Below are 144,179 nucleotides of genomic sequence, written 5' to 3'. Positions count from 1 at the left end.
CTGGGTGGTGCAACTGGCATGGGTAAGCCTCTATGCTTGCCTCATCCAAAGCCAGGTGCACACCCACAACCCATCTCAATTGACTGATGTCAAATGCTTCAAAAGAGGCAAAAATAAAGTCTCCCACTAAGTTAGAATTTGTAAATTAAAAAGAAAAAAATTACTGAAATTAATCTTCAAACCCTGTTCAGAGCTAGACATCTACCCCACGTAACATTTAATAACAAATGTATGATGGACAACAAACATGTTACAAAATGTTGAGGGTGATGTGTTCTAAGCCTCTGAAGCTATGCATTTAAGGAGGGTGAAAGTGCTGGTATAGCAGTGCAGGGCGCTGCCCGGGAAGCTCCAGACCACACACACTGACTGTATGTGACAGTTCACCTGTGACCTGACTCCTCAGATCATTGGCTAAAAGATCCAAGAAGTCATCAGGTAGCCCTGACCCCACCTATCCAGGCCCGCCTCTTAGTCACAGCAGCATCATCAACGCAGCAGACATCCGTCTTCTGGTGTGGACTGCGGTCCCTTTTGGATTCCCGGCTCTCCGCACTGCAACAACATGAAAATGACTGCTGCCAAAGCACAGTTTGGATGGGGGACGGGGAGCACAGTATGTGATGTGGGGAGGGTAAGGAAAGGACACTATAGGAAGGGGAGAACAGTATGGGATGTGGAAGGGGGAAGGGGAGCACAGTATGGGATGTGGAGGGGGAAATGGGAGCACAGTATGGGATGTGGAGGAGGAAAGGGGAGCACAGTAAGGGATGTGGAGGGGGAAGAGGAGCACAGTATGGGATGTGGAGGAGGAAAGGGGAGCACAGTATGGGATGTGGAGGGGGAAAGGGGAGCACAGTATGGGATGTGGAGGGGGAAAGGGGAGCACAGTATGGGATGTGGAGGGGGAAAGGGAAGCACAGTATGGGATGTGGAGGGGGAAGGGGAGCACAGTATGGGATGTGGAGGGGGAAGGGGAGCACATTATGGGATGTGGAGGGGGAAGGGGAGCACAGTATGGGATGTGGAGAGGGAAGGGGAGCACAGTATGGGATGTGGAGGGGGAAGGGGAGCACAGTATGGGATGTGGAGGGGGAAGGGAAGCACAGTATGGGATGTGGAGAGGGAAGGGGAGCACAGTATGGGATGTGGAGGGGGAAGGGGAGCACAGTATGGGATGTGGAGGGGGAAGGGGAGCACAGTATGGGATGTGGAGGGGGAAGGGGAGCACAGTATGGGATGTGGAGGGGGAAGGGGAGCACAGTATGGGATGTGGAGGGGGAAGGGAAGCACAGTATGGGATGTGGAGAGGGAAGGGGAGCACAGTATGGGATGTGGAGGGGGAAGGGGAGCACAGTATGTGATGTGGAGGGAGAAGGGGAGAACATTATGGGATGGTGAGCCCTCAGTGTGTATTACTCAAAAGTTGTGCAACTCACTGCAGTGATGCCAGCAGTCGCTGTTACAGTCTCTGCTGCCATCCACCAGGATCACAACTTTTAAGTGACACACACTGACAGACAGAGCTAAGTGTGATGTTTGTGACAACTGGGGGCAGGGCTTGTGGGCACCGCTCTACTCAGCAGGTAGGGGCACCCTGGGGCAGGGCAGCTAGTGACATTGAAACAGTCAGTCAGTGAGTGAAGGTGGGTACTTTTTTATTATTAAATTAATCTATTTTAAGTTGTTAATTACATAAGTACAGCCTGTATTTATTCTGAAAATATGGGGGTGAGGGGGGTGGGGAGCCAGTCCCTTACTTTGCCAGGGGCGCTTGGACCCCTAGATACACCCCTGTATCACAATCTCCTATTGGTGCCTGACACTACATCTACCCCGAATTTTAAACTCCTCTTTTGAGAAATCACTTGCCCTCATAGCTGCAATGTACTCATCTAATTACTATTTGTTTTATTTTTGTTTGCGTTTTTCTATCAAAAATGCTACTTTGATCTACTTTTCCTCTCCCACCGCCACCTGCTGAGCAAACATGCTACTTCAGTGGCTGCTGCTAAGGTTTCCCTAGGGACATGTGACTGACACACCTTGTGTGGCCTTAAAGAAAACCTGTGATGACAGCTCCAAGTCTGTCCCAATAATTTTGCTTTGCTTATAAATTTTTCCAACCATAAAGATTTATAAATAAAAAAAGTTATAATAACAATAAACCATCAGGTGCAGTTAATCCTTTTGTGCAGGGGCAGCGGGCAGAGAGCAACACTGCTACTACAGCTACAGCTGGGAGAGAAAATGGAAATACTGTACATGAAGAAATTACAGCCACGTCGCGCCACCTGCTAGCAGTCATCCAAGACCTTGCAACAACCTGGTAGCCGGCAGATACTCTATCTATATTGGATACTCCAGACGAGAGCTTGGAAGCTTCATAACAAGGATTGGTCACAACAGACGAAAGGCAAAACTATTTGAAATGTTTATGTATTCAAAATAATTAACAGATACATACATAAGTATAGGCATACTTGCCTACCCTCCCGATTTGGTCGGGAGCCTCCCGAAAATTTGGTGATGCTCCCGGCCACGGCGATGTGTCCGCACCCCCCGCGCTTTTAGGTAAAAACCCCGGCAGCAGGGGGGCCGTTGACGCGATTCAGCATTAATCACGGCATTGTAAAGAAGGGGCGGAGCCACGATGACTCATTTGCGCTGTCATGCCCTATGCTCCGCCTCCAACGAAGCGTCAGGTGGCGGGCCCTGCCCCCTTTGGCCGCGTCACGCCCCCAGCCCTGTAAGTCCAACAGCTCCCTCCCGGAAGGAGGGAGCTAAATGTCGGCAAGCCTGAGTATAGGTTTTGCACACATGCTGAACCTTACAAATGTATCCTCAAGGTATGATGGTCAACAGTCATATTATGGTGCATGGGGTATGCAATCTGTCAACATTTAGAATGTCAACACCAGAATGTCGACATGTATATTCCATGCTGACTGCATACCCCAAAGTGTATGCAGTCAGTGTGTTGAAATGTTCGAATGTCATCTGAAAATGTCAATATGTGAGAATGTCAACATTGTGAATATCGACACACCATATTAGGGTTAGGCTTAGAGCAACACTGAGAGGGAAATCTCATTGTTGACATAGGAATGTTGACATTCTGTACCTGTCAATATCATAAATGTAAACATTATGCTGTAAAAATTCTGAATGTGGACAAAATATACCACAACCCACAATACATAAATAAGGCAATTCAATTAGCAGTGATGGAGGCAGGGTGCCACAATTGGAAACACTCCCAGCATGCATAGCGTTTCATGTGTTAGTCGGTCTGATGTTATCGTGTCTATTAACACATGCACTATGCAGTGCCTACAATAGGGAATCCCAGAGGACCCCCTCGTTGCTGACGGTGCCTCTGCAATGTCATTTCATAGGTCTGATCGTAGCAGCAGATTGCTCAGTCTTAGACCTTAAGGGTAAGTACACACTACGCAATGTGTCCCGTACGATATGTTGGCCCAACAAGCCGACATATCGTACCGCGGGTACACATTCGAACGAGGTAATGAATGACGGAACGATCCCTCATTCCGTCCTTCAGTACCTGCACTGGGGCCACGTGCGATATCATCCGGTTGGACGTACAGCACGGCTGACCGGCAGTGCCGGTGCAAGGTTTCTTGGCACCCTAGGCATTTTTTCAGCCTTACGCCCCCCGCCCCGCCCTCGATAGCTACACAAGCCCTTATACAGTGCCCCAGTAGTGCCAGCAGTAGTGGTCCCCCCAATGCAGTGCACCCCACAATATAGTGCCCCTTATACAGTGCTCCCAGTAGTGTCCCCCCTATGCAGTGCCCCCAGTAGTCCCCCACCTATGCAGTGCCCTTTATATAGTGCCCTCAGTATTAACCCTCCCTTTGCAGTGCCCCCAGTAGTGGTCCCCCCGATGCAGTGCTCCTAGTAGTAGTCTCCCACCAGCAGTGCCCCCATTAGCAATCCCCCCACTAGCAGCCCTCCCCCAGCAGTGCCTCTAGTAGTAGTCCTCCCAGCAGTAATCCCTCCCTATGTAGTGCCCTCAATAGTGGTCCCACCAGTGCAGTGCCCCCAGTAGTCCTCCCAGCAGTGCCCCCAGTAGCAGTACCCCCCCCAGCAGTGCCCCTAGTAGTAGCCTCCCCAGCAGAACTCTAACCCATGTAGTGCCCCCAGTAGTAGTTCCCCCAGCAATTCCCCCAGTAGCAGCACCCCCCCGCAAGTACCCCTAGTAGTAATCCCCCTCTATGCAGTGTCCCCCAGTAGTGGTCCCACCAGTGTGCAGTGCCCCTAGTAGTACCCCCTGCAGTGCTCCTAGTAGTAGTCCCCCCCAGCAGTGCCCTTAGTAGTAGCCCCCCCTGCAGTGCCCCCCGGTCAGACTGACAGACACACGCACGAAGAAAAAACAACAACTGCACTTACCTTAATCCCCGGTCCGGCATGCTCCTCCGTCCGGCGTCCTCCCGGGCCAGCCCGCCCAGCATGATGGGAAAGACGTCATGACGTCTCTCCCATCACTTACTGCTCATCGGCTGCTGAAACAAACACACAGCTGCCGGCGCCGGCGGCTGTGTGTTTGTTATACTAATAGTGTACTGCACTTATGTGCCGTCCACACTACCGCCCTGCCTAGTGGAAGCGCCGGCCCTGCTGACCGGACAATATCACATGCGACCGCGGGAGCACGTATATTGGCCTTACACACTGCAACGCGGACGATATATCGTTCCCGATTCCGACATCGTCTTAGTGTGTACCTAGCTTAAGTTTTGAAACAGAAGTAGACAAAAAGCAGAAAAATGTTTTCCAGAAACCTACCATTAATAATATGTCCTAAATCACAGTTTCTCAAACTCGGTCTTCAGGACCCCAAACAGTGCATGTTTTCCAGGTCTCCTCACAGAATTACTAGTAAAATTAATTGCTCCACATGCGGATCTTTTAAAATGTGTCAGTGAGTAATGAATTCACCTGTGCACCTGCTGGGTGACCTGGAAAACGAGAACTGTTTGAGGTCCTCAGGACCGAGTTTGAGAAACACTGGGCCTGATTCAGAGCCGAACGCTATTTGCGGTCGTTCGTCCAGAAAATAGGGGTGGCTATTCAAATGAACCGTTCGCTCTTTGTGGTCTGTTCACACCTCTATGTCTGAACGAGCGAACAAAACTTGCAGTTGTTTTTTGAAAAAATACGCCCCCTGGCCGCTCGCATCCTACGTCATGTCCGCTACTTATTAGATTAATCGAGTACATCGACCAGTGTATGAACTGCTCGCTATTCTTGTGGTTGGTTTTTGCTACCACAATCTTGCGAGCAGTTCTGGCTATAAAATAACCCAGTGACGTGGTCAATGACGCTGCTGTATTAATTATGCACACCCTTAAAACGCCCGTTTTGACCTTTAAGCACGCCTGCGTTCGGATCTCCACTCCCCATTTTCAAGCACCTTCCCCTGTTACCACCCACATACGCCTCATTCTGTCACTCAAAATAGCAGGCATTCGCTATTTAGCGAACAAACGATTTTCGGCCGCACTGACTGGTTCGCGCATGCGTATTACGATCCGTACGCATGCACAGTTGGGCAAACATCGCTCAGAGCGAACGAGCGGCCGCTTACGAGCGGCTCTGAATCAGGCCCACTGTTCTAAATATTCTCAATACAGCAATATGTTCTGAGCAAAACACTAGAATCACATTTGCAGATTGGCTCAATCCTCGGTGAAAGGAGCCAGATGAAGGCATTTGTATGTGTGAATGCATTTATGTCATATTTGCCAACTCTCCCTGATTGTCAGGGAGACTCCCTGAAATAGCAGCAATCTCCCTGACTTTTTCCCCATTATGAAGTATTTATATATAATATATATATATATATATATATTAGGGGTGAGCGGGTTCGGATTTCTGAAATCCGAACCCCCCCGAGCCCCCCCGATCCGAGTCAGATCCGAATCAGGCTCGACTTTTCCCGCCTGACTCGGATCTGAAATCGAGGCAAAACGTCATCATCCCGCCTTCCGGGTCTCGCGGGTTTTGGATCCTATATAAGGTACCCGCGTCGGCGCCATTTTCTCACTCAGCTGTGGACAGTGAAGAGGGAGGGTGGGAGTTAGGGCTGGCTGGGCTGTGTAGTGTAGTGTAGTGCAGAGTAGTGTTGTGCTGTGCTGCGCTGTGCTGCTGTTGTCCACTACTTCAAAGTCCATAGGGGCTGGCTGTGTTGTGCTGTGCTGCTGTTGTTAATAGGGGCTGTGTCCACTACTTCAAAGTCCATAGGGGCTGGCTGGACTGTGTTGTGCAGTCAGTTCTCCATAGGGGCTGTGTCCACTCCAAAGTCCTGTGCAGTGTCCCAGTCCTAAAGGGGTGCTGTAGTGTTGTCCAGGGGGTGCTCTGTCCATCAGGGGTGCTCCCCCCAAGTGCTAAAAAAAAAAAATAAATTTCTGTGTTTGTGAATTGTGTGCGCAGTAGCCGCACGTGCATCAACAAAGTAGTGCCAAGCGTGCGCCTGTGTCATAAGTAAAGGGCCGGCTGGCTTGACCGTTAAAGGGTGCTGTAACCCCCAAAGTACACTCCAAACCAAATAACAAAATATTTTTTCTGTTTGTGAATTGTGTGCGCAGTAGCCGCATGTGCATCAACAAAGTAGTGCCAAGCGTGCGCCTGTGTCATAAGTAAAGGGCCGGCTGGCTTGACCGTTAAAGGGTGCTGTAACCCCCAAAGTACACTCCAGTCCAAACCAAAAAACAAAATATTTTTTCTGTGTTTGTGAATTGTGTGCGCAGTAGCCGCACGTGCATCAACAAAGTAGTGCCAAGCGTGCGCCTGTGTCATAAGTAAAGGGCCGGCTGGCTTGACCGTTAAAGGGTGCTGTAACCCCCAAAGTACACTCCAAACCAAATAACAAAATATTTTTTCTGTGTTTGTGAATTGTGTGCGCAGTAGCCGCATGTGCATCAACAAAGTAGTGCCAAGCGTGCGCCTGTGTCATAAGTAAAGGGCCGGCTGGCTTGACCGTTAAAGGGTGCTGTAACCCCCAAAGTACACTCCAGTCCAAACCAAAAAACAAAATATTTTTTCTGTGTTTGTGAATTGTGTGCGCAGTAGCCGCACGTGCATCAACAAAGTAGTGCCAAGCGTGCGCCTGTGTCATAAGTAAAGGGCCGGCTGGCTTGACCGTTAAAGGGTGCTGTAACCCCCAAAGTACACTCCAGTCCAAACCAAAAAAAAAAATATTTTCTGTGTTTGTGAATTGTGTGCACTGTGGCTGCACGTGCATCAACAAAGGAGCAGCGCCAAGCGTGCGCCTGTGTCCCATAAGTAAAGAGCCGGCTGGCTCATTTCTTAAAGGGTGGTGTAACCCACAAAGTGCACTACTCTCCAGCAAAAATAAAAAAATATTTTCTGTGTTTGTGTGCGCTTTAGCCGCACGTATATATCAATATAACATAAATGGAGGACCAAACTTTCTCTGATAAAAATAAAATAGGGAAAGATCAAGAACCACTTCCTCCTAGTGCCGTTGCTGCTGCTGGGAGTTGTTCATCATCCCAGAGAGGAAGTAGGAACACCACCACTTTTACTAAACAATTGACCCTCCAACAGTCCCTAGCGATGAGGATGAAGTACGACAGCAGTCATCCTGAAGCAAAACGTATAACTGAGGCCTTGACTGCTATGTTGGTGTTAGACGTGGGTCCGGTATCCGCCATTAGTGCAGTGGGATTTAGACAATTGATGGAGGTAGTGTGTCCCCGGTTCCAAATCCCGTCTAGATTCCACCTGCATCCTCAAAGCAGCAGCGACAAGCGTGCGTCTGTCTGTTAAAGGGTGGTGTAACCCTCAAAGTGCGCTCCACAAACAATAAAAAAATTCTTTTTTTTCTGTCTTTGTGAAATGTGTGGGCTGTAGCCGCACCTGCATCCTTAAAGCAGCAGCGACAAGCGTGCATCTGTCTGTTAAAGGGTGGTGTAACCCTCAAAGTGCGCTCCACAAACAATAAAAATATTCTTCTTTTTTTTCTGTCTTTGTGAAATGTGTGGGCTGTAGCCGCACCTGCATCCTTAAAGCAGCAGCGACAAGCGTGCGTCTGTCTGTTAAAGGATGGTGTAACCCTCAAAGTGCGCTCCACAAACAATTAAAAAATTCTTATTTTTTTTTCTGTCTTTGTGAAATGTGTGGGCTGTAGTCGCACCTGCATCCTTAAAGCAGCAGCGACAAGCGTGCATCTGTCTGTTAAAGGGTGGTGTAACCCTCAAAGTGCGCTCCACAAACAATAAAAAAATTCTTATTTTTTTTTCTGTCTTTGTGAAATGTGTGGGCTGTAGCCGCACCTGCATCCTTAAAGCAGCAGCGACAAGCGTGCGTCTGTCTGTTAAAGGGTGGTGACACCCTCAAAGTGCGCTCCACAAACAATAGAAATATTCTTTTTTTTTCTGTCTTTGTGAAATGTGTGGGCTGTAGCCGCACCTGCATCCTTAAAGCAGCAGCGACAAGCGTGCGTCTGTCTGTTAAAGGATTACATCGGTGACAGCATCCAAGTAGGCATGTCAGACAGTCCATACCTGTACTGGCAGGAAAAAGAAGCAATTTGGAGGTCCCTGTACAAACTGGCTCTATTTTACCTGAGTTGCCCCCCCTCCAGTGTGTACTCCGAAAGAGTGTTTAGTGCAGCCGGGAACCTTGTCAGCAAAAGGCGTAGGAGGTTGCTTCCACAAAATGTGGAGAAGATGATGTTCATAAAATGAATTATCAACTCTTCCAGGGAGACCAGCCTCCAGAACGTACAGAGGGACCTGTGGTTGTGGATTCCAGTGGTGACGAATTAATACTCTGTGAGGATGAGGATGTACACAACACTGAAGAGGGTGAGGAATCGGAGGATGAGGACGACATCTTGCCTCCGTAGAGCCAGTTTGTGCAGGGACAGATTAATTGCCAGCTTGTTTTGTGGGGGCCCAAACGAACCAATCATTTCAGCCACAGTCGTGTGGCAGACCCTGGCGCTGAAATGTTTGGTTTGTTAAAGTGTACATGTCCTGTTTATACAACATAAGGGTGGGTGGGAGGACAATTCCATCTTGCACCTCTTTTTTTTCTTTGAATTATGTACTGTTTGGGGCCTAGTTTTTCAAACTGCCATCCTGTCTGCCACTGCAGTGTCACTCCTAGATGGACCACGTGTTTGTGCCGCCCACTCGTATCTCTTAGCATAGTCATCCAGCTACCTCGGTGCAACCTTTTGGATATAAAAACACTATTGTGAGGTGTTCAGAATAGACTGGAAATGAGTGGAAATTAAGGTTATTGAGGTTAATAATAGCATAGGAGCAGAAAAACACACAAATTCTGTGATTTTAGCTGTTTTTATGCTTTTTAAAAAAAAAATACAGATCCAAAACACAAAACCCAGAACCCAAAACACGGAAGGGTGGTTTTGGCGAAACCAATCCAGATCCAAAACACGAAGAAAGATCCAGATCCAAAACCAAAACACGAAAAGTGGCCGGTGCACACCCCTAATATATATGTATATAAAACAGATATATACATTCAAATGGGATCAGTAGTATAATTTTCCTGCATTGGTTATAAGGCACAATGATACCATTATTATTACCAGCATTTTCTGGAATGTATTAGTGTGTTTTTCATCAAAAAGTAGATATTATGAATTGCTTTGGGGCTCATTTATATTTGGATGTAAGTCAGTGTTATGACACGCCTCTCAGATATAACAGTACACGTCCACTGTACCACGCACTCATAGGTGTTGCTTTCACATTCTCCCTGAAATGCTTTTTCAAATGTAGGCAAGCATGATTTATGTGGGTCACATCGAATAATACTAAACAAACACGAGTTTATCCTAAATCAGTTCAGCAGTATCTAAGTATACCACTAGGTGGCACTGTTGGCATTGATAGATCACTGCAGGAAGACTTGTAGAATAAATCATAAATATGAAACAATAGCAGTCCCTTAAACCATATACAGTACTGTATGTTTGAATATCATTAGGAAAAATGTTCCAGTTAAACTTTAGCTGATCTATATATTGCTTGTGACTGTCACAAATATTTTAAAGGCATTCTTATATTAGCTGGCCGCCTATTTCTGCTATATGTTTTCTCCTCTCCTGCAAGGAAAGGTAATGAGGAGGGCACCGGGCGCAAATTACTGACACCAAAGCATTTGGAGTGTCGGTTTATGGCTGTTGTAATATATATAGCATATTCTATGTACGGGAAGCCGATGGACGGAATCCCGACCGTCGGCTTCCCGACTGTCTAATCCCGGCAAGGGGTTAAATGACAGGTGTCGATGTCCCGACGGCTGCCATTTTACCTACGCCGGGAGCCCGACACCCGGCTTACCGATCGAAGGTTAGCCGGGGCGCCGGCCACGGACAGCCGTGGGGGAGGGTTAGGTTTAGGGTTCCCGGGGGGACTTAGGGTTCGGCACCCCCCGGGAGGTTAGGTTTTGGCTAGGGGAAGGGGGGGTTAGGATTAGGCACCCCCCAGGGGTCTTAGGTTTAGGTGGTGGGGAAGGGGAGGTTAGGTTTAGGCACTTAGAGGGGGGATTAGGGTTAAGCACTTGGGGGGGAGGTTAGGGTTAGGCACCCCTAAGAGAGGGTTAGGGTTAGGGGGTAGAATTTGGTTAGTAAATACTTACCTTTGACGATCAGGATTTCCTCCTCTGCCGGGATGCCGCTGTCGAGATTTGAACTGCCGGCCATGCGGCCGAAGGTAAATTGTATGTATTCCCTTTGTACTAGACACTATAGTATATGCTTTACACACAAAATCTTTTTTGGGGAGGCTTTGGCTTACATTAAGGAGGGGTTGTGGTCAGTTAACATATAAAGTAAAAAGGGGCCCCATAAACTGTATATAAAACACGACAGGCAGCACACTCTGTTTGCTTTCCTCCCCCCCAAGAAAACAGTATTTACTGTACACATCAGTTTTATTTTTCCAGCCTTTAGATGACTATTGCAGAATAATAGAAATGCTATGGTGCAGGCAGTCTTATGCTACCTGCACCTAGAGGTGGATATCACTTCTCCTGCTCCTTGCGCTGATCTATTTACACATGTGATGCTGAAGAGACTGAGAAGTGCAAACCACCTCCTCTGCTTCTTATAGCCTATGCAAATGCTGACTTACCTCCAGAAATTGGAGGGTGAGACGTGGTGGCGTGCTAGTATAAGCTGCAGCGTGTCATGGGGTGACAGCGATTGGCCACGGTCACAGATAGGTAGGGAGCCACTCGTTATATAAAAGTGAGTCCTCAAACCTGATTACAGGGTAAACTATGCCTCACAAATGAGATCCCTATATATATATATATATATATATATATATATATATATTGTGTATACTTGCACTCAGCCTTCAGTTATCAACATGCGGAGTGCATCCACAATAATCCACCTTGACAACTGTCCAAGGGGATTAATTTAAAGACAATTGGATAGCGAGCACTCTCCAAACAAAACACCAACTTGGCTTTATAATTTGTATTTATTGGTGATATAACACCCAGTAAATCAGTCAAATTTCTTCACAAACTGGCATACATTGATCTCCAACAGATATTGTTCAGGCTTAATGGTGTCAATGGCTCTTTAAATATCCATGTTAGAATTTCTTATAGCACACAAAAAACAGCTTGTGATGTCCATAATACCAACATAATGCTCAGATGTATAAATTAATAAAACATCCTGTAATCTCCATCCACATCAAAACTATATTTTTGGTGCAAGCGATATTCACTTCTGTTCAGTGCAAAAAGAATATTCATAATGTCCTTTGGACAAAAGCCATGATCAAAGCCTGCTGTGGCTAATCAGGCTCAATGCCAAATGTGCAATGTGGAAAGCTTCAGTATTTATACCAATGCTGTCAATGCTGTCCGTCGACCTCGGTCCCTCACAGACCGTTCAAGACATGCCAAATAACCTCATCATGCAGCGCAAAGTACCAGCAGAAATTTCCTATATATCACCAATAAATACAAATTATAAAGCCAAGTTGGTGTTTTGTTTGGAGAGTGCTCGCTATCCAATTGTCTATACAGTGCATCCGGAAAGTATTCACAACGCTCCACTTTTTGTTATGTTACAGCCTTATTCCAAAATGGAAAAAAATAATTTTTGTCCTCAAAATTCTATACACAATACCCCATAATGACAACGTGTAAAAAGTTTTTTTTAGATTTTTGCAAATTTAATAAAAAAAAAAACACTAAGAAATCACATGTACATAAGTATTCACAGCCTTTGCTATGAAGCTCAAAATTGAGCTCAGGTGCATCCTGTTTCCACTGATCATCCTTGAGATGTTCCTACAGCTTCATTGGAGTCCACCTGTGGTAAATTCAGTTGACTGGACATGATTTTGAAAGGCATACACCTGTCTATATAAGGCCCCACACTTGACAGTGCATGTCAGAGCACAAACCAAGCATGAAGTTCAAGGAATTGTCTGTAGACCTCCGAAACAGGATTTTCATGAGGCACAAATCTGGGGAAAGGTACAGAAAAATATCTGCTGCTTTGAAGGTCCCAATGAGCACAGTGGCCTCCATTATCCATAAATGGAAGTAGTTCGGAACCACCAGGACTCTTCCTAGAGTAGGCCGGCTGTCTAAACTGAGCGATCAGGGGAGAAGAGCCCTAGTCAGGGAGGTGACCAAGAACCCGATGGTCACTCTATCAGAGCTACAGCATTCCTCTGTCGAGAGAGGAGAACCTTCCAGAAGGACAACCATCTCTGTAGCAATCCACCAATCAGGCCTGTATGGTAGAGAGGCCAGACGGAAGCCATTACTTAGTAAAAAGCACATGGAAGCCAGCCTGGAGTTTGCCAAAATGCACCTGAAGGACTCTCAGACCATGAGAAACAAGGATTAAACTCTTTGGCGTGAATGCCAGGTGCTACGTTTGGAGGAAACAAGGCACCGCTCATCACCAGGCCAATACCATCCCTACAGTGAAGCATGGTGGTGGCAGCATCATGCTGTGGGGATGTTTTTCAGTGGCAGGAACTGGGAGACTAGTCAGGATAGAGGGAAAGATGAATGCAGCAATGTACAGGGACATCTTGGATGAAAACCTGCTCCAGGGCGCTCTTGACATTAGACTGGAGCGACGGTTCATCTTTCAGCAGGACAACGACCCTAAGCACACAGCCAAAATATCAAACGAGTGGCTTCAGGACAACTCTGTGAATGTCCTTGAGTGGCCCAGCCACAGCCCAGTCTTGAATCCGATTGAACATCTCTGGAGAGATCTGAAAATGGCTGTGCAACGACGCTTCCCATCCAACCTGATGGAGCTTGAGAGGTGCTGCAAAGAGGAATGGGCGAAACTGCCCAAAGATAGGTGTGCCAAGCTTGTGGCAACATATTCAATAAGACTTGAGGCTGTAATTGCTCCCAAAGGTGCATCAACAAAGTATTGAGCAAAGGTTGTGAATACTTATGTACATGTGATTTCTTAGTTTTGTTTTTTTTATTATTACATTTGCAAAAATCTCAAAAAAACTTTTTACTCATTGTCATTATGGGGTATTGTGTGCAGAATTTTGAGGACAAAAATGAAGTTATTCCATTTTGGAATAAGGATGTAACATAACAAAATGTGGGGAAAGTGAAGCGTTGTGAATACTTTCCGGATGCACTATATCTATACATATATATATATAGTCACGTACGTGGAACAGGCGGCACTCGGAGACTAGAGTATTCAAACAAAGAACCCCATAGCTGGAGGATTTATTGTGAAGTCAACGTTTCGGGGATCGAATCCCCTTCCTCAGGTCAAAATGTGTGAAACAAATAAATGTGCAAATAGTGTTATATAACAAAAAAACAATCACTTACCCCACAGCCCCAGTGACCTCAGCTACCGTGGAATCCATCGGCTGAGTATCCTCCGTATCCACTGGCTGCACCGTCCCCATCACTCCGGAAGTGACGTCATCAGGACCCAGCCTTGGAACCATGTCAGCTAACAACAAATTGCGTATTACATGGAAACAAATCATACACACGAAAAAATTACAATCAGCAATGTCGGTGCAAATGTTACAAGATTATGCATGTACAATACATGCTATATAAAACTTAGTATGAATAAAAATAGCATAATACAGAGTGATATAATAAAAACAATACAAAGTGTTAATATTATCAATATTAAAAACATAGCAATACCATGGAGAAGTGTATTAATAACCCCAACTGGAATAAAAATTGACAGACTATGGGCTCTATTTATTAACATTATTTTTACTAAAATAAAGTGAAAAAGGGTGTTTTCACACCCATTTCACATTTTTTAGTATCACCTAAAGGGCTCTATTTACTACAATTCGCATTGGTAATGCAGATTGTAGTGTGATATTACCGAGTGAATTCACATTGCAAATTCAGGCAATATCACAGGGATTTACTACAAATCCCTTACAGGGACAGAGCTTGCGATAAAGCTCTGTCCCTGCTAATCCCCTTCGGAGCCTTATCACGGTAGTTTTGCATACCCCCTTCCGGCGCTAAGCCCCGCCCCTGCGATCGTGGACCCCCAGCGACCCCCCCCCCCGCAACACCCCTCTCCCTTACTTACACTTACCTGCATATGAAAATGTACTGTAATTGATTGATGTGCTTATAAGGTGAGCAGTATAAATTGAGGTCAAAATAAGGTTAAACCACACACCCCTGACGAAGTCCTTGACGAAACGCGTTGGACGTGGCCTAGAGCGTGAGGTGTTGTGATGCTAACTGTTCCATCCAGAGTAGCATACAGAATGGTATTGGACAAAATATGCGGCGCTTTATCTACACAAAATGTATGACAATAATACATCCCTTAAATGTTGATGTAATTTTCTTAGATGAGATATACTAAAATTTGTTATCTTCTACAAGCATCTCAGAGTCCACAATGTTATATGTTGAGCAAGATATTTTGCTGAACCAAAATCATCTAAGGGGGAATAGCGTACCAAACTCACTTTTCCCATTCATAGATGAAAACACATAACGGTATCTTTGATCAATCCTTCTAGTCAGATGCCATCCATGATGATATACACAATTTTTCCTATATGGTAGTGATGGTGCATTAAAAGAGGGCGTTTATTAATGTATAGCGTACCCCAACTCACAATGTGTTGTGGAAATTACTTCGCATCAAGGTATCTTTATATAAAAATGATGAATTCGTACCCCAACTCACATATAGGGGTATGATGACACTCCTATAAAGGTATCTTTATCCAATAATCTCTGCTGCTGTAGTATGAATCTTCCACCGTGTAATTCCAAAATATATTAATATATAGACGTATTGTATCATCCAAGCCAATACTTTAATAATGTCAAAAAAGAGTAGTTCCAATTTAGAAATAGCAGCAGCGTAAAAAATATATAAAGGTCCAAATGTTGAATTACTCACACCTGTAGCTGTCAACGCGTTTCGGTCTCCAGGACCTTTTTCAAGACATGTTGTTGGTGTGAGGAACTCAGTATTTATGTGAGAGTGAGCCTATCAACTCCTCACAGGAAGTGGTAAAACAATTAATATCGTTATTCTTAACAGGTGCGTGCAGTATCAAGAGAAACTTGCTTTATATCAAACATATGTCTATTTTAAACATATCTATATGGGATAATCCGTGTTAACATTTGGTTAGCTTATACCATCAGTAAAGATGTGGTCAATTTTCTTGATGTCCAAATTAGAATTAATGAGGGCCGTTTGAATACTTCTATGTACACTAAATTAACCGATCGCAATAACCTGTTGCATATGTCTAGTTTCCATCCTAAGCCCCTGAAAATGGGCTTGCCATATTCGCAATTCCTACGCATTCGACGGATTAATTCCGATGAGGATAGGGCAGAAGAGCAGATGAATTGTATGTTAAAAAATTTTTTGGATAGAGGATATGACCTAAGACTAAGACTATGCTAAGGCTAAAGGTCTTGCGAATAGATCGTAGTAAAGCATTGGAGTCTACTAATGTTAGTAAAGATACTATGCCTTTATTACCATGGGTCTCCCAGTATAATCCAGTCAGTAATAACATCAAACAAATTGGTAAAAAACTTTGGCCTATGATACAGAGTGACCCTGAATTAAAGATGAATAATGTGAGATTACTTAACAGCTATAAACGTCGTAATTTACGGGATTACTTGGTTAGAACAGACATTTCCAATTTCAATAAAGATACCAATAAAACATTCTTGACAGCTAAGAAAGGATGTTTTAAATGTACATGTACCACCTGTGGGTTTATGTTAACTGGTGAACATTTTTATCATCCGCATTCTGGTAAACAATTTAGTATTAAACATCGACTCACTTGTAATTCTAAATTTATTATATACCAAATCATTTGCCCTTACGGATTATTTTATATTGGCAAAACCGAGCGTACATTTAAAGAGCGCATGGCGGCACATCGTTCCGCTATCCGCTCTGCTATAGCCACAGGCCATAGTGATCAGCCGGTTGCACGTCATTTTTGTACGGCACCGCACCCACTGTCTACACTTAGATATCGCATGATTGATCATGTGCCTGTTTCTATGCGTGGTGTCAATAGAGGTTTGAAATTATTGAGATTGGAAAGTAAATGGATCTATTTATTGGGTACCCTTGTTCCCAAGGGCCTTAATGAACATTTAGGTCTCAACAACTTTTTCTAATTTTGCAGCCTTTTTATGATTATAGTATCTTATTATGACTAGTCTTGCTATATTTTGTACAGTCATGTAATTTCTGCTGGTGTATATATATAGAATGAAAGTATACTTACTTACTTATTTGTTACTTAATTATTGATATGGTATGCAGTATTGCTGTAACTAATTGTTTACATATAACTCATTATGGATATGTTTGTATGTCTGGCCGTATATAGTCGCTATTTGATGTATTATTGTTATGTTTTTATGTAGTCATGGTGATGGGCACTCTTTCAATGACGGATCACGTTGCATAGTGACGTCATTTGTATGCCGCCGGCAAGGGAGCGCGGTCCCGGACCCGGATATGGCTTCCACGTGGTGTTATGTGCTATAAGGTAGGACACTTTTGGTCTGTTATTTAGCCTGATGACGGTGCCTGTTGAGCACTGAAACGTTGCTGTTTGTCTTGTCCACATTAAAGCCATTTTACTTCAGACCCTGAGTGCCGCTCCTTTGGACTACCTCTGCATTCACCTGTGCGGGCACCGGGGCCAGTTACTTTACGGACTTGGAGAGCCGGGTATTCCTGCATCGTATATATATATATATATATATATATATATATATATATGACAATAGATGAGAGTGTGGTGCCAATTATAAGTCCCCTCTGGGAAGTGGATAAAATAAATACCTTAATTAATTGTTTAATTAATTGTATGGAGATGATTAGTCAATCACCTCTAAGCACTCCCCTCAATCAAATGGGTTTCAGCTCAAACAACAAGATATCGGCAGTTGGGTTCTGCCAAATAATTATTTTGAAGCAATATAGTCGGTATTGAGTGCCAAAAAGTGCTTAGTACAGTGCAACATCAAAGGCTAAAAACCTTCACTTTCTGTGAAAAAAGGTGCATATGTGCAATAACCTTCAAAGCAATTTATAAGTAATGTATATAAGTAATCTATATCTATACGGTGTATCACATAAAAACTACAAAGTGTCTTTAGTGCATAAATTATTTGCTAGTGCATGAAAAACTGTGTTGAACCCACCATGATACTGGAGGATACATATAAAACACAATTTATTAAGGCGGTGTCACTGCAAAGATGGTTCACACAGACTAAAAGTATATAATACATAGAATAAATAGTCATAAAAAATACACAAGTACTGTAAATTGATTTTTTCTTAAAAAAGAAGTAATGAGCTGATCTCAAATTCAGATTCGGAGGGTCAGATATAGGCAGGCTCAGTCCCAACGCATTTAGTCTGGTCTCGACTTCTTCAAGTCGTGTGTATGTATATATATATATACACACACACATACCACAGATTTTATATATATACTGTATATATCTGGTGCATTATATATATGTATATATATATATATATACATATATATATATATATATAATGCACCAGAACCGAAGGCACTCAGGGGGTTTTAAATAAAAGACAACAGACTGGCAGTTTTCAGCCTAGTCGACGTTTCAATGCAACAGCATTTTCATCAGGACCAGGTTTGCGTTGGGAGCTCCTTCTTTTATATATCCTTCATTTATTATATATTTTTTTATTTTTCTTAAAATCTACATTCATCCAATGTTGTTGTAATCTAAATAAATGTTGTATCATTTTATATAAATGACACCTGTTTCCCTGGTATATACCTAGTAATAAGTCATTATATATTTATTATAATAGACCATATGAGAGTTATTGTTTGTAATTGGTTTTAGCATCTATACACTAGTTCACCTTATATATGTCTTTTTGCACAGACGCGCTGACACTTTATATATATTATTCTATTGTTGAAATTTTAGTCTAATTATTTATTTATCACTTAATAGGATACCAGTCTTAATATTACCACATAATAGGGTTATGTGAAAAATATTCACATCTTTGGTTTGACCACTAACTAGACAGATTCTAATTAATATTTAAGCACTGAAGTCGCTGCACATCAAGTTCACTGTCAAAATTAAATCCCCTAATAGCAGATTTTACCACTGCTATTTATTTTTCTTGAGATAGCTGACATCTACAACCGCATGGGAAAGTGTGCATTTAGATAAGATATTTTTCTGTATAATTGAATCCAGGTGGCGCTTATATTTCTTCCACTCTTTGAAAATATATATATATATATATATATTTACACACACACATCTATATATATATATATATATGCACACATGTATAATTAATATAATTATTAAAATCTTTGATCAGAAGATCATTCCTTTTTATCAGGAACAGCACGGAGATTCGGGCTGCAGGATTAGCAGCAGCCAGCAGGTCATCTTCGTCGCTTCTCCCTGCCGCACGGTCATACGGGTGCCGACCGCTGTGACTCCTGAATATACAGAGAAGTCCAGCATTGTGTTGGTGGGAAATTCGGACCCCGCCATTGTTCAGACACCCGGTGGCGCTTTGGAGAATTAGACTGGTGCGCCCTGGGGACATCCTCCTGGAGTCTGTCGACCCTTGATCTGCTGGAGCAGAACAGACTACTTGGAGAAGCAATCCTTCCACTGCAGCCTCCTAATTTCAGGATCAAATACCAACATCTTCACAAAGTCGCTGCCCGCTGGTCGGGTTGAGCACAGTACCAGCCGGGTACTAGTGTGAATAACCCCTACTCCTAACATTGCTGCACAGGACTGGAGTCTACAGGTAATACCTTCCCATTAAGGATCAATTGCCCATCCTGTCTATTCAACTTCAATACCCCTATTACAAGACTGTGGGCCTGATTCAGACCCGCTCGCGAGCGCTCAGTTCTCGCAAGCGGGTCGATGGTCCCCCACTACGCTGCGAGTGGCCAGGAGGCCGTCTTTAAAAATAAACAGGGACGCCCTGATTCAGAGCGAGCGCTCTCAAAGAGCGTCCGGCTCTGATTCAGGCCCTGTGTGTGTACACGCACGATCACTCTCTCTGAAGAGAGATTTAATTCTTTGAGCCCTATTCTGAGTTCAGGACAACATTTTTTATGAAATAATGCAAATGTGTTAATTTTATACCAGTTTACTAATTTATATTTTATAACAATTGTGAGAGATCACGTGTGATCCCCTCTTTTTTCTTTTTTATAAATAAATAAATTATATGTATTTACTCTGATTTATTGGCTTGAGTGCAATAATTGCAATCTTTCAATCTTTGCGACTGTTTTTACAAGGATTTTTTAAACTCCCACAAGCGCCTGGGTTTTCCATTTCTATAGGTCATCCCCGTCAGCAGTAAAAGCCCTGTCACAATCACAAGGGCAGCCTTCACGGAGCTGAGGCTTTCCTTTACGGCTGTTTGGCACTGTGGAGTGGCGGCGCTGTGTGCCATCACTCAGCAGGGCTGCCATCAGGGGGGGACGGCCGGAACTATCACCCCGGGCCCATACAGAAAGGGAGCCCGGGTAGCAGCGGAGTGGACAAGTGCCGGCGGTATTTTCAATTTGGAGCCGGCTGCAAGCTGATCTGAGCTTGTGGTCCGGCAGCCAATCAGGAGCGGCCGCAGTTGCGGCTCCTGATTTGTCTGCCGGTCTGCAAGCTGATTGGCTTGCGGCCAGTGCTATATTCAAAATGCGTTGCCTGCCCCCCGGGTCCCTCTCTCTGTCCGGGTAAATGTGAGCGCCGAGCAGGAGCAGCAGGGAGAGGCTATGCAAGGAAGACAACAGCCGGCGATAGACGGAGCAGCAGCTGCGGGCGGAGAAGCTAATTACAGCCACCGCGTGTGGTGCAAGGGAAGGACGGCAGGAGCAGGAGAGGCTGGAGACTGATCAGGTACATAGACTCCAGCTCTCACACCCTCACCCTGCTCTCACACCCTCACCCTGCTCTCACACTCACACCCTCATCTTGCTCTCACACACTCACCCTCACCCTGCTCTCGCACTCACACCCACACCCTGCTCTCACACCCTCACCTTGCTCTCACACACTCACCCTCACCCTGCTCTCACACCCTCACCCTGCTCTCTCACACTCACCCTAATCTCACACCCTCACCCTGCTCTCACACCCACACCCTGCTCTCACACCCTCAACCTCAGTTTGCTCTCACATCCTCACCCTGCTCTCACACCTTTACCCTCCCACGGCTTACACCCTCACCCACATTGCTCTCACACCCACACCCTGCTCTCACACCCACACCCTCACCCTGCTCTCACACCCTCACTCTGCTCTCACACCCACACCCTGCTCTCACATCCTCACCCTGCTCTCACACCTTTACCCTCCCACGGCTTACACCCTCACCCACATTGCTCTCACACCTTTACCCTCCCACGGCTTACACCCTCACCCTGCTCTCACACCTTTACCCTCACCCTCATGTTGCTCTCACACCCTCGCATTGCTCTCACATCCTCACCCTGCTCTCACACCTTCACCCTCCCATGGCTCACACCCTCACCATCATGCTGTTCACCCACATTATCCACAGCGACGCCCACCTCTGAAAAACTGCCCCCCCACCTAAGAGGAGGCGCCCTGCCTATTTTGTCAGTCCCGGGCCTCATCATTTCTGATGGCAGCCCTGTCACTCAGTGCGGAGAAGGCACAAAGAGAAACTGTGCAGCTCAGGGAGAGCTTATGATGTCTTCTACTTCGCTGCCATTGTTTAGAGTATAATGCCTGGTAAGTAAGGTATTTGAACCCTGGGCAGGCGCGTCGGCTTGGAGGTGAGGGGAGTGGGGGCTCAAGTGGGCGGGGTGTCAGGTTGCCGCTGGCAGGCAGGAACAATATTTTTCCTGTTTCTAGCAGGTCCTGCGGGCGACAGGTGGTGGGCCTATTTTAATTTGGTGCCTGGAACTGCAGCTCCACCTGCTCCATTGTTAATCCGACCCTGGGCGCAGTCCCTCCATTTCTGGCCGCAGAGCAGCCACCATAGGTTTCAAACACTAGAACGCAAAGCATTCCATAGTTTGGCCCCAGCAGCTAATGGATCTAAAGATGACATTAGCCAATAGGGGCACATGGGCTATTATTTTGCAAATTGTACTGGACAGAGCTTCTCAGGATCCTTCTCTGTCAGGCCTAATGATGCAAGCCGACACCCGCGCATGCCCTGTACGCTCGCCAATACCGAACCCAGAAGCAAAGTGACAGCAGTAGCTGACTTCTAGGCATTCGCAGTGTCAGAGCTTTTTCAGAATCAATGTCCTAGCTTCCCAACTTTGTTAAATGCAATGCCGTCATACTGTAACCTCATATGTGTGTTTGTTACTAGCTATGCCCATACATATATAAGTAGAACAAGCCCTGTCCTTATCACACCTTTAAATGCTTTTTGTTTTAGCTAAATTATAAAGGGGAAGTCCTGAATGACAAAAAAAAAGACAAGAAAAGATAACAGTTTGGTTTGCTAATAAAACTGCTGTTTCCATTTGCAGGTTGGATAATTGAATGGTTTCACCACATTATCAGGCAAATGGCTGTTGTGGCACTCTGCCACTAAACATACAGCACTTACGGAAACCAGTTCACATGTCAATCAGACAACAAATGCCACCTTCCAGTTGAGCTCACCTCTCTCCTCCTTCCAGCGAACATGATACTTTTCGTTTAGTTTTCCAATCAAGTGAAAATCTGTACAAAACATTATGGGGCTTGTGTTAAGATGGATGCAATTCACACAGTAAATGTAGGTTTTTACATACTTACTTACCAGCACATATGTGATACCTGCATGGATGACCTGTACGTATATTGCGAATAGTCATACTGTAGTTGTTACAGCCATCAGCTATACATAATTATGACTGTGGCCCTGAATGTAATATTTTTTACTAAATAAAATGTATAACCCATTTAAAAGTACTAACGGCGCTAGCGTGTATCACTTAGGTTGGAATCAGCATATTGTAAAATACGAAATTGACTTTATTAACCCTAGGCTATGCCAGTCACGGGTTTGGTACAGGATGCTGGCACTCTGGATCCTGGTGGTCAGAATCCCGACGCCGGCATCCCGACAGGGTTAGGATACCGACAACTGTTGGTAAATATCTTACCCATACCCCTAAAACTAACCTTCCCTCCCGTCAGCCTAAACCCAACCCTACCCCGACACAGCCTAAACCTAACCTCACCCCCCCACAGCCTAACCCTAACTCTTCCCCCTAGTGCAGGTGTTCCCAACCACGGTCTTCAAGTCACACTAACAGTCCAGGTTTTAGGGATAGCCATACTTGAGCACAAGTGACTTAATTAGTACCTCAGTGATTTTGATCTCTGTGCACAATCATGGATATCATAAAACCAGGACTGTTAGTGTGCCTTGAGGACCGAGGTTGGGAATCACTGATCTAGCATATTCTCTGTGATTCTTATTGAACTTGCGAGCCTGTGAGGCCCATTCTACATACCTGTGTGTAACTGAAGGTAATTTATCAATAATTTGTTCGGTGATCACAAGACTCCAGAGGAAAAAACTTGCGTGGTGACAGTCGAATCGTGTATTTTGGTAAGTGACCAATGTGTCAGCATCACTACATCTGCTGTATCTGTGATTAAATCCAGGATCATGTCAGTGTGCACCCAGCATTAGATTCACTAATGCAGTACATGTTTTGTTATTTTGTAACGCTAAAGGCCCAAACGTAATAAGCCTGCTATTTTAGGGTAGCGGCGATATTTTAGTTAGGTAGATGCTAGATTTAAATCAGTGATTTGTTTTAAAGGCAAAACTGCAATTAATTTTATAAAAAGAAAGGAAAAAAGTAATTAACACATGTCCTCCTGATACCTTTACTAATATTACTAGTTTCTATCTATCTTCTGTAAGTTTTAGTCATGTATCTTATTTTTAACATCGTTGTCTTTTTTTGTCTAAAATAGTGCGCTCATCTCACCCAACCGTTGGGCCTACACTGGAGACATGGAGGAAGTTACGTGGTAAAAGTTATATCTCTCCTGCCCCATCTCCATTTTATACAATTATCAATTTCCTCCTGGAGTTTCGGGGAAGGCTTTTTCCATGTGGTCAGGGGCTGGGATCACTAGGGTATGCCATGTACTCTCTAAGGGTCGGTTTCTTTCCTTTCAGGAGCTCTGTTCTGCTACTTCTTTGGCTGAATGGTGTTCTTGGTTCTACCTTCAGTTTCGACACTTTACTTTGTCCCTTGGGGGATTCTTGGCTCTATCTTGTTACATGTGCCGCTGCGGCTCTCTGCCTGATTGGCTCTCAGTCGCTATCCTAGCTACCTGGACTCTGGCTGCTACGTGCAGCTACTCACCTGTTGGTAGTCTTGTTACCTGACCTCAGTCTGAGGGACCAATCACAGGAGAATTCTCCATTCATTAGGGATTCTGGTCATTTCCTCATTGCTGGTGATATTACTAAGTTCATGCTCCTGTGTGTCCCAGCTCCTCGTGTCCAGTGTATATCTACAGTCTCTGCTGCACTTCTGTGTCTGTGTGGATTTCTTGCAAGTAACAACATAACAGTGTCCGCTGCACTTCTATGTGTGTGTACTTTCAATTTAACACATCAACCCTCTAGGCTGCTACCAACCAAGTTCACATCCAGCATTGCAGGTTCAACATTATTCCAACCTGCATCCTGAGTAGCTGGCCTGCCTAAACCAAGTTCACATTCAGCATTTCAGGTTCAACATTATTCCCACCTGCATCCTGAGTAGCTGGCCTGTTTCAACCAAGTTCACATTCAGCATTTCAGGTTCAACATTATTCCCACCTGCATCCTGAGTAGCTGGCCTGCCTCAACCAATTTCACATTCAGCATTTCAGGTTCAACATTATTCCCACATGCATCCTGTGTAGTTGGCCTGCCTCAACCAAGTTTACATTCAGCATTGCAGGTTCAATATTATTCCCCCCTGCATCCTGTGTAGCTGGCCTGCCTCAACCAAGTTCACATTCAGCATTGCAGATTCAACATTATTCCCACCTGCATCCTGAAGAGCTGGCCTGCTACTATTCAGATCTGCATCCTGTTTGTTACTGTGCATGGCCACCTGTGTCAGTTGATTGCTGGTCTTCAGGTCATCTAGTTAGTTTCCCAGCAGCAGACCCTAGCACTCACCTGCATCTGTTCACCTCTGCTGTTATCTCCTACCTTGCCTGCTGCCATCACTCCAGGTATACAGTCTGTGGATCCTTGCCTATTTCATGAGCTCATTACCAAATTCATGGGGTAATGTAAAATTGTGCAGGTACATTCATAACATATCTAGAGACCTGACCCCCTTTGAGTCTGTGTGTTCTTATCAAAAGGCCCCTACGCATATTGTCTCTGGAATTTATAAGATTCTACTACATTCTCAGTTCCCTGCAAATTCTAGTTTTGCAGATGCCTGGGATCAAGATTTATCACCAAAAGGAATACAAGTTAACTGGGAAAAAGTGTTTCAGATTTCCAGTGCTTATTCTTCCAGCTTAGAGGTATTGGAGACTAATACAAAGTCTTAACTAGATGGTATCGTTGCCCGATAATCCTTCACAAATTCTTCCCCTCTATGTCCCCTCTTTACTGGCATTGTCAAAAGGAGCCAGGTACCTTGATTCACATATGGTGGGATTGCCCCGTTTTGGTAGAAAATTATAGCCTTGACCTCGGAAATAGTAGGTTATTCAGTACCCCAGGGCCCTGATTTTTGGTTACTCTCTCATTCTAAGATCCCGGTATCACAGTACAAAAAATCCATTCGCCAGCATATTAACAATGCTGCTAGGGCGGTCCTCCCTGTATACTGGCGTCCACACGTCACCCCTTCAGTGTGGGAATGGTGTCAACGCCTTGGTTTTTACATGTCCATGGATGATATTTTTCATGCAGCTCCCGAGAAGCACTCAGAGTTTATAGCACTGTGGTCTCTCTGGATTGAATTCAAATCTACTCCCTCTTATAAGGCTCTCTGTCTTTTATATTTGAGAAAAGTTTCTAGAAGTATTTGTTCTACTTGTTTCTATATAATCATCTATATCTGTCTCTACACTAAATGGTGTTTTCTAGATATGTGATGCTTTTATAAGTGTCGACCAGTATTATAATATATTACTTGGTTCCATATGCTTACTATTTTTGGTCTCTGGAAACCTTTTTCATAAATATTTCTGAAAATAAAGAATTTATAAAGGTCCCGGGTAAGATCAGCACACTTTGACCTATATTTACCTGCTTCTTCCCAGCGGGTTGCAGGTGAAAATTGAAAACATTACTTGCTGTCAGTGTAAAGCCTGGCATCTTTATACTGACTGAGGATGTCGTTTTACATTTTTACCTGCAGCTCACTAGGAAGCATCGACTTACAAAAGGCGCTGCTTTGTAAATATAGCCCCATGTCTTTTGTAGAGATTATGAGGGTAACCGACTAATAAAAGCAGGTAGCTATATTTATTTTTATGGGCCTAATATTTGAGCTTTGGTGGGTGGGAGAAGTGTAAAAAAAAAAAGCATCTAAACTTAATTTCACACTATCCAAATTCCTAAAGTTTATGGGGGCTTAGGTGGCCCCCAGACCGCAGGCCCTTCACTTTAAATTTCCATACGATCAAATTTACTTTCCCACTTAATCAACTGAGCTGCTCAAAATAAAAGTACAGCTATAGATCATATGCTATTGTATTTGGCACAATTAACTATATGTAGACCCTATATCCACAATGAGCACGTGGGCCACAGTCCCGCACACAGTTGGCCACACCCCCAGCCACACAATCAGGTTGTCCCCCCCCCCCTGTCATTTTTTCCTGGATCCGCCCCTGGTAACAAATACTACTCTGAAGCAGTATATTGCCTATATAAAAAAACAGGGCAGAACTTACCTTTGTTAACTCTCTTTTTTCGAAGTCCATAGAGTCCACAGGGAAACCTTGGGGGGTGTAGGTGATGGAACTGAATCCGGGCACCACGCAGTTAAAGCTTTCAGCTCCCAGGATCACTGGTCCACTCTCCCTATACCCTGCCCCCGAGCCAGAGGCACCTCAGTTGGTAAAAAGCCAAAGGCTGGAGGAGGATAAGAGAGAAGGAAGACTGATACACACAAGAATAACTCTCACAGAGAAGGAGACGGGAAACCGTTGACCAGTAACATAGCCCATATGAAGCCAGGTACGTCAGGGCAGGTGCCCTTTGGATCCTATGGACTTCGAAGAAAGAGAGAGAGTTAACAAAGGTAGGTTCTTACCATAATTCATTTTCTTCTTCAGGGTCCATAGGCTCCACAGGGAGACCTTGGGGATGTGCCAAAGTAGTAATTTTAAGAGTGGGGACGCTCCTGCGCTGAGAGAAGAATCTGGCGCCCAAAGGAAGTATCCTTAGAGACTAAGGTATCAAAGGCATAGAACCTTAAAAAGGTCTCGACAGAAGACCACGTGGCCGCCTTACAAAGCTGAACAACCGAGGCGCCACGACGAGCTGCCTACGAGGGACCCACAGACCGAGTAGAATGAGCATTAACAGAGATCGGAACAGGCAGGTCTGCATGCGTGTAAGCCTCTCAAATAGTCATACGAAGCCATCCCTTCTTGCGAAATCCATATAGCACAAACAAGGAGCCCGATTTCCAAAGAGAACTGGTACGGTCCACATAAATCCTGAAGGCGCAGACCACATCCAAGGAGGCCTCACCGGCCAAGAGGTCTGATGATTGAAAGGCCAGTACAATTATTTCCTCATTAATGTGGAAACTAGAAACAACTTTAGGAAGGAACTCTGGGCGAGTGCGAAGCTCAGCCCTGTCCTGGTGAAATATCAAAAAGGGGGAGCGACAGGAGAGCGCTGCCAATTCTGACACTCTCCTAGCGGATGCAATCGCCAAAAGAAAGAGTCTTAGTAGTTAACCACTTAAGTTCCACCAACTCTAGTGGTTCAAATGGAGGGCCCGAAGAACTACTGCCAAATCCCAAGGAGCCACTGGGTGGACAAAGGGAGGTTGAATTCGGAGGACACCCTGGAGGAAGGTGTGGATATCCAGAAGCGGAGCAATTCTACGTTGGAACCATACTGACAGTGCCGAGACATGCACTTTCAATGAGGTCAGGCGGAGGCCGAGGTCCAATCCAACTTGAAGGAAGGCCAGGAATATGGAAATCTGAAACACCTGAGGGTCGTAATCTCTGGTACGATACCACTGGAAATATGTATGCCACACCCTGTGGTAGATCCTAACTGAAGCAGGCTTATACGCTCTAAGAATCGTGTTGACGATACAGCGATAGAATCCTTTGGACTTTAGGAGGGATGTTTCAAGAGCCACGCCATCAAAGATAGATGATCCAGGTCCGGGTAAAGATAAGGACCCTGAGACAACAGGCCTGGCCGTTGAGGCAGCAGGAACGGAGTGTCGATGTAGAGACTCCGAAGATCTGAGTACCAATGATGTCTGGGCCAAGCTGGAGTGCAAGCAGGACCGTATCTCCGTCTTGTTTGAACTTCCAAAGAACTCAAGGAAGGAGAGAGACTGGAGGAAACAGGTACGCAAACTGGAAGGTCCACTTTACTGGTAGAGCGGCCACCAAGGTTGCCTGGGCATCTCTTGTTCTGAACTTGTACACTAGTAATTTGTGATTGTGTCGGGAGGCCACGAGGTCCACCTCTGGGAGGCCCCCCTTGTCCACTAGGAGTTGAAACACCTCTTGGTGAAGAGACCATTCCCCTGGATGCACGTTGTGATGGCTGATGGTCTGATTTACAATTGCGAGCTCCTGGAATGAACACTGCCGAAATGGCCGGGAGATGACACTCTGCCCATGTCAGAATACATGACACTTCTGTCATTGCTGCCGAATTCGAGTGCCTCCTTGATGGGTGATGTAAGCCACCATGGTGGCATTGTCAAACTGAACCTGCACGGGTTTTCCATGGAGAATGAGTTTGGCCAGCTTGAGGGCCCTGTACACAGCCCGAAGTTCCAATATGTTGATCGGTAGGGTTGTTTCGACTGTTGGCCGACGGCCTTGAAATGAGTGTGGACCGGTCTCTGCACTCCAACCCCGGAGACTGGCATCCATTGTCAGGAGTACCCAGTCTGGGATCCAAAAGGGGCGATCCTTGGTTAGATGGGACATCAGGAGCCACCAAGACAAAGACAGACGCACCTCCGGAGACATTACCATAGTCTGAGCTTTGATCCGGTGGGGTAATTCGTTCTACCTGGAGATGGTCAGCCCCTGCAGAAGCCTGAAATGAAACTGAGCATATGGCACAATGTCGACGGTGTACCCCATGGATCCCAGAACCTGCACCGCCGAGTGGACTGACACCCGGCGACTGTGGAGGCATTTGCGTACTCGTTGTTGTAATGTGGAGATCTAGGGCCTGATTCAGACCCACTCGCGAGCGGCTGTCCGCTCGCAAGTGGGTCGATGTTATGCACTGAGCATGCGCACGACGGAGGGAGCTCCGTCGTGCGCATGCGCCAGACGCGACGAGCGAAGGAAAGTCCTTCGCTCGTTGTGTCTGATCAAAGGGGGCGTGCTGTCGATGTTGATTGACAGCACGCCCCCTTTGGTGGGCATGCCGGGGGCGTGCCTCCCTGACGGGGGCGTTCCCATGGGAACGCCTCCCGTCAGAAGCCGGCCCACTGACATCACTAGTGATGTCAGTGGGAGTGATTTTGGCTCTGATAGAGCCAAAATCACTCCGGAGCTTGCGGTTGAAAACCTCAACCGCAGGCTCCGGCTCGCAGTTTCGGTGGTCGCGATGGTCACGACCATCGCGGCCATCAAAATGCACGCTCGTATAGGCTGTGGGTGGTGACCCACAGCTATACGAGCGTCCAGGAGGACGCTCCATTTTCATGGAGGGCGGCCCTCATTCAGAGCGTGCGCTCTGCTCAGAGCGTACGGCTCTGAATGAGGGCCCTTGTCTGAAGTCAGAAAGATTCTCTGTTGTTGAGAATCCAGCAGGGCTCCCAGATGAACCATCCTCTATGAGGAAATCAGGGAGGACTTTTTCCAATTGATTAACCACCCGTGCGCCTGTAGAAAAGCAATTGTCAATTGCAGGTGGTAGCAAAACACTTCTGGGGAACTTGGTAATAGGAGGTCGTCCAGATATGATAGTATCCGGATACCCTGATTCAGCCATGATAGCCATAACTTTGGTAAATACCCTTGGAGCTGTGGACAGACTGAAGCGTAGCGCCCAAAACTGGAAGTGTTGCTGAAGTATAGCAAACTGGAGAAACCGATGGTGTGAGGGCGTTATAGGGACATGTAGGTATGTGTCCTGAATGTCCAGTGATACCATAAAATCCCCAGATTCCATAGTCAGTATGATGGAGCGTAGGGTTTCCATCCTGAACTTGGGTACCCTGAGTAATTTGTTCAGGGATTTGAGGTTGAGGTTAGGCCGATAAGACCCATTCGGCTTCTGAACCAAAAAGAGAGTAGAATAATAACCAGTCTCTCGCTGGGATAGCGGAACTGGCACAACTAATCCAGCCAGCAGCAAGGACTGTATGGCTTTCTGGATCTGCAAGGCCTTTGTCTTGTCTGAAGGAGGGCCAGTGCAAAAAAATTAGTAGCGAGGTCTTCGAAGGAATGAGAGGGCATACCCGTGAGAGACCACTTCTCTTACCCAAGTGTTCGTGGTGGTTTGACACCAGCACTGGGCGAACTGAAGTCGTCGGCCTCCTACTCTGGGATCCCCCAGAGGGAGGCCCACCCTATCAGGCTGAGGTTTTATCCTCTGGTTTGGAACCAGGATGTCTTGTGCTCCAGGCCTGTTTCTTAGCCTTGGCAGTCTTCTTGGCAACTGATTGCCTAGGAATAGACTGTCCTTTGGGTTTTCCTTGGGAACGAAAGGAGGAGGTTCTAGACTTTGAGGGAGCAGATGCTGATGGCAGAAACGCAGATTTCAATGCTGCCAATGTGTCAACAATCTTGTCCAGGTCTGGACCAAACAAAATCTCCCCATTGTAAGGTAAGGCCTCCAGGCCCTTCTTAGAGTCAGCATCCACCCTCCAAAAGTGAAGCCACAAGGATCGGCGAGCAGATCTGACCGCACGCACCAGAGGGGAGTCGGAATTAGAGGCATTAGCCACCTCTCCATCATCAGATGACATCTCAGACTCTGATAGCTGTGTGGACTGAAATGACAACACAGGACACTTAGCTGGCCTTATAGGTTTCTCACTCTGTAACATGGGCTGAAGGGCAGTAGAGCAAGTCGCCAGGCTCTGTACAGAAGTGGATAAAACATCTACCCATGACTTTAATACAGTGAATGATGCAAGAATTGATAAGTCCCCTTATCCGGCCATGCCGCTCTCCTCGCCTTGGCAACTTATATCTAGATTAATGTCCCTTCATGGTTTAGTTGACCCATGGTGTTTATTTAATCCTACGGACCGGTCTTACACACACCTCTCTGCGGTCCACCGCTCACTTTCTCGAATTGATTACATATTGGTAGCAGATTCTCTCTTCTCCTTCGTACAGGTTGCGACCTTAGGAGATATTCTGCTATCTGATCATGCCCCAATTAGTATCTCTCTTAAACACCCCTGCTATGTCCTGTCGTCAATGGCATTTTCCTTCCTATCTTTCGCAATCGGAGGATGTGAAAAATTTCTTAGACCTTAAATGGAATGAGTTTATGGACGATAACATACAGCATTGGGATGATTCTGTCCTTTTTTGGGAGACATCTAAAGTGTTTCCAAAAAGCGGAGATGAGAAGATTTTATGAGTCCTTACGTGAAACTATGGCCTCTGCCTTTAATCAATTTATCGCTCAACCTTGCAATGAAACTTTCGACTCTTACAAACAAACTCGTCGCTTGTTGGAAACTTTTCTCTTATCACACTCCAAAATTAAACTAGATTTTACTAAAAATAAATATTTCCGCTGGGGCAATAAGTCGGGTAAATTGTTGGCCAATATGACAAGGGATTTGAAGAAATGTAGCTACATCCATACTCTCAGAGACCCGGTCACTTGTGTGACCACGTCTCAATCTGAGATTATTGCCACCCATTTTCAACAATACTACGAACTGTTATATAGAGCACAATCCGTGGATCCTGCTCTCGAGAGCAGGCTTTTAGATGAAGCCAGACTTCCTAACCTATCACAAGCCCAGAGAAATCTTCTGGAGGAAGAAATCTCTAAGTCAGAATTGACTAATACCAACGCCAATCTCCATTCTAATAAAGCCCCAGGCCCCGACGGCTTCACAGGAGAGTATTATAAAATACTATGTCACAACGTTTCCCCTATCTTGCTAGATCTAGATCAGTTAATTCATAAGCAATCTCCATCCTATCCCTCATTTAATAATGCCCACACCATATTTTTGCCTAAACCAAATAAAGACCCTCAACTGGTAGCTTCATATCGCCCAATTACTTTACTTAATTTAGACTTTAAAATTTTAGCTAAGATAATGGCCAACAGACTTCAGTCCATTCTTCCTGATCTTCTCACATCGCATCAATTAGTATTTGTCAAGGGTAGACACTCGGTCATAGGAATTCGCACAGCCATTGCTGCTATCATAGCCTCTACACACACTCCCTCCTCTTCCAACATGCTCCATAGTCTCGATTCTCATAAAGCTTTCGATACTATCTTGTGGTCGCATTTGTATGAAACTTTAAATTGCCGTGCTTTTGGTCAGGATTTTATTGGTTTGATACGATTCTCTATTCTTCACCGTCGACTTCGTTATTATTGGATGGTATACGGGGGGGTACATAGTAGAGGCACTCGTCAGGGTTGTCCCTGATCGCCGTTACTATTTAATCTCTCTCTAGACCCCTTACTTTGCTTAATTGATCATTCCCCGGTAATTCACTGCATTAACATAGGCCACAGAGAAATTAAGATTACGACATTCGCAGATGATATTTTGCTTTCTCTCTCCCATCTCCCAACTTCTTTGCAACATTCTATGAGCTGTATTTAATTTGAGCGGACCTGCGATACTTTTCCGCCTCCCGGACTTTTCACCTACTTCGCCTGTTTTGCAGGCGGAAAAGTATCGCGCGCGTGTCTGCGTATCCCCGTATTCAATTGTAAAAGTACGCGAAGACGGGACCCGGCGAAACTTAAACAAGTGGAAAGTCATGTCAGATTTGGGCAAATCAACCTGACACTCCCCAAAAGATGCTCTGACATGGGGGTTAGCTATGGTTACCCCTGAATTGGCTTGCTGAAGGTATTTGGTGTTTTTAAAAGACCTCAATAGCTGCTAAATAGCGTTTCTGTAAAAGTGGTGAAGAATAGTATTCAGGTGTTTTTTAAGCAGAAAATAACTTATCCCAGCAAATTTGGGGTACTTGAAAATGGGGGCCAGCATATTTAAAAGTTGATAAAGTTAAGTTTAAAAAGTCTTGAAAAATACACCTGCCGCAAGCACCTGCAATGAAAAAAACACCTTGGGCATACTTGGGGACCCCCCTGGAGTCTAGTTCGCCAGTTTTGAACTTTGTCCCCCAACTTTTATTTTTTCGCTAACCAAATTCAAAGTGATTTTTTGGGGTGTTAAGTTTTTTTTTTGACACAGTTTACCTTTGGGGGACTGTCTGAAGGCTGCACGGGGGTTCCCGCAATGTTGCACCCCAAAACCCCAATTCTGCACTTTTTGACGTCATCTGTGGGCGTTTTACTGACTGGAACCCGGAAACCGCGGGGATGCACATGGTGTCTGGTGGTGGGGTATAAGTAAGTGTCTATTTGTATCAATTTGTATCCTGATGAAGATGCAATAAATGCATCGAAACGTTGAAACCTGATCCTGTGCTTGTGTATTTCTTGATACCGGAGTGCCGCTGATATTGTATGTATATTTGCTGCTACATGGTAGCATGCTGCGGAGGGCACCAGGGACTTTAACTTTCATTAGTGGGAGTGCCATTCTACTGCTGGATATATATATATATATATATATATATATATATACACACACACACACACACACACACACACACACACACACAGAGTCAGGTCCATAACTATTGGGACATTGACAGAATTTTCTGATTTTGGCCTCTATTCACCACCACAATGGTTTTGAAATGAAACAAACAAGATGTGCTTTAACTGCAGAATTTCAGATTTAATTTGAGGGTAATTACATCCAAATCAGGTGAACGGAGTAGGAATTACAACAGTTTCAATATGTGCCTCCCACTTTTTAAGGGGTCAAAAGTAATGGGACTAGCAACTCAAAAGCTATTTCATGGACAGGTGTGGGCTATTCCCTCATTATTTCATTATCAATTAAGCAGGTAAAAGGTCTGGAGTTGATTCTAGGTGTGAATTTGCATTTGGAATCAGTTGCTGTCGACTCTCAATATGAGATCCAAAGAGCTGTCACTATCAGTGAAGCAAGCCATCATTAGGCTGAAAAATCAAAACAAACCCATCAGAGAGATAGCAAAAACATTAGGTGTGGCCAAATCAACTGTTTGGAACATTCTTAAAAAGAAAGAACGCACCGGAGAGCTCAGCAACACCAAAAGACTTGGAAGACCATGGAAAACAACTGTGGTGGATGACAAAATAATTATTTCTCTGGTGAAGAAAAACCCCTTCACGACAGTTGGCCAAATCAAGAACACTCTCCAGGAGGTAGATGTATATGTGTCAAAGTCAACAATGAAGAGAAAAGTTCACAAGAGTGAATATAGAGGGTTCCCCACAAGATGCAAACCATTGGTGAGCCACAAAAACAGGAAGACCAGATTAGAGTTTGCCAAACAACATCTAAAAAAGCCATTACAGTTCTGGAACATCATCCTATGGACAGATGAGACAAAGATCAACTTGTACCAGAGTGATGGGAAGAGAAGAGAAGGAAAGGAACTGCTCATGATCCAAAACATACCACCTCATCAGTGAAGCATGGTGGTGGTAGTGTCATGGCGTGGGCATGTATGGCTGCCAATGGAACTGGTTCCCTTGTATTTATTAATGATGTGACTGCTGACAAAAGCAGCAGAATGAATTCTGAAGTGTTTCGGGCAATATTATATGCTCATATTCAGTCAAATGCTTCAGAACTCATTGGACGGCGCTTCACAGTGCAGATGGACAATGTCCCGAAGCATACTGCAAAAGCAACCAAAGAGTTTTTTAAGGCTAAAAAGTGGAATGTTATGCAATGGCCAAGTCAATCCCCTGACCGGAATCCGATTGAGCGTGCATTTCACTTGATGAAGACAAAACTGAAGGGAAAATGCCCCAAGAACAAGCAGGAACTGAAGACATTTGCAGTAGAGGCCTGGCAGAGCATCACCAGGGATGAAACCCAGTGTCTGGTGATGTCTATGCGTTCCAGACTTCAGGCTGTAATTGCCTGCAAAGGATTTGCAACAAAGTATTAAAAAGTGAATGTTAGATTTAGGATTGTTTAGTTTGTCCCATTACTTTTGGCCCCTTAAAAAGTGGGAGGCACATATAGAAACCGTTGTAATTCCTACACCGTTCACCTGATTTGGATGTAATTACCCTCAAATTAAATCTGAAAGTCTGCAGTTAAATTACATATTGTTTGTTTCATTTCAAAGCCATTGTGAGGCCAAAATCTGAAAATTCTGTCAATGTCCCAATATTTATGGACCTGACTGTATGTATGTATATATATATATATATTTATATATATATATATTATATATGATATATATGAATCACCCTAACAACACCTGTATTAGGGTAAAAAATGGGGAAAGGTATAGCCATACGCTGACAGATAGGAAAAAGAGACACAGGCAGCGCTAGCATAAGTCACATACAATGCAGAAATCACTGCAAATTGGTACTACATTCAACTACACAGACTCAGTGTCTGGTAGGCTATAGTGCTACATACGCTGACCCTGGGGAGAAGTATGTAGGGGGACCAGACAACGCACTGTCCTGAGAAAGCTGCGACTGCACCACCAAGAAAATGGCTGCCGGAGACCTCAGAGGGGGCGTGGCCAGAGGAAATCAGCCCAGAGAAGCCGGATCTCTGGGGAAAGGCGCCCTGAGGGGAGGAGCCGCTTAAACGGCTGCAGTCTGGGTCTCCCATGGGGCCCAACTAGCACTGACCCCGGGGGCCCGCCAAGATCTGTACTGGCGTCGCGGCACCGGAGGGGTGAAGGAGCGGCAGTGCAGACGTCCTATGGACAGTCTGCTGCTGCGCGCCCTGATTGAAAGTAAAAGAAACTAAAAAATCATAAAATAAAACAAGCTTTAGGGCTGTCTAAGCAGCCCCCCCGCATTAATGGCGACTAGACTCCGGCCGGGCACCAACAAAACTAAGGTGCCTCTTGCTCAGGAGCGGGGTATAGGGAGAGTGGACCAGTGAATCCTGGGAGCTGAAAGCTTTAACTGCGTGTTGCCCGGATTCAGTTCCATCACCTACACCCCCCAAGGTCTCCCTGTGGAGCCTATGGACCCTGAAGAAGAAATGGGATTATAGAGCTTTACTTATAGTAAGGATAAAAATCTAGTTGGGAGGTACAGTATTGCATGTTGCCCTGCATGAGGACCCGTGGGAAGGTGGGTAAATTGAACATGGGTGGACAGAGTTTGAGTTGCCGGAGGGGACAAAGTCCCAGTGTAAGAATGAACCATACTTGCCCACTGTTCTCTCCTGCTGTTGTGTCCAAGAGACTCCTGGAGAGAGTAGACAAGTATTCCATATTCCACACACCTCTCCAAATTATGGTATTGCATCATGGGGGCAGTGAAGTAATTGATGGCGTCACACTCCCTGCATCTCCCACCTGGACCTTGTCTGGAAGCCATTATAAAAAAAGGAGGTTTGTATGGACTAAAGCTGCCTATTATTTCTGTGCTGTATGCAAGAGCATGCTGTATTTTCATTGATACAAAACTTTTATTTCATTTGTGGCCCTTGCATTGTTACATGGTTTGTCTTGGTACAAAAGTGCAGCCTTTAGCTGGAATTGCTTGTACAGTAAGTATAAATGAGGCCAACAGTCCACACGATGAATCATTCTTGGCAACTAGAAAACTGCAGATACTTGTCCTTTGCAATAATACGACCATTTTGCCAGAAGTCCAAAGTCCTGCATTCTTCAATCCCTCTGGACCCTAAAGATTGTATGATAGGGTTATTAGAATAGAATAAATAAATGTAAGTTGTAGTACAGTCCATTATGACACATCAGTTTTACACTAAATTTTGTGATTACAATACTATACCTTCCAACATTTGGAAGTTCAACACCAAAAATAACAGATTGGAAAAAAGGGACCGGTTTTAGGGGAAAGTCCCTTATACCCCCACCATAGACTGTATTCTATGGGGCACATTCTCCCCTCACACTCCTCACAGCACCCCCCACCCAGGAGCACAGCACAGATCTTAGCAGTAGCACCCATCACCTCGCACCCGGCGATCACAGCACCTCTCATTCATCATTTATAGTACATGCTGAGCTTACATAAGACTCTTAAAAAGGTACAACAGGAAGCCGCGTCCACCCCTGCAGTTTTCCTGGCTCCTTGCTGTGGACAGTAGCTGGACTGGACTTGGTGGCTGCAGTCAGTGCAGGGTTGGGGATAGATCCCCTTCAGAAAATGTACCCTGACATCATCATTACTATCCACGTGGACATCTATTGGGAATAGTAACCTTTGACAAGCGAGCCTGCATGCCCGAACGTGGCGAGCCTGCGAGGGTACACGTTTCTACTGTTGTGGCCAGATACTACTTTAGGGAGAAAATAACAGCGCTTTAATGGCATGGAACTGCACTTCCGCCCTCAGTCAACTTCACATCCAGGTACATTAACTGAAGGGCATCTATACCAGTCAGTGGTCTGCTGGAGGCGGAGCCCATGGGAGAAGCTGCTGTGGCTGGGTAAACGCAGCAGCCATTTTACTTGTGTAGCCCTTTCTAGAAATATAATAGATATCAAAGGCTTAATTAATAAATACATATGAAATATGAAATTCATGAGTTAAAGAATTTATTTAATATATATTAAATGTTGTAATTGTTATTTATTGATATAAAGTTTTGTACACACAAAGAAAAGTATAACGTGTATGTATGTATTTACAGCTTAGTGAAGTTTATTGGAAAATAGAGTAGGAGATGATAGTGGCAGTGCCCTTAGATGGCTGCATATTAACTGAGGGGGGGGGGGTGACATTCTAGATACCCCAGCACAACTGAGCAGGGACAGCTCACACTCAGAGCGGGAGGACAGGGTACCTCATGCTGGGTCCCCTCGGGGGTATAATAGAGCGCTTCCAGCTGTGGTTTTCAGACTGTGGTTCCCCACTGCCCGTGCTTCACCTGAGTTGTCTAAGCTGCCATAAGCAATTGAGCTGTCTGGTTTACAATAGCGGCATCCAGGAGCCCTGCAGAGTGAAGCTAGTGCAGTTGAAGCAAGCTTGCAGCGGTTCGGTCAGTGGCGGTATAAGAACTGCCTGACAACCCAGCAGGTGTGTAGCAGCATTGCAGGCGCTGTGGGAATGCAGTGCCAGATGAGAGGCAGAGCTTCTTGTCAGGGCACAGACGCTAGCAGTACGTGAAGTGGCGGCATAAGCTCCACCTTACCCCCTGCCAGATCTCAAGGAAGGAGTCAGGGGAGCAGTTTAGGGCTGCGCATATAATTACAGAGAGTCAGTGACAGAACCACACGGTAGCCGCCGTTTTGGTGCACCAATCTGCTGCTGGTCCTAGCCTTGGTATGCCCCTAGGCATTTGCCTAAAATGCCTATGCCCGGCTTTATATTTTTATTTATATATATATATATATATATATAAAAAAAACAGGGAAAACGAAAGGCACTTCAGGACACTCAGGAAACGATGAAACTTAAAGCAGCTTTAGAGCTATTTCACACATGCCGGTTCTGACCGGGCGGCAAAGAGCCGCCCGGTATTTAACCGGCTGTGAAATGTAGTACTGCAGGGAAAGGACAGGCTCCTTTCTCACGGCACGGTCGCCGTGATATAGCCGGAAAAAACTACTATGCAGGACGGTGCCGTGCCGTGGCCGTGCCGTCCCTGCACGCCAGTAGTGTGAGGGAAACAATGTTTCCTTTCACACACACTGGCTTCTGCCGGCCGGGCATGTGCAGCAGCAGCTGTTGCTGAGCATGCCCAATAAGGAAAAAAAAAACCTAACACAAAAAGCGGCTCAAAGCCGCTGCTTATGAAAGGCACTGAGTGCCAGAAAAAAGCCGTCTGGCTACCGCCTGGTTCTTGCCTGGCCGGCAAGAACCGGCATGTGTGAAATAGCTCTAATAGTCAACGTTTCGGAGTGACCTCCTTTATCAAAACTAAACAATTAAAATATATATATATATAAAATAAAGAGGGTGCGCAATATGTCCCACCAATATTATTAAACACAGTTCTTTCAGCCGATCTCCAATATTCAGTACTTGATGCTAGTGCAGCCAACTCCAAAAAGACCTCACCACGGGTCGGAAGATTGAATTTATGAAAAAGAATAAATGGAAAGCGCACCTCGACGAAGACCATGGTGACGAAACACGTTGGGCGTGGTTTGCCGGAAGACGCAGACGTGACGACGTCGAGTGCCGTGTTTCCAGCTGGTCGGAGACGCGGAGGTTTCCGTGAGACTTACGTTGTTTGGAGCCAGCGTGATCCGGGAGCGGGTTCCGTCAGGAGGCCCCGGAGATGGATTGTGAGGCTAACTGAATGCTGCTATGATGTATGTGAGCATATATAAGTAAAGGTGTTTTATTATTACTATACTTGCGAGGTGCATCTTCCAATTATTCTTACATACACACACACATTTTATATGTGTGTGTGGAATCGGTATGTAATACCGCCGGACGTGAGCCAGGCAGATGAAATACAGATGCCGGAAGGCCGGCAGATGGAGATCCCGACAAGGTAAGTCTAAACACTATCCCCTAACCCTATCCCCCCCCCTAACCCTCCCTTATGGGTGCCTAACCCTAATCTCCCCCCCAGGGTGCCTAAACCTAACCCACTCGGGGTGGGGGTGCAAAACCCTAACCCCCTCCTCCCCTAACCTCCCCCCGGGGAAGTGCCTAACCCTAAGTCCCCCCCGGGAGACCCTAAACCTACAGCGCGCCTATCCACTCCCGACGCCCCGGCTTACCTACAATCAGTGTGCCGGGCGTCGGAATTTTGGCGTGGGGCTAATAGGAGTCGGTATTTCGACAACCATTATTAGTCCCATGCCGGGATTTGACTGTCAGGAAGCTGGCGGTTGGCATTTCGACCCCGGCTTCCTGACTACATACCACGTGTGTATCCTTAGTGCACAGAATAAGCAAACTATTGTTATTTGACAGGATTGAGGTGGTAAAGTACATCTAAATAATGGGGAAAGGAAGTAGCCTGAGAACCAAATAAGATCTTGAGAAGTAGGCGGACAAAGAAAAGAAGAAAAGAGCTTCAGAGTGAATAGAGAGAAGAGAAGATCAAAGAAACTGGGAGGGGGCGCTAAGAGGAAAAAGTGCCTTTGGCATTGTTGGGTGACCAATGCTGGTGTAAGACAGAAGACAATGCAGACATTCCTAAAAGGAAAAAGATTAGATGTTGAGCAAACTGCAGATAGAGGTTGAAATGTTGGACACTGGTGGTTCAGGCTTGCTATGCATGGGAGTTAGGGATGGGCTACACTTTAGATCTGCTTTCTACCTCTTACATCAATATGTTCCCACAAATGACCACTTAAAAGAGAATTGAAGGCAGTGTGGAATTACATGGTAGTGCAGAATTATCACACCATCTCCGTTCAGCGACTGGACCTATTGTAGTGTCTGTGTGGTCAACGGTCATCTGCTTTCCCTCCCCGATGACAACAGCTGCTGCCGAACATCATGGGCAACCCTAATCGGGGTTATTTCTAGCAAGGAGAATGACTGTAAAGAAAAACATAAGGCACACTGTGACTCCAAATTTGCAGACGATTACAATAGCACCTGTGTGGCATTAAATCCAAGTTAGAGGAGAAACCAGGGTTAGTTGCGATACATAGTACAATTAAAGTATGGTTTTACGACATCCACTGTGGCTACAGCGTTTGTTCATTTTGTTCCCCATAGTAGTGCCCTACTTAACAAAGGCTGTAATCAAGGAGACTACTCTCCCATAGTGCCAGGCTCACTGATTAACTCAGCAGTGTGGCGCTTCACTGAGAGACTGACACCGATACAAGCCTTGGCGCATCCCCCTGTTCAGGCCGGGCAGTGGGCTGGACCCAATTGTGTAGCAGGCAATTTGTGGAACTTTGTATACAACTGTAGGACTTGGGTCCAGGGCTCCCTAAACCTTTGGGCCCCATAGCAGTGGCACACTGCATCCACTATAGCTACGCCCATGGGAAGAATCTTGTTTCCACTATTAAACTATCTGTGGCTTTGTACTCACCTCACTTCCCTTCTCCACATAAGGATACTGCTCATGTCACATTCATTCCTGTCCACTTGTGAAAACACATGCAAGCCCACAGAGGTGTAATTCTTCTTTGGACATCAACTTGTTTACAACAAAACAATACAAATAAAACTATGCTATACTATAGTATGGTGTTTCATGTCTTTTTGCAATAGGATATGTCAATTCTCTATGGGGCATATTAACATTATTTTACTAAAAATGTGAAAAATCTGTGTTTTCACACCCATGTCACATTATTGTTTTATCACATACATTTATTAAAGGGCAATTGGAGTAGTTTTCATGAAAAATTACTCTGATTTGCCCAGATTTACTTAAAATATATTGCGAAAAAATAATAGGGTAAGCCCTGTGATAATAATGCCACCTGGATATGGCGTTACTGGGGCTTTCCCCCAGTTCCCCAACTCCTGCTCTGACAGGTAGAGCAGAGCCGGCCCCTGTTATCAAGTGTGTGGTCTAAATAGACCACAAGCATATCTCACTGTAAAAAAATGTTGTATCCAATGCTTTGCAGAGGTGCCTAATAACACTGCTGTTCTAACTGTAAAGTGAGGGGCTCTCGGTGGGGGTACCCCTAGAATATACTGGCCACTGGGTATGTGTGCAGATGAGAAAAAATATGAGATATGGTAAGAACTTACCCTTGTTATCTCTATTTCTACGAAGTTCATAGGGTTCCACAGGATACCTTGGGGTATAGGTGTGACGTCAGTCGCTGGGCACCATAGAGTTAAGCTTTTCAGCCTCCCAGGATGCACTAGGGTCCCCCTCCTATACCCCGCCCCCGAGCCAAGGCACCTCAGTTAGTTATCAAGCCATAGGCCGGAGGAGGAGAAGGAAGAGAGAGAAAAAAGATCTGGACACATACAAGAATCACATTCTCACCAGAGGGAGACGGAAAATCGGTGACCAGAGCAAAGCCCATCTGCAGCACAGGTGCGACAGGGCGGGAGTCCTGTGGAACCCTATGGACTTCGTAGAAATAGAGATAACAAGGGTAAGTTCTTACCATATCTCATATTTTCTACTTCAGGGTCCATAGGGTATCCACAGGATACCTTGGGGATGTCCCAAAGCAGTATCCTTTAAGGGTGGGGACGCTCCTGTGCAGAAAGGAGAATCCGCCGCCCGAAGGAAGCATCCTGAGAGGCGAAGGTGTCAAACCTGTAATACCTCACGAAGGTATGGACAGAGGACCACGTGGCAACCTTGCAGATCTGAACTGCCGCGGCACCACGTCAAGCTGCCCACGAAGGACCCACAGACCTAGTGGAATGAGCCTTCAGAGAAGGAGGGACCGGTAGGCCTTCATGAAGATAAGCTTCAGAAATAGTCATACGGATCCAGGCTGCCAAAGTTTGCTTTGAAGCAGGCCAACCCTTTTTACGGAAGCCATAGAGGACAAACAAAGCGTCCGACTTCCTAAACGAAGAAGTGCGGTCAACATAAGTCCTTAAGGCCCGCACAACATCCAAAGAGGCCTCACCCACGGAAAGACCCGTGAGTTAAAGGCTGGAACAACGATTTCCTCGTTAACATGAAACTGGGAAACAACTTTGGGAAGTAACTCGGGCCGAGTGCGGAGCACTGCCCTGTTCCCATGAAAAACCAAGAAAGGGGGTCTACAAGAAAGAGCCCCTAACTCAGAAACACGTCTGGCCGAAGCAATGGCCAGAAGGAAAACAGTCTTAGCTGTTAGCCATTTAAGATCCACTGAGCCCAGTGGTTCAAACGGCGGTCCTTGGAGAGCCCTCAGGACCACAGCCAAATCCCAAGGCGCCACAGGTGGAACAAAGGGCGGCTGAATGCGGAGAACACCTTGCATAAAGGTGCGCACATCCGGGATTGTAGCAATCCTACGGTGAAACCAGACAGATAGGGCCGAAACCTGTACCTTCAAAGAAGCAAGGCGAAGCCCATGATCTAGTCCCGCTTGCAGGAAGGCGAGAATCCGAGACAGACGAAACTCCCGCGGTGCATAACCTCTCGGTCGACACTACTGGAAGAACGTATGCCACACGCGATGGTATATCCTCGCGGAAGACGGTTTCCGAGCTCGCAACATGGTACGCACCACAGAGCTGGAAAACCCCTGGGACCTCAGCATGGCCGTCTCAACAGCCACGCCGTCAAAGACAGCCGAGTCAGGTCCGGGTGAAGACAAGGACCCTGAGACAGAAGGTCCGGTCGTAGCGGCAACCGCAGAGGACTGTCCACGGACAGACCCTGAAGGTCTGAGAACCAGTGCCGTCTGGGCCACGCGGGAGCTATCAACAAGAGCGTCCCTCCTTCCTGTTTGAATTTCCGGATAACCCGTGGAAGAAGGGAGACCGGAGGGAACAGGTATGCGAACCAGAACGTCCACCGGACGGACAGTGCATCCACCAGAGACGCCCCTTCGTCTCTTGTGCGAGACCCGTACACCGGCAACTTGTTGTTGTGCCGGGACGCCATGAGGTCGATCTCTGGAAGACCCCACCTGTCCACCAGCAGTTGAAAAACGTCCAGGTGCAGGGACCATTCCCCCGGATGAACGTCCTGGCGACTTAGAAAGTCTGCCTCCCAATTTAGCACTCCCGGATGAAGACCGCTGATATGGCCGGAAGATTGCGCTCCGCCCAAACCAGGATCCGAGAGACCTCTACGAGAGCCGCCCGACTGCGAGTTCCTCCTTGCCTGTTTATGTAGGCCACGGTGGTAGCGTTGTCCGACTGGACCTGCACCGGGTAACCCTGGAGAAACCAATGTGCCTGCTGGAGAGCATTGAAGACCGCACGGAGTTCCAAGATATTTATTGGAAGCTCCGCTTCTGTCGGCGTCCACCTGCCCTGGAACAAGTGTGGACCCGAAACTGCTCCCCAGCCCTGAAGACTGGCATCCGTTGTCAACAGGACCCAATTTGGAACCCAGAACGGACGTCCCTTGTTGAGGTGGGTCGTCTGTAACCACCACGTAAGGGACAGGCGAACCTCCGGGGTGATCACAATCGTCTGGGACTTCAGAGACTGAGGCAGCCCGTTCCACTTGGACAGGATCAGGTGCTGCAGAGGTCTGGAGTGAAACTGGGCGTATTCCACCATGTCGAACACCGACACCATGGAGCCCAGTAACCTCATCGCCGAGTGTAGGGACACCCGGCGGCTGTGCAGACAACCGCGCACCCTTGACTGTAAAGCAGAGATCTTGTCCTCCGTCACGAAGATCCTTTGCTGTCCCGAGTCCAATAAGGCTCCAAGATGCAGAATCCTCCGAGACGGGATTAGAGTGGACTTCTGCCAGTTGATTAGCCAGCCGTGCCGTTGCAGCAGTGCAATGGTCAGGTCCAAGTGGCGGAACAGGAGCTCTGGAGATCCTGCCACCAATAACAGGTCGTCCAAGTACGGCAACATGCGGACTCCCTGCAGCCGCAGAGAAGCCGCCATGACCGCCCTCACCTTGGTGAAAACACGTGGTGCTGTCGCCAGGCCAAAAGGTAACGCCCGAAACTGGAAGCGGTCGCTGCGGATTGCAAACCCGAGGAACTGTTGATGGCGCAAAAGAATAGGGACATGCAGGTAAGCGTCCTGTATGTCCAATGACACCATGTAGTCCCCAGGTTCCAGCGCCAGAATGATGGACCGTAGGGTCTCCATCCGAAACTTCGGAACCCGCAAAGACTTGTTGAGTGCTTTCAGGTTGAGAATCGGACGATACGACCCATTGGGTTTCTGTACCAAAAATAGATTTGAATAGAAACCCTGGCCCCTCTGGGAGAATGGAACAGGCACTATAACTCCAGCCTGGAGCATAGTGTGCAATACCTTCCGCAGATCCGTAGCCTTGTTCCGGTCTGATGGTAGACCCGTGGTGAAGAATCGAGCCGGGGGTCTGTGCCGGAAGGAGAGGGCGTATCTGTGGGAAACCACCTCCAGAACCCAAGTGTCTGTCGTAGTGGCCGACCAACACTGGACGAACTGCAGCAGGCGGCCTCCCACCCTGGGATCCCCCAAAGGGAGGCCCGGACCGTCAGGCCGCAGGTTTGTCATCTGGCTTGGGGGCCGGACGTCTGGTACTCCATGCCTGCTTCCGGGGCTTGGCCGATTTCTTAGGGCCAGCCTGTCGAGGAAACGACTGTGGTTTGGGCCTGCCCTGGGCCCTAGATGACCGAAAGGACGATGGTCCAGAACCAGAAGGAGCAGCGGCCGACAAGCCGATTTGGCTGCCGCCAGCGTGGCCACAATCTTATCCAGATCCGGACCGAAGAGAACTTCTCCGGTAAACGGCAACGCCTCCAGACCCTTTTTGGAATCTGCGTCCGCCTTCCAGGATCGCAGCCACAAGGTGCGACGAGCAGCCACCGCTGCTGAAGAAATTGTAGACACCAGAGTACTAATGTCTAGTGCCGCCTCGTTGATATAAGTGGCCGAATCACGGAGATTACCAATCAACTCCGCTTGTTTGGCCGGACAGTCGGAATCAAAAGAAGCCTAATGAATCCGCCCAGCGCTCCATCGCTCTGGCAACCCAGCAAATGGCCATAGCCAGCCTTGCTGCCCCCCCCCGCAAGGGAATAAGCGGACTTCAGGCAGATCTCCACCTTGCGGTCCGTAGCATCCTTAAGGGAGGACATAGATGGCATCGGCAATGTGGCACTACGGACAAGACGGGTCATGTGAGAATCCACCTGTGGAGGGGATTCCCACTTTGCAAAATAATTATCCGCGAACGGATAAGCCACCGCCAGGCGTCTCTGCGGCTGGTATCTTTTGCCAGGTTGTTTCCACGCCTCCTCTAAATGGTCCACCAACTGACCCAAAAGAGGAAAGACTGTGGCATCGCCCTTCACATCTTTGAAAAAGGCATACTTAGATTTAGCCGCTGGGGGAACTTCGTCCTCAATTACCAAGGCTGTGCGGACCGCCCGAATAAGTCCAGGAATATATACTTTGGACTTAGCATCAGCGTCCTTAGAATCTCCCCATCATCAGACGTCCCCTCGTCATCCTCATAAGGAGCCTGATAAGGAGCCGACAGAGACGCCACTGGCCATTTATGCGGCCGCATCACAGACTCCCCTTGCAACACATCCGACAAGTGCTTTACAGAACTCGTCAGGGAGTTAACCCACGCTGGCTCCTGAGAAACCGGGAGCGGGGAAATAGGGAGACTGTGGGGTACCACCAATTGTCGTGGGAAACCCTGCATGGGTGACGACACCACTGACTGCTGGGATAAACCCATCAGTGTAAACGCGGGCTGCAGAGCTAACTGGCCCACTAAGGCTGTAAGCGCCTGAGCGAAACAAGCCCAGGGCGGCTCCTGTACCGGTGCTGTAACCGTAAGAGGCCGCGCCATGGACAAACACTGCCGGCAAAGGCCCTCCGCGCTACCCTCCCCCTCCGCTAATGGTACTTTACACGTAGTACACTGTAGCCGGAGGGGAAAATCACTTTCGGACATGATGGCACCACGTATGTGACCTCTCTCACCAATTATAACGTAAATAGGCGAGAGACCACCCTGCAGCACCGCACCGCAAGGGCTTAGCAGAAAGAATAGGGACAGTAATAAAGCTGACAGTTTAGAGAAAAGATACAGGCAGCAGCGCTAGCACAGTCACATACAATGCAAAGAAAATCAATTCCTGCACTAACAGCGCTGATCACTCAACTACGCAGACACAGGGCCTGGTAGGACACAGCGCTGCATACACAGACATGACCACAGCGGAGGAGAGGTATGCAGGGGGACCCAGACCACGATGCTTCCGTCCAGCGCTTCCAGCAGCGTTCACCATGCGTTCTGGAGAAGATGGCCGCCGAGGAGCAGAGAGGAGGCTGGCCTGGGGGAGGAGCGCTGCCACAGGACCAGTCGGCAGCATGCAGAGAGGGCTGTGTGCAGCGGGGGAGGCGCCGGCTGTGAGACAGGGAAGGCGCGCTCCCCTGGCATGCATATAACCCCTGGGACGCCACAGCGCTACTGCTCTGCTGCGGTCCGCTGTCCCAGGGGGTAGTGGAAAGCGCAGGTTGGTCGCCTGGCTCCATGCTGCAGCCAGTCCCCAGGGAGCCCCCTGCCTGGGGACTTAGGACCATGTGACCAGCGGGGACCCACCGCGGGACCCCGCTGCTTACCTTTGTCCCCCTTGGATCCAGCCATGGTCCGGAACATCTGGGGTCACCGCTAGCTGTGACCCCAGATGCTCACCAGCATCCCCGGATCGGTACCGGCGGGGGTGTAGGGAAGACAGCATGGACGTCAGGACTGACTGTCCATGCTGTCCATCCAGATGTGCAGCCACAGCTGCACTGAAGAAAGCTTCAGGGGCTCTTCTAGCCCTCACTCCGACAGGTGCACCCGACTCCGGCCGGGCACCAAACTAAACTGAGGTGCCTTGGCTCGGGGGCGGGGTATAGGAGGGGGACCCTAGTGCATCCTGGGAGGCTGAAAAGCTTAACTCTATGGTGCCCAGCGACTGACGTCACACCTATACCCCAAGGTATCATGTGGATACCCTATGGACCCTGAAGTAGAAATCAATAAATAGGAACTTTAAAAACACAAACCACATGGATTGAATGCAGATAATGAAATAAAGACAGTGATTATACAGGATAAACACAGATCAGCAAACGAATCTCAAGAGTCCCAATCACACTTAAGGTGGGTACACACCTGACAGATATATCTGCAGATGATGGTCATTCATAAACACTGAACGACCATCATCTGTTGCTGCAGTGGGTCGAGCTGGACTGGGGGTAGGGTCTAATTGCGGGAGGCATGGCCACGCCCCCTTCGGGGGGAAAAAATTCAGATGCGGCGCTGCGTGCTGGGGAGGGGGGCACTGTGTGCCCCTCAGCCCGGTGCACAGCCAAAGGGGGGCGCGATCAGCATAATCGCTCCCCTCTTTGGCATAGGAGACTGCTCGGGCTGCTGCTTTAGCAGCCGTGGACAGTCTCCCAGTACAGCCCAGCACACAGCAGCGTGTGCTGGGCTGCTGTGGATGGGGAGCTGTGCCGGACCAGGGTAAGTAGTACCTGCTTGCTACTCCCCCCCTCTCTCTGCACCTCTGTGTACGGGCAATCGGCTGATCGCCCATACACACTTGCCGATGGACAGATATGTCTGCAGACATAATCTGTTCATTGGCTGTGCAGCACAACCAATGCGATATCGTCTGTACACACTGGCCGACGTGGGCACGATATATTGGCCGATCAATTGATCGACCAATATATCGGCCAGTGTGTACCCAGCATTATATCCACTACTCCTAAGAATATTACATCCTTATCCGGGATATTAGGGAGCTATTTTACACAGATGCCAGATACTACTGGTTAGTGAGACCACCCCACTACGAATTACCTTAGAATTGAACTGTAATGTAGAATTTCCTATTGCAACTGGAATAGCATTGCATCACAAATATAATATCTACTAGATTAAAAATTACCCTGATACTATTCTTTTGTTTTATGACACTCGCCATTACTATTATATTTTCTCCCTGTCCCCCCCCTTTTTTTTCTGTTTTAATGTACTCTTTTTCCTGCTCCATAATTGGATGAAACATTGCAGATTATCTTTCAGAAAAACAATAACCACTATCATATAGCACAATTGAATACTTAGCAAACACTGCGTTATTCATTTAAGTTGGACCAATCATGTTGTAAGTGACATCACATTAGTTGGGCATATAATGCCCACATCCAAATGGCCACCATTGACTCTCTGACAAAGGCCCTGACTGGCTGATACGCTTAGGAGCACTAAACCACAACACACGGATCAAAATACACCTCAGCAGAGGGCCCCTGAGACCAATACGCTGCTACTGGATAAGAGCTAGCCGTGCCTCCGGCTGTTACCATATTCGCGATCATATGATCGCACCAGCGAGACATGGAAGTGCCAGCAGTTACACAGTAAAGGCAACAACACAAGCTGCAGACGGAGCTTGTTGCGAAGAAGGAGGCAGACGGGGATCAGGACGCCCGCATGTGGAGTGGACCAAGGTAAGACTCTGTAGGAGGGGGTGCCTGGCGGATACCCCGATAAGGTTTAAACTAGTGTCATCCCCTACCAAGGGGTTTCAGGGTTGAAAAAGTATCGCGCTCGTCCCCGCGTATCCCCGTATTCAATTCCAAATCGATGAAAACGGGACCCAGCGAAAACAAATTCAGCGAGAAGCCCTGTAATTTTTGGGTAAATCAGCCTGACACCACCAAAAGATGCTCTGACATGGGGGTTCACTATGGGTACCCCCGAATAGCCCTGCTAAAGGTATGTGGGGTCTTTAAACGGTCTCAATAGCTGCTGTTTTGCATTTTTCAGAAAGTGGTGAATAGCATTTAACTTTTTCTTTTGCAAAATAAGTAGTTCCATCAAATTTGGGGTACATGAAAATGGGTGCAAGCCTATTTTAAAGAGGCTAATGTGAAGTTTTAAAAATCGTGAAAAAGCCACCTGCCGCAACCATCTGCAATCCAAAAAACACCTGGGGCATACTTGGGAACCCCCCCTGAGTCTATTTCGCTAGTTTTAAAGTTTGTCCCTCAACTTTTTTTTTTCACCCCCAAAATGAAACAAACTATATCATTTGTTTAGAACTGATCAATAACTACACCTATATAACAGTTCCTGAGGCACAATCTGCACTATTTGTCTATTTTAGTTACCCGAAGGACACTGGAGTTCCTTCCCCTGCACCTCTGCTGCTTATATAACACCCCTATTAAGTAAGCTTTGGATATCCTTTACTTGTAAGTGAAACATATGTTAGAATCCAGTGACGTGCAGTGAGGTCAATGGCTGGGGAGGCATACATCTATGTATAATAACACAGATGTTATATCAAAACTCTGGAGCATGAAAGGGAGTATGATAGGGGAGGCTCTGCCTTCGCTGCTTACCCTGACTGCACGTCCCTGTTTGAATCATTAACTATTATCAGTATAACTGATCACTATGGACCTTTTGCAGTAGTTTTAGGGTTTCCAATCCATCCTCATTTAAATAATTAAAAGTATATATGCGCATTTCAGTATTACCTACTGACCTCTGGGTTACCATAAGTATTGTAAAGTACTTTTTTTTTTTTTTTTTTAATATGTTCACTAATCTAAATTGTATACATAAGTTAAAACTGTTGGTTGTACTTTCCTTTTGAATCACTAAAGCAATTCCACTATTGGACAGTACTTAATTCCATGGGTGTGAGATCACCTCTAGCACCTACCTAGAAACAGAGGTGCATCAGGAAAAAAAACAGATGACTCAAAAACACCGGTCTTCAGTGTATTTCCAGTAGTTTCATGGAGCTCTGTCATAAAATAATACTCTAAAAATGTGTTTGTTTTGAGTTCTACAATAAAAGTAAAGTTGTTGACATTTTGTGGGGAAATAAAAACAAACATGTCTACTCATACAAGACTAAACGATTTCTATAGGTGCATACACACGTAACGATTTTGTTACCAACGATTTTCTGAACGATTTGCTGTCAGATTTTTTAAAGTGTAATGAACGATTTTTTGAACTACAAACGATTTAGGTAACTTCCCTTAATGACATCGTTCAGTTGGTCAGTCAGAATGAACTACAAACGGGAACGTGCATGAACGATAATCGTTCGTTATAACTCAGAAACTGAACGTTTTTTTGAACGATAAATTGTTACGTGTGTACGCACCTTATGGTTTTATAACTCACACACAACTATTACACAAGACTGTGGGGTAGATTTATTAAAGTGCGGGTTTTTGGAAGTGGTGATGTTGCCCATAGCAACCAGATTGCAGCTATCATCTTCTAGAAGGTACTAGACAAGGGAAAAGTAGAATCGGATTAGTTGCTATGGGCAACATATCCACTTCTAAAAACCTGCACTTTAGTAAGTATACCCATATCTCAGGCTTTTGTTTTGCCTATCAACTGTCTCTATATACTAGAATACAACTCGCAGACCTAAGCTGATCACCTGCGTCCAAGGACAATGAGCAAACAAATATGCCTGAACGATCAAGTTGATACTCTTTCAAACTAGGTGCACCCCTTAGAACCTAATGTCTGGTGATCAGTGCACTACAAAAAAGTAATTGAGCCCAGGGCTGGGAGATCTCCCCAATCTGGCTTCCAATAATTAAGTGACGTCCACGTTATATAGTAGAGCCCCATTTGCTCATGGTCTAGAGGAGAGCACCAAACCAGAGCCGGCCCTAGGCATAATAAGCTTATGCCCAGGGGCGACTTGAATGCCTAGGGGCATTCAAGGCTCTGCCGCTGCCGCGATCGGAGCTCCGCTCGACCTGGCAGCGCACCTGGCAGCCGGTCAGGTGACTTGACCGATCAGAATGAGCTTCTGCACAGAAGCTCAATCCGACCCGGTCCCCATTATTTAAATGGTTGGAGTCAGAGCGGACCCGCTTCGGCCGCTCTGGCTCCACCAACATAACAGCCACCCCCTGCCGCGGCCCGGCTCCTTGTTATGACACGGCGCGCATGACGTCATGCGCGCCATGTCATAACAAGGGGCTGGAAGGAGAGGATCGAGAGGAGCCGCAGAGAAGAAGCAGCCAAGGTAAGTGGCGGCTCTGGGGCGGGGAGGCTGAGACACGTACTGGGGTTGGGGGGGGGAAGGTTGAGACACTCACTGGGGGGGGGAGGTTGAGACACTCACTGGGGCTGGGGGGGGGGGAGGTTGAGACACGCCCTGGGGCTGGGGGGGGGGAAGGTTGAGACACTCACTGGGGGGGGAGGTTGAGACACTCACTGGGGCTGGGGGGGAAGGTTGAGGTTCTCACTGGGGCTGGGGGGGGAAGGTTGAGACACTCACTGGGGCTGGGGGGGGGAAGGTTGAGACACGCACTGGGGCTGGGGGGGAGGTTGAGACACGCACTGGGGCTGGGGGGGGTAGGTTGAGACACGCACTGGGGCTGGGGGGGGGAGGTTGAGACACGCACTGGGGCTGGGGGGGGGAAGGTTGAGACACGCACTGGGGCTGGGGGGGGGAAGGTTGAGACACGCACTGGGGCTGGGGGGGAAGGTTGAGACATGCACTGGGGCTGGGGGGGTAGGTTGAGACACGCACTGGGGCTGGGGGGGGAAGGTTGAGACACGCACTGGGGCTGGGGGGGGAAGGTTGAGACATGCACTGGGGCTGGGGGGGGGGAAGGTTGAAACACACACTGGGGCTGGGGGGGGGGGGAGGCTGAGACCCGCACTGGGGCTGGGGGGGGGGAGGCTGAGACACTGTGGCTGGAGGGGGAAGGCAAGGCTGAGACGCACTCTGGGGCTTTGGGGGAGAAAGAGGCTGGCATGCTGGGGGTGGGGGGAAAGATACTGACATACTGGGGATGGGAAACATGCTGGAGGGGAGAATGATGCTGACACACCCTGGGGCTGGGGGGAGAATGAGGCTGACACAGTGGGGGAATGGTGCCTAGAGACACACTGGGTCTAAGGGAATGGGGCTGAGACACTCACTAGGTCTGGGGGAATGGGGCTGAGACACTCACTAGGTCTGGGGGAATGGGGCTGGTGGAACTGCAAGGTTGGGTGCCGGCCTTTTATTACATATGTGTGTGTATATATATATATATATATATATATTTTGTTTTAATACATGCTAGGAGGCATCAGCCAAAATTTTGCCTAGGGCACCGAATTGGCTAGGGCTGGCTCTGCACCAAACAATGGAAAGCTAGCAAAATTGCCTTACAATCATGGATACATGCACATTTCAAAGAGGGGAGTCCACTCTTTCAAATGATGTGGTGCCTTTGTAGTTATTACAATAAAGAAAAAAAAGAGGGCATCCTGGCGCCTAGCCAACCAAGCACTTATGGATACAACCAATATGTTTTCTGCAGCTATCTGTTGTGTATAAGGGAATTGCCAACCCTTCTTAGAAGATACAAGTATAAAATAATAAAAGTAACAGACAGCGCTGCAATCAATAGGAAAATCCACACAAAGATTTCAATATACATTGTGACACAGTTAGGTTAGGGGGTCCCTCTAGTGGGTAGAGGACTCCTTCCTTTGACACACAGCAGCTGGGAAACAGTACGCCAGACTGGATGCAAGTACAAGCTGGTCGGCGCCAGTCTTTATTGTACAATGTCAGAAACAACATAAAGAAAACATAAACAAAAATCCTAGCCCTGTCGGGGCACTAACTTCACAGGTAGTTCCCTCACTACCAGAACCTGGCAGGGCCTAATGCCCTCACCAGCAACAAGGGCACAGCACAACACTTACAGTTAGGTTTTCAAGTGTCTCTGAGCAAACTCCCTGTCTGCACTCCCAGGTGAGACAATCAGCCCTCAACACACTAGGCTTATATTGGCCACTCTCAGGTGGAAACCCTAACAAGCCTGTTACCAGGCTGCGAGAACCAAAACCTGGAGTGGCCGTGGGTGGAGCCCTCCCTCTCCTCTCACCCACAACCCCCAGGTCCCAAACCGGCTTTTCAAAAAGCCGAAACTCAAGCCTGCTACACTGCAGACTTTCTCCTGGGGGTTTAAAACACATAAGACAGGAATCTGGGACAAATGTACCTGCCACCGACCACTTTACCAATGATCCTATCACAACATATTTATTAATACAATAACAATAATAAAAATAATAAAATTGGCCAATAATAATAAAAAAATAAATACAAAAAAAGTCATGGAATATATCTTATAGAAATTGAGCAGACATATATGCAATATTCCACTTGTTCCAATTGACAATAGATATAGACTACTCTCTTTAAAAGAAACACCATTAATAGGGTACCAGCAATTAATAGCTAATGCTCCACACATGCAGAGACCACACATTTAAAAATAAACACATATTTCAAATAATCAGCATTTGCTTATCATGCTTTTTTGCAAGGCTGTTGGAAATTCCAAGGATAATGCTGCCAATAATGATCCTTTGTTTTCCCTATGATCCATTTTTTTAGAAAGAAAATATAGAACGCAGATATAAATTTCCAATTCCTCAAATGGTCAGCATAATGGATATCTCAGTCCTTTTAGTAATTTTAGAGAAAACATATAATCCGACACCTGGATGGTTAGCACACTAAGGTGCAAATCTCAATAGTTCAGTTATTCAAATGATCAGCATATTAAGTAAAGACATATGCTCCAGCGCTTAGATGGTTAACACACTGTGGTGCAAATCTCAGAATTCAATCCTCTTAGTAGTTTTTATAACACATATCCAGCACTTGGATGGTTATCACACTGAGGTACAAATCTCAATAGTCCAATTACTCAAATGGTCAACATATTAAGTAAAGGCATATAGTCCAGCGCTTAGATGGTTAACACACTGTGGTGCAGATATCAGAGTTCAATCCTCTTAAGAGACTTTTTAGCACATATCCATGTGATAATACTCACTGGGAACTTAGCAAAGGGATCCTTCCCAGCCTCAGTGTGCTTTAGAGCTGAATAGTCCTTGCTGCATGCAACAGGTAACGTGGAGCATACACGTTGGTGGATAAGATTAACGCGTTTCCCCGCCTCTCAGAGTCTCAGCGGCTTCCTCAGACATTCTGTCTTATGTTGAAATATATGTGTTTATTTTTTTAACCACTTGCCTGGCACGGTCGTATCAGATACGACCGCACCAGGCTGGGCTTTCCCTGACATGGTCGTATCTGATACAACCAGTCAGAAATGCCCACTAGGCGGCTATGGGAAGCTAATCTTCCCACAGCCGCCTACATCAGAGGGACCTTCTGGTCCCTCTGCAAGAATGGCTGCCTCTCTAGCATGTTCCGATCACTGCTGGCCACAGTGATCGGGCACAGTCGGCAGCCCCCCTCCCATAGAAGCAGCAGTGCTGCTGCTGTGACCCGATCACTGTGGCCAGCAGTGCTCGGGCAGCCATCTCCACCCCCTTCAGTAAACAGCAGTAGCGGCGGCTCTGGTAGCCACCGCTGCTGCATTCTATCCGGGCTGCCAGCGGGACACCCTCCCGCTGCGGCTCCGGAACTACAGTGATCACATAGTGATCACTGTGTGTGTGAAGGAGCAGCGGCGGCGGCTCTGGTAGCCGCCGCCGCTGCTCTGTATCTGGGCCGCCAGTGGGAGATGCTCCTGCTGCGGCTCCGCCACTACAGTGATCACTAGGTGATCACTGTGTAGGAGCGCAGCAGCTGTGGCTCTGGTAGCCGCGGCTGCTGCCCACTCTCTTCTGGCCTCAGCTCCGCCTCCCGGTCCCCATGTGCCCGATCACTGCTGGCCACAGTGATCGGGCAATAAATAAATGAACAATTATAAAATATAACAAGAGATATGGTAAGAACTTACCTTTGTTATCTCTGTTTCTACGAAGTCCATAGGGTCCACAGGGTTGACCTTGGGGTATAGCTGGATCTGGATCCACGGGCACCACACAGTTAAAGCTTTAGCTGCTCCCAGGATGCACTTGGGTCCGTCCTCCTCTATACCCCGCCCCCGAGCCACAGCACCTCAGTTGGTAAGCAGCTAAGGCCGGAGGAGGAGACTAAACAGAGGGAAGGAAGACTGGAACACACAAGAAACCATACTCACAGAAATGGGAGACGGAAAAACCAGTGACCAGCCACACAGCCCATTTGAAGCCAGGTGCGTCAGGGCGGGCGCCCTGTGGACCCTATGGACTTCGTAGAAACAGAGATAACAAAGGTAAGTTCTTACCATATCTCTAGTTTTCTACTTCAGGGTCCATAGGGGGTCCACAGTGTTGACCTTGGGGATGTCCCAAAGCAGTTCAACTAAGGGCGGGGACGCTCCTGTGCTGAAAGGAGCACCCGGCGCCCGAAGGATGCATCCTGAGAGGCGAAGGTGTCAAACGCATAGAACCTCAAAAACGTTTGAATTGAAGACCAAGTGGCCGCCTTACACAGCTGAACAGCAGAGGCGCCACGTCTAGCAGCCCAAGAGGGACCCACAGAACGAGTGGAATGAGCCTTAACAGAGGCTGGCACAGGTAAACCTTCCTGTGCATAAGCCTCACAAATAACTGAACAAAGCCAACGGGCTAACGTTTGCTTGTTGGCAGGCCAACCCCTCTTGTGAAAACCGAAGAGGACAAACAATGAATCAGACTTCCTAACTGAAGCAGTCCGGTCCACGTAGATTCTAAGCGCCCGGACTACATCTAAGGAAGCCTCACCACTTGAAATATCTGGTGACTGAAAAGCTGGCACAACTAGTTCCTGATTAATGTGGAATTTTGAGACCACTTTGGGCAAAAACTCAGGACGAGTGCGGAGCACCGCTCTGTCCTGGTGAAAAATCAGAAAAGGAGGGCGACAGGAAAGCGCCCCCAACTCAGATACCCTACTGGCAGAAGCAATCGCCAGGAGAAAAACAGTCTTAAACATCAGGCACTTGAGTTCCACCGACTCAAGCGGCTCAAAAGGAGGACCCTGCAAGACCCGTAGTACCACCGCCAAGTCCCAAGGAGCCACGAAGGGAGGCTGGATCCTGAGAACACCCTGGAAAAAGGTGTGAACATCTGGCAATCCGTCGTAGAAACCACACAGACAAAGCAGACACATGAACCTTCAGAGAGGCAAGGTGTAAGCCAAGGTCCAAACCCGATTGAAGGAACTCCAAGATTCTGGAAACCCGGAACACTTGAGGATCATAGTTTCTGGATTCACACCACTGAAAGTAAGTGCGCCACACCCTGTGGTAAAACCGTGCGGAATCAGGCTTGCGTGCCCTAAGCATGGTACCAATGACCGAACTGGAGAAACCCCTAGACCTCAAGACGGCTGTCTCAAGAGCCACGTCGTCAAAGACAGCCGACCAAGATCCGGGTAAAGGCAGGGCCCTTGAGACAACAGGTCCCGACACTGAGGAAGAAGGTACGGAGCGTCGATGGAGTACCAAGGATGTCTGGGCCATGCCGGAGCTACCAGCACGAGCGTGCCGAAGCCCTGCTTGAATTTCCGCAGAACCCGAGGAAGTAGGGATATCAGAGGAAACAGATACGCCATTTCACCGACAGTGCGTCTACCAGACAGGCGCCTGCGTCTCTTGTCCTTGACCCGTAAACGAGCAACTTGTGATTGTGATGGGAGGCCATCAAGTCCAGCTCCGGCAGCCCCCACCTGTCCACGAGTAGCTGAAACACCTCTGGGTGAAGCGACCATTCCCCGGGATGCACGTCGTGACGGCTGAGGAAGTCCGCCTCCCAATTGAGGACTCCGGGAATGAAGACTGCCGAGATCGCTGGAATGTGACACTCCGCCCAAGCAAGGATGTGAGACACCTCCGACATCGCTGCTCGACTGCGAGTTCCTCCTTGGTGGTTGATATACGCCACCATGGTGGCGTTGTCGGACTGCACCTGAACCGCCCTTCCATGAAGAGCGGCGCAGGACGACTGCAGGACCCTGTATACTGCCTGCAGTTCCAGAATGTTGATGGGAAGAAGTGCTTCTTCCGCAGACCAACGACCCTGAAGCGACAACGAGCCGGTCACTGCCCCCCAACCCCGGAGACTGGCATCCGTCGTGAGCAGGACCCAGTCCGGGATCCAAAAGGGGCGCCCCTTGACCAGATGAGCTGTCTAAAGCCACCAAGCCAAAGACTGCCGAACCTCCGGGGACAACACCAGCATCTGAGAGCGGATCCGGTGAGGTAACCCGTTCCATTCCGATAGAATCAGCCCCTGCAGGGGCCGGGAATGGAACTGGGCAAATTCCACCATGTCGAATATCGACACCATGGAGCCCAGAACTCTCATAGCCGAATGGACCGACAGGCGGCAACTGCTCAGGCAACTGTGTATCCGCAGCTGTAGGGAGGAGACCTTCTCCGGGGTCAGGAAGATCCTTTGCTGACGAGAATCCAGCAGGGCTACCAAATGAACCATCCACTGAGATGGAATCAAGGAGGACTTTTTCCAATTTATCAGCCACCTGTGCGCTTGCAGCCAAGCGATCGTCAGGTGGAGATGCTGAAGCAGTACCTCCGGGGAGCTCGCCAGCAACAGGAGGTCGTCCAGATACGGCAGCAGCCGTACATTCTGGTTCCGAAGATGTGCGGCCATGACAGCCATAATCTTTGTGAATACCCTCGGTGCCGTGGAGAGGCCAAAGGGTAGCGCCCGGAACTGATAGTGGTGTTGAAGGATAGCGAACCTCAGATACCGCTGGTGCGAAGGTGCTATTGGAACATGGAGGTAGGCGTCCTGGATATCCAGGGACACCATGTAATCCCCAGGCTCCATCGCCAGAATGATGGAACGTAACGTTTCCATCCTGAACTTGGGAACCCTAAGGAATTTGTTCAGAGACTTCAAGTTGAGGATAGGGCGATGAGAACCATTGGGTTTCTGCACCAGAAACAGAGAAGAATAGTACCCCGTCCCTCGTTGTAATTGAGGAACGGGAACAATGACCCCTGCTTTCAGCAAGGACTCTATAGCTTCCTGAATCTGTAAAGTCTTGGTTTTGTCCTGAGAAGGACTCGTGCAGAAAAACTGGTGGGGCGGTCTGTGCCGAAAAGACAGGGCGTACCCCTGGGAGACCACTTCTCGAACCCAGGCATCCGTGGTGGTATTGTGCCAGTACTGGGCAAATAGAAGAAGTTGGCCTCCCACTCTGGGGTCCCCCCAGAGGGAGGCCAGTCCCATCAGGCAGAAGGTTTATCTTCCTGTTTGGAAGAAGGGCGCCTGGCACTCCAGGCCTGCTTCTTGGGCTTAGAAGCGGCCTGCCTTGGTCGCCGACTGCCTCGGGAAGGACTGACCTTTACCCTGAACCAGAAAGGACTGAAAGGCAGAGCTCCGTACCTTGGTATGTGCAGAAGCCGAAGGGAGGAAGGCAGATTTAGATTTAGCCAGAGTATCCACTATTTTGTCCAAGTCCGGACCAAATAGCAGTTCTCCATTGAAAGGCAAGGCCTCCAGGCCCTTCTTTGAATCCGAGTCCGCTCTCCAGGACCTCAGCCATAAGGATCGGCAGGCAGACACCGCTGCAGCCGATACCCGAGAAGTCAGCAGACTAGCATCCAAAGAGGCTTCTCCGATGTAGGAAGCAGCGTCCCTCATCTGTCCCAACAGCGCCCTCTGGACATCCGGAGCGTCGTCCGGAAAGGTATCCTCCAAGGCGTGGCCCATCCCTCAATGGCCTTGGCCACCCAGCAGATGGCCATGGACGGTCGGGCCACTGCACCTGAGAGGGAGTAAATAGACTTCAAGAAAGTCTCCACTTTCCTGTCCGTGGGATCCTTCAGCGAGGATATAGACGGCAATGGCAAAGTAGCGCTCCGTATTAAACGGGTGACGTGAGAATCCACCGCCGGTGGAGTTTCCCATTTCTTACAATGTGCCTCAGGGAAGGGGTAATTAGAAGCCAACCGCTTCTGAGGTAGGAATCTCTTACTGGGCGCCTGCCAAGCCACCGCCATATGATCCGTCAACTGATCAGACAGGGGAAACACCGCAGAAGCCATCTTAATTTTTTTAAAACTAGGATACTTCGACTTAGGAGCTGGGGCCTCATCCTCTATCAAGAGAATGGCAAGCACCGCCCTAACCAGTGCTCGTACATTAAAGGATGATTTGGTATCCACTTCCTGGACCGATGTGTCCGAGTCCGTGTCGTCATGCACCTCCCCATCATCCGAGGACCCCTCCGAGTCCGATACTTGTGCCGCCTGCACCATTAGTGGGCGTTTTGATGCCCTGGAAGGCATGTCAGTCCGGCAACATAGACTGAAAAGCCGAAGACGCGGCCGCCAAATTTTGTACGGAGCTGGAGAGCACATCCACCCAGGGTGGAGGAGCCGCCAGAGGGGCCTGGAAAGGCACCACAGACTGCTGCGTTACCGGGGAAGCCTGTACATACATAGGCAACCCCGCATAAGGACCAACAGACTGAGACTCTGGGGGGCTGCGCAATAAGTGCGGAACACCCGGGGAATGGGGGACGGCCGGCTGGGACAACGCCCTAGCAGGAACCACAGTCGGTACCGACAGACGGTCTGCAATAGATGCCAGCACCTGAGAAAACATCGCCCATGGTGGCTCCTGCGCTATAGGAGGTTGTGAGAGGCCAGGAATCACCTGGCACCGACTACACAGGCCATCCAGTGACAAAACCTCCTTATCCACTCCTGCACAACAGCGTCCACAGGAGACCAACACCAGAGCCACGGAGTGCTCAATCTCCTCGTCCGACATGACAAAATATATTTTACAAATAAATATATCTGGCAACAGAGCCGAATCAAGCGCACTCACCAGTGTGCTGAACAACAGCCCACAATATGGTACTGTGTAGCACACAACTGTATGTGACGGACCTCACAAATACGTGGTTTATATAGGTGAGGTCTGTCGAAACGCCCCTACCCCACACACCTGTAGGGCTTGTAGGAGAAGTAAAGGGATAGGTATAGGCTGACAGTAAGTAGAAATAAGCACAGACAGGCAGCACTAGCAAAAGTCACATACCATGCAGAGAAGTATATTCACTGCACCTTTCCACTACAATCAACCTGCCCAGATTCAGTGTCTGGGAGGGCTATAGTGCTGTGTACGCTGTCCTTGATCAGGGGAGAGGTACACAGGGGGACCGGTCCGCGTGCTCCCTGAGAGTATCTGCGCTGCCACAAGAAAATGGCCCCCAGAGACCTCAGAGGAGGAGTGGCCGAGTATCTGCAGCTCAGCGACGCCAGACTACCAGCTGAAAGGCACGCTGAGCTGAGGGGAGGAGCCGCTAGACAGGAAAGGCTTCCTCCCCTGGCTAGCATATTAACCCCCGGGTTGCCGGCATCCTGCTTGCCAAGAATTAACCCTGGTGGTCTAGTGGACTGACGGGGTATTCCTCATTAGAGGGGGAGCCCGCCGCCACCGCTAGCGGCCCCCGGTCTGTCCCCTAGAACCGGGGGCAAAGGACTGCATATTCTGGTAAGACCCGCGAGCCGCCGCTAATCGGCGACTCGCGTCTTACCTTGTCCACGGCGTCTCCGGCAGCAGTCCAGGGAGGTACCCAGAGTCCGGCTAGTACGGACTCTGACCTCCCGCCGCGATCCCCAGTGCGATACTGGCGTCGCTGCGCCAGCGGGGAATAAGAGCGGCAGCGTGGGCATCTGTATAGACAGCCCTTCGCTGCCACTGAAGAGCCTCCTGTTAATAAAAAAACCTAACAGGCCTCTTTTTTTTTTTTTAAATAAATGAAAAAGCTTTTGGTGGCTGCTCCTGCAGCCCCCTGCACAGGGTGACCCGACTGCGGCCGGGCACCAACTAAAACTGAGGTGCTGTGGCTCGGGGGCGGGGTATAGAGGACGGACCCAACTGCATCCTGGGAGCAGCTAAAGCTTTAACTGCGTGGTGCCCGTGGATCCAGATCCAGCTATACCCCAAGGTCAACCCCGTGGACCCCCTATGGACCCTGAAGTAGAACTATGTATATTATATATACACACACACACACACACACACACAAATATATATATATATATATATATATATATATATATATACACATATACATACATACACAGTCAGGTCCATAAATATTGGGACATTGACAGAATTTTCAGATTTTGGACTCTATTCACCACCACAATGGCTTTGAAATTAAACAAACAAGATGTGATTTAACTGCAGACTTTCAGATTTAATTTGAGGGTAATTACATCCAAATCAGGTGAACGGTGTAGAAATTACAACGGTTTCTATATGTGCCTCCCACTTTTTAAGGGGCCAAAAGTAATGGGAGAAAACTAAAACAATCCTAAATCTAACTTTCACTTTTTAATACTTTGTTGGAAATCCTTTGCAGGCAATTACAGCCTGAAGTCTGGAACGCATAGACATCACCAGACGCTGGGTTTCATCCCTGGTGATGCTCTGCCAGGCCTCTACTGCAAATGTCTTCAGTTCCTGCTTGTTCTTGGGGCATTTTCCCTTCAGTTTTGTCTTCATCAAGTGAAATGCATGCTCAATCGGATTCAGGTCAGGGGATTGACTTGGCCATTGCATAACATTCCACTTTTTAGCCTTAAAAAACTCTTTGGTTGCTTTTGCAGTATGCTTCGGGTCATTGTCCATCTGCACTGTGAAGCGCTGTCCAATGAGTTCTGAAGCATTTAACTGAATAGGAGCATATAATATTGCCCGAAACACTTCAGAATTCATTCTGCTGCTTTTGTCAGCAGTCACATCATCAATAAATACAAGGGAACCAGTTCCATTGGCAGCCATACATGCCCACGCCATGACACTACCACCACCATGCTTCACTGATGAGGTGGTATGTTTTGGATCATGAGCAGTTCTTTTCCTTCTCTTCTCTTCCCATCACTCGGGTACAAGTTGATCTTTGTCTCATCTGTCAATAGGATGTTGTTCCAGAACTGTAATGGCTTTTTTAGATGTTGTTTGGCAAACTCTAATCTGGTCTTCCAGTTTTTGTGGCTCACCAATGGTTTGCATCTTGTGGTGAACCCTCTATATTCACTCTTGTGAAGTCTCCTCTTGATTGTTGACTTTGACACATATACATCTACCTCCTGGAGAGTGTTCTTGATTTGGCCAACTGTTGTGAAGGGGTTTTTCTTCACCAGGGAAATAATTCTTTTGTGATCCACCACAGTTGTTTTCCGTGGTCTTCCGGGTCTTTTGGTGTTGCTGAGCTCTCCGATGCATTCTTTCTTTTTAAGAATGTTCCAAACAGTTGATTTGGCCACACCTAATGTTTTTGCTATCTCTCTGATGGGTTTGTTTTGATTTTTCAGCCTAATGATGGCTTGGTTCACTGATAGTGACAGCTCTTTGGATCTCATATTGAGAGTCGACAGCAACTGATTCTAAATGCAAATGTCACACCTAGAATCAACTCCAGACCTTTTACCTGCTTAATTGATAATGAAATAACGAGGGAATAGCCCACACCTGTCCATGAAATAGCTTTTGAGTTGCTAGTCCCATTACTTTTGGCCCCTTAAAAAGTGGGAGGCACATATAGAAACCGTTGTAATTCTTACACCGTTCACCCGATTTGGATGTAATTACCCTCAAATTAATTCTGAAAGTCTGCAGTTAAAGCACATCTTGTTTGTTTCATTTCAAAACCATTGTGGTGGTGAATAGAGGCCAAAATCTGAAAATTCTATCAATGTCCCAATATTTATGGACCTGACTGTATATATATGTAAGTATGTGTAAATATATGTGTATATATATATATATATATATATATATATAATGTTCGATCGATATATATATATCGATCGATGGATATCGCAGAGCCTCTGATTAGGGATGGCAACTTACCATCGATGGTTTGCAAACCATCGATGGTCTGACTGAAAACAAGTGGTTTGCCATTGCTGGTGGCCATCAATGTTGCACCATCGATGGCATCCCTCAATCGATGTTTAGGGAACATCGGCAGTTGTCGTGTACACAGATCTCCTCGACCAATCGCAAAACAATTGATGGCTTCTAATGATGGTTGAACCATCGATGGTACAGCTGTCAATGGCCATCACTACAGTATAAAAAATTGCTATTTTTATGGTATACTGTGTTTTAAAAAAATATTTTTTTCAAATAAAATAGTTATGGATAAGTTTAAAATTATGTTCGTGACCTAATTCAATCATAAAAGAAACCGACAATTTTGGAGCGGTTTTTGGAAAAAGAATTAGTCAGTTAAGTGGTTAAATGTGTGGTCTCTGCATGTGTGGAGCATTTAGTTATTAATTGCTGGTACCCTATTAATGGTGTTTCTTTAAAGAGAATAGTCTATATCCATTGTCAATTAGAACAAGTGGAATATTGCATATATGTCTGCTCAATTTCTATAAGATATATTCCATGACTGTTTTTTATTTTTTTTGATTATTATTGGCCAATTTTATTATTTTTATTATTGTTATTGTATTAATAAATATGTCTATTGTATATTAAGCGCTGTCTGTTACTTTTATTATTTTATACCTTTGTAGTTATTGTCTGGTTTTCATCAGACAGTATCACCAAGCGCTATGGAAATATTTTGTTTTGCATAGAGGGCACATTACATCCCATCTCTCCATTACTGGCTTACACGCACATTGGGGCACAATATGTGAAAGAGGGGAGACTCTTCTTTCAAGCGATTGATATGCCTCAACAGTTGTGATTGGTGACAAACACACACAAAACAAATTCCACACATGGGCTGGCCCCAATATTGTCTCAAATAAAAAAACGGATTACCATATTTAATGTGGTAGGTTTCAAAGTTTAAAATTTGGTAGGCTTTGTTGGGCATGGTGAAATCAAGCTGGCGTTTAAATCGAAATTAAAAAAAATAAAAATAAAAGTTGTATACTCATTTTCAAGTGTATATATTTTTTAAACCTACAAAAGGAGAATCCTGCTGTTGGCAATAATATCTAACCAGAATTCATTATTCCACAATTGCAGTTTTAGAACAAGCAAAAAGACGTGGTATTTTCTGAAAATACAAAATCTCCTGAAAAAGGTACAATTTGTGTTGGTATCGCATAACCCCCCCCCCCCCCCCCGTAATATTAATGGTATTGCATAAACCCCCCCCCATAATATTACTGTTGAAATGCTTCAGAAAACAACTGACATGCAGAGAAACATTGTGGATTTATCCTACAAATTGTATAACCAAGTGACCTAGGTGAGGCCGCAATGATCGCTCCATCAGTGAAATCTTTGAAGTCATCCAGCTTTGAGTCCTCTCTCAACCATGTAGCTGTAAAATGAATACATATTTTACATGCCTTTATCTTGAAACTGGATGTTATTATGAAAGATATGAAATGGCTTGTTATAATTTTACAATATGGCACTAATGTTACCAATAGATCTGGTTTTGAATATAATTTTTTTTGTATATTCTTCAGACTTATGAATAATATAATGCACTTTTTTAAAGCATAACTAGTGATCCACCCCGGCTTCACACAGGGGCAATTTCATCTCGCCACATCCCCCTGCATCTCATTACAAGCTATGCCATGTCACCACAGCCCCCTGCATCTCACCAGTGTCAGTTTGCCCGGGTGGATTATCCTGCTGATAGAAGCCTTGGCCATCAGGGAATGCCATTGCCATGAAGGGGTGCACTTGGTCTGCAAAAATGTTTAGGCACGTAGTATGCATCATCCACATGAATGCCAGGACCCAAGGTTTTCCAGCAGAACATTGCCCAGAGCGTCACACTGCCTCTGAAAGCTTGCCTTCTTCCCATAGTGCATCCTGGTGCCATCTCTTCTCCAGGTAAAAATGCACACACACCCGTCGGTCCACATAACGTAAATGAAAACTTATTCATCAGACCATGTCACGGCTTCCATTGCTCCATGGTCCAGTTCTGACCCTCTCATGCCCATTGTAGGCACATTCGGCGGTGGACAGAGGTCAGCATTAGTTCTCTGGTCTGTAGCTATACAGAAAGCTGCGATGCACTGTGTGTTCTGACCCATTTTTATATCATAGCCAGCATTAACTATTTCGGCAATCTGGTCCTATCATGCAAAAGTGGTACACACAAACCACAAATAGATTAACCATAGCTCTTCATGTGCCTCAATGAGCCTTGGGTGCCAATGACCGATGCCATCTCACTGGTTGCCCTTCCTTGGTCCACTTTTGGTAGGTACTAACCACTACATACCGGGAACACCAAAGACCTTCAGTTTTGGAAATACTCTAACCCAGTTATCTAGCCATCACAATTTGGCCATATCAAAGTTGCTCAGATCCTTAGATTTGCCTATTTTTCCTGCTTCCAACACATTGACTTCAAGAACTGCCTGTTCACTTGCTGCCTAATATATCCCAGCCCTTAACAAGTGCCATTGTAACGAGATAATCCATGTTAATCACTTCACCTGTCAGTGATTTTAATGTTATGACTGACCAGTGTATAGATGTATTGTGTGTATTGGAGAAAATATTTCAGTCAGATGGATAGATGCTAGCTAAGCTGTTTTAACTTGCAGTATGGTATAAAACAGTAGCAAAAGCGTTCACACAAGTCACAACTGTCTGACATTTAAAACATTATTAACAAAAAAAAAAAGAAGAAAAAAAAGAGGCTACAAGCAAGGGTCAACAAGTATATTCCATTTTTTATTAGTCAACGGCTTACTATGAATACTGTTGTTAGAAATCCGATTTGAGTTTATGGATAATGCATTCTCTAAATATTACGTTTTCACTAAAAAAAAAAAAAAAAAGTGTATGCTTATAATTTTGTAAGGTACGGTGCCCATCAATGCAGTTAATAATGAGATTCAATTTGGAAAGCAGGGTTTAGAACTTATTATAGAGTCTGAGCTGCATTAAACACTGCACAAAGCCAAGTGCTATATGACTTGTTTCCAAGTGGATAGGTTTGAGACTTGGCCTCTGCAATAGCAGCATAATGCAGAATACTGCAAGGGAGGATCTGTTCTAAGCAGCTTGGAGCACCACTCATTTTGAAATGCAAGGTACATAATACAGGTACATTTTCACAACCAATTAGCATTGGGTAACACAATGAAATGTACAAAATGCCAGGCTTGCATCAGAGTCATCATTGTTGTGGTTGATACACTGATTAATAGAAATAAAACTAAGAATACCAAGGCTGAAGAAAAGTTGTTTACATTGTTTTAAAAAAATAAACAAACTTAACTAAAAAGGTAGAATAATCTAACTAGTAGCTAGGGTTTTTTAACTTTGTCTACAAATTCCACTAATCAGCATGATCTTAAAGGTTTCACATTTGAAAGTCAAAATCTTTAATTATCCTTGATGTACACATACACTACGCAATGCATGTGAAGCCACAAGTAAAATTTTATATATAAAATATATATATATATTTTTTTCTCCTTCTCTCTAAACTACTGCAGCATCTGATTCCACTGGCACAAGGGATGTGGTGTTTGAAATGGACTTGAAAAGTAAATGAAACTTAAGGGTGGAGTGTTTCTGAAACCCCCGGCCAGCATAGTACATTAGGGCGTTTTAGATTTTCATCCCAAACTGCAAACATTTAGTAACAAAAATTCCTGTTTTATAAGGCTTCACAAATGAGAAAACTGCGCACTTTGACACATCAATTTTTGCAACACTACAAGAAAGTAGCATATTTTTAACTGCAGACAGATTATAATGTTGCAGTTCACCCAAATGCTCAACTAATGTAAATGGCCAGAGCCTGTGTATTTCCTATTTAGTAAAAAAATTTTGACTCAGAGAATTTTGTATCCCAATTTCCACTGGGCCCGGCAGCTCTGCTCCCCTCCCCCCATTCCTTGCACAACTCTGAGCGGGGCGGGTGCTCATCATCTCCTGAGTGATTTTTAGTTTCTTAGCAGTGTGCACATCTGCTGCTCCAGGCAGCTCCATCTCTCCTCACTGATGCTGGGAGAAGAGGCCATGGCTTGGGGATGTCCCAGCAGACTCAGTATAGCCACAATTCCTCCAAGCATCAGTGAGGAGAGATAGAGCCGCCCAAGGGGCTCAGGAGGAGAGCACTCGTCCGCTGGCATTGTAACTGGGTGCAGGAGGAGAGCTGGGCCCCAAAACCGGCCAGGGCCCCTTAGCAGCTGTACATCCTGCACCTACTATAGCTACGCCCTTGCAAGATATACTTAATCAGATGTGTTCAGCATTATTGCAAAAGATAGCAAGTACTAATTTTATACGTACACTAAATCTGGCCATACACGGAACGATAATCGTGAAAAACAGCTGACCAAACAGTTTGAACAATAATCTTTCAGTGTATGGACATGAACAGTAATCATTCATAGACTAAAAATGGACTGTAAACCGATCATTAGGTTTAGTTATCAAACCGGTCTGATACACCCGATGGTCGTTCAGCCAACTCCAGGCAGTGAATGGAGATCGCCTCTATATATTGTGCAGCATATGGAAGGTGCTCCGAATATCGCCCTGCTGTTTGTGTCGGCAGACTATCGTACAGTCTATGGCCAGTTTTAACCTTCAATTGGTTATTTAGAAAGTTTTACAATGCAAAAACGATCCTGCTGTACATAACTTCCACTTTTCTTCAGTACAGCTTCTTTGTAAATTTAAAATAAACTTGAGGATAAATACAAAGCTTCTGAAATCACATAGCAATAGTTTAGATATGTAAAAGTTATATATATATATATATATATATATATATATATATATATATATATATAACAATAGCAGGCAGCACTCAACTCCTCAATGACTAAAAGACCTCCACAGCTTGCCGGTGCCCTCCTAAATGACCTACCAAGGTGAGTTGGACATGTGTACATAGCATGCAGACGGCGGCACTCTGTGTAAACTAAAGACACTTGCAGCGGGGTTCAGATAGACCAACGTTTCAATGCCAGTAGCATTTTCGTCAGGGTACAGACAAACAGAAATACAACACTTACCCATATAGACTCCCCTCCCACACTGTCCGTGTCGGGGAGCCTATATGGGTAAGTGTTGTATTTGTTTGTCTGCACCCTGACGAAAATGCTACTGGCATTGAAACGTTGATCTATCTGAACCCCGCTGCAAGTGTCTTTAGTTTACACCAAGTGCCACCAACCGCATGCTGTGTACACATGTCCAACTTACCTTGGTTGGTCATTTAGAAGGGCACTGGCAAGCTGTAAAGTTTTTTCTAGTCAGCCGCATGATATATATATATATATAGATATATATATATCTTAAACATGACTCAGATTATGTGAACCATAACAACTAAATCATTTCCTTTCTAATATTCAAAAATAAAATCACGCTTTCCTGAACAAGGAAATAGGAGTTGCTCACATGAAAATCACAACAGTCACAATAAAGAGAATAGGGTGGCAGTAAGGTCCAACTACTAATCGTAGGTCATGTTGGAATCCTCTGTTTTGTACCCATTTTGCAATTTAGTTGTAGTTCTCTTTCAATGAAACCATTAACTGTAGTCAGAAACATAATTTCAGGGGGCACCAAGAATTGAAGTCAAGAATGTTATGCAAAACTAGTTTACCCATTAGGCCAAGAAGTGTAATTAATGTGTGAAACATCTGCTTTTTCTAAAGTGGTCAAAAATAATAGTACCAAAAATGTTACGTATGCATGTGATCTATAAACACAGGAGCAAAACGGTAATTTGTAAACATCTAGAGAAAGTCTTCAAATCACAAAGAAAATAAACAATTGGATTGCAGCATTTCCCCCAATATACAGTCTGTATAAAGTCAATGAAATATGTGAATATACCTGCTGAAATTATAAGACAATTACCTGGCCTACTAAACATTGTAAACAAGCTTTTCTCTACTGACCACTGCTTGTAGTTTAAGATATATTTTTGGTCTACTTTAACAAAAAAGAAAAATAAATGCACAAGACTTGGGGGTCTATGTACGAAGCCTTGGAGAGAGATAAAGTGATTGGAGATAATGTACCAACCAATCAGCTCCTGTCACTTGACAGACAGTTAGGAACGGATTGGTTGCTACTTTGTCTCTATCCACTTTCTCTCTCTCCAAGGTTTACCCCGGGCACTAAAAGAAATAGGCAACAGTCCAAATCTTTGTTCTGTAAATAGCACATATTTGTTTATATGCCATTAGCAAAAGGGGTGTTTGTATCTTGGTTTAATGCTTCCTTCACTTCTGATGGTAAAGCATCAAATAGGTGGTCTTCAATGACCAGTCCATTTTTCTTGAGAAGGCGACACTGTATAATTTGGAAAGGCAAGCGATCTAAGCAGTTTCCCTTCAGTTCTAGATGTGTGAGCTGTACTAGATGTCCTATTTTTTCTGGTATTGAAGCTATACAGTTTTGACCAAAGCATAAAGTTCTTAATTTGATGCATTTAAACAGAGTCTTTGGCAAGATGTCCACTTTATTCCCTGTAACGTACAAATGCTGAAGATTTTGAAGCAACCCAATTTCTGGAGGAATCACTGAAATACAATTATAGCCGACATCCAAGTGTCGGAGTTTCTGCAAATGGAAGAGAGCTGCGGGGAGCGACTCAAGTTTGTTGTTCGATAAATAAAGAGATTCCAAGTTTTTCACTTGTGAAATGGATTGCGGAATGCTCACTATTTTATTGTGCCATAATTTTAAACAGGTCAGTCTTTTTAAGTGCTGGAAACTGATCACCTCTTCTATAGTACGAATGCTGTTCAACTTAAGATCCAGCTCTTGCAAATTACCAAGACTGAATATAGCATGTGGAATTCGCTCTAGTTCACAATTGTGTAGTTCCAGCTCTGCAACATTCAGCATCTTTTTAAGGCTGTTTAGCACAACAAGTTTTGTGCCGTCATTGTGAATAACTAGTTTTGTTAGATGCGGAGCTACGTCTGTGATATTAGATGGTATTTTGGTCAAATTGCTCTTAACATAGAGAATCTTTAGATGTCGTAATTCTCTCAAAGACTCAAGTCCGATCATCTTGTTGTTCTCAGAGTTTAAATTACCCATTAAGTACAGCTCACGTAGATTTTTCAGCAAATAGACCCAGGCGGGTATTTCTGCAACATCAGTAAATTTCACATGAAGGCACTTCAAGTTGTCTCTTAGAAAGCTAAATGCAGTTTGTTCAACCTTAGCGGGGCAGTGGTAGAGATGCAGCTCTTGAAGAGCAGTCATCTGAGAAATTTTAGCAGGAATTTTAGCTTCTGGAATAAGTTCAAGTCTTAGAACTTCCAGATCTGTGAGTTCAAACACAGCATCCGGAACTCCAGAAAGCATGAAGAGATGCAACTCCTGTTTGTCTTGCACGTTTCGAGAAAGGTGCTGTCGGAGTTTTTCAAAGGTCCACTCATGGTTCAAACTAATCTCACGCAATTTGTTTTCACTAACCTCTGACAAGAAGACCCCAAAACGCTTGGAGTATAACTGGTCATACTGGTCTACCATGTGTAGAAGAAATGCAAAATCATTTTTGACATCAGGGATGTCACTGAAGCTGCTCTCCTCTCTCACCTTTTCAAATGAATATTCCTTCAAAGGTCTTCTAAAGAGCCAAAATAAAGTGTATATACAGACAAGACCATAAACACAAATAAGAGCAATATAGCTGATTAGAAGCTTCTTCAGCATAAATGCCATGTTATGTGTGCATTCAAACTCCTTATATCCTGTAAGGTGCTCCACATTGGGGGTGCAAACGTGTTTGAAACTTATTGCAGTTACGAATGTCAGGGTATAACAAAGAATGAAAATGAACTTTACTGTCTTGACAACCGTTTGAACAACATAGAGTTTATAAATTAAATCACTGTCCTCAACGTGAGTACGAAATTTGCGAACCTTCTCGAAGAGAGCTTTAGCTTGTTCCCCATCCTTTTTGTCCAAAATGGTCATTCCAGGCACCTCGACTACTGGTTTGTCTGCTGAAAACTTGATGCCAGACTTGCTGATCATTGGAGTACTAGGACTTGGACTTCCCTCCTCACTGCTGTTTGAAAAGTGCTTGCGGAGGGACTGGGCACCAGTTAACCTCTGTTTATTTTCCTCAGAGTCCTCACACGCTGTCTCAGAGAGAGCTTTTGTTGTCCATGGGGACTCAAAGCACTTGCCAAGTATGGAGACAAAATGTTCAATTTTTGAGCAAGTCTTTGGATATTTAAACCAGAAGTTGCTACTGACCATTAGAATAATTGTGTGTATGAGAGCAAGGTAGGGAAAATATTTTGAGTACCATGGGAGTGCCACATGATAGCACATTTGGTTGATGAAAATATACTGTTGATAATCCAGATTTGTTCGTCTCCCTCCAGGGTCTTTAGCTTCTTTGAGCTTTTGAACAGGAGGAGGAGTTGGAATTGCCAAATATTCGGTCTGTGTTACGAAAGGCATCTCCGCTTCAGCATCAGACAAGGCATTGTGCCATTTTTTATTCTCCTCTGTAGTAGCAGTAACCTCTTCATACTTGGAAGAAACTTGTGGATTGTTCTGTTCTGCTCTGCTAGCTGGAGTTGTTGAACATACAGCGGATTCTAACTTTGGTAAGCAAACAACTTGATCTTTGGTCAGTTGCATAGTGCCAGCAAAGATGGCTACCATCAGCATCACAGCCGCCAAGTAGTCCATGAAAACATCCCACCATGGCTTTAGAATCCGATATGTTGGCTGTATATCATTAAGTGACGCAACTTCTGAAAGGGTGAACATTCCTTAAAAAGAAGAAATAAATAAGTTAAATGTCTATAATTGCCAAATGTCTAACAGGTAATATTACAAATACTTTCCCATCACAGAAACACACATCATTCCTATAATTCTCAATTTTATTGATTGTACATTTGCCTACATAGTGTAACATGTCTAATTAAATAATACAAATAAATATATTAATAATCCTGTTTAATCCTGTTTAATAGAAGGCAGACCTTTATACAACCAAGAATGTAAAATATGCACATTAGGATAAAACAAGTATAAGCACTACTTCCCGACCTATGTGACACTGGTCACATTCTCCAGGTGCTTAGCTTGCAGATCATTAGACCATAAGATTTACAATCTTATACAATAATGCCTCAGGTGCAGTATACGATCGGGTTTTTATGGAGAGTTTCAGGCTTGGATGGGTGTGAGAGGCACATGCTCATCTGTAGGGATGGGGTGCAGCTCTAATGGCGCAACAGTGCGACTGGATCCATCACTTCCATGACATTCAGCAGCTTAGTTGACTGAGGGAATATATACGAGAGACTGGCAGTCAAGAAGCCGGCGGTCAGAAGACCAACAGCGGCATCCCAATGCTCAGAATCCTGACGGGCACGGTAAGTATCCTAACCCTCCCCCTTCACCCCCCAACCCTAACCCTCCCTTCCTGCATCCTAACCCTCCCACTTAGTGCCTAAACCTAACCCTCCCCCCTTGGTGCCTAAACCAAACCCTCCTCCCTTGTTGCCTAACCCCCCTGGTGGTGCCTAAACTTAACCCGCTCTGTACACAGCCTAACCCTACCCCCCCACAGCCTAACCCTAACCCCCCCTTTGGTGAAACTTAACCCTCACCCTCTCGTGGCCTAAAGCTAACCTGCCCCGCTATACTTACGTTCGGAATGCCGGCTGTCGGGATTCTGGTGTCAGCATCTCAAGAGATGTCGGGATATTGACCGCCAGCATCTTAACTGCATTCCTTACTGAGGCATGTTCCTATAAATAGTACCTTGTGCACCGGTTTCCAATGGAACATTGAAGACAACCCATTTTGTCTACAGTGGTATTAATTCTAATACATACATGATGATGTACAGTATGACCGTACGCGGTCAATATCCCAACCGGAACCCCAACACTTGTCAGAATCCCGGTGCCGCATCCCGACCGCCGGAATCCCGAAGGTAAGTAGCGCGGTTGGGGGGAGAGGGTTAGGCACTAGGGGGAGGGTTAGGTACTAAGGGAGAGGGTTAGGTACTAAGGAGGAGGGTTAGGGTAGGGAGAGGGGGAGGGTTAGAATACTGACCGACAAGTGTCTGTATTCTAACCGTGTCGGCATTCCGAGCACCTGCATCCTGTACCTATCCCGAATGTATGCTGTGTGGCATGTGTGACAAACATCTACAGTTTTCATACCTGTATGACTTATTAAAAGGCTCCAGTGTTTTTAACCTGATTTGAACTGTTACAAGACACAAACACCAGACTCTCGTATCTCTGCAGTGTCCTGGCAGGACATTAGTAGCTAAGTTCTCTACAGTAAACAGCGACTATTTACCATAATAATGAATATATTATTGCAAGCAATTCTATGCATAATTTATCTACTCCAGGTGCAAACCTGGAATCTGCAAGAACTGTAAAAAGAAAAACCCATCAACAACCAATAGAAAATAATACAGAATTGCCATACACAATGTAGGGGCAACATTATTAAAAATATTCTTAATTCTTTTTTACTGACTGTACAATTTAGTAATTTTGTGTAGTATAGTATATATTGCAAACAAACAATGTTTCCCCTACGCATTTACAAACACACACACACACCTTTCATTAGTACATTACTAGCTCTCCTAAATTCCCACATCGGCCAGAGAGTATTTACCTTATATTATATCCACCTTGATAGAGAAGATAGATACTATAGATTAGAGATGTGCGGGTTCGGTTTTACACGTCACATTAGCACAAGTTCGGATTAGTTCAGATTTATCTTCTTGGCTATCCAAAACACGCGAGAGCCGGACTTGTGCTAATGTGGCAAAAAGAACAGAGTAAAACCGAACCCGCACATCTACACTGGTGAAAACTATCTTTTGTTTTTTTCGGAGTGGGGTATAGGCAGAAATGTCTTCATTTATATAAAATTGTTAATAAAAACAGCTAACATATTAGTTGTAAGAAATTTTACAGACTTTCCGCATGTGGGCAGACTGCTCATATTCAGTTTATTCAGCAGATTTAAAATGTTAATGTGTAAATGTTACGTCGTGTTTGACCTCTGAGAGAACAAAACTCAGTGTGTGAACACCAATAAAAGACTTACTGTTAAATGGAAGGAGAGGTGCGGCCTGAACCCTTCTTGGTTTGGAATTAATATGAATGAACAGATGTTGTTTCCACAATAAATTACAATTCCAAAGCAATTCTAAACTGTCCTGTGGGAAGGACATTATTGCTCCCCGCACTCTTTAGTGACCTGGGCTGTATTTACCCTGTAGGAGGTATATGCCGAGACTACATGTTCAGGGGCAACAAAGAATTTGCTGGTTGCATTATAAGTAAAGGTCTCAATTCTGCTGAGGAGATGGTTTGAGCTAATAAGCAAAAAAGATTTATACATGTAAATCTCACAAGCGATGGTTAATCAGTCAACCCTATTCACATATATTCCCTCACAGAATGCACAATACAATTTTATTTTTACTTATCAAAGACTCATCAAAGAAATGAATATATAAACTCTCTGATCAAATGCAGAACGTAGCAGCAACAAACTAAAGATGTAACAAAAGGGTGTGTTGTAAATACCTTCTATATTTTCCCAAAACCTGAAGACGGAGCAGACTGATTTTGCATTTGCTGTTGGATCTGTCCTCATACAGTATGTGATTTATTTTCCCAAGCACACAAATCTTGCTTTCAAAACGACCAGAAAGTGAGGCAGACACATAGCGCCTGATTCAGAGGTGGACACAAATCCCGTCAAGACTGCGACTCTGAAAGCAGCTGTTCTGCGAAAATATGGCAATGTCGCAGCCGCTAGGATTTGTACAGAGTTGCCCATCGGTGGAGTCTCTGATCCGCCACTTGCATACAAAGATAAACCATCGGTTGCACCATCCATCCTCTGAGCAGACCTATGGTTGCACAGAATGTCACCAGAAGTCAGCGGCAGGAAGCAATTGTAACTGCGTACATAGAGTGAGTCACAGGCCTGCGTTTGATTCACCACTCTCCCAATACCTCCCAGAAACGTTCACCGACAGTATATCATTCTGCGTCCAAATCCGCATTGCGACCGCTATGGGTAATCCATCGGGACGCATGCGCAGTACAAAAATTAATCATTCAATCCACAAACATGGGCATTGCGTCCATAGACATGAGACCTAATACCCTACATTCTAGATGGAGGTGGGTGTGAGAAACCATAGGAGCAAATGAGAAATAAACATGAAAATTAAGGACGATGGATAAAAAGGGGGATAATGGGTGTGAGGGTCTAGGAAGAGGTGGGTTGTTTGAAGGATTTTATTTGGGGGCGAGGGGCCATTCCATGTCAAATCAACACACTTTTTGTTAAAAACCTCCCACTTTAAAATTTTGACAAACATTTTACATTAGCATTAGACCAGTGGTTCTCAAACTCGGTCCTCAGGACCCCACACAGTTCATGTTTTCCAGGTCACCCAGCAGGTGCACAGGTGTATTCATTACTCACTGACACATTTTAAAAGATCCACAGGTAGAGCTAATTATTTCACGTGTGATGCTGTGAGGAAACCTGGAAAACATGCACTGTTTGGAGTCCTGAGGACTGAGTTTGAGATCCTGTGGTATAGACTATTTCCAGAAATTTTCTGTCGGCACACTTTTTGAGATAATCATGATCAAAAATGTCAGTTTGAATTTGGAAAACGTTGCCAATGCGATTTGAACATATGCTGGTTGTGCATTTTTGACAGATTTTTGAAAACTTTACATATTTTGGAAACGGCATTGTATATTTAAATATTATTTTGTATTTTTCTTAGACTACATATACACTCTACATATACCAAATTGTATCAAAATCTGAGCTGGCGAGGTAAAATCAGTGTGTTGATATGACACGGAATGACCCCCAGGTAAAAAGTTCCATACATGGGGAAAGTCATGGAGACGGGAATGAGAGACTGTTATATGCAGGGAGAACAGGAGGAAATCTGAGGCAGAAGCGTATGGCATTGCTGAGGGCTTTGTAAAGTGAGAGTTCGCTGCATTCATTGCACTCTGGAGGTAATGGTGTGCCAGTGAAGGACTTACAGAGAGGTGCAGCAAATGGGGACTGGCTGGAGAGAGAAGATGATGGATTGGAGAAGATAAGAGGCAGGTGAGGGGGAAGACCAGTGAACAGAAGATTCCAGTAGTCAGGAGAGAGTTGAGTGGAGCAGGGTTTTGGTTACATCCTCAGTAAGGAACTGGCATAAGTTGACAATTTTCCAGAGGAGGATGAGATAGGAAAGACAGGAGTTGGATGGGAGGATAGAAGCTGAGGCCACAGCAACGGGCATGCGACGAATATGATGATCATAATGGAGATGCCGGATAAGTTCATGGGGAAAATATAATTTTGTTATCGCTACATATTTACTGGTGGGACTCACAAATTGGCAGTGGTTACAAAATGTGTGGCATTTGTGTTTTGCCCTGCTGAATGAGTACACCGCCTGTTTTTTTTTAATCTTCTCTAGGAGTGGTCTGCCACCAGAAAAATCTAGTTAACAAACAATGCACACAAGTAACATATATTGGGAGTTTTGCTAACTAGCCCAGCAGCTGTTAATAGCTGGTGGTCCTATTTCCCTAAAAAAAAAAAAGTTTGCAGGTCATAGCTTTCTGTAAATGCTTATTTGCTGGCATTTGCAGAAGTGGGACTATGGCAGGAGAACTAAAACCGTATCAGTTTACACATACATTTACATAGAACCTCGAGTCTGGGAGCTTCATCGGCAGAGAACCACCACAAATGGTTCAGCTTACTCCTAGTCCGGGAAAGAAAGCATAAATGATAGAGATCTAGTTGCCATGGCAACTAAATTTGTCCTAAACGACTAATACATGATAATATGTACATTTGATGAATGATTCTCATATGTAGTATTTGTGACTTGTCTATTGACACATGCCAAATCTACAAGCAGCAGAAACCTTTCAGCTTCTGTATATAAAAGCATTATAATTACATCTTACAGCAATGAAATTGTACTACTAACCTCAAAATAGCCAGAAATTAATCCCCTCTACTCATAAGCCTAAATAAGCAGAAAAGCACAGGTTGAGTACTATCTGAATGAGAACTCTATGAAATAAGTATAAACGTTTCTATATTCTCTTCTCTGTAAGAAATTAGTGTCAAGTACTTAAAAAAAAAAAAAAAACAGAATTGGTTTTGCATGCTCCCTTCAGGGTAAGTAATATGAAGACACTAAAGCAGGGGTGGGGATCCTTTTTTTTTGATCCACAGTATATAACATAATTTGCGGGCCAGTTGCAGGCCACGCCCCCTCCATGTACATCACACGGGGCGAGGCCACAATCGCCGGTGATTACAGCAATGCACGGATGCTGCAGGGAGCTGTAAGGGCAGAGGTGTGACCATCTGAAGCGTCCGGTGGCACTGCTGCATAGATTCTGGCTGCAGGGTGCCATTCTAGGCACCATGCTAGCCAGATGAGGCTAGCAGAAAAAAGCTCAGAGGGCCAGACCAAATTATTCCCAGCCCTTGTATGGCCCCCGGGCCTGAGGTTCCCCATCCCTGAACTAAAGTATAAATGAAGGACACACACCAAGAGACATACCAATACTGTACAGGAACATCAATACTTCTAAAAAAAAAAATTGCTAATAATTTGAATAATTTCACCCTAAATGAGCAATAAAAAAAATTTGCAGCCAGGTCTACTAATCCACAAAAAAAAAATCTTTAGGTTTGAAAATACAAATTGTCAAGATTTTCTTCAAACAGCCTTTCCAAACATTTTTTTTTTAGGTTCATTGGTACACAAATATTATTGATGCCTGGTTCTGCATGTATTTTAGTAAATTAGCCATGTTCACTGAACCTGCATTTCTCTGCAGACTCCAATGTTTGTTCAGGCTGCAATCACATTAGTCTGCAGTGTTTCCACAGCGTCATGTGACTACCATTGCAACCACAGTCACATGGCAATATGATGTAGGCAAAAAGACTTCATAATACGCCTCTGTTGCTCTGCACTGTTTCTTCACATGGCATGAGGAGAGTCTGCACCTGTGTGTGAGACTGACCAGTGGTGTCACAAGGGGGGTGCGGGCCGCACGCAGGTGTCACCTGCCGAGGTGACACCAAGATGCTGGCTCGCCCTCAGTGACAGGAGCCAAGTGCTGCACTGTAGCATTAAGTGCAGCACTCGGCTCCTGTCACAGTCAGGGCGGGATGTACTAAGGTTGCGGTGACCGTTTCTCCAGTCACCGCAACCTTACTAATCGCATATGTACTAACATATGCGATTAGTATCGCAAAGGACAGCTCTTGCGATAAGAGCTGTCCACTGCGAAGCAGCCAACGCCGGGTGAGCGGGTCTCCGTGGGACCCCGCCCCCTCCAAGCCCCGGGAACTTCCTGCTGGTGACCTGTGCAGGAAGTCCCAGGCTCCACCTCCTCCTCCCTGTACCCGGAAGATTAGAAGGAGGCGGAGGACCCAGGAGGAGCACGGCCGGCGACCATGGAGAGTCAGGTGAATGGGTGTTGGGCGGCGAAGCGTCGGGTGCAGTAAGAAGCCTATAGGCTTCTGTAGGGTAATGCCAGGTTTTTCTGGCATTACCCCTCACAGCATTAAAAGGGTGGCTGGGGCTTAGTACATATGGACTATGCGGTAAAACCCCCGAAAACCCCGCCCTAAGAGAGAGAGAGAAGGGGGCCCCATGTACATTCCCCGCCCGGGGCCCCCCTCCTCTTTCCCCGGCAGTGAACCGACAGCAGCACTGTAGCAGTAGACTCCAGGCACTAGTCTGTGCCCAGAATTTTATGTAGAGCTACTTTGGCCGATGTAGGACTTCGGAGAAGTGTAAAAAAGTATGGGTACGAGGTGTGCAATGTTGCAATGTGGGTCACCCTGAACCCAGCGTGTGCACCGCACACCCTGCACCCATTAAAGACACGTCCCTGCACACAAGGATAACCAGGCTTCCAGCAGGTAATAGTATATACAGGTGAGGCACGATGGTGTAGATAGGTAGAATGACGGGTGAGCACCAAGCCTGTGCTGAGAAGCAGCAGGTGCACGGGAACAAGTGCTACAGACCAGGACTAGGAAATGTGGTAAAGACAAGTTGTACTGGCAATGAATGAGCGGGTCAGTGGAACATAAATAGAGTCTGGATAGGCTGACAGAGTCATGTGGTCAGTGCAAGTTCAGGACTGGGTAAGATGATCATGCGAGGTGAAGCAATATGGCGGCGCCCATGCCACGCTGCAACATAAGATTCCTGTCAGTAGGATTCCATAACAGGATGACCACGCGGGGATAGGGATTCAGGAGCAAACCATGAGGAGTAGCGAACGCGATGGGTAAAATATAGAACTGCAATCTGACATATGCTAGGACCTAGTCTTGCTAAAAGTTAATTTATAAAGTAGCACATTATTTTGTATATAGCCTAGTCCCACTAAACGTTTACTTGCAATATGCGCTGTCCCTGCACCAAACTATTACAGCGCTGCTATTTCTGCATACTTCTTTGTATACTGTCTTAAGACTACTTTACTGGCTTTGTAATTATTGTGCTACTGAAGAACGATGGCTGCTACACCCTGGTTTAAAAGACATACAGAGATTTGTATCATAGCTTCTGCTAAATTAGTATTAAAATGGAAAGAGAATATGCAAACATGATTTAAATTGATTGGAGTTCTGTAATTTGCCTTTCATGACATGGCACTATATCCATATGAGGCACAGAATATGGTTTGTAGTAATCTCATCTGAAAGTCAAGAAATAATTTAGCAATGGGGTTCAGAACCTCGGAGGACAATTAATTTTGATCTTACGGATATCAAACAGAAGCAATGATTTTGACGCCTGTCATTAGACCCTTGCCGGGTTTAGACAGTCGGGATGCCGACGGTCGGCATTTAAACCATCGGCATCCCGACTGCATACAGTTAAAGTAACCGCTTCCTGCTTTTCAAATGCATGTAGATTCCCAATGGTGTGTAACAAGCCTGTTCCTTAGGAATACAGCGTTTGTCAGGGGGATACAGTGTGGCCAATGGCAATCTATAGCCAGAGAAGAGAAGCAAATGTTCTGTTTTTGGTATAATGGTGCACAAAGAGAAAAAGGCATATGGAGCAGTCGTAGTAGCTTGTCGTCACTCTCCTTCCTAGACTGTGGTCTTATACTGACACCTAAACCTGTTCCATCTATCCAAGAAGCTTCATTGGCCAATGTTTTCCTACTGTATGACTGTGCCATGGTTTGTTGCATAGCAGCTTACACTGCTTAACAAAAAAAGTGTACCAGGCATGGTTGTAGAGACCAAAGTAGACTGTAAAGTATGCAAGTCTTAATTTCGTCATCTGGCTGTAGTAGAAGTGCTTGCCAATGATGAGAATCATTATGGCGAGTTTTATATCATACACCCACTAGTCCATGTATTTTATCAGCAATGCATGGTTAGTTTTCGGTTTGCCAGCTTCCTAGCCTTTGTATGTATGGGGGGCATTGAATAGTGACCAAATATGCATTTGTCAAAAAGGGATGAAGCAGAACAAAATAAAAATAAAGAATGAATAGACACTTTACACACTAGAGTAACTGGATATGAAGCAGAAACTAGGGGGTACTGGGTACACTAGACCAGGGATTCTCTCCCATCCCCCCCGTACAAAGGTGAAAGGTTTGTGTGCTTATAGGGGTCTATTCATCATTACATAAATATCACTTGTGATAATTAGGTTTTTAACTCGCATTCATCACTGATTAAAGTATCACTTCCAAAAAGCTGCTTTTTTTGCGGAGTCTGCTTTTCGGAAAAGTGATACTTTTCCCCATACACCTGCCATGCCCTAAGGATTTCCCCGCTGCAGTCTGTGCCCCTCCCACGCTGCAGCCATCATCTGTGGCACTGCTGTGTGTAATCCCCACCCTCTCCTCTATCTCATCCCTCCCCCTGCTGCTGTGTGGTGCTCCCCGGTGTCAGCTCTGTCAGCCGACCGCCCTGTGTACTCTCTCCTTCCCCTGCTGCAGTGTCCCATAAGGTTTCTACGATGTCAGCTCTGTCCTCCATTGTGTCCATCAGCTGTCCCCGGCGCCCGGTCTGTACTCACCTCCGCCCGCCCCCCCCCCCTTCTCTCACCTGTCTCCTCTCTTCCCGGAGCGGCACAGTGGACTGGAGGAGGATCGCAGGCAGAAAGATGAGTAGCACACAGCCGTGCCGTGCCCCGGAGCTCTAAGCTCCCAGGCCCGTATTCAATTTGAGGCGAAAAGTCCAGACTTTTCATCTCCTTCACCTATTTTCCAGGCGGAAAAGTATCGCACGCGTGTCCGCTATTCCCCGTATGCAATTCCAAAGTAGGCGAAATCGGGAACAGGCGAAACTTTGATCGGCGAAAAAATGCGGGAATTTTCAGCAAATAACTGTAGGACCCCCCCTAAAGATGTCCAGACCTGGGGGGATCACTATGGTATGAATACCTTAAAATCGCTACAGACAAATAATCGCTGTCCAGACAATGGGCCTGACTCAGACCCACTCGCGAGCGGCTGTCCGCTCGCAAGTGGGTCGATGGTGTGCAGTGCGCATGCGCACGACAGAGCTCCGTCGTGCGCATGCGCGAGACGCGACGAGCGAAGGACTTTCCTTCGCTCGTTGTGTCTGATCAAAGGGGGCGTGTTGTCGAAGTTGATTGACAGCACGCCCCCTTTGATGGGCGTGCCGGGGGCGTGCCTCCCAGACGGGGGTGTTCCCAAGGGAACGCCCACCGTCAGAAGCCGGCCCCACTGACATCACTAGTGATGTCAGTGGGAGTGATTTTGGCTCTGATGGAGCCAAAATCACTCCGGGCCTTGCGGTTGAGAAACTCAACTGCAGGCTCCGGCTTGCAGTGGCGATGGTCGCGATGGTCTTGACCATCGCGACCATCAACCTGCACGCTCGTATAGGCTGTGGGTGGTGACCCACAGCTATACGAGCGTCCAGGAGGACGCTCCATAATTATGGAGGTGGGCCCTGATTCAGAGCGAGCGCTCTGGTCAGAGCGTCTGGCTATGAATCAGGGCCAATATCCCTTAATCGCTATACCCAAAATGTTGCTATTTAGCGCTAAAAGAAATAATTGCTTTCCAATCCAATTGTGGTTCCAAAACACAAAACGTTATATTGCAATAAAAAAAGAAAGTTACACGCTTTCATCTAACACAACTAGAGCAAAAAGCAAGTAAATACAAAAGGTACAAACAAATACATACGCTGGCGCTCTGGAGTCCAGCACTCGGCCATCAATCCTGAAGCCTGCAGTCATCTAGTAAGGGAAAATGACTCCCTTACAGTTCACAGAGCCCTAGCCTATATACCACACAGATCACATATACAACAATAGAGACGAGCTGGCATGATTCCACTGGTTCTTGCTCCTTGTCATTCTGTTCATTGGTTAGTTCATATGGTGTCATCAGAGCTATGGATTAGCTTTCCAACTGCTCCTTTGTGTAGGTTTCCCTCCGAAGAACTAATAAAGAAAACACTACATACAGAGATACATTCTAACCTATAATTCATATCTTGCGAACGCCTGCTGCGATCTCCTTGCCGATAGAACCGAAGATCTGCAAATAAACAGGGTTTTAGAATGGTACCAAACATGACATGTCTACTAGCTTCTATACCGTAAATATCATATACATACATTTCACAACATAATTATTCGCTAATAAACCTCTAATATCACGTTTAATGTGAAGGAACCTTTTTATAAGTTATTGTATGTGTAAATGTGAGAATATTGTGTAAAACTACACTGCAAGGTGTTACAAGCAGCAAGGTTCACTTCCAAGTAGGGGGAGACCCACAGCTATTTACTTGGTGCCTTAAAAGTCTACTAGCTCATGAAAGCCTTTAATTAGCATTTAGACCACTTCCTTTGAGCATACTAGTCTCTGTGCACATGTTTAATTATTTGTCACAGGCATATGTTTTGAGAGACTCCGCATGCTAACACCGACAGACATACACATTAAACCCGTTTTCCACACTCTAAGTAATATAAACATATATTTGTGCGTATACGAATTGCGCTGACACAGAGTAGCGTCCAAGCAATTCGTCAGACCATAGAAGACTAAATCGTCAGATAATAATTGCAAGCGATCATATCCAATTATCCGACTTCGACAGCGGGTACCCCCGGTTTTGCCTGCAAAAGAAAGTCGGGTTTTTAAACAGCCGCGGCAGGTGTTTTTTTCCCCGACATTGAAGAAGTGATGCAGAAGAGCACTTAGCTTTTTTTATTTTATTTTTTTTTAAAGTGGTCCCATCAAATTTGGGGTACTTGCAAATGGGTACTAGCATATTTTTAAGTCCCTAAACTATTTTTTTTTTTATTAAATTCAGCAAAAAATGCACCAGCCGCTACTCTGTGCAATGAAGAAAACACCTGTCGCATATAAGGGAACCCCTGTGGATTTAAGTTGTCTATTTTAGAAGTGGTTTTTAGTATGTTTTATTTTTTCACCCCCAAAAAAAAAAAATTAATTTTTTTTTGGGGGTGTCCCGATTTTTTTTCTTATTATTTTTGCACATTTCATTTTAAGGGGCAATTCCCAAGGGTGCAGACTAGTTTTTAAAGCCTGCACCCCTAAACCCCAAATCTGCACTTTTTTTCACCTGCTAAAAAGGTAATTTAAAAATTATCCCTGTTTTTTAAAATGACTTTTCACACCATCTACCAAAAAAAACGTGAATTTTCGGGAAGTATGCCTGGGACCCCTCTAAAGATGTCCAGACATGGGGAATCACTATGGGTACCCCAATTTTTGCATGTTGAAGGAAATCAGGGTTTGTAATAGCCACGGCAGGTGCATTTTTGCGGCTATGAAGAAGTGGTGAAGAATAGCACTTAGATTTTTTTTGGGGGGGGGAAATAACTATTCCTATCAAATTTGGGGTACATGAAAATGGGGGTAAGCATTTTTTTAAGTCCCTAAAGTTATTTTTAAATTTTGCAAAAATGGACCTGCCGCTTGTCCCCGCAATGAAGAAAACACCTGCTGCATACATGGGGACCCGACCTGAATTAATTTAGATAATTTGGCACTTTGTTCCCCTATTTTTTTTTTAATCCCCACAATTAAATTAGATTTTTCGGGGTGTCCTAATTATTTTTAAACTTTTTTTGATGCAGTTTTTTTTAAAATGACACTCCCAGGGGTGCAGACTATTTTTTGTAAGCCTGCACCCCTAAACCCCAATTCTGCACTTTGTTTCGCCAGCAAAAAGCTGGTAAAAACTTATCCCCGTTTTTTTTATCATTGACTTTTCGCACCAGCGAAAAAAGTCAATGTAATTGATTACGGGGATAATTCAAAGAGGCGAAAATGACATCATCTGCGATAAATTATCGCTGATTCCGAAATTTCGCCTCAAATTGAATACGGCCACCAGAGTTAAACACAGCAGGGAGGGATCTGTAGAGATCCCTCTGCTGGCTGCAGCGGCTGCCTTGTAAATCTTCACAGGCTGCTGTGCAAACTAAAAAAGGGTCTGGAGAGACAGAAGGGGGGGGGGATGACTGGGGAGCCAGAAAGGGGATGACTGGGGAGCCAGAAAGGGGATGACTGGGGAGCCAAAAAAAGGTGCTGGTTGATGAAATATGTGGGCTGGCTGGGTATCCGGCGGTGGTGCATGCCCAGACACAGGCTCCCTGTGTCTGGGCAGAAAAAATACAGGGAGTATTGTGCCAGCGGGATTCGCAGGGACAGAGCTTTATCGTAAGCTCTGTCCCCACATACGGTTAGTAAATCCAAGTGATATTTTAAATGAGGATTGTAGTAAATAGGGGCCTCAGTCACTGGATATTTCACCAGTAATTATTAGTGATTAGTGGTTCGGTTTTACTGAAAACCAAACACATCCGGAACTTTGAGGCTCAGAGTAGAACCGACTCCTAACTCCGGTCTTCTCGCAAGTTCGAATCTTGGATTTCAAAAATGGATCTTGCCTATTTTGAAGTGCATGCAAGTCTTGTTATTTTAGGTGCCATTTCACACAGGAGAGGGTGTGGGCTGTAGTTCATGCTCCCTTACTACATACTAGTCGCCAGTAGAGAGAGTTGTAGGGAGATTGAGTGGATGGGAAGCGTGTAAAAGACTGCAGACATCTTTGTCACAGTGTATGTTTGTTTGTCAGGCACTAGCTAGCACCTGCAATCCAGTGCAAACAGGTTCTTGTGTATGTTTGTTAGAAGTGAACTTAAAGTGAGATTCACTTACAACTATTTTTCATAGATGTGCTATGGGTCTTTTAAACGGAGGATGGACTGGGGCTCCAGATCAGCCAGGGCATTAATCTCTGTGTAGGCTCGAGCGCAACAGGGTTGTGGCCTCGTCGCACTCCGTCCTCTCACAGTATCCCGGCCCAGCAGTGCGTTGGGAGGCGGAGCTGCTCACCCAGGTTTCAGTCCAGACCAGCTAATCAGGCCATCGGCCCTTCTGGTTTTTGCCAGATGGCCAGTCCGGCCCTGCTGCCATGTGTTGTGCCGCTGCTCTGTTGCTTAGTTTAGCCAGCCAGATCACTGCAGCCTGTGGCCAATATTGGGGAAAACTATATTGTGAGCTGTGAGGTGGTCCAAATTGTCTGGAAATGAAAGTTATTGATGTTAATAATACTGCTAGAACATAAACAGGTCCAAATTACATGATCTTCGTTGTTATTTTATCAAATTTTAAAGAAATCCAAAACCAAACCAAAAACACTCGTGGGTGGTCTTGCCAAAACCAAAACATGATAAGGACTTAAATCCAAAACACGGTGATCTGCGCACATCTATAGTAATTATATAGGGAGATGGTAAATCACAGACACAACAATATAGACTACATACTTCAGTATATACTATTCCTAAATATACTAAACAATGTAGCATGTTGACGAGCATGGTCTGGAACTGGCCATGCGTACATTACACAGCCATAGCAGTGAAAACATTAATATTAGTGAGATTTTTGTAAAACAGTCATGAGAGAAATAGAGCATTTTATTTTATTATAACTTCACATTAACAACCTTCTGTTATAACCCAAATCAGCTGGGAGACTGAACAGATTGTACTGTGCCCAGACCTTATACTCAGCAGAGGCACAGCAGGAAATCAAAATAAACTGTAGCTTAGGGAACATTCATATGTAGGCAGTAATAGTCCGTATTAGTCTTGAAATATTTGACCAATGCCATTGTAATAACTAGAGCATTTGAACTTCAATTAAACTGTAATTACGGTAAATGAGAAACACAAGTACCCCCCTTGGACGCATCACAGTAAAACCATCTCTAATAACATTTCAGCTTCAGGGCAAATCATTTCATAATAGATAAAATTACTGAATAAGTAATTACATTATAACAGTTGCAGATTCTACAAATAGATTGTTTTATGGGAAAAGTCTGATTTATTTATTCACACAACTATTAAGAAAAATTAAAATTTTTCTTCTCTATGGGCTCAATTCAACGCAAACTGAATAGCGCCGGAAAGGAGCTACTGGAGCTATTAAATTCAGCTCGCTGTTAAGCCCGACTGAAGGATTTCTTCTCGCATCTCTCCTGGGGCGATGCTGTTTTCTGCCCTTAGTGCGGCGGAAACAGTATCGCGCCGGGCACTTATGTCAGAGAATGCCGGATCCAGCGACTAAACACCATGTTTAAGGCACGAGAACGGGCATTCTCCAACATAACAGCACGCTGAATTGAACAGCTCCAGGAGCTCCTTCCCGGCGCCATTCAATTTGCGTTGAATTGAATTGAGCCCAATATTAGATTTAAATGCATTGAAAACAGTTCCAGCAATTTCCGCCTTGGTATATTCAATATGAAATAAGGTGAAATAAAATTGAAGCAGTAACCTTTAAAATATTCATGCTAAATACATTTGTCAAGTAATTGTATTAACCATAATTGGCTTCATAACTAGGAATATTGCAATAAATAGGTTGTTTACAGGCTGAAAATTTTTATAGGAAGATTTAAAAACAAAAATTACAAAAAAAGGGGTTTATCCCAATTTGACAATACTGCACTTAGGTTCTGATTCACCCACCCAGGTCACTAATGAGGGGAGGTCTCTCCCTGCCTTGTTCCCTAGAGCCAGAAGGACTACACAGATTATGCAGAAGCATTTGCTGTAACCAGGGCTGTGGAGTCGGTAAGCAAATCCTTCAGCTCAGACTTCATCCAAAATGGTCACAAACTCTGATTCTGCTACTCCACAGCCCTGACTATAGCAGCAACAGCAGCAATAACTTTCATCTGGTCCTTAAAGTAAATAATCTAAGCAGGGGAGTTCTCGTATGCTGGGATCTGCAGTGACAATCTCTGTGGGACATACAGATAGAGGGCCTGATTCAGCCCGCTCGCGAGCTCTGAGCACTCGCAAGCGGGTCGATGGTGCCCTAGTGCGCATGCGCACGACGGAGGGAGCTCCGTCGTGTGCATGCGCGAGACCCAGCTAGCGACGGGGAAGCCGTCGCTCCGGGTCTCGCACCAAAGGGGGCGTGCTGTCGATGGTGAGTGACAGCACGCCCCCTTTGGTGGGCGTGGCTGCCAGACGGAGGCGTTCCCATGGGAACGCCTACCGTCTGGGTCCGGCCCCACTGATGTCAGTGGGAGTGATTTTGGCTCTGATGGAGCCAAAATCACTCCAGGGCTTGCGGTCACCGAGACCCTACCGCAGGGTCTCGTCGCAAGCCCGATGGTCGCTATGGTCTTGACCATCGCGACCATCATCATGGACGCTCGCATAAGCTGTGGGTGGTAACCCACAGCTATGTGAGAGCGTCCAGGAGAACGCACAAAAAAAAAGAAAGAAAAAAAAAAACGCCCTGATTCAGAGCGGGCGCTCGTTCAGAGCGACCGGCTCTGAATCAGGCCCAGAGTCAGGGTGTTACCTATAAAATGAGTACCCGAAATACAAATATATTTTTTTTGTGTGCACTTTGTGAAAGACAGAAATCTATTATGAATATATGAACTGCCACTCTCCATGTGTGAACATTAAAGAGGTCCTGTACCCTTGCAGCATCATAAATGTACATAAATTCACTAATCACATTAATGATAAAGGGTAGACCCACTGTGGCGTTCAACCGCACTATTTATTTCTTAACTGTATGGATTCATCAATATTATATCTTCAAATAGCCAAAGAAATCAAATGTATGTTTGTTGCCTTTTATTTAGGCCTTCTCTTTGATCTTCAAAGAATGCTTTTAAAAAAAACTTAAATGCATTAGAGTCTGGCAAAACACCATTTGTTCAAATTCTATATAAAATGGAGCTTAACACAGTAATGTAAAGCAACGATCCTTGGATAGATCTGAACATACGTAGTTTTGGGTGGGTTGGATAAAAAAGGCAGGCCTGAGAGTTAGGGTTCTGTTATTTATATTTATTTTGGGCACAAAAGCCTCACACCTCTATTTTAACAAATTAACATGCATTTAATTGTGTGCGTTAGGTAACCAGGGTTATGATTCTGACTCTGACCACCACTTGTGCACAAAAGTAATGATATGATGTAAGTATGACCATGTGTCCTCAAATAACATTATATTACTAAAACAAGGCTTGACAAAACCCTGCAGCAAGGAAGCCAGTGCGCATAACTGTTGGAAGTCATGTACATTAACATCAACAGATGCACATCTGCCATGGTTCCTTAAATAAAATCCTGCTAGCTCTGAGAGGTCACGGTCTGCCTCCTGGTATATTCATTATTTTCAAACCTGTACTAAATAAGAACTAAAATGAGAATAAAAAAGGTCAGAATTCAATTGTTTTAGAGCGCCCGATCTCCCGTCTAAAGTGACGGGAGATCGCGGGGCGCTATTCAATTGATGTAGAGTATGACGCTGATCGTGCCCATAGAGGTCGGGTTTAGCCACGTAAAACGACTGCCCCTGACCACAGTGCTGGGCACGATTGCGAAAAATGCCGTTTGGGTGCCCAAACGGGTCACTTTTCGCCCATTTCAGCTCGCACTCCCCTGGGGGTGCGAGTTGAAATGGAGCGCCAACAGCTGATTGCACCTGACAGGGGCAACAATTGAATAGCTCTATCCAGCGTAAAGGGGGCTGGAAACAATAGAATTCCGCCCTAAAAGCAAATGTACAAGCAGGGAAACAGGTAGGCAGGATATATACAGATGATATCTAAACAAGACATATGAAGAGAACCGTTCTATTTCTCACACTTTGGAACACTGTGCAATTTGTACCTTTTCCCAGAGCTGGACGTGTGAATAAAGTTTAGGGTATGACCCATGTAATATTTGTGGAGTATGTTTTTGCACATAATATTTATATTTTGATGAAATGCTAGCTTGGTATCCCTCCAGTCAAAATCCTGCACTTGCACGTTATACATTGCATTAGGAACAAGTTAGAAAAACAGAATATGATTCCAAAAATATTATCTTACATTCTGACACATGACTATATAAAGACAGAAAGAAAAATCAGACCAGATGGCTATATGGTACCTAACAATGTGTGGTGTTTATTGCATTTATAATGTCTTCTCACAGTGGTGCAAGTTCAAATAAAAACAGCAAGCTTTGCTTTTAATTAAAAATGCAACAATCAGCTTTACATGAGCCACGACTTCCTGTAGTATAAGCCGCAGATAAAAATACTGTAAAAGGAAATGGAAACCACTTTGTGCTGTGTATCTGAACGGCAGGTTTAGAGAAGTACCATTCTTCAGTTTGAAGTACATTCCATAGACTAGCACAGTGTATTTTGTATTCCATGGAACATATATTTTGTTATTTAAATAAAATGTTCCGCCGCGGCAACGGTTACCATTCTTCACGATGTGACACAATTACCTGTTTCGGTATTTTGGCAAGTACATATGAAGCGTTTACAACTCCCTCCTCCCCCTTACCCAGGCTAATGCATAGTGGAATTATGCTTCAAATAAGAATTTAAAAGTGGTTTGGGGTTGAATTCAAATTATAATAAAATTGCAAAGTTCAGATCCCCAGAGAGTCTCCCCAAATAAGTAGATCACCAAAACCACAGGTAAGTTGATGAACTTGGCTGAAAATATCTGAATAAAAACCAAGAGAGCGCTTGGTGTCAGTGTCACTAGTAGCAATAAGTAATGAAAAATACCAAAATACCAATATTATCATTCTTTATTACATATATATTTATTTGATTGTTTTAAAATATTCTTAATATGTCTTATTTATTATTCATATGGTCCATTTTTCTTCCCCAATATTCAACAGTCAGTTACCTTCAAGAGATTGCCATTTCAAGAACACATATATATTTTTTCTCCTTTAGGACATGTTATGTGTTCTAATACATGAGATATTTCGAATATGTGATAGCAATCACGTGGAACGCAGTGTCGCACGTGGTTGCGCTCCAACATTATGTCCGGGTATAACAAGTGATCTAAGAGTAAAGCTCATGTGACGTACGGAGCCACACGCAGCTAGCGATTGACGCCAAGTGTGGAGAGCAGCGCTAGCTGCCACTGCGTTCCACTTGGACTTCCTGGTTGATGGGTGTTATTAAACCCATCTAATTATGAAGGGGTTGAAGGATGAATAGCTCTTTTTAATTAAGTAATTACTTATTAATATTATTTTTACTGAACATTATTGAAAGGTTTGCCTCCTATTAGTTTTTATTTTATATGTTACACATGATGTGTTGTTTTATGATTTAATTGATTAATTGAGTGCACCAGCGAGTAGTTGACAATAATGGAAGGCACTATTTAAAGATGGATTGGACACCTTGACAAAGCTGCACATTAGCAGTGAAACACGTTGGTGGAGTCACCCTGCATCTATTGACAACTGAATTTTGGCACCTGACATAAAACGCAAGCACCTGTGAGTTCCTCGTGACATCATTTGGAGTTGGGATTTTATCCTCATCACTGTATGCCTGGCCAAATCATCTGTCTCAAAGACTGTCCAATCTGCGTTGGAGTGTACCTCAGTGTGGGACCATCGCTAATTTGGGACACATCTAGAGACTATACATCAGCCGGTAACACTAACATTATCCCTGGCGGGACATTTATCATATACGTACTCCACAGTAGTGCTTGGACTATATGTCTATTTATTGGTACATCAGGGTGCATTGCATTCTATTTTTGCTATTTCTATCATAATATGCTGATATATTTTGGACTTTTTGTCCTGCATGTTTTAACGTTTTTATGATCATTTGTGTTCAAATAAATTGTACCAGATTCTCAAGCGCTGCTACTGTTCATTTTTGTTTGCTATCCTTAGAGACTAACTATCTCTATTAAGCAGCTGCTTTGGGTTACAACTCATTACAGCGCCCTCTCTATATTCATTTATAGTTTTTTGCCATCTAAATACCGACGCCTATCATTAGCCTCACGCCGAAATCCAGATGTCCGGCATACCGAATGTAGGTAAGCCGGGCGTCGGGAGCTCTTAGCCACAGGTGGGGGGGGTAGGTTTAGGGACTCCAGGGGGGACTCAGGGTCAGGCAGTCCCCCAGGAGGGTTAGGCACCGCCGGGGGGAGGTTAGGTTTACCTATCCCCCACCGGGAGGGTTAGTTTAGGCATCCCTGGGGGGAGGTCATGGTTAGGCACTAGGGGGGGTGGTTATGGTCAGGCACCAGTAAGGGAGGGTTGGGGCCTTCCGGTGTCGGGATTTAATCTGCCAGGCTTAGGTCCGGTGGTGTTACATACAGATTCCCCTGGCGATGGCACCGGCCCGTTATACAGCGTCCATTGCAGGAGGTCTGACCTTGCTTGCTGCTATCAGACACCGGTGCAAGTGCAGAGGGAAGCAGACATATTTTTCAGTAGCCAGTTCATGTTCATGAATAGACGCACGCACGTGCGAACGCAGCCTTGCGAACCAACCTGAATCAGGCCCAGAATGTATTAAACTAAACACTCACATGCTGCCTGGGTCCTGCAGACTGACACTGACACTCTCCCAGTCACAGAGTACAGCACTGACAGACTGTTACAGTCAACTGTCAGTGGTGGATCCGATGCCCAATCACATCTGCCTCACTGACAGGGCCGTGCTTTGATGTCGGCTGAAAGTACGTCCCTGATGCACCTGTATTTTTTTCAATGGGCTTTTACTACCAGTGGCTTAGCCCCACCCCCCTCTTCATCTCCTTTACTATTCTCAGTGGGAGGCACTGCTCTCGGTGCCTCCCAAACAAATTTGACTCTAATTTCCACTGTAACAATGAATAGAATAATATAAAACAGGTACTTATTACACAGAATGTGTGTCAGAAGTTTCTTCTTTGTATTATTTTAATAATTGACAGGGGAATCTGACTCCATGTGCCAGGTGTGTGGTTATGGAAGAGCCACATCCAAGTCAGCGTTCACAGTGATTTACTGCAAAATGTAAGGCTTGTACAATGCTATTAAATGGTTCTGACAATGAATCCCCATGTTTATAATGACCCCACAGCCACATAAAGTTTACTTGCTTTCTGGTGTATTGCATTTTACCTTAAGGCCTGCTATTATCAGCTTAATCAATCCTTTACAGTAGTGCTTAGCAGCTGCTCCTTTCTGAATGTACATTATATAATAGTTTTATTGCCTTTATTAGATAAACATTACCCTCCAGTAACACACACAGATGTAAAGGTGCCTACACACATGGCGATGTGCTCACGATCCAACGTGTACAATTTCCCCCTGAACTCTCCCCCAGGAGCTCCCCGGCAGTCGTGGGCACGAAAAGCTGCCAATTTGACACACGATCTATCGTGCCTCCTAAACTATTAAGTGCATTGCGATGTGAGATTGTCAGATCTGCCCTACAGCACGGCAGATCTGAAGATGCGATGTGCGACCTGCGGGGATGCGCATCGCATCGTGATCGTGAGTGGGGACTCACGATTTTGGCATATTTTACATAATTTGTCGTTACGATGCGTCGGAATCGGCCAGATCGGGTAAAATATCACCATGTGTGTAGATACCTTAAATAAGGGGACCAAATACTGTTAAATACATAACTCGTGTAGAACAGCAGCTTAATGCCGTATTGACAAAATATAACCATTTGACAAACTACCGCCATTTAATTGAATAATTGAGGTTGGCAGATGACCATGTAAAATTACCTAAATGATAATGAACTCATCAATGTACTCAGGGCCTGATTCAGAGCCGGATGCTATTTGCGCTCCCTCGTTCAGAAAAAGGGTCCGGCTATTTAAATTGAGCGCTCGCTCTTTGCGGTCTGTTGACGCCTCTATGTCTGAGCGAGCGAACGAAACATGCGCTCACTATTTTGTAAAGACGCCCCCTGGCCGCTCGCATCCTGCGTCATCTCCACTATTTATTTGATTAATCGAGTACATCGAAAGGCGTCTGAACTGCTCGCAGTGCTTGTGGTAGGATTTTCCTACCGCAATCATGCGAACAGTTCAGGCTAAGAAACAACAAAGTGACGTGGTCGATGACGCTGCTTTGTTAATTATGCACACCCTTAAAACGCCCGTTTTGACCGTTTGGCATGCCTGCGTTCGGATCACCACTCCCCGTTTCAAGCACCTTCCCCTGTTACCACCCACAAACGCCTCATCCTGTCACTCAAATTAGCAGGCACTCGCTATTTTGCGAGCGCTCGATTTCCGACTGCACTGACTGGTTGGCGCATGCGCATTACGACCCATATGCATGCGCAGATGTGCGAACATCACTCGGAGCGAACGAGCGGCCGCTTACGAGCGGCTCTGAATCAGGCCCTCAATTCATTGCTGGGGGGATGACATGTTGCCACTATGGGATCTATTGCCCCTAAAGCAACAATTAGGAATATGGAAACAGGTGGAATGTTACAATTGAGACATATGGTCACGAGTATGCTAGACACACACCCTAGGTGGTCCTAGACACCACCTATGTGTATTTTTTCACTAAAATAGCCAAATACATTTTTAAATAGATGTAGAGTTTTTTTTTTTTTTACAAGAACACATTTCTGGGGACATTGAGCAAATCACAGCTAAAGCCTACTGTACTTATTGCCCCATTTTTGATTCGTTAATTACAGCCCATTTTCCCATTGCAGTCATGCCATTAAAACGTGTTATTCCAGAACCATGAACAAATATAATGGGACCATATTTGACCTCATATAATGCAGACTATTCACTGGTAATCACTATACAATGCACATATATTGGAACACAAATATAAAAAAAAAACAAACAAACAAGAAAACCATTATTGGAAACATATGTGCACTGCTTGAGATGGGTTCTCCCACCAAACTATTGCAGAATATTTATGTACTTACAGTATTCTCACTGCTGTTTTTAATATAGTATTTCTATTATGGAAGCTTTTTTTTTTAAATGGTATCTGTATTTTCTGATGTTTGTGCAATTACTGGATTCCTGGTATCAGGATGTGATGCAGATCCCAAACTATGCAATGCTGTTTCAAATGATCCAAAAGGACCCCATATTACTCACATGCAACCCCCTCAGTTTAAGTATTCACAGAAATGCTGTTTTCAGATCTCCCAATCTTTGCTTCCTGGGTGTATGTGCCGACGTACATTTCAACAAGTACAGAATCAGAAGTACAGTAGCAGTGAGACGGGCGTAGTAGGTAGTACCGCATGGCCGGCGGTTCAAATTCCGACAGCGGAACCCGGCAGGGGTGCAGATCCCGACCGCTAATTAAGGTAAGTATCGCTAACCTAATTCCCTACCCTAACCCAACTTTAGGGGTGCCTAACCCTAACTAGATTCTCCCCCCCCCCCCCCCCCCCCCCAAGTACCTAAACCTAAAAACCCCTTCCTCGCAGCCTAAACCCAAGTCCCCCGGGGGAGGGGTGCCTAACCCCAACATCCCCCTGGGGGTGCCTAACCCTAACCCAACCTTCCAGTAGCCTAACCCTAACCCTCACGTGGGGCTGCTTAACCGTAAGCCCCCCCAGGGAGCCCCTAATCTAAACCTCCCCCCAGCGGCTGTCCGCGCTCGGCTTAGCTTCGATCGGGATGCCGGGCATCGGGCTCCCGGTGTAGGTCTAATGACAGGCGTTGAGATTTCGACGCCTGTCATTAGTACCTTGCCGGGATTAGACAGTCGGGAAGCCTTGTAGACCGTCGGCTTCCTAACTACATCCCCAGTGAGACTAGATCATACTTACCGATTCTCCCGGAATGGTCGCGAGGCACTTCCAGCCATCCGGAAAAATGGCAAAATCTCCCGCAACCCCCTAGCAGCTGGCATTCCACCACTAACTGCTCTCAAATCACACCCCCCCCCCAGCAGCCACCCACTTAGGGCACAAGTGGGTGGTCCGGGGGGGATGGAGGGGGTTATGCGATTCGTGCTGAACCGCGTTCATAGTAGCCAGTGCCTGTATAGCGAGGGACGGGGCCACAATGAAGTGTTCGTGCCGCCATGGCGGCTACACAGCCCACAGACGCCATGCCCCCTCTGTGCTGACCTGGCACCTGGTGTAGAGGACTGGACAAGTTGCTCATAGTAACCAACCAGCTTATAGCTAGTATTTATCAAGTAAATTCTATAAAAAGCGGATTGGTTGCTATGGGACAACTTCTCCACTCTTTCGAAGGCTTGATACATTTCCCCTCAGGTCTAGTAACGGTGTTGTCTGTGAATGGCAATAAAAAAATGGAAGCTCTCTACTCTCAGGAGAGCTTGTATACACTCTTCCCACCAGCACTACACATCAGCAGCAGCTTGAAGATTGCCAAAACTACCCACCTTCTGGAATAAGACCACCCAGAAGTCACTCCTGAATTCATGAAATTAAATTAACTATACTAAATTAAATAGATATAAAATAAAAACACAAACATGATCTCAGCTATAAACATTGTAGCTGATGCAGGGTTTAAACCTAGGTGGTTTTGCAAACTTACATTGCATGTTACTGCACGGTGCATGCTCCGGAGCAGAGTGTACGCAAGCACGGCAATTCAGAATCATACGTCACAGCAGAAAGGGCGTAACTGAGTGCTTACGGGCAGATTTGGCCGAGCTGTGAAAATAATAAAGTACACGCCAAGTCTAACAGCAAAACAGTCTAAACAGAACAGCCCCAGATGAAATTACCACAGGAAGTACAAGCCGCAGTGTGCCACGCGGACTTAGAGCTACAGGAAACAGGATGATGTACCTTGAAATTCTATCAGCTTTGCACTACTAACAAGATGTGCAGATTACATGCTAAAAAGCACCTAAGAAAACCCTAGCTGCTCGTGCTCCCAGGCAGCAGAGATCTCTTAGGGTCACTGCTGACTTCACATGAAACACGTATGCGAGGACTGTACTGCTTGATGAGCGTCTACATCCACTGGCAAGCTGGCTTTGTGTAAAACCTGTGTGTGTTTATGGGAACCACCCACACAGCAGATGGAACAGTACAGGAATGATTTGAACATGTCAGCACATAAAACGTAACTTAGTTTTTTGCCTCCTGTCTAAGAATATTAATATTTGATTACACCAATCACCATCCCCCCTTTTAATATTTTTTTTTAATTAAATCATAAAACATTTTCTCTACAGAGATTTGAAGCCTGATCCTTTTGTTATTTTTTTTTTAATGATTAAACATGGTCTGCTGACTGTAGGTCAATTTATTGTCCCTTATAATACAGTACTGCAGATATATATGTATGCTGTGCGGGAGGGTTCAGATACACAAAAGGAAAGTACAGACGTGTCCTTACAAACCTTTGCTGCCGTCGCACCAAAAAGTCCCTCTGGCCGCAGCAGCTCCGGGCGTTTTCTTTGCCGAAAATGCATCTAAGTCACAATGTGATGCGCCAGCAGACTGTGCTGATTCATTTGATATTTGACTGGGTCTCTATACGAAGTGCTACAATGTAGCGGCAGCAGTTTATTTAATTCAAAGTTCCGTTGGGTTTCATATACAGACTCAGGTGCACATAGATATAAGTGTCATATATCAAACTAATCAGCACAGTCTGCTGGTGACCTGGCATCTCACTAACGCCAGGCAAGTCATGCGGTGTGGCATATTGAGGCTAGATGTACGAGGACACATAGTAAGTGTGAACAAGTTGCACATACCGGACATGATCCAGAACCAGGATCTAGCCTCTCTAGTACAGGGGCCTCTTATCGCGATAGGTTGTGATCCTGGCATTGTCAGAACTAAAACTATTTAGATTCCTGTGTAGAATTTGTTCTGATCAAAGCATCACTACTACAAACACCCAATTAACAGGGAAGATTCTTGGTGAATTACACAAAAGTAGGAAGAAGAAGCAGCTCCTATTGATACAAGGAGACTTAGGAACATATAGTAATGGTGGGTACACACTGGGCGATATTACTGAGCGACTGCACGATTACGACATCGTAATCGTGCAATCGCTCAGTAATCGTGCACTTTTATGTCGGAAACGACCAGCGATGCGCACTCCTGCTGATCGTTCAGTGCAGACACTACAGGGGATCAGGAACGACGGTACGATTACGATGTCGTAATCGTACTGTCTTTCCTGATCGCCTAGTGTGTACGCACCTTTAGGCCTGGTTCAGAGTTGTACACTTTTAAGCAGACTTTTTTTTTCGCACTGACTTTGTACTCGGAGTGTGACTGACAGTCAGTCAGCGTTTAAAGAATGTATCGGGGAGTGGCGGCAAAGAATGTAGGCGAGTCATGACCATTTAAGGGGGCGAGGCCCATCCGGAGTCTGCGTTTCTGTATGCAACAAAAATGGCTCCAGTGTCTCAGAAGATGGAAAATTGAAGGATCTGTAACCGATGCTGTGTCTTTGTACGCAGATGCTTGGATTTCCAAAGCTGCAGGTGGGCGTCTCAATACATTCCTCAGTGGCTGTTACATTTGCATATCTTCCCATAGCAGTGTACAGGACTCCAGCGGCGGTGGCATTAGTATACATCTGTGTATCAGGCCCATAGGTACACGGCTAGTTCTCTCTACTGCTGAAGACCTGCAATTTGCACACTTCCCATCCTCTCAGATGTAAGTAGACTTTGGAATATAGATCCATTACACTCAAATTTATACAGTAGTCCAATTTATTACCAAGACAAAACACTCAAACACTGGGGAAAATGTATAAAACTCAACTCACATCAGTAACAGAATGACCCATATTACGAGCAGATACATTAGAGCTGTATAGGAGGTTAGCAATCCTATGTGGAATGTTCAAGCTCATAAACCACCGTACTCTGTAAAATGTAAACTTTGCTCATAAACCACCGTACTCTGTAAAATGTAAACTTTGCTCATAAACCACCGTACTCTGTAAAATGTAAACTTTGCTCATAAACCACCGTACTCTGTAAAATGTAAGCTTTATGTCCTCCAAACTTCAGACCATGGATTTCAGACGTGATCACTAAAATGAAGTCTTGACCTATGGCTGGCTAGTCATGCTAATGAGAAAATATCATCAATCACATCCAACACTGTGACAAATACTGGGTAGGCACAGTGAATTCACTACGAAAACAAAGCAAAGATGGCCCAAAAGATCGAACAATTTAATACAGGCAGGAGTACAGGACACTACAAGTTTTTCAGTGTTTGCAGTTAGCCAGGTAGTGCTGCTGCTGCTGCACAAGTCGCACCAGCAGTATTTAATCTAAACATTTGTAGAGCATGTCAGCACTGTGTGAGTGCCGCACATCACTGTCGACATTGCCGCCAGGCAATGTACATAGCACAAGTAATCGCACGTGCAGTCTTTCATAAAACAGCCCGCCATGCAGTATTACTACAGTTCTGTATATTAAAAAGCCTGTTTACACTGTGCAGTACTGTACTGATGTGAAGGGCGAGGGCGGTGCAATGCCTGCTGTTACTTACCTTGCGTCGCACCCTCTCACCTTCAGGCCGTGTGTTGAGCAGACGGTCCTGGAACCTCCGAATAGAACACGGACACGATGACCTAGGGGAAAGGAGACGAGGTGAGTACCGTCCTTCCTCACGTCGACCGACGCGCCCTACCAAACCGGGGGATAAATTCCGGTTTTAAGTGAAGATCATCATTGGCACTTTTGGCCTCAGATCCCGAATTTTCACCTATCGGTACTCACGCACCAGGTGAAGATCCGTCCTTGCACCGGGTTGCAAGGTTCACCGTCCGCCCAGAAGGAAGGAGATAGATAGTGACAAACAGGGAGAGACAGTACACACAGATATTCCTCACCGTGTCCACTCTTGCTCTTCGTCCGCTCACTCGCCTACAGGTCCCTGTAAGGAGATACACAACACAGCAGTGCAGGGCCTAAACCTATGTCAAGCAACTACACATACTAAAACGGCATCACCCTCAACCTACAGTGTATGTAGTGCGACAGATATAACAAAAACTAAACATTTGCCCTGCACGGAACACCAAACACAGACTAAATACACAAGAGCAAAACACAGTGCTGTCCCTTTAAATGTCTGCTACCTATACAGAGCTGGCCAGCTCCTCTTCTCGGTGACTGGGGAAACCACTACCTCATGGGTGGAAGCCGTACAGCTCTCCACCACTGCTCACACCTCTAATCATCCGCCTCTGTTAGCACTGCAGCTAATGGGCTCAGGGCCCTGGGCCTAACGCCCAGGGTCTTACCTGCGGCTCAGGCCTAGGTGCCTGCCAAACGGTGGGCTCTGGTAGTGGTCTGGGCCTAATGCCCAGACCACATTTTATGGGGCTCAGGCCTATTTGCCTGCCTGTCTGTGGGGCTCGCCTAGCGGTCTGGGCCTAATGCCCAGACCACCTTATATGGTGGGTGGCTCGGGCAGTTGCCCGCCTACTTTATTATATAGTGACCTGGGCCTAGTACCCAGGCCACTTACACCTACTAATGGGGCAATCCTTTCATAGGGCCTAATGCCCGCTATAATGCCCCGGGCCTTGTGCCCGCCTAATTACCCACGGGCCTAGTGCCCGACAATGCTACACGGGCCTAGCGCCCGACAACCCTGGCGGTCTAGGGAGGGGGGTATATGGTGGGCCTCACGGAGGGCCTACCTGCTACGTTGGAAGAGGCTGCGGGGTGGAACTTCGTGACGCTCTTTCACTTCCCACCCCCGCAGTCCTCTCCGGTCCTCAGCCGCATTCTTCTGCCGCTGGCCCGTCCTGGCCAGCGGCGCCGCCTCTTCTTCTCTTCCTCCAGCCGGCGCCGCCTGTCTTCTCTCTTGACAGCGGCGTCTTCTGGCCTCTTCCGCGGCCGCCGCCCCTGTTGCCGCGCCGATCTTCCACTCTTCGGGAGGCCTTCTCTCCTCCCTCTCCGCCGCCGAACTGCCCTTTCCCGCTCGGCGCCGTCTAATACAAGACGGCGCGAGTGGGCGGGGCTATGACGCGGCGAGCCGCGATTGGCTCGTCGCGTCCGCCTCTGATTGGCTGCTGGCCCGCGAGCCAGGTTTGGCTCGCGGCCAGAGCCAAACGCCTGCCGCGCCCAACGCCTGACCGGCGCTGGGAGCAAGTACTCTCTCCCAGCGCCGGCTACCCGCCGCTTCTTGGCTGCCGGGCGCCAAGCTCCGCTGAGCTTGCGCCTGGAGCCAAGCTTCTCCCGGCGCCACAGTACCGCCGGCACTGGTGAAAGGGACCAGGCGGTCCCTTCACCAGGTGCCCGCGGTGTCTGCACCGACGCTAGGGACATTACTGTCCCAGCGCTGGCAACGGATGTGTCCCGCAGAGGACACATCCCTTCTGCCTGCCCCTGCACGTCGGCTGATGCTGGGATCAAACTCTTGATCCCAGCACAGCCTTCCACACTGAGGCCTTCTACAAATAAGAGGGAAGCGCTCTGTGGTGGGTATGTTAATAATGATCGGTTTCTGATGGGAATTACACTAAAGTAAAATAGCCTATTGTGAAGTAGGTGTAACTAGAATCCTCTCATATGTGGTATGTTGGAATGATAGAATGTGTAGGAGATCTGGTAGGCAAAAACTTGAGGCTGGAGCTGGTTTATAAGGCTAAAAAGTCTAAGAAGTCTGGATGGATCTGATGGGCAAAAACTGTAGGCTGGAAGTTCAACACGTGTTTGGAGGGTGATGAGATGTTTGATGCAGGCAATATACCAATCTGGTGGTGACCAGGTGAGCAATAACTTGCGTCAGTGTTGGGAGAATATATGATAATCCTTTTTCACTGTTGTTGTGGGTGCAGACCTCCTCCCAGCTCACATTACCTCGGAGAATAAAGAACGCAGTATCAGAGTGACAATGACACTATGGTGCAGTGTGATATAGGCAAGAATGGTTTATTTACCAATAGTGTGCATCTGCTGGTCCATCACTTGTCTGCGAATCCTCCAATACGTGCATGTGAGTGGGGGTGGGGGTGGGGGGTTACTGAAAAGAGTGCTGAGGCTCGAATACTGATTATCTATTTCAATAAATAATAAGGTTCCAGCCTAAAAAAATCACAGCATAATGGCAAATCAGACTGTGGGTAAAATCAAAGAGTCTGCAAATATCTCAACGCGTTTCATCCCTATGAGGGACTTTTTCAAGGGCACTGTACTAAGGCCTGCCTGTCAGGACTTACTATTGTATACTGTAGTGCCATATCCATCCATTGCTGTATTATCCAGCACTGTAGTTTTCATTAGTGGAGCAATCGCCACCCAGCAGTAAAGCTGTGTATTGCATGTCATGGATTCTCTTGCGGCTTACCACGCTATTTTAATTTTGCTACTAGGATGCCTGTTTGATGCGACTGCAGCAAGGATGAGCGTGTACTCATCGGTAGGTGTGGGAAACACATGATACATAAGGTAGCTGAACAATTGGTGGGGACAGTGCTGGTGGTCAGGGTCAGATTAAGGGGGAGGGGGGGTGATAGGGGCCCCCACACAGGGTCGGTCTGACCCTGTAATAGCCGAGAACACCTGTACCCAGATAGGGGCTGCTGTGGCTCTGTGTTCTGCATGCACAGTGAGTGCATACATCACAGAGCGGCTCCCTAGTCCCCTCATCAGCGTCATGTAATATGTCCGTGACGCTGATGAGGGGACTCATTGGGGAGCCGTTCGGCGCTGTATGAGCTGTGACTGCATACAGAAGAGCTGGAAGGTTTCAAGTGGAGCCTGACATGCCATGGGAGATAAGTACGCGGGTTTGGGGTGGTATTGCTGTTTAACAAACAAGGGCAGTGGTAAATAATAAAGCAGTCATCGGTGACTGACATTACTGGGTGAGCGACTAGTAGTGTACTGTAGAATGGTCATAATACCGAGCGAGTGGATGCTGAAGGAGAAAAGATAAGAAATAGGAACCAGCTACTGAAAAAAGCCACTTCCTAGCCACCATAACGGAGCATCCTTACTCAGCTAATTCTGCTTTAGTGCTGCACAGCCCCTCATGGTTATCTGTTAATATGGAGTAACTGTGTGTTGCTCCATGGCGTCTTGCTCGCTGCAATAAATACAGCCGGGATAGTTGTTCCATACTTTCCAACTTATCAGCAGGGGTCTCCGGAAGAGTCTAGGGGAGTAGCAGCCAGCCAGGCGGTGCGGGAGCATGGCGTTACGATTGCATAATCGCTGCCTTGCCCTCTATACACTAAGCTTGGGCAGGGTAATGATGACAGTTTAGCGTGAATTGCATCATTCAGCCACCGGACTGTCAACTTCACTATGGAAACCGGGAGTTAGCGAGAGGATATTAGGAGATTTGTCTGCTCTTCCTGGTGTCCTTGAGAGCAAACCAAGATTTGTGAGTCTCCCGGACGTTCCATGAGTTTAGGCAGGTATGAGTTATTCCCCATGTTTAATTGCAGCTGCCGGTCACTGAAGCAATATTCCAGCACTATCATAGTAAGTTGCACATGGCTATAGAACAGGGGTTCCCAACCACATTCCTCAAGGCACACTAACAGTCCAGGTTTTAAGGATAGCCATACTTGAGCACAAGTGTGTTAATTAGTTCTGCAGTTATTTTGATTTAAACACCTGTGCTCAAGCATGGATAGAACTAAAACCTGGACTGTTAGTGTGCCTTGAGGACAGAGGTTGGGAAACACTGCTGCAGAAGTTAATAACTATACATATGACACACATGAACACAAAAGGCTGCAATAAAGCTTTGCAAAAAAAAAAAAAAAACTCTTAAGTAAAAACAGTAGTGTAAATCTAGAAAATTCAATAATAACTGTGCACTGGCAATGCTGATTTCATACCAGGCAATGCTCTTACCAGGAAAAAACATGTTGTCTGTATGATAATCCAGACAAACAGGTACAGTAGAATCTTTTCTATCAGCTAGATAGCATATCTGCAACAAATCTGCTGTAAATAAAAAGTCTGGCATCAGGCAATAGAAGCACAGACAGGTGAGGGCATTCCTATCACACGATTTTCATGGATAACAAGGAATCACTTACAGAAATCCCTTCATTAAAATCAAGTTACTGTAAAAGATTGTTAAAGAGGAGGCAAGCTGGGGCAGCAGTAAAGAGCAACTCTACATTTTAGTCCTAGATGATGTGACTTTCCAACTATAGAAGAACCAAAATATTGTGTCGTGCAAAACACTGGCATTGCAGTCTGTCAGATTACAACTGATGCCCCAGACCTGCATCAGTTGTAATCTGACATCTCGTGAGTCAGTTTGAACAACGGCAAGGCTTCTCATGTCTGGGCGAGTTCAAACGGGGCATGATAGTGGGTGGCCGATGGATGGGACATAGCATTCCCGCTAGGCTGTTTCAGCAGGGTGCCGCGCCCTGCCCTATTTCTAAAGGGCAGAAAGCAGCCTGCCCTCCAGCGTGGCGCCCCACTGAAACAGCCTGCGGGGTTCTGTCCTCCAGCCGCGGGCCGCAGCGTCCGCGAGTGGGGCCCGGCATCCATTCACAGTGACCGCAGCGCATGGGGGCTGCCCAGCATGTCCGTAAGTCCCGGGCACGGAGTGATGAAAAGGGGATGGGTCAAAGACACACACCCTTTTCATTGGCCATGCCCCTTTCAGATGCGCAGAAGTGCCCTTGCTCTAAGTCCAGCGCCCTGCAGGACGCAGGACCTAGAGTGAGCACTAAGGGACATTCAACATTGCTCAATCTACGGTGTCACGTGTGTACCCGGAATACTTCACTACCTCACAGAAGGCATTACCATCCACCGTGAAAGCGCAGTGACCAACCACGGATGCTTAATGATCGTGATCAGAGAAGCCTAGCCAGAATTGACTGAGCAACACTGGCTCAAATCACATCCACATTCAATGCAGGAGGTACAAGACGCATATACAGCAGTCAGAGTTAAATGGCACTTAGGTGGATCTTCTACTCCCATATCCAATGGAAGCTAAAGAACAGTGCACTATGACACCGGACATCCTTTATCTGGGCTTGTGAAGTCGCTATTTTGACCCTGGACTAATGGCAACATGTGATGTGGTCAGATGAGTCACAGTTCTAGTTGTTTCTGGCTGATGATAGTGTGGCGCAGATCCAATGAGGCCATGGACCCCAGTTGTTAACAAGACACCATGCAGGCTTGTGATGGTTCCATAATGGTGTTGGGTGTGTTCACAAGGCATGGGATGGGTCCACTGGTCGCCTGAACACGTCATTGACCAGTAAATACTATCAGGGGTATTCGCTCCACATCGGAGATTTTCCTGGGATAAAGTATCGGGCGCGCGCCCACTTTAGCCCCGTATTCAATTTAAAAGCTACGAAAACGGGACCCGGCGAAGTAGGATCGACGAAAAAAAATGAAATTTACCTGGAATAAATTGTAGGACCCCCCTAAAGCTGTAAAAACATGGGGGATCACCATGAGTACCCCCGTTTTAGCCTGCAAATGAAAGTCGGGATTTTAAATAACCGCAGCAGGTGTTTTTTTCCCGGCTTTGAAGAAATGTTGCAGAAGAGCACTTAGGATTTTTTTTTGTTTTTTTAAGTGGTCCCATCAAATTTGGGGTACATGAAAATGGGTACTAGCATATTTTTAAGTCCCTAAAGTCTTTGTTTAAAAATTCTGCAAATATGCACCTGCCGCTTAATAACCTATTCTAGAATACACCTGCCACATACTTGCAGAATAGCCCTGAACCTATTTCCATATTTTTAAACACTTTTTTCCCCATTTTTTTTTTCACCACAAATTTTAAATAATTTTTTTGGGGTGTCCCTATTTTTTTTTTTTAACTTTTTTTGACACAGTTTATTTTAAAATGACATTCCCAGGGATGCAGGCTATTTTTATTAAGCCTGCACCCCTAAACCCCATTTCTGCACTTTTTTTCGCCACCTATTCAGTGGTGAAAAGTTATCCCCGTTTTTTTTCAATGACTTTTCGAACCTGCGAAAAGTCTTTGAAATTGAATACGGGGATAATTGAAATCGGCGAAAATGACGTCATCAGAGATAATTTATCACAGATTCCGACCTTTTCTCTCCAAATTGAATACCCCTATATGTTGCATTGCTTGATGACCAAGCAGCCCTTCATGGACTTCATGTACCCCCACAACAATGGAAAATTCCAGGGAGGTCCATTTGCACTCAAGATCCTGCAGCTACAAATATAAGGGAGCAGTGGGAAGCTAACCAGACGGCATGGGTCAAACTCTCTCCAAAGGTCTTCCATCCACTTGTGGAAAAGATTCCATGTCGAACTGCTGCACTTCGCCAGGCTAGAGGGGGTCCTACACAATACTAGGCATCTGTCACATGACTTTTGGCACTTCGGTGTATGTTTCAATCTGCTCACATAGGGAAGATGTATCAAGACTTATGGTGCATACACACGATCAGATTTTTCATCAGATTTGAACGATAACGATTTTAAAAATCGTTCAATCGTTCAAATCTGATGAAAAAATCGTTCATGTATACTACATGAACGATTTCCTTGTGAACGATGCGCGTTCACGTTTGTCACAGAACGATATCTGAGATCTGACATGTTTGCAGTCAGATTTGTCAGATATCGTTATTTTTCTTCAGATATCGTTCAAATCGTTCACTGTTTCTGGTTTTGAACGATTTGGACGATTTTTGCACTGGTGACCACACCCCAGCCACTCCCCGAGGTTCCATTTTATGATCAGCAAGAGCAGAGCCAGCAGTGCAAGCCGGTGGGGCAGCTGAAGAAGACGCCCAAGACACTCAAAATAAGGTAAGTGTTTTTTTTTAAATAGCAGCATTTCAAAGTAGTGGGGGCAGCCAGCATGGGGGTTTAAAGGATTCCAGCGGGGCATCAGCAGCAGGGCCAGTGCAGGGGATGGGGGGCGGCCTGGAATGGAGCACACACGCAGGGACCTTTTCTTGTTATATTATCTGCAGGCCCATCAGCAGTGGGTGCAGTGCGGGGGGGGGGGGAGGGGGGCTGGAATGGAGCACACAGGCGGAGCCCTTTTTTTTTAATATTATCTGCAGGCCCATCAGCAGTGGGGGAAGTGCGGGGGGTAGGGGGGCTGGAATGGAGCACACAGGCGGAGCCCTTTTTTTTTAATATCTGCAGGCCCATCAGCAGTGGGGGCATTGCGGGGGGGGGCGGGAGGGGGGCTGGAATGGAGCACACACGGGGGGACCTTTGTTTTTATATTCTCTGCAGGGCCATCAGCAGCGGGGGCAGGGCGGGGTGATGGGGGACATGGAGGAGACAGCAGTTGTGGACAATGTATTCAGCAGGGCATCAGCGTTGCCACTGCTGCAAAACCTGGCATGTTTTTATTTTTTCATCTGCGACGTTATGGGAAAACCTGGCATGTCATATAGGAGCTGCCATGCTGCTGCAAAACCTGGCAAGTTATTTTATCATCTGCGACGTTATGGGAAAACCTGGCATGTCATATAGGAGCTGCCATGCTGCTGCAAAACCTAGCATGTTATTTTATCATCTGCGACGTTATGGGAAAACCTGCCATGTCATATAGGAGCTGCCATGCTGCTGCAAAACCTGGCATGTTATTTTAGCATCTGCGACGTTATGGGAAAACCTGCCATGTCATATAGGAGCTGCCATGCTGCTGCAAAACCTGGCAAGTTATTTTATCATCTGCGACGTTATGGGAAAACCTGGCATGTCATATAGGAGCTGCCATGCTGCTGCAAAACCTGGCATGTTGGTTATGTGACAGAAGCGCTCACAGGTATCACGGGTAGAGACACAGCACGGAGCTAGCGCATAAATGGATCTCAGCGACATAGGATATAGTATTTTTGATGGTCCATTTTTTTTATTTTATATTAAAGGATTTTATTTAAAATGTTATGATAATTGATAAACCTGTTTTTTTGAATGTCTCTTTGATTCTTTGTATTTCAGACATGGCTGGTAACAGGGAATACTGGACAGGATTTCTGGAAATCTACCAAGCCAATGAGTGTCTGTGGAATTTGCAAATGAAAGAATACTCAGATCGGGGCTTGAAACACAAGGGCTATGTGAAACTGCAGGAGTATTGCAAGTCCCTGAACAAAAATGTAACCATTGCCTGGGTAAAGCAGAAGATCAATAATTTCCGAACAACCTTTATGCGGGAGCACACAAAATATGAGAATGCCAAACGTTCGGGAGCTGGGGCAGATGAGGTGAAGAAACCAACATTATGGTATTACGACATCCTGTCCTTCGTCCTGACGAAAGAGGCGGAGACCCAGTCAGTTAGCTCACTGGAAGCGGCCGTGGAGGTGACTACTCCTATTGAAGTAGCGGACACTGCGGATTCTGTAAGTTAAGGGATTATATAGTTTTTGAAAATATTGTAGAACCTGTAAAATATAGTTTTCCAATGCAATGTAGTGATGTTGGTGTTTTTTTTTTAAATTATTTTACAAATTATCGTTTTGTTTTTTTTATTTTAATAATAATTTGACATTAATTCATATTTTCTTCCCTAGCTTCGTCCTACGGAGGAAGTGGATCCTGAGCCTACAACCAGTGAGCTAACGGAACTTGAGGCAAGCATTGTGGAGGCGCCAGCCACAACACCACAGCCACAGCCAGCGGCGAAGAGGCGGAGGTTGGCAGCCAAGGGGGCGCAAGCCTCAAGTTCCAGACCTGATCGGGCTGAAAGATTTTTAACACGTGCTGAGGAGGTTCTTCAGACAAATTCGGATGACTTAACAGTTTTCAGTATCAACATGGGCAATGAGTTGAGGAACATGAAGCCCCGAACCCAATTTCTTTGCCGGTGCCTTATATATGGGCTTATTCAACGTGGTATGTTAGATGAGGTGGATGAAACCACGAGGATAAGCCCATACATACCCCAGCAAAGTATTCCCACGGAAATAAGTACCAGTCACCTCCTTACGCCGAATCCCCCAAATCCTCCTCCACAAATGTCTCCCCGTTCTGCGTCGGGATCCCCTCCGTCACCGTCAAACCTTCCTGGGTCGTCCTCAATTGGCCTTCACTCTGCTGTTGGGAGTGCATTGGCCACTCTTGCCCATGACGATTTTGTTGATGCCTAATTTTTCTAGCCACGTTTTTTTATGGCATGGTTGTTAATTTTTTTTCAGTCCGATTTCTCCTTCTCTTTCGTCTGGATGTTGGACATTTGCTCATAATACCATAATGTTGGACTCTCTTCACCTTATTGTTGCCCTTCCTTTGGAATGTTTGGCATTCCATATTTTGTGTTGACTTCCGCTGACATTGTTCGGAATATTTTTTGATCTTCTGCTTTACCCAGTTTGGGTTGCATTTGTTTTTTGGCCCATGCAATACTTCTGCAGCAGCTGATGAAGCCTTGTTGCCCCGATCTGAGTATTCTTTATTTTCAAGGCACTCATTGGCTTGGCACTACCCAGAATATCCTGTCCAGTATTCATGGGTGATATATTTTTTTGGTATATGAAAAATAAAAAAAAATATTTTATTTAAACTTCAAAATTTGTCTGTCTTTATTTAAAAAGTTATTTCAATTAAATATTATTAAGCAAAACAATTTATGTCTTTAGTATTTGCAATGTATAACTATTGATTTAAATCATTGACTAGACAGTGTGCCCGTTTTAGACCCCCTTGCACGCGCAGAAGACCTACAAGTGGGTCGATGTTCCATCATCCTGGACGTTTGCTAATGCTGTGGGTGGTCACCCACAAGTTAACGAGCGGCCAGGAGTATGGTTTTAATAACCAAATTTTCCACCTAGTTTTCCTACCATTTGTAAATGATTAAAAACAATGGTTTTGGGACATATTTTACAAAACACCCAAATTGTCCCTGGGGTGGTGGCTTGGTGGAAAAGGCCGGAACATATTTTAATAATTGCGTATATTTGCAGTCGGGGGAAAATCCACACTTCTTTAAAATTTAAATTTGCAGTGAAATCACAGGTGCCACATAGCTGCTAGAATTTGTAGTTCCACAAGAGCATAATGAGAGGCATGCTGGCACTTGTAGTTCAGCTGTAAAAGATTGCAAAAAAAAAGATCATTTCACCAACACATTACACAAGGGAAATGGATAGGGAGACGAGCACCAGGCTTCAGCGTAAGGCGGGGGTGCTGGTGAGGGGGGTAAACTTATTTGCGGGTTTCCCCACTCCCCCAAAAATCCTGCCTTACCCTAAGTGATTTAGGGTGTTAATGCTTTGGACCTAGAGGCCAGGAGTTTGGGTCTCTGAAGCTTTGGCGGTACTCATGTACAAGAACAAAGTAAGTAAAGAGACAACTTAAAAAAGACAACACAGGAAAACATAACAAAGAAGGGTTCCATTTATTTTTCCTTGTAAATAAAAATTGTCTGCCAGGTAATGTTTTAAAACATTTTATGCACGGTCTGTCTGCCAGGGAACGGCACCTTCACCATTAAAATAAGAGACGTATCGGTCCCTGATTTGCTTGGCCCCTCCTGTGACACCTTGGGGAAGCAAGGGAGGATTGACTGAGGACCAGTTTGCAAGTGCCGGTTCAGTGGAAACTCCTGTTGACAAACTGGGTTGTCCTTGTGTTTTACGCAGCAAAAGGTTATGTAAGACACATGCTGACATAACCACCCAATTTATCTTATCCACACGCAGATTTATAGCCGTGTGGAAAACTCGAAAACGATTACTCAAAATGCCAAAGGTGTTCTCCACTGTTCTTCTGGCTCTGGATAGACGATAGTTGAAAATGCGCCTTTCTGGTGTCAATGTTCTTTGGGCAAATGGCTTAAGGACATGTTTGTGCAACGCAAATGCCTCATCACCCACAAATACAAATGATAACCCATGTGAACAATCATTAGCAGTAGGAAGTTGTAACATGTTCTTCTCCATCCTTTCATAAAATGTCGTGTTTTTAAATGATCCACCATCGGAGGCTCCACCATTCTTTCCTACATCAATGAACAAAAATTCATATTTGGCAGAAACTATTGCCATTAGGACGATACTGAAGTAGCCCTTGTAATTAAAGTACAAGGAGCCAGTATTGCTGGGTTGGGTAATCCGGATGTGCTTGCCATCAATGGCACCACCGCAATTTGGAAAATCCCATCTCCTTTCAAATTCCCCAGCAATGTTCTGCCAATCACCAACTGTAGCAGGGAACTGCAATTAAAAACATAAAATATGTTTCAACAGATTGAATTAAATTGATGAACAAAAAATACCCGTATTTACAAGGGTCAATTTACTACCCATAGTTTTCAGAGACAGAGTGAAACAACAAAAAAAGGTGACAGGCAATTGGGGTGTTTGGGAAAAGACATTGTGAAAGTGTTGAAAAGGTGTCCTTACATAACATCAATTTTGGAGGGGTATTCAATATGAAACGTTAACCTCGCCAGCGAGGTTTTCGAACCCGCATATTGGAGGTTTTGACAGTGAAAAAGTATCGCGGGCGCTCCTGCTTATCCCCATATTCAATTTGAATTAGTCAAAAACCTGACCCGCCAATACTTGCATCTTAGAAAAAATTAAAAAATGTTAAAGCAATTATTTGTAGGACCCCAGTAACGATGTCCAGACCTCGGGGATCACTATGGGTACCCCCATTTTTGCCTGCAGAAGAAAGTCTGGGTTTTTCAATAGCTTTGAAAGGTGTTTTTTCCTGCCGCGGCTATGATAAACACCGTATTCATGCCTAAGGAAAAAATGGGGGGGCCCATAGTGATCCCCCATGTGTACACATCATTAGGGGGGTCCCTAGAATATTTCCGGGAACTTTTTTATTTTGTTAACCTGTAAAAACAATTCTTTAAAAAATGAAAAAATAAAACATAAGGTCCCCCCCAAAAGCCAAACCAGCCCGTGGTGGTTTCTAAAAATACGGGGAACAAAATGTGTAGGGTTCCACCGTATTTTAGAAACCAACACCAGGCTGCAGGGACTAGTGCAGGTTTTAAATATAGGGGTCAAAAACGACGTGGGGTACCCCCTATATTTAAGACCAGCACCAGACCCAACCGACCGGGATGCAATGCCACAGCCCGGAGACCCAATCACCGGGGCTCCAGGTCCAAAGCATTACACCCCAAGTCGGTCAGCGCAAGCCGGTGATCTCGGGGGAGTGGGGGACCCCCCCAAAAAAGGGTCCCCCCTCTCCCAAGCACCACAGGCTTACGCTGAAGCCTGGGGCTCATCCCCATACCCCTGGAGCGGTGGGTATGGGGGTAATAGGGGGGCCAAATAATGTCAGACTATTGTACTTTACAGTGGAACTACAAGTGCCAGCAGACATGCGGAACCTGTAATTTCACTGTAAAATAAATAGTTAAAAAAAGACAACACACACACACCGTGTCCAGTATAAGTTTATTACACACACCTACCCATTCACACATATACTTACCTATATCCTGGCGCTGGTCTCCGCAGTAATCCACGTACTTGGCAAAACAAAAAACGCATACCCGAGGCACAAACGAGCTATGAATATGTGTGTTCCCACGCATACTCATAACTCCCGAATGCCAGCTGACGGCACATCGACGGAGCTTGCAGTCCTGAGAGCCAATCAGCGGACGCGCTGACTGTAGCGCGGGCGCTGATAGGCTCCGGCTACTGAGAGTTCCCACGTGGGCGACTCACACTACGTGGGAACTGTCAGTTGCCGGAGCCAATCAGCGGGCGCTCTACAGTCAGCGCGGCCGCTGATTGGCTGACGGCACTGCAATGCCCCGTGAAGTGCCGATGCCAGGCATTCGGGAGCTAGCTGTATGTGTGGCAACACACATATAGATAGCTCTGTTGCGTGGATCGCCTAAATGGTTTTGTTTTATTTTTTAAATACAATGGATTACTGCGGAGACCAGCGCTGGATGTAGGTGAGTATGACATTTTTCTTGCAGAGCCATGTTTTTGGGAAATCCTACTGGAGAAGAGGACAGAACATCTGGTATAGGTGAGTATATGTGTGAATGGGTAGGTGTGTGTAATAAACTTATACTGGACACGGTGTGTGTGTTTTGTCTTTTTTTAACTATTTATTTTACAGTGAAATTACAGGTTCCGCATGTCTGCTGGCACTTGTAGTTCCACTGTAAAGTACAATAGTCTGACATTATTTGGCCCCCCTATTACCCCCATACCCACCGCTCCAGGGGTATGGGGATGAGCCCCAGGCTTCAGCTTAAGCCTGTGGTGCTCGGGAGAGGGGGGACCTTTTTTTGGGGGGTCCCCCACTCCCCCGAGATCACCGGCTTGCGCTGACCGACTTGGGGTGTAATGCTTTGGACCTGGAGCCCCGGTGATTGGGTCTCCGGGCTGTGGCATTGCATCCCGGTCGGTTGGGTCTGGTGCTGGTCTTAAATATAGGGGGTACCCCACGTCGTTTTTGACCCCTATATTTAAAACCTGCACTAGTCCCTGCAGCCTGGTGTTGGTTTCTAAAATACGGTGGAACCCTACACATTTTGTTCCCTGTATTTTTAGAAACCACCACTGGCTGGCAAGCCTGGGGCTGGTTTGGCTTTTGGGGGGGGACCTTGTTTTTTTTTTTTAATTCTTTTAACAATTTTTTTTACAGGTTAACAAAAAACAAAAGTTCCCGTAAATATTCTAGGGACCCCCCTAATGATGTGTACACATGGGGGATCACTATGAGTACCCCCATTTTTAACTACTGAAGTCAGGGTTTCTAATAGCCGCAGCAAGTGAATAAATGCCACTTTGAAGAAAGTGGTGCAGAAGAGCATTTAGATTTTTTTTTATAGACAAATAACTATGCCCAGCAAATTTGGGGTACTTCAAAATGGGGTTCAGCATATTTTAATGTTGCTAAAGAGACTTGAAAAAAACGTGAAAAACCAACTTGCGCAAGGAGCTGCAATGAAATAAACACCTGTGGCATACTTGGGGACCCCCCCCCAGAGTCTAGTTTGCTTGTTTTTAACTTTGTTCCCAAACATTTATTTTTTGGGCCCCAAAATCAAAGTGGTTTTTTTTGGTGTGTCCCGTTTATTTATTTTTTTACACACATCGTTTCAAGGGGTCATTCTGAAGGATGCAGGCTATTTTTTTTAAAGCCTCCACCCCTAAACCCCAAATCTGCATTTTTTTAAACTGCTAAAGGAAGTAAAAATTTCCACCCATTTTACATTGACTTTTCACTGGCCAAATAAAGTTTAATTTAATGTAATTCAATTATATTGAATACGGGGATAATGAAAAACGACATACATATAACGTCATCGCCCTTATTTTTGAGTCGAATCTGACCTTTTCCATACAAATTTGTTACCCCAGTCAGTTGGTTTTAAATTTAAATAAAAAACAATATGTCATTACATGCAAATAAAAATAATACATTTCAAATACCTTTAAGTACTGGGGCTGGAGGGCTTGGTATATGGCCTTGCACGTCTCCGGTATGATGACGCCCAACGCCTGAGGTGAAATGAGGGAACCAAATTTCAGGTCCGCCAAGGATCTTCCGGTAGCCAAATATCGTAACGTAACCACCAGCCTCTCCTGCGCCGATATGGCCCTCCTCATATTCGTATCCTGTCTCTGAATAACAGGAGTTACAAGCTGCAGCAACTCCTGAAAGACGACGTCGTCCATCCGCAAGAAATTCCGGTAGTCATCCAGATTATTCTCACGGATTTCCATGAGCAAAGGCATATGGGACATGGTATCCCTCCGCAAAAGCCACTCCTTTGTCCAGCAAGAGCGAGGCCTCCTCCTCCTCACGCCCCTCTCCCTCTCAGACAAAATTGCGACTCCTGCGTAGGCCACCATCATTCGCTGACGAATGGGATCCATATCACTATAGCACAATAAACACACTTTGTAAAAGGCAAGCCAAAAACAAAGTGGAGCAAATTAGCAATGTAACGACGTTTAGCTGGTATAAACCGAACCAAACTAGCCACAGAGCAAGAAATGCAAAGCTTTAAAATGGCCCCCAGCTTTTTATTCCCTCATGCTAGTCACACCCAGCATTTCCCTGTCAATCATTAATTTGGACCAATCTTTCGCATTTGAATTTCCACCCTTTTTTTCTCTGTCAGATTTGTCCAATATCGTTTAAATCGTCCATCGTTAATAAAAATCGTTCAAATCGTTGAGTAAATAGTTTCAAAAATCGTTCAAATCTTTGAAATCGTTAAAAAAAAAAAATCGTTAAAATCGTTTAAACGATATCGTTCTAAAAAAAATCTGACCGTGTGTATGCTCCATTAGAGAAGTCAACTGCCCATAGCAATCAGCTGCTGCCAGATAAATGACAGAAGCTGATTGTTCACTATGGGCAACTTCTTCACTTTACCTCTTTCTAATGTTTGATACATCTCCACCACAGACAGAGGTAGCTGTACTAAGCCTTGAAGAAAGATAAAGTGGAGAGAATTAAAGTACCAACCAATCAGCTCCTGTAACTTTTCAAACACAGCCTGTAACCTTGACAATTAGGAGCTGAGTGGTTGGAACTTTATCTCCCAGGCTTAGTACATCGCCTCCTTAAGATATTTAGGAGATTCCATAGAACAGTATAAAGGGTCAACAGCATATTTGCCTACTCTACCGGAAGTTGCTGGAGACTCCTGAAATTGCAGACAGTAGGCCCCAAGAATAGTATGCAGTCCTCCCGCATTCTGCCCACTTCCTAGCAAAATGGACACTAAGGGGAGTATAATGCAGCAAATTGTGGGTAAACGTGTAGGTGGCAGAGCCAATAAGATTTTTTCTCTGCAAATCACGTCATATTGACCCTGTCCCATTTCAATCGATGTGCAGTTCGTGGCATTCCCTATGTCTCATAGGGGCCTAGTGAAGCATAGCAGCGGGCCATGCCCCCACCTCCAAACAGCTGCATCTTTGCACACACAAATGTTTTACATATTAAAAATGAAAAAGAAAAAAAAAAAAGTTAAGTGGTAACTAAAAATAATGTAAAAAAAAAAAAAAAAAAAACACAAGAACCATAACAAAAAAAAAAAAGAAAAAGAAAAAAAAAAGTGCACACACTTGGGTTCCGATTCTAAAATCGGATGGATCTCTTAGCTTAAACTCAAACAATGTTTTTGCATACAGCACATGCACAGAAGCAAATTTTATATATTTTTGTGTGTGTCTGTCCTACTTTGATTCGAACGAAACTTATCGGATCTTTCTATACATGAAATAGGGTGCTAGGGGGCGGAAAAGGAGTTGTGACAATGTGATCGCACATAATCACTCTGTTATCCGGATGGAAGATCTAGTATCTTTAAAGACCGTCAACAGGTCGACATGCAATATGTTGAATGTCAAATATTCAACATATAAAAGGTCGACATGGACCAAGGTCGATGACAAACAAAAATTGTGTCAACCTTTTTCTGTGTTGACCAATTGATCCTGTCAACCTTAGTTTAGGTTATCATTTTAACTGTCGACCATTTGACAGTCAATCTGGTGTCGACCTATTGACTGTTTATCTAGACACTGTAGATAATTTATACTACACCCAGCCACTCTGCCTTGCTGGAGTGTCATGGGAGTGTTGTGGGCGTGTATCAACAGTTCTTTATGAATCTGAGTCATGTGACCAGGGAAGGAAAGCCTGTTTCTGAGGGATCTCTTGCACCCAGCATATGGGGCTGGTGCAAGCACTGATACTAATTATGACGTGTGCATAAGCTGGTGTAAAATCAGTGGGCGACACAGCTTCCTGTTTGCAGCTTCAGGGCCCCTTGGGGTCTGAAAAGTTGGACATAGCAGAATAAAATAAGAATAATTTAAGAGTTCATTTAAGCTAATGAATTTACCTTAAAAAACTAAATTATCAATAAAGTACTTTTTTATTATTTAAGTCTAAACATTAACGCAGACAAGAGGGAGATACAGGATTTCCACATTCAGTGAACATTTAAAAAACACAAAAACAGAATTGAATAAATTCACAATTTCATAAAGATAAAATTGAATGAAACACAAGTCAATTTATCCACGTTACGAAAACAAATGTAATATAGAAGAATCTGCAACTGCTTCCGTACAATATTAAATATATGTAATACAATTCTTCTCTGCTGGTTTAGCAATACAATATCACTTACTGTGTTCCCCTGAATGAAGTAGGCTCCATTACAACAGAACAATTCCCTCTTCAATTAGATGGCAGGGAAAGGGAGATGGTACCACCATGCTCAACAATAAATGAACACAGAAATGTGTTTACAAAGAGCAATGCTGCAGGAATGAAATGTATGATCGGCCGGCTAACGAATATGCGGGCAGTGTTAGCTTCACTACGATAATGGGCGAAGAAGGTCCAGACACCGCCAGCATGTATTATAATTTGTTTCGCAAAGAAGTTTTAATTCACCTGTCCAGCAAATTGCGCTCTCCCTTTTTAGGCTATATGACCGGCATTTGCAATATAGGTATAGGGGCGCCAATATTCACAGGGGCGCATTTGGATCACTACATGCAGGCAAGTGGTAACTGCAGCACATAACATGCACAGTTACCAATTTCACAGCTATCACCCTTACGTACATCTCCTGCCAGGTCTCTTGTACAGAATTATCAATGACAGTAAACCTTTATTGAAAAAATAAAATCACCTGAACTAGTATGGCAGCTAAATTACTTTGTACTAGACCATTAAGCTATATAGCATTTGAAGAATATCTATTTATGCAGTAATATCCACACTCCCCTTTTTGAAGGGGTGTAGTAGGTATTATCCCAACAGCGGCAGCCCGGCAAGGGTGAAAATCCCGATCGTCCCTAAGGTAAGTATCACTAACCTAATTCCCCCCCCTAGCCCTCCCTTAGGGGTGCCTAACCCTAACCTCCCCCCAAGTGCCTAAACCTAATCCCCCCTTCCCCGCTGCCTAAACCTAAGTCGTCCCCCCCGGGGATGCCTAACCCTAACCCCCCCCTTCCCCTCCCGGGGGGGGGGCGGTGCCTAACCCTAAGTCCCCCCGGGAGCCCTAAACCTAACCCTCCCTTACCCCCCCCGCAGCTGTCCGCGCCTGGCTTACCTTGTTCGGTATGACTGCCATGTGAAAGAAAGTACCATATAGGCAAGCTACAATGTTTGGCGATAATACTTTGTCTTCTACTGGCCATTTTATCTCCTGGGAAGAGAGTTTGTCCTAGTCACAGATCACGCACCCTTAAGGTGAATGCACCTCAACAAAGAGGTCAACCCCAGGGTTACGCATTGGTTCTTGACCATTCAGCATAATTTGTCGTACAACATCGGCCTGGAGCTCAACAAAGAAATGTGGACACATGGTCCCGAAAGTTTGAAAAAGCCAAATGAGGTCATCCGTCACAAAAGGAAGATGTGCGCTTCCCAAAGCTTGAAAAAGCGAAAGGGATTTTGTGTGGTGGGAGGGGTTGACTCTCACCTGAAATACCCACATTCCTGTGGGATCAGCTACCTCCAGGGGGACTAAAGTAAAACCTGTGCAGTCTGCAGTAGAGGTTTGGAACTCCGGGTTTTCAGGATTGCACAGGTCCAGCTGCGAGTCATCACTGGAAGACAGGAGTTTAAAACTCTCATTTACCCAGTGCTCTTGGCACTGATGCCAAATAGCGGTCAGCGAGAAGGCCTGAGTTTCCGTAGCGCCAGGGACTTTGCTGTGCTAGGAAGTATAGCAGACTGTGTGCATGGTGTTGCAGCAGACTGAACATTAGCACTTTGGGGGCGGGATCATTTGCTTCCACCTACATGCCTAATCACTATACCTGTTTGTCTAGGCCTTCGTGTGTATATATTAAACTGCAGGGTGTGCTTCCATTAAAAAACACTGCCTGTCGTGTGTCCTGGTTTTTTTTTTTTTTATCATCAATAAATATAAAACCCCCCTCCCCTCGTGGTCACACCACTATCCCTCTGAAGCCGCTCCGCAATCCCTGGCCATTCATAGACAGCTCTATGCAGCCGGAGATAGGAGACAGACAGCCGGTGACGTACAGGAGGATCAGCCTAGACTGGGACAGGCAGCAGGGATCAGAGCAGGCCAGGATGGAGAGGAGTCATCAGCGCAGGCCGGGACAGACACAGGCACAGCAGTCACCGCAGGCAACACTCAGCACACCGCACCGCAATACTATAGGCACAAATCTCCACCAGCACAGATGAGGATCTGCTTCCTCCCTCACTGCAAAATCTGGTAGCCATGGCGACCTGGCCCCTGGGATTTATCGAGCCCTGACATAATGACAATGGTCTTGTCAAACTTTCCTATTATGCAGATGGAGAATAGAGGCATGAGAGGCAACAGTAGTTATAATTCTTTTCAAAAAGATGGGATGAACCCAAAATAATCAACAATATATAGTCTATTGTGGAATATTGTTTTGCTGGCAAACAAAGTATGAACAGGAGTAAGACAACACTTTAAAAAAAAAAATATATATATATATCTGTTTATTATAATTATTAAAAAAATAATGCATTAAAAACTATGGATTTTCTCTGGCACTGGAATATAGATCTATGTAAGTATCCCTATGCCGGGGCGTGGCCTGACCGGATAGAAGAGCAGACGTGCTCTGCAGGGGCTTCTGCTCTGAACCTCCTAATTTGGGTCTCCCTGCCGCTTACTGCCACCTGGACGGGTCGGACCCCTCTCCTGGAGTGCCCGCTCTGCCCCCGGGTAGGTTGCCAGACTCTGGGCTATTTCTGTGAGGTCCAGCGATCCGCGGCCTACTCGGCCCTCTGAAGCCATGACCTCGATTTCTGAGGCTCCGGCGGCGTGGTGTCACCGCCGCGGCTATAGATCTCCGGCTGCTCTTTTCTTTTGTAGGCCTGCTGGACCCTGCCTCACCCCTCCTGGAGCAGCTCCTTCCTCAGCCAGACCCGATAATCGCGGGGCTGCCATCTTCCTGCATCAGCTGCAACACTCTCCATGGCTCTCAAGTCTGTCTGTCTCAGCGAACAAGTTGGTGACTGGCTGCCTACTATCTACATCCCCTGCAGGATTACGATATCCTTCATCTCATCACCATGTTATTTTAGAGATTTCTTGTCCACACCCATGAGACCTCTGCAGTTCATTTTATATCTGATGTAAAGTCCAGTATATATAAAACCACTAGTCTTTCTAATATTGCCAGCAGCTTTCACTCCAAGGGACCATCATGCCTGTTAGATGGGGCAAGCTCTCTACCCTCGCACCTCCTATTAGATTTGTATCACAGAAAACACCGGCCGAAAAGCCTTCAGCAGTGTCAACTCCTATGGATGCCTCTCCTCCTGTCTCTGACCTCACCCTTGACCCCTATGCTGATGCTCCTCTTATAATCCGCACGCTCCATCAGATGCTCCAGGCGTTTCGGGCAGATCTCACCTCTAACTGCAGTGATCGCGGTGAGTGGAAAAAATTGTGGGTCCCAGGGACCCCTCACTTTAAAAAATTGGGGTCCTACACCACTTTTTCTGGGTCCCATTACATATTATGGGAGTTGAGGGCAGGCACTAGTTGGGACTGTGCTGGGGGAGGTATATAGCAGCTGGGGTAGAGGGGGTTGGGGTAGAGCTGTGGATAAAGGCAGGGAGAAGTTTGGGTAGAGCTACAGCTATAGGAGAGTAAGGGCAGGCAGGGCTGGGGGTAGTGAGGGGTAAGTGCAGACAGTTGATGCAACAGTGCTGGGAGGCATGGAGGGCACTAGGGGCAGTTTGTGTGAGGGGCAATGGTAGATAGCAGCTGACGCAGTACTTGGGGGGATATGGTGGGGGTTAGCAGCAAGCAGTACTTGGAGTAAGGAGGGGGCGAGGGTAGATAACAGCTGGGGCAGTACTGCGGGCAAGGAGGAGGTTAGGGACAGGAAGTGCTGGGTGTAGGGAGTGGCCAGGGTAGATAGCAGCTAGGGCAGTACTGGGGGAGGCAAGGAGAGGGTTAGGGGCAGAGTTGGGTCAGGATAGCAGCTGGGGCAGCACTGGGTTTAGAGAGGCGGCAAGTGTAGATAGCACTAGGGGCAGTATGGGAGGCATATAGGGTAAAAGAGTTGTTAGCAGCTAGGGCAGTACTGGGGGCAAGGAAGAGGTTAGGGGCAAGCAATACTGGGTGTATGGAGTGGTAAGGGTAGATAACTAGGGCAGTACTGGGGGGCAATGAGGGTGTTAGGGGCAGGCAATAGTTAGGATAGCAGCTGGGGCAGAACTGAGGGTAGGGAGGGGGTAAAGATAGACTGCACATGGGGTAGTGTTTACCTCATTGCTTTTGTTGGGAGCCCCCGGCCGGGTCACTGTTACAGCTTCCTCCTGTCCCATGCAGTGTCCACCTTCCCTGCCTCCTGTGTGCAGAGCGCTCAGCTGGCTGAAGGAGCGCAGGCTGCAGGAGGGCCCCGGCACCACCGACAATTCTGCTGGCCGATGGACGCCGCGCACACAAGCTGTGGGAGACGCTGCAGCACAGCCATTGGCTGGGGGAGACGCTGCAGCACAGCCATTGGCTGGGGGAGACGCTGCAGCACAGCCATTGGCTGGGGGAGACGCTGCAGCACAGCCATTGGCTGGGGGAGACGCTGCAGCACAGCCATTGGCTGGGGGAGACGCTGCAGCACAGCCATTGGCTGGGGGAGACGCTGCAGCACAGCCATTGGCTGGGGGAGACGCTGCAGCACAGCCATTGGCTGGGGGAGACGCTGCAGCACAGCCATTGGCTGGGGGAGACGCTGCAGCACAGCCATTGGCTACAGCAGCACAAATAGATCCAGCGGGTCCTACAGGACCCGATCAGTTTTAAAATCTGGGTCCCCAATTTGCTGTAGCGCGTAAAAACGCGCTATAGCGCGTATTTTGTGCAACCTGAACTGAGGATTGAAAGTCAAACAACTTACTAGTGAGGTGGCAGGTATTGGTGATCGTACTAATAACTTGGAGAATAAAATGCAAGAATTAGTCTCCTCACATAACGACCTCCTCACATCTCACAATTCTGTTCTAACGGAGCTAAAGACTGTTCAAGACAAACTGGCTTACTTAGAGGACAGGTCCAGGAGAAAAAACATTAAGATCAGGGGTGTTCCGGAGTCTGTGTCTAATGATGAACTTCGAGACTTTGCTCTGTCCTTCTTCAAAAAATGATTGCCTTCTATGGAAGACCAAGACTTGTTGATCGACCGCATCCACCGTCTACCTAAACCTCGGTCGGCCCCTGCAAGCTCTCCCCGAGACGTCCTACTGCGTCTTCACTTCTTTCATGCTAAGGACATTCTTATAGCTGCACATTTGGCAGAAGATACAGATGTTTTAAACAATCTTCAGGTATTCCCGGACCTCTCGATCCACACTTTCTCATTCTCACAGGTATTTTTGGAGGAAGTCCTGGTTACACTAGTCTTTCTATATGCTCCTAATTCTCTGCAAATCCTTTTCTTCAAGACGTTTTTGAGGAAATTTCTAAAGTCCGCCAAGGGGCACTTATATTGATGGGTGACTTTAATTTGGTCCTCAATCCCAAACTAGATAGATCCTCTTCCCAAGGACACCCTTTCTCAACTCGTGATGCGGGTCCCTCCCTTTCCTTTAAGAAATTGTTGGCAGAGTTTGATCTTTATGATGCACTCATTTGCCTGATGAGATTACACCTTTTTTTCAGTTCACAATAGTTACTCCAGAATAGATCTTTTCATTCCAGACAAATGAACACTTCAATTTACTAAAAAGATTAAAAAACTTCCCATTACATGGTCCGACCGCGCTCCCATTCTATGGATTTGGGTCGTCGGGTTCTACACGTCCTTGGCATTTTCCTGAGTACCAATTACATGATCCTGAGACTCTAAGAGCTCTTAATGAATCCCTCCCGTTATATATATATCTCTCCTACTAATAGTTCCATTTTCATCCACTAGAGTGCCATAGTCATGCCCCATTCCAGAATGATGTCCCAATTTAGATATAGCCATTACGCCAAGTAATAGACCTAAGAGTAAGGTTAAATGCATGTAGGCTATTAATAAGATATACGGTACTCAAACTGTCAGGACAAGAAGAAAATGCAAGTTAATGGCCTATTTAAAGTATATATTGTTCCATTCTTAAACCGTACTGTATTGTAACAAATATTTTCAATACTAGCCAACTTGCATTGCAAAACCGCGACCTGAGTTTACTTTTTGCAACACTGAGCAAGAATTCTGGCTAAAATTCAACCAATGCCTCAGGTGTTCTAAAGACACTTCTGGGTCAATGTCCTTGAAAAGCTGGTTTCCAGGGAAAAACATTTAGTACCACAAGAATTGCTATGGAAATTGCAGGCACAAACACTTCTGATAGGAGTAGAACACATCGGACTCGATTCGTGTTTAATTGAATCGAGCCCATCTAAATGATAAATTATTGGAAAAAAATAAATTCTTTCAAAAATGAGAATTACAGGTTTAAATGTGCCACACACATTTACAGTACATTATATTCTATACATTCTTTGTTGGTAACAAATGACTTGTGTTAGAGTAAACAGGGCACAAACAACTTATTTCTGATGCTTTAATGGTTACGGTCAAAGTATTAGTCACAAAGAAATAAAACATTATTTCCTGCCAACAAGCTCCACTTAATGCCATGCATGGCAAAATAAGAAAGTGTTCTGCTGGCAGTAAAGCATTAGGATATTGTACATCAGATGATTACAGAGGAGGAGCTGAACTTATTACTTTCTTCTACGGAATCTACACATCATAAAATAAATTGGGAACTTCCTCTGTGTAACCTATTACTGTATCAAAAATGAGCCCTGAAGATGCCTTGGGTAAGGATTAGGAAATCATCATTACTGCGCCTTTAGGGTAAATATCTAATACTCTGCGGAATCACTCAACTTCAAAATAATACATTAATTCTGTTATGTGCTAGTAGTAGATGGTAAATTTATATTTTTAAAAGACCCTAACGTATGGTCTTTGGGCCCACAGTGGTGCAACAAATAGCTTTGTGGAAAAGCATTATATATTACAAGATAAGCCTAGCCAGCAATAGATTATTTGGGGAGAAGATATCACCATCAATAATGGACTAACCTGCCACATATGTAAATGTACTGTGCGTCATCAGTAACAGTGTTAAATGCAACAATAGATGGAAAATTATCATCATTACTAACATATACACATAGCAACCATATTACGCTGCACTGTACAAAAGATATTATTCATTCACATCAGTCCCTGCTAATTACAGTTTTATGTACAAACATTAATTTTAGTCAGCGGTCAATTAACCAAGCAGTGTTTGGAGTTCAGAAGGTAGAAAACCTGCACAAACACGGAGAGAACATACAAACCATACACATATACGACACTGGTTGGAATCAAACACAAGACCTCAGCACTGGGAGGCAGCCTCTTAGGCCAGAATTAAATTAGCCTTGATACCTTACCACGCGAGGAAAAGAGTTGTAGTCTCAGACTTCTACGCCGGGAGCTGTTCAATTACAAGCCTTTTTCCTGGCGCGATCAATCCTTGGCTAATGCGCATTAACCCACGGGTTCCGGATAAGTACCCAGAGCTATGGGTTAACACGTTTTCAGCCGCCGCAAGAAGGACAAGAAGCCCTACTTAAAGCAGATGTCTTTTCGAGCCTCAGGAGGGGGCGAACAGAAATCCGCACCCATTAATTGTGTGTTTTAACAAATAGTTAACATGTACCCTCTCAATAATCCAGATCAGTAAATGGCTTCTCTATTATAATTTCCCAGCTAAATTTATTAGTAAAATACCCATGTTAAACCAACCTTATTACGTGATGTCAATTACTGGGACAAGATGGATCAAACCTACAGAAAAGAAAATACACTATTATATCCCGAGTCGGCGCCGGCAAAATTCCGGGTCTGATCCATATAGGAACTTTGTTCCAACTCTGGGTCAGACCCGGAATTTAGGTGGAAAAGGGGTATAAGAGGACCTTTCTGCCGCAATAAGGCCCATAATGATAAATGCTATGCACACGCGGAGTGGAACGGAATGCCCATGTTTGAGCTTTCGGTTCCATATACACATTTAAAAAAAAAATTTAATTCAAAGTAGAAAGCATTTTTTTTAAAGACTTCCATTTGTAATCCTAATAAAGCAATAACACACACATACATATATACACATATACATACATATACACATATATATATATATAAATAAAATGGTACAATATGTGTTGCTTTGCTCCCTTTGATAAATCGGCCCATAAATATGGTCAATCGAAATTAGGACAATATTAATTTTTAGAACACAAAACATTTTTTACCTAATGCAATGTCTAGCCATGTAATCATTAACACTTCACTAAACCTCATAAGCTGGTAAGAAAAACAGTAAGCTTAGTTATAAAAAGCTGAATACAGCTTAATCAGTGAGCCAATGTATGGGAAAAGGAGACAGAAGATAAACCATTTAGCTTTAAACCATGCAGAAAGGTCACATTTTAACTACACAATTCAAGGCTCCGTCCCTGAGTTTTCACATAGATGGCTGTACAAACCAGCTGAAATAGACATAATAAATACTTTATCAAGCTGGTGTTATGGATTAACAATAGTTTAGCTGCTTATTGTAGTCTCTTATGTGTTAAGGGTCTGATTCATCAAGGATCACAATTGCAACCACGTACGGAAATTGGCCGTTGGTGCATACTGCGCAGAACGGCATTGCGATCACGTAAGCAGACAGAAAGCGATCTCAAAGTGAGTGACGGGACGTCAGCGTTTGGGGGTGGTGACGGGGGAGAGGAAGGAGAAATGCAGGCGTGATTATACGTTTGAACGCCATGCATAAATAAGCCACTGCGACGGCATACACAGCTTGAGTACTCACTGCGTGCAATGAGGTTAGCAATTTCTGAGACAGGTCAGACCTGCTGTAATTCTGCATGATGGTCCGATGTTACTCAATAGTACCAATGTATACGCAGGACTGCGAGGTATTACGTATGTGAGAAAGCAGCAGTGGGCGTCTCTATGCTGGCTGAGCGGTTGCAGACATTAGCATATTTTCGCAGCAGAACTGCGTACGTAATCTCAGCTGCGACCGCAATAACGATCCATGCTGAATCAGGCCCGAAATGTCTTTGTTTGCACTCAAAATATAACCAACCTGATTTATAAATGGCATTTTATGCATTCTAATTCCCACACAACTGAAGGTGGTCAAAACACAAAATGTATTGAATATATTGGTATCAGTGCATATATTTAGGGCAGTGAATTGTACTAACGGATCTTCATAAGGCTACGGTTTTCCTCATTTTTACCAGATCAGATTATTATTATACATTATAGAGTGACAGGAGATATTTAGAAAGTCGCAGTAGTCATGTGACCACAAACCCTTACATAAGTATTTCACAATTCAAGACATTTGTTAAAAAATTATTTTCTAAATGTTGCTTGCAAGTATAACCAGGTTAATTCTGTTGAAGAGGCAAACAATAATTTACAGGGCAAATGCAGAAAAAATTTAAGTAGTGTATTTTAGATAACCCAAACTGGATAAATAAATAGGAGTTTGAGGACTGCAATATAGGCCGAATGCTGCAGTATGACTATAAAGAACAATTGCTAGCAGTCTTCAATTATCTCATTTAAATTAGGAAAATATAATAATAATAATAATAATAATAATATCTACTAAATGTGGCAATAAACCTGAAATAGTCATTCACGTTTATCGGGAATCTGGGCGTGCGCAAGAGATGTTCTGAAAATGTGCAGAACAGGTCCTGAGTGATTGCATGCAGCTGTTGCTATGCTTCTGCCTGATTGACAGGCATTTAAGAGTGGCAAAGCCAGGGGCTGCATCCATGGAAGCAGTTTCCTGTCATCGCAAGCCGGCCAGTCTACGTAAGCTGAGGCTTACGCAGCTGGCCAGCGCCGTCCACCAATGGTTATCCCAGTGCTGGGATATCACAGTGCTGGGATGGCAAATGCAGGAGGGGGTGTCATACACCCCCATATGAGGTGAACAACGAACAAAGCATATTGTAAATAATCATTAAAAAAAGTCGATCTTCTAGAGGTTTCTCCTATACAGACTCTTAGGGGCTTATGTAATAAGGCGCGATCTGCTGCTGCGGGAACTCCTGCAAGTCTCCCCGTTTTGTTAAAACAGCAATCATTATAAAAGGCAAAATGATTGGCGTTTTAAAAATACGGGGAGACTAACAGGAGTTCCCGCAGCGGCAGCTGATCGCGCCTTATTACATAAGGCCCCTGGATTATTTCTATTATTTTCTCTATATGATTTTTCCAGATATTTCCCACTTACTTGGTGCTCATGCAAAAAGTAAGGCTCCGCAACGGGAGTGCACTTGGGGAGAGAGGGGCAACAGCATTCCCCAACACACTTAAATTTATATAATAATCAAGAATGGTTATGTCCTCAGACGGACCTGCGCATTCTGAGCAGCGTCATGTGCCTCCCACCTGCCTTCCCAGCCAACAGCTTTCTTTGCCGCGATGGGAAGATGGACGGACTAGTAAAGGAGAACTCTGCACCTGCACTGGTGGTAAGTATGACAGAGGGTAGGGAGGTGGTGAGCTAACGTGATCCAACTAAGGGCAAACGTTTGCAATGATTTATGGCTGATGGCAAAAATACCTGGGAAAAAAAAAAAAGAGAATGTATTGTAGAGAATAGAAAAAGGAGGGCGTCTAGACAGGAAAGAGACCGAATTAAGGGAGGGGGAAAGAAAGATCTTGGAGAAAAGCAAGCTCGGAGAGAAGAGTGTCGGGCTTGTATAAACAGCCAAGATTGGAAAATATTTTAATAAACTAGAAAATAGTTTGATAAATAATGGAGGGGAGACTCAAACATGAAATAAACTGAATAGCCATAATAAATGTGCTTACGCATTTGTGTATGTATTACTACCGGACCTAGATAAAGCACTTTATAGCACGCGCTGAAGGCGCGTGTGTGCCCGAAAAGTGGGGCACAGCCAAAAGGACTAAAACAGCCTAGCGGTAACCATATCATTGTCGACTTAGGGGTATATTTACTAAAGTGAGGGTTTTTAGAAGTGGAGATGACCAATTAGATTCTAGCGAATATCGTCTAGAAGGTGCTAGATAAATGTTAAGTAGAATCTGATTGGTTGCCATGGGCAATATCTCCTTTTCTAAAAACCCGCAATTTAGTAAATATACCCCTTAGTGGTTGTCGAACAAACGTGTGTGTTCCGGTCTGTAAATAGAAGAAATTGTTATCAATGTCAGAGTACCCACTTGTGCTTTTACTTGTTTTTAAGGTGCGTGGCGGCCCCTTAAAATAATGCTCCATTCATTGTCCTTCAATGGGTTTCGATAGATAACAACCACATGTCAAACAAATTTACATTTAATTTGGATCTGAACTTAGGTTTTTAAATACAAAGCAAACACCAGTGTCTAAAAGGGCTTACAGATATGACCCACACTTGGGTGCTCGCCCTTGTTTCCAGCTGGGACTAAAACCTTGTTTTCACATAGCCGAGTTTTTCTACAAATGGTATCAATTTATTTCACTGTATAACATTCCATTGTTCTTGAGGAAAGATTACAAATAAAGTTTTCTTTTAAAGAGGTTTTGGTAAAAGACAACATTTACAGACATATGAAATCCTATAAAAGTATGAAAAATGATTGAAGGCAAGTTACTGTAAAGGCCAACTGCTTACGCTTAAGGGGTCTATTCAGCAAGAGTGACGATATTGCCCAGAAAATTATCGGGCAACATCGTCACGAGATTTTATCAATTATGATAAAATATGAGCAGGGATAGCGCTTGCGGTAACACGCTATCCTTGCGATGTCACAGAAGGTTTTCCGAAAACAATCCCCTGTTTGTTCCTCTGCGCATGCTCAGTCATGCGCTCGGGAACAATCTCCATCCCTGCTTGCTGTGACCGCCGATGGGGTAAGTTCAGCTCCAGCCTCCCCAAATTGATTGACATGCGTATACAGGCTTTATACTAGCCTGTATACATGTATATATATATGTGCTTTTATATTTAACATTTATATATAAATGGTAAATATAATCGCAAATAAATATACATGTATACAGGCTAGTATAAAGCCTGTATACGCATGTCAATCAATTTCAGGAGGTTTAAAAGGCTCTAAAAGCGACTTATCGGTTTCTGATCACCGGAAGCAGGGATGGAGACTTGGTGGGCTTACAAGATGCTGCAGGGACTTATGGGAAAATTTCCCTCTGTCCCTGCAGTTTTCAGGATATATAAGTATTTTCTTCATATAACGCCATTCTGTAATGGCGTTATATAAAGGAAATATTTATCGACTGATTTAACACTTTTTACTTTGCTGAATTGCAAAAAGCGTTAAAGCACTGTAGAGATCAACGGCTGATCCCTACAGTGCGGTATTCAGAAAGATGGGAATCAATGGAGAAGATAATTGCGTTATCTTCTCCATTATCCCATTGCTGAATAGGGGAGTTGCATAAAAAAAATACGGAAATCATAGTTTCTGTACTTATGTAAAAAAAAAATAAAAAAATCAATGCTGAATAGACCCCACCCAAAGAGCTGATTATTTGAGAAAAAAAAAATTAATAAGTTTTCTACACCACTTTAAAGTGTAGTCTCTGGCAGTATAGAAAGACAGGTGCATGTGTGACTGAATCACAAACATGCAGTTAAAATATTTTTCACCTCATACATGTCAAACCATATGAAAAAGTGAAAAAAAAAAAAAAAAATGATTTTTTTTTTTTTCAAAAGAGGTTAAAGGTAAATATTTACAACCATTGCTCTTTTCCAGCAAGATTGTAGGGTACTTGTGTACTGTACGGACTCATTGCAGAGAGAACCCAAGTGTCCTCCACTCATTATTATTATCCATCATGGTAATGTCTAAATCACCTTCAGGGAGAGGACCCTGACGTCATCAGCCAGTGTCCAGCGTCATTCCCTACCATCCAAGTGGGCATTGAGGGGGAATATAACCTTGCGGCGAGCGAAGCGTGGCGAGCGCAGCGAACCCGTGAGGTGACAGCTTTCATCTTTAGGTGGGGACAACTTTCAGTACTTATGTACATAAAGTACACAAGTACCATTTAAAACATTCATTGGGTTCTCTCTGCAATGAGTCCGTAAAGTACACAAGTACCGATTGTAGTTTAAATTTCTGTATTTATTAATTCAATAAATTAATGTAAACTAGAAAAACTTGTGCGACCATAAAAAATGAAAACCATCAATAATTCAACTCCTTAGTAGATTAAATGAACATTTAATTTAGGCCAAACATATTGAGCGGACTATTATGAAGTGTGTATAGCTTACCAAGTTGGCTGCTCAGTTGGCGCTACGGCTAGTCGCCGCTTCAACGGGTACGTGTGTACCCAGCTGAAGTAATTTACAGATATATAGATATATCTGTATATATAGTGTTCTCCATGTTCTGGACTTTTACAGTTCAAAATCCATAGCTCGCTATACCAACCAATGCAAGTTCTATATAGTATTTTTCTTTATCTTAAATCAGAAAGCTATGGCAGTCAACCACTGAACTAGTAGATGTATAAACCAGTTCATACCAGTCCAGAGAACAGCAACCTTCATGTAATCACACTTGATCTGTAAATATATATATATATATATATATATATATATATACACACATATATACACACACACACACACACAGTGTTATGCATTCTGGGGTGCAGTGTATGAGTGTTCGACAACTGATTTTCAATAAAACTGCTCTGGCATATGGTGCCACAAAGTAGCATGTCTGCCCACTTGTACAAATCCCACATACTATATAATATAAATATAGTCACCAAGCTCTGTGAATAATGTACATTCTGTAGGGCACAGAACACATACAGGGAACATGCACACAGCGTGGAAGAGACAATTCGGCCTCTCAGTAAATAAAGAGACATAAATCAGGTAACCGCAGCACAGGGGTCTCACCTGAGCTGAGCCTTCCCCGGCTCTCTCCTCCTCGCTCGCACCGGCCAGGTGTCGCCTCCTCCTGTGCACAGTCACAGCCGCGCTCTCCGAGCACCACAGGGCGGCATCAGGCGGGTGGTGTGCGCAGCAGGGACAGTGGAGCCGCTCAGACATAGACACGGCCGGGTGCTGTCACCGTGAGCTGCTGCTTCCTGGGGACTGGTGGGGAGTGAGATGTGATCCCGACCAGGGCTGCACAGTGCACAGGATGGGAGGAGGCGGAGAGAGATTGCATAATAGCCTCCTCGGTGTTTGTCATCTGCATCTCCGGGGCCTTCCGCCTGGTAACCTTCCAGCAATGCTGCTGTCAGGTGTTTGGCACTGGCAGCCTCACTGCTGTATCTGTGTATTATCCTGCATGCTGCTGCCATGTGGTAGTAATAGTAGCTGCATGATGTTTACTCCTACTAGTAACACCTATCTTTATTGCCATGTGTATTGAAATAAGCATGTGTATTAATACTGGCATGATACAGGTGCGTCCACATATAATTATTCTTAAATGAAGCGAAATAACCCATACTTGCCTACCTCCCGATTCGGTCGGGAGCTTCACGAAAATCGGGTGCAGCTCCCGGCCCCCCGGTAAGGCAGACAAGCCTCCTGGCGGCCGCCGGTCCCTCCAGACCACCACGTGGTTACAAAAGAAACCCCCACAGCGGGGGTGGCCGATAACGCGATTTACGCTGAATCGCGTCACAATGCCTGTAATCTTGGCAATGTGTAGCGGGGTCAGGGCCAAAATGGCCACGCTCCTGCTCCACCCACAAATGCCCGGTAATATGTCCGACCGCTGCCACTCTGCTCTGCCGACCTGGCTGCTCCCTCCCGGAGGGGGCAGCCAGAATATCGGCTAACATGAAATAGCCCAATTTGGCACGCCACGGACTGTGCGACTTAAGAGCCCTGTACATCTGACGGACGATTCCCCGATCCAACCGGAAACGCTGATCTGTCTGTCGGAATTCATCGCCAATCCGTCGGGGAATCATTGAAATTCTTCATGTTAAAAATACCAATCCGTGAAATTCAACATGTTGGATTTCACAAATTCCCCGTCCCTGGTGGCTGGGGATCAGGGAATTGGCCCAATACATCACAGTTGTACAGTATGGGGCCCTTTAGCAGCCCCATTCACCTTGCCACAGACATTTTCACAATTATGTTTCAGTTACATCACTAATGCAACAAAATGACAATGCACGGATACCCTGGACACTGGCACTGGCTTTGCTTGTACAGTAGCTTCTGTGTGTGACTCAGACGCTAACCTGGATGGAAAAAAAAGAGACGGGTCCGATATGAGTTAGCCACACCATGCATTGTGCCACGTATTGTTATGTTTAATCTGTGACTTTATACCAATTCCATCATAACAAAACCACTAATGTTAGTACACTATCAGAGCCGGACTATGCACAAGGTGACAGAGGTGGTGACCGGGGCCCAATAGGATAGAGGGGCCCATCTGCCGCCTATCAGGAGGTAGTCCAGCCGCGATCAGGGGAGGGGAGGTCTGGCCGTAAGCAAGGTGGGGGGGCCATGAGTGGGGGAGGGGACATAGACATGGAGATCAGCAGCAATGCAGCCTCATGGGAGATTTACAGTGAGAACAGAACAGCAATAGGTAAGAGGAGCAGGTGGGATGAGAAGAAGGGAGGGGGTAATTAGTATTGTTGGTTTATAAGTAAGTTGTGCGTGGGTTTTATTATGAAGGTGAGTTAAGATGAAGGGGTTAATGCTTTTGGGGAGTTAATTAACATGAAGGGATTTCTTTTATTTGACAGAGGGGGGTACAGTAATGACTGTGAATGGGATTAATGGTGAAGATAAGGGAATGTTTATATGGGGGGTGGTCAGTTATGGTAAAATGGGGCTGCCTTGATCATCCTGAAGTAGGTAAGAATTTTTTTAGGATGAGGGGATAATATTGTGTGACGGTCTCAAAACTAATCTGTTTTGTATAATGTTCATTCTCATTCTCTCTGTAGTAAATGGTCACAAAAAGGCTCTCTATAGTATATGGCGGTCAGAAAAATGTCCACAGGATTGTATGGTGGTCACAGAAATGCTCTCAGAATTGCATGGCGATCACAAAAATGGGAATGGGGCAGCGTGTACTCTATTAGAACCATCTCACATATCCAATAACAGGGCGTCTTTTTTTTTTTTTTTAATGTAGCGGCCTCCTGGCCGCTCGCATTGCTGTGGGTTGCCACCCACAGCTAATGCGAGCAGCCATGATGATGGTCGCGATGGTCAAGACCATCGCGACCTTCGGGCTTGCGACGAGACCCTTGTGGTAAGGTCTCGTGGGCCGCAAGCCCCAGAGAGATTTCGGCTCTAACAGAGCCGAAAGCTCTCCCACTGACATCACTTGTGATGTCAGTGGGGCCGCCCCAAGACGGTAGGTGTTCTCATGGGAACGCCTCCATCTGGGCTGCCCCGGCTCCGTCGTGTGCATGCGCTCTGGGCCACCATCGACCCGGTTGCGAACGCTCAGCGCTTGCGACCAGGTCTGAATCAGGCCCAGAGTTATGTACTCTATCTTACTCTGGGCCTCATTCAGAGGCGGTCGGAGGATGTAAGCGGTCGCTCAGAAACTGGGCGGCCACTTGCATCCTGACCGCCCGCCTATGTTGCGGTCATTAGAGCTGTGAGTTAACACCCAGCTCTAACGACTGCTCCGGTGATGGTCGCGATGGTCAGAGACCATCGCGACCATCGGGGCTTACGACGAGACCCTAGGGTAGGGTCTCACTTGTCATAAGCCCCGGAGAGCTTCTGGCTCTGTCAAAGCCGGAAACTCTCCACTGACATCACTAGTGATGTCAGTGGGGCCGCCCCCAAATGGTAGGCGTTCCCATGGGAACGCCTCCGTTTGGGCTGCCACCCCCCCGGCCCGCCTTCCAAACGGGGCGAGCTGTCGATCAGCATCGACAGCTCGCCCCCTTTGGATCGAGACCTGCTACGACCGGCGCTGTCGGTCGTAGCGGGTCTCACGCATTCGCACGACGGCGCCGTCACTGTCGTGTGCATGCTCTGTGGGGGGCCATCGACCCGGTCCGAGCGCATCGGCGCTAACAACCGGGTCTGAATGACCCCTTTTATTCCCAATTCTGAATCAGGCCCAGAGAGTAACAGACAACTTCCAGGGAACCCATGAAGATGCCCTGATGCAGTCACAGTAGCCAGGAAGGAGCCAGGGGAGGCGTAGCTATCAGGAATGTAATAAAAACAATCATCGGAACACCATCAAATGGTTTGCATTCGATGTTGGCAAATATTGGATCACTACCATCAAATGGTAAAAACACTACCACTGGAACACAAACATTGATGGTTAGTAACCATCGGTTTGTGATGTCAATCCCTACACTGAACCTGCAGGCTGACACTCCTTCACCGTGAAGTGCTTCCTCTCCAGCATGATGTTCCCGCTCAGCCACACAACCATGGCGAACAGGAGGCACCTCTCATGTAAGTCAGCACTGTTCTCAGATAGGGGCATCGTGGTGAGGAAGCGCAACAGGAATCCCAGGAACTACAGGTTACATTGTGCAAAGAGGACATTGCTCATCGCTATATTTGGCAGCTGGGTAGGGGTGCGCATGGAGGCTGTGGAAATATGCACAGGAGCCCCAGCCCCGGGTACATGCTGCTGAAAATGCTTACAGTAGCTGCAATACAAATCTCATCCATGGTCCACCTGCCCTTTCCAGCACATCCCAGTGGCCAGGCCCCAGCAAGCTGCAGGGCAGCTTCATTGGGTGTTGTGAGACTGGTAAGATTCCGGGGCAGGAGTGAGGAGCATGGGGGTGGTGAGATGCAGAGGCCTGTGGTGTGATGCAGGGGGTTGTGTTGAAATATAGAATGCTGTGGTGAAATGCAGGGGGCAGTAGTAAGAAGCAGGAGACTTTTGTGAGATGCAGGGGGCAGGAGTAAGAAGCAGGGGACTGTGGTGAGATGCAGGGGACTGTGGTGAGATGCAGGGGGCTGTGGAGAGATGCAGGGGGCTGTGGAGAGATTTAGGGGGCTGTGGAGAGATGCAGGGGACTGTGGTGACATGACATAGGTTGTTATGAGATGCAGGGGGCTGTGGCAAGACGAAATTGCTCTTATGCAAAGCCGGGGCGGGTCGCTAGTAGGTATATAATATTTAACACATATATATATATATATATATATATATATATATACAGTATATATTGTGGTGTGAGGGGTGCTCTCTCCCCTGAATTGCCCACATTCTGGTGGGATCAGCTCCCTCCAAGGGAGAGGAAAACAAAATGGCACATTCTGCACCTACATTAGAAGTTTGGAACTCTGGGTTTTCTGGGCTGCACAACTCAAACTGGAAATATAGAATCCAGGTCGCCCAGAGCCAGCAGGAAGTCGGCAGCACAGGAAGGGTTTAAAACTCTCCCACACGTGTTGCTCTTATCTCCTGATGCTGGACAAACTGGCTGGGGGCGGTGGTTAGCATTAGGGTGCCAGGGCTTGGAGGGTCCAAGGGCTATGCTGGTAGAGCATGCCCAAATTGTGGCTAGAAGCCACTGCTGACTGATTAACACCGCATTCCCGGTCACCCTCAATGTGTCCTTGTTGCCACGGACACGGAAGCCGGATGCGACCCCGAGCTGCACCGACGTCACGTTCTTCACATTGGAGGTTCCATGTCCGCCAGCAATAAAGACATGTTAGTGAAGGTTCCAGGTGAGGGGACAGGGCGCACTGGGGCGGGGGAGGTGCCGGGCAGGGACTGCGACATTGGGGCAGGGGGAAGTGCCGGGCAGGGGACACGGCATTGGGTCAGGGGAGAGTGCTGAGCAGGGAATGTGGCATTAGGGCGGGGGGTAATTGTCCATCACAATGTAGGGGCAGTGTCAGGTTGGAGGGCAAAGATCCTTCCTCCTGTATAGAAGTACAGGCGGGAACAGCCACCTGAACTTAAAGAGAGCCTGCAAGTGGGGCCAGTATCTGTACAGCTGTATATAAAATATATTCTGTGTAGCCTGCAAGTGGGGACAATATCTGGGCCTCTAAAAAGAAGAAAATTAATATATAATTTGTTATTTCAAGTTTAAATCATTATAAGGTCAGTGTCACGGCTGCCAACACTTGAGACTCCTGGAGGGAGGCAGGCCTATTAGGCACAATAAACTGGGGTGATCTTAGGAATGACCTTTTCATGAAACTCAGTAGCACAGGATAAAAGTAAAATAGGATTTACAAAAGAATTATAATCAGCAAGGTCTCATATAAAGTCTCAAACAGCACAGAGGTTCACATATGCAATAATAAGTATAGAAGAAAATCCCCAAATATATATATGCAATCTTTAACATATAAGAACCAATGTGGCAGGGAACCCCGAGTCCAGTATGAGGCTAACACCTCAGGATGGCATTGAGGACCTGTCGAAGCTAGATAATTGGCTGAGACAGAATCAGTTTAAAATTAGATTGAAACGACGCCATCTTGCGAATGGCCACAAGACACCATCTTAGAAAATGAGATCTGCACAACGCCATTTTGCGAATGGCCGCCCAGCGCCATTTTAGAGAAACTCACACTTAAGTACATACGGCGATGCTATTATTAGCATCATGCGATCGCATATTTCACCATATCCCATACACACATTAATACAGTTGCGCTGCTAACATGATGCACATTAGCGAATGCATAAAATCCTGCAAGCGAACGCTTTTTATTAGCTTCATGCGTACGCATCTTCCCTAAGTTACATATAACTAACTAGCGTCTTTTCCCAAACCCCCTCATACTTAAACACTGCACACTCACATAAAAGGTTCCATAGCTCCAAAGTGTAATATTCAAGGGTTATCCATTTATTACTAATGTTGTGAAATAAAGACTATTTTGATATCTAAGGTTTAGTACATGATAAGTAAACCGTGTTTAGTGTTGAACTGATCTACTCTGTCTCAACAGCTATCCGGTATCATCGGTGAGAAGATCGCAACATGCATTCTCAACTTATGAACTGTACAGAGTTAAAACATTAAAATGTACTGTGCAATGTTCGCAGCTTAGATTTGCATGCGGCGGGAAAAAGGATACAAAGGGAGGTTGGAGACCATTTGTATCCATTTGAAATTGTCCAATAAATGACCCTGTAATCAAGACAACTTTAAGAAGAACCAATGGAATCATGCCAAACTTATCTATTGTATTCACAATCCCTGAAGGGTATAAATGTGCGTACAGACTCCCATCTGGAGTCTTCTTGCTGATGCTGTTGACGGAGGTCTCTTGTTGATTTCCCGGTAACTGGTTCCAGTGTGCGTGCGTATGTATAACTGTACCTTGGGTCTGTATAATTTCTTTGCGCTAAATTGTCTTTAGATCACAGCGTGTAACCTACTGTTTTTATGTGGAATAATATACTTTGTGCTTTGGAAACACATTTCAATGTCTGAAGGCTTTTATTTTACTGTATGACTGAGTACACAAATAGCGTCAACCTAGAAGGTATAGGCAGGAGCGCATAAAGGTTAAGAAAGGTATAGGCAGGATTGTACAAGGTTTAAATACGTTATAACAGTTGGGGTCTCATCGAGTGAAGTCACAATACCAATTCACACGATAAATATACGGTTATCAATCTCCACGAGCGGGGTTTACCTGCAACCACTTGATGCTGAGAGATCGCTATCCGTTATCGGGTGAGTCAAGGTACGCTGACTAGAATCCAGGGACAAGAAAGGAAAAAGTTTGTTTTCCTTGTTGATAGAATTGCATGCTAAAAGGGGTGCCGCAGTATTGCGTACATGGCTGGGTCGCATTTTTGCGTATGCAGCTGAGACGCATTTTTGCGTACGCAGCTAAATGTAAGTCATAATACGGTTGTGTAATAGTCGCATTATTGTGTATGCGACTAGTCGCACAATAGCGTATACGTATTTCCGGTCTTGCTGCCACATGTTTTAAACAAAGCCTTTGAGATTACATTATCAATTGTTGCCAATAACTGGGTTAACGTGTATTTTTCTGCGCAGGAAAAAAGTGTGTAACTGTGAGTATTTGTTTAGGGTGTAACACGGGACCTAAATGTTAAGGGTATCGTAGGACCCTTAAGTGCTAGGCGTAACGAACGGCCTAGTGACTCGGTAGCAGCTTACCATTTACTTTACACAAGGCAGGTGTATGGGTTGTTATTTTTGTTAGGGTTCGGCTCCCAGTGTGATTATAGTATTCAGTAATCAGTGTGTGATAATCTGTTAGCCTTATTTGAGCACTATAATTGAACCGCATAGTTTTGGCTAAACTTTGATTGTGAACTGGTGAGAGGGTGGACGAAATCAACTGGAAAACAAAGGGTACTTTGTTGCCCCCTAGCAGTTGAAACGTAGTCAAAAAGGGATTTCTGCGTGGGAGCAGCTTTTTCTCCCATAGGTGAGTTGAGGCGCCTAGAGGTCTTCCATAAGGTTTGTGGATACACCCTTTTTCCAAGGCGTCCGCAGGTAAGTGAAAGTATCTTGACTGTCTTTCACCAGTTTAAATCTTTATTGAAAAACGTAGGAGTTGTCCCAAGATGGGAGCCACGCAAACAATAGCGATGTTAGACAATGATGTGCTGCTAATGGAAGAGCCGCTTGGATCGGCCCGTCGTATTATGCAAACTATGGCCCTCATTCAGAGCCGTACGCTCTGAGCAGAGCGCACGCTCTGAATGAGGGCCGTACTCCATAACTATGGAGCGTCCTCCTGGACGCTCGTATAGCTGTGGGTCACCACCCACAGCCTATACGAGCGTGCAGTTTGATGGCCGCGATGGTCGTGACCATCGAAACTGCGAGCCGGAGCCTGCGGTTGAGGTTTTCAACCGCAAGGCCCGGAGTGATTTTGGCTCTATCAGAGCCAAAATCACTGCCACTGGGGGCCGGCTTCTGACGGGAGGCGTTCCCTTGGGAACGCCCCCGTCAGGGAGGCACGCCCCCGGCACGCCCACCATCACCACTGCAAGCCGGAGCCTGCAGTTGAGTTTCTCAACCGCAAGGCCCGGAGTGATTTTGGCTCTATCAAAGCCAACATCACTCCCACTGACATCACTAGTGATGTCAGTGGGGCCGGCTTCTGACGGTGGGCGTTCCCTTGGGAACGCCCCCGTCTGGGAGGCACGCCCCCGGCACGCCCACCAAAGGGGGCGTGCTGTCAATCAACATCGACAGCACGCCCCCTTTGATCAGACACAACGAGCGAAGGAAAGTCCTTCGCTCGTCGCGTCTGGCGCATGCGCACGACGGAGCTCCCTCCGTCGTGCGCATGCTCAGTGCAGAACATCGACCCACTTGCGAGCGGACAGCCGCTCGCGAGTGGGTCTGAATCAGGGCCTAAGTACGGTGCTTATGCAATAAGGTATTTGACGTATGGTTTAAGATAATGATGAAGAGTGTTAGACCTTTTCCCAGAATTGGTAGCTTTGATAAGGATGTATTGAACAATGTCCGAGATCACATCAGTCTGGTGCGTTCTGGAGTGAAAAAGGTAAAATATAACGAATGTTTAAAATTATGGCAGCATGAGGGAGATGTGTGGCATAAAGGTGTGCAAGCGATGCAAACTAGCGTCGTGAGCACGTTACCGGACAATACACCCGCAGCTCTAAATTGCAGTGCATGCAAGCCGCGAGATGGCACTCACGTGCAGCAAGGTAGCATGTGGAAGGTATTGCCAGTGGTTTTGATAAGGATGTATTGAACAATGTCTGAGATCACATCAGTCTGGTGCATTCTCGAAAGAAAAAGGTAAAATATTACGAATGTTTAAAATTGTGGCAACATGAAGCAGATACATGGTTTAAGGATGTGCAAGCGACGCAAACTAGCGTTGCAAATGCATTGCCAGAAAGTACACATGCAGCGCTAAATTGCAATGCGTGCAAGCCGCGAAATAGTGCACACGTGCAGCATAGTAGTGTTGTGGAAGGTATTGGCAGTGGTTTACGCGCACCACCGCCACCTTATGTGGATGGGGGTGCAGGTACAGTTATTGAAAAAACCCATAAAAATTTAACAAGTAATTTGTACCCTCTCTTGAGTAACCATAAGGAAAATGTTTATGATGTGGATGATGAGCCTTTTGTTATGTCTGTCATTTCTCATGCTCTACACATGTTAGATGCTCCACCACGACAATCACAAGTGGCGCTGCCATCTTCCTCAGTGATAGTTCAGGAAGTGTTAACATCCACTGCACCCGTAGAGGAGGTTGTTAACCCTATACGTTGCAGTAACAGACTAAACCCCCAGCCAGGTAATAAGGTCAAAAGTAGCAGTGCGGCCGGTCTGCATCCCATCCGGACAATAACTGTTCCGAATGGGAATGCGGATGCGAATGGAGTAGTGCCCACAAGGGAAGTAGTAATGCATTGTCCTTGGACAAGAGCGGAGCTAAATTCCATAATGAATGATTTCCCCAATCTCAAAAAGGAATTAGCCAAATGTCAAAGATTTTTGAGAAATTTGGGTAGTTCTCATGAGCCAACCAACAAAGATTGGTGAGTGGTGTTAAGGGCCTGTCTACCATGCAATATCGACGTGACAAAATTTATCATGGATTGTGTATTGGATGGAGATGTTCCCTTAACAGACCAAATTGATCAAGGTAACATTTCCCGTGTTGTAACTCAATTGGGTATATATTTTCCAGTAGTAAACTGGAACAAAATCTTCACCATAAAACAAAAAGAGAGTGAATCTGCAGAAGATTATTGTGACCGGGCTCTGCAGGCTATCACCCAGTACACGTAGTTAGAAGATATTCAAGATAGCACTCACCACAGGGGAATGATTGTCACTGTACTCATGGATGGTCTTAAAGTGAACCTAAAGACCTGTGTTCAGACCTCACAGCCTGGCTGGAGGGGAGTCACAATAGACACCCGCATAGAATCTGCAATTGAACATGATAAGAACATCTCTAAGAAGAGAGAGACCCAGAGTGAGAAACTAATGGCTGTCAGTATTCAAGCTCTAGAAGGAATGACGGTAACACCACAGCCAGCAGACACACCTGCACCCACACCTGCACAGTTACATGTTCTCACTAATACCACACCACCACAAACGCAGCCCTACCCGACTTTTCACACACAGTGACAGGTCCCATGCTATCCACAAACCCCATATCTCCAACAATATCCTTTTCCTCAATATCCTTACCCATACCCACCACCTTTCTCCCCTGCTCAACCTGCACAACAATCCTTTCATTCATCCAACCCATAAAAGTGTTTTAATTGCAACCAGACAGGACATCTAAGTAAGAACTGTACGGCAAAGAGGGTAGACCAAGGAGTACCTGGATATCCCCGTAAAGGATATACGCAGAGACCAGCAAATGTCCAACAGGCACCAGCTCCAATTGTGGCCGTTAATGCTTTATTGGAAAGTGGGAGCCAACCCTAGGGGTTTGGTCATACCTGTGGTCTACAGATAGTCAGGTTAATGGGAAGTACTAAGGAAGAACCGGTAATGATGGTTGATGTAGCTGTTACTAAATATCCTTTTCTTATAGATACAGGGGTGACCAGGTCAGTGATAAAATCTCCCGTTAATTTACAGGTAACCAACGAGACAGTACCAGCAATGGGCGTAACAGGTAAAGTGTGGTTTAAGTATCCTTTAACAAAATCCACAGAGCTTACTATTGGGCCGTTGCATACCAGGCATTCTTTCCTTCTGGCAACAGCAGCTCCTACTAACCTATTGGGAAGGGATTTGTTATGTAACATGGGATGTGTCATATATTGTACCCCTGATGGTGTATTTTTAGATATCCCAGAGAGATTTGCACACGAGGTGAGGGATATGTTGGACACTCCCCAAAGGATAATGTATCACTCTACCAGTTTGAATGGAAATCCATCCCAGGTAGATCAAATGCTATCCCAAATTCCAGATTCACTTTGGACCAAGGATGGACAGGATACTGGATTAATGGCAAACGTAAGCCCCGTAATGGTACATTTAAAAGGCGGTAGGCAAGCTCCAAAAATTCCCCAGTACCCATTAAAACATGAGATAGAATTAGGGGTATATCCAATAATTGAGAGATTGCTGCAACAGGGAATTTTAGTTCGTAGGGCCAGTGTAGCCAACAGTCCCATATTTCCTGTAAAGAAAAGTGGAGGGAGGGGTTATAGGCTGGTACAAGACCTTAGTGGTGTTAATAAGGTGGTAGAGAGCCAATTTCCCGTAGTGCCAAATCCAGCTGTCATTCTCATGCAAATCCCACCAAATGCGACCCATTTCACTGTCATTGACCTCTGTTCTGCCTTCTTCTCTGTGCCTCTTCATCCTGACTGTCAGTACCTATTCGCTTTCACATACAGGGGTGTACAATATACATGGACACGATTGTCCCAGGGTTTCATAGACAGCCCTGGTATCTTTTCCCAGGCCTTACATGACTGTTTACAATCTTGCCAACCTGCCAATGGATCTGTTCTAATACAATATGTAGACGATTTATTGCTATTTTCTGATTCGTTTATGTCATGTTTAAATGATACTAAACTTTTGTTGCTTCATCTCTCGCAAACAGTACACAAGGTTGCTGATGATAAACTACAGCCGTGCCAATCCAGAGTAATATACTTGGGACACTGCCTAACCCAGGGGTTACGACATCTAACTGCTGATCGAATCCAGGCCATACAGAACATGACACTGCCGCATAACCAACAGCAAATTCGTACCTTCTTGGGAATGTGTGGATACTGCCGAATGTGGATCCCCGGTTTTTCTATTTTGGCCTTGCCATTACAGGACTTAGGGCCTGATTCAGACCCACTCGCAAGTGGCTGTCCGCTCACAAGTGGGTCGATGGTGTGCACTGAGCATGCGCACGACGGAGGGAGCTCCGTCGTGCGCATGCGCCAGACGCAACGAGCGAAGGACTTTCCTTCGCTCGTTGTGTCTGATCAAAGGGGGCGTGCTGTCGATGTTGATTGACAGCACGCCCCCTTTGGTGGGCATGCCGGGGGCGTGCCTCCCAGACGGGGGCGTTCCCAAGGGAACGCCTACCATCAGAAACCGGCCCACTGACATCACTAGTGATGTCAGTGGGAGTGATTTTGGCTCTGATAGAGCCAAAATCACTCCGGGCCTTGCGGTTGAGAAACTCAACCGCAGGCTCCGGCTCGCAGTGGCGATGGTCGCGATGGTCAAGACCATCGCGACCATCAACCTGCACGCTCGTATAGGCTGTGGGTGGTGACCCACAGCTATACGAGCGTCCAGGAGGACGCTCCATTTTTATGGAGGACGGCCCTCATTCAGAGCGAGCGCTCTGCTCAGAGCGTCCGGCTCTGAATGAGGGCCTTAGTCTCTTTCTCAAAGCCCGACCGTGTCATACACACAGAGGAATCAGAGCAGGCTTTCCTTAATCTTAAGGATAGTCTGACAAAAGCACCTGCATTGGGAATACCTGATTATGAAAAACCTTTTGATTTGTATTGTACGGAAGCCAATGGTTGCGCAGAGGGAGAACTTACACAAAAACATGGTGTTGCCAGTAGACCCGTAGAATACTACAGTGCCCAATTGGACACTGTGGCAAGATCACTACCAACGTGTTTAAGAAGTGTAGCAGCAACGGCTCTATTGGTGAGTAAAAGTGAGGATGTAGTATTGGGCCATGATATGATTGTCTATACTCCCCACGCTGTATCTGCTCTGCTGAATTCTGCCCAAACCAGACACGTCTCTTCAGCTAGGTTCACCAAATGGGAATTAGCTCTAATAGCACCTGCAAACATCACTATTAAATTATGCAATACGCTGAACCCAGCAACGTATTTACCATATGTACAATGTGATGTACAAAGGGTGGAAGGAGACAAGGTGCTGGCGGGAAGTGAGTTCAGCGGACATAGTGATGCACATGATTGTATGGAATATCTGAACCAGACCTTTACTGCACGACCTGACATACGTGACACACCTTTAGAGAATGTGGATGTGACATTTTACATGGACAGGAGTTGTCATAGACAAATATACACAGGTGAATTATGTACAGGTTATGCTGTTGTAAATGACACAGACATCATAGAAGCTGAACCCCTTGGTCCTCCTCACTCAGCCCAGTTAGTAGCACTAAAGAGAGCGTTTGAATTGGCAGCAGGCAAATCTGCTAACATTTACACTGATTCTAGGTATGCGTTTGGAGTGGTACACGATTTCGGAGCTCTATGGCGACTGAGAAATTTTATGACAGCAGCAGGCACACCAGTTGCACATTCCAGACACATAGAACAATTACTAAAAGCAATTCATCTGCCCACAATGGTGGCAGTAATTAAGTGTAAAGCCCATACATGCAAGGATGATCCGGTGTCACTGGGCAACAACAGAGCAGATGAAGCTGCAAAATGGGC

At 45.6% G+C, this 144,179-nt stretch overlaps 1 protein-coding gene across 1 annotated transcript; it reads right to left on the bottom strand.

Annotated features, from left to right (window-relative positions):
• Window positions 1-68,661: 68,661 nt before the first annotated feature.
• Window positions 68,662-130,810, bottom strand: LRRC8D (leucine rich repeat containing 8 VRAC subunit D). Its single transcript, XM_088481961.1, has 2 exons — window positions 130,730-130,810; window positions 68,662-72,202 (listed from the first exon to the last, which is right to left on the bottom strand). The coding sequence occupies exon 2, from the start codon at window positions 72,198-72,200 to the stop codon at window positions 69,630-69,632; it is 2,571 nt and encodes an 856-aa protein (XP_088338087.1). The 5' UTR covers window positions 72,201-72,202; window positions 130,730-130,810; the 3' UTR covers window positions 68,662-69,629.
• Between the last annotated feature and the right edge of the window lie 13,369 nt (window positions 130,811-144,179).

Source organism: Taudactylus pleione, unplaced genomic scaffold, assembly GCF_031769625.1.
Source record: "Taudactylus pleione unplaced genomic scaffold, aTauple2 ptg000017l, whole genome shotgun sequence".
Taxonomy (NCBI): Eukaryota; Metazoa; Chordata; class Amphibia; order Anura; family Myobatrachidae; genus Taudactylus; species Taudactylus pleione.
Note: the sequence above shows the minus strand (reverse complement) of the source record. Positions and strands in the feature narration are given on the sequence as shown.

Bases quoted from the DNA above. Each gene is read 5' to 3' on its own strand.
- LRRC8D (XM_088481961.1), bottom strand. From the start codon at position 72,200: ATGTTCACCCTTTCAGAAGTTGCGTCACTTAATGATATACAGCCAACA.